Raw genomic sequence first — 142,081 nt, forward strand, 5'->3', positions numbered from 1 at the left:
AAAATACCGGTTAACGCCCTGTTATGTTGCAGGCTGGTTGAAACATTACGTTTCCTGGCGAATGGGGAATCTTGTAAGAGTCTGGCTTTTAGCCACAGAATAGCACAGACCACCATTTCAAAAGTTGTTGTGGATGTATGCACTGCAATATGCAGCACTTGAAAGGACCAATACTTAAAGGTGTACTTATGTTATTTTTCCAAGTTTTGAATATACGTTATACACTCCTGGAAATGGAAAAAAGAACACATTGACACCGGTGTGTCAGACCCACCATACTAGCTCCGGACACTGCGAGAGGGCTGTACAAGCAATGATACACGCACGGCACAGCGGACACACCAGGAACCGCGGTGTTGACCGTCGAATGGCGCTAGCTGCGTAGCATTTGTGCACCGCCGCCGTCATTGTCAGCCAGTTTGCCGTGGCATACGGAGCTCCATCGCAGTCTTTAACACTGGTAGCATGCCGCGACAGCGTGGACGTGAACCGTATGTGCAGTTGACGGACTTTGAGCGAGGGCGTATAGTGGGCATGCGGGGGGCCAGGTGGACGTACCGCCGAATTGCTCAACATGTGGGGCGTGAGGTCTCCACAGTACATCGATGTTGTCGCCAGTGGTCGGCGGAAGGTGCACGTGCCCGTCGACCTGGGACCGGACCGCAGCGACGCACGGATGCACGCCAAGACCGTAGGATCCTACGCAGTGCCGTAGGGGACCGCACCGCCACTTCGCAGCAAATTAGGGACACTGTTGCTCCTGGGGTATCGGCGAGGACCATTCGCAACCGTCTCCATGAAGCTGGGCTACGGTCCCGCACACCGTTAGGCCGTCTTCCGCTCACGCCCCAACATCGTGCAGCCCGCCTCCAGTGGTGTCGCGACAGGCGTGAATGGACGGATGAATGGAGACGTGTCGTCTTCAGCGATGAGAGTCGCTTCTGCTTTGGTGCCAATGATGGTCGTATGCGTGTTGGCGCCGTGCAGGTGAGCGCCACAATCAGGACTGCATACGACCGAGGCACACAGGGCCAACACTCGGCATCATGGTGTGGGGAGCGACCTCCTACACTGGCCGTACACCACTGGTGATCGTCGAGGGGACACTGAATAGTGCACGGTACATCCAAACCGTCATCGAACCCATCGTTCTACCATTCCTAGACCGGCAAGGGAACTTGCTGTTCCAACAGGACAATGCACGTCCGCATGTATCCCGTGCCACCCAACGTGCTCTAGAAGGTGTAAGTCAACTACCCTGGCCAGCAAGATCTCCGGATCTGTCCCCCATTGAGCATGTTTGGGACTGGATGAAGCGTCGTCTCACGCGGTCTGCACGTCCAGCACGAATGCTGGTCCAACTGAGGCGCCAGGTGGAAATGGCATGGCAAGCCGTTCCACAGGACTACATCCAGCATCTCTACGATCGTCTCCATGGGAGAATAGCAGCCTGCATTGCTGCGAAAGGTGGATATACACTGTACTAGTGCCGACATTGTGCATGCTCTGTTGCCTGTGTCTATGTGCCTGTGGTTCTGTCAGTGTGGTCATGTGATGTATCTGACCCCAGGAATGTGTCAATAAAGTTTCCCCTTCCTGGGACAATGAATTCACGGTGTTCTTATTTCAATTTCCAGGAGTGTATAAGGGCTCCCTCAGAGTTTTTCAGTCTTCGTCTATCGCACTGGGCGAAACTGCACGGACTTTGTCGCCAATCACTGCCAGCCAGTTTCTCTTTTCTGGCATGCTAAAAATAAACAAGACATGCAGTCAAAACAAACATGAACTTTAGTAAGCTAAGGCATTACGATACAAATCGAAACTCACTGTGTGGCGTTATATGCATATTACTCAGAAAGAAACGATTGCCGACGTATTTTATTATGATACAGCGAGTCACACGTACACCTTTCCTTGCTATTTGCCTGAATTAAGACGCTGAACGCCTCTTTGCTCCATTTCATTTATAGAATACGAAGTAATCAATAGAAATAATGCTTTCACAAACAGCTAGTATAAAAGAAAGTCTACTGGCAAAAATTGTTTTTTTCTGCATTTATGAAAACCTACTTACTGAAAAAAAAACGTGGAAAATCCCCGACATGAAAATCTGAAATGAGCTACTAGCCACCAAAGCAGTAAGCAAATAACAAACAGAAAACACTGCAGTAGACCCTTCTGCGCATGCGCAAGTTATCGCTGCCTATTGCTCATGCGCCGATTGGCGGCAGTTTAGAACTGCCCTCTATTCCGGCGCGCGGATATGTGTCTGCTAATTTTCGTAGTTTCACCTTGCTAGATGGCTGTCGCGCTAGACCAGTACCTGTAGAAGTTTGGTCTCTGACAAGGGGAGGTCGCCAATCGGGACACGCCGATTTCGCCCAAGTTGCGTGTGCACAAGGAGATGGCTCTCAACATCACGCGCCTTAAATATTTCGCCTGAGTGGGTCTTAGGAAAGGAGAAAATGCTCTCGAAATTTTTTTCAAAGCCATTATATTTTTTACTCAGCGCTCTGTCGGTCGTAAACGGCGTAGCGTAACGGTCAAGCGGAGCCGGCACGATAATTCAGCGTGTTCGGTCATAGGGCTCAGCTTGCCCTCTGTAATAAAAAAAACTGAGTTAATGGATCAACGGCGAACCGAAGCGGGTGTCTTGCGACGTCCGCACCGAGCAGATGAAACCAACGAAAACGAACAAAATGAGAAAAAGCGGATTGCTAACGAAGCAGGCGACCTGGGATCAAAACCAAGTGCTTCCTAGTTTTTTCTGTTCTTTTTTTCTTTTTTCATTGTTATTTTACTTCGTTTCTTCAGATTGTTCAACTATTTACCGAAGAATTTAAATACATTCAAGCTCTTGAATCAAATATAAAACAATCATATCGTAAATGACGTACAGAAAGGTTAGAAAATAAAATATTCTTATTTTATGATGCTAACAGACGTTATCCTAGCTGACCGCTAGAATCGCAAGCGTCGCATCAACTATCTACATCTACATCTACATTTATACTCCGCAAGCCACCCAACGGTGTGTGGCGGAGGGCACTTTACGTGCCACTGTCATTATCTCCCTTTCCTGTTCCAGTCGCGTATGGTTCGCGGGAAGAACGACTGTCTGAAAGCCTCTGTGCGCGCTCTAATCTCTCTAATTTTACATTTGTGATCTCCTCGGGAGGTATAAGTAGGGGGAAGCAATATATTCGATACCTCATCCAGAAACGCACCCTCTCGAAACCTGGCGAGCAAGCTACACCGCGATGCAGAGCGCCTCTCTTGCAGAGTCTGCCACTAGAGTATGTTAAACATCTCCGTAACGCTATCATGGTTACCAAATAACCCTGTGACGAAACGCGTCGCTCTTCTTTGGATCTTCTCTATCTCCTCCGTCAACCCGATCTGGTACGGATCCCACACTGATGACCAATACTCAAGTATAGGTCGAACGAGTGTTTTGTAAGCCACCTCCTTTGTTGATGGACTACATTTTCTAAGGATTCTCCCAATGAATCTCAACCTGGTACCCGCCTTACCAACAATTAATTTTATATGATAATTCCACTTCAAATCGTTCCGCACGCATACTCCCAGATATTTTACAGAAGTAACTGCTACCAGTGTTTGTTCCGCTATCATATAATTATACAATAAAGGATCCTTCTATCAGATGGTAATGGATTTCTCACCAGTGAGTGTCACGACTGTGTGTTGTAGTGGCTAATAAAAAAGAAAAAGAGAAGAAAAGAAAAGAAAAAGTTGAAAATGTGGGAAGAAATGGTGAATAAAAAGGGGTTTTAAAATCGTTAATGACCGTGAAAAAGGGAAAGATTGAAATGCAAATCGGACTTCGTATTACATAAAAGCTATCGGACTTCGTGATTCGGAAAAGCTATTGTTGGGATGGTCCTTGTGGCGTTTCTGAGCAAAAGTCAAACCAATTTCCACTAAAAAAATTATTTGAAAGAGAACAGAGAATAACAAAATGTGATTAACATGCGAAATGGCGTAGATAAGAGTACATTCGTTACCAAGTTAATATGTCTTCTCTCGTGCGGCGTTCAAGTCTTGTTCTCCAACGATCTCCTGCTTCATTTCTGCATGAAAAAGTCGTAGCTGCTCCAAAATCTTGCAGTAAGTTTCATCGTCCAGGAATTACTAACGTCCACAAATTAAAACCATCTTGATCTTGAATGCAATGTATTTTACGGCTGCTTCAATCCTACAAATTTTATAAAAGCTTCCACAATACTATATGTCTGCACATCAGTACGTTTTTACGTCTTAATCAGACCAAGACTAACGAATAAGTTTTTACGTCTGAATCATACCAAGACTAGCGAATAAGTTAAATTAAGCTTTCGCTCACAAGAGACAATAGCGGGTAGAAAACAAAAAAAGAGTTGCAATTTTAGTACCTTCATTTTATTATATATTTTCTCTGCCGTCGAGCGCTCATACCGTTGCGACCTTCGACCATAAATATAATAGTCTGGCCCTGATGTCATTTTCGTGGCTCCAACATCTCTGGGCTAAAGTCACGTGAATGTTGGCAAAACATTGTTGTTTCGTGTTGCGCTTATGGCTGTACTCAGCGTTTTGTCGGGGAAAATTGCATTACATTTCACGTGTGTTTCTATGACAGTGCAGATGCGTTTATTGAAATCTGCTGAAGTGACTTTTATATGTTTTTTACACTTGAAATAGAGTATCCCGTAAATTAAAGTGTTGAAATTGATGCCTGTAAAGTCAGACTCATATTAAATTTTGGAAACTATCTGTGATAATTCGGTTACAGAAGTAAATATAACTGTTTCTCGTTCCTACTCATAGGTTCCTTAAGGATGAAAACCGAAGGCAGCTTTGGATACAGGCCCTGAAACGGAAAAACTTTAAGCCATCGGCAAATACGCGCCTTTTTGTATATAGAGGTGAGATTATAATAAGGTAAGAGCACCTACAGTCGACACTTGAAGAGAATTTTTTTCTACCCTCTAATACTATTAAATAAATGTAGGCTCCAAAATTATTTTCTGAAACTTCAAAGTCTCACCTTTCAGCTAAAATATCATTTTTTTTTAACTGATAGTTTAAACTTTCGTTAAAATAGTAGGAACTGAACCTTTGAAGTGTACATAAAATTGATACTCTAAAATGGACCTGCTCCTAAAGTCGACAATTTTGGCACCTATAGTTGACATAATTCTCATATCCCATTTTCTTTTATATAGTGACTAGAGCTCAAAACGCGGCGAATCCAATATTTAAAGTTTTGACACGAGGCCCACTCTTGGTGTTTAAAAGAATTTTTACGACAAAAAAAAAAAATGGTTCAAATGGCTCTGAGCACTATGGGACTTATCTACTGAGGTCATCAGTCCCCTAGAACTTAAAACTACTTAAACCTAACTAACCTAAGGACATCACACACATCCATGCCCGAGGCAGGATTCGAACCTGCGACCGTAGCGGTCACGCGGTTCCAAACTAGCGCGCTTAGAACCGCACGGCCACACCGGCCGGCGTTTTTACGACATTTTACTTTAATTGATAGTTTATAGTAATTTCGTCCCGCTGCCCACCAGAGGGGCGTTCGATGTATTTGTTAGATTTTATAAATGATACTGTGGGCAAATCCACGTCAAATGTAGTTCTGCCATAATTTTTCGCAAATAAAAAAAGGAAGCGTTTGACAGTCAGTTGAGAAATGTGGGTAAAATACGATACAAACATAGGATGGCAGACCGCTGATTTGAAATCCCGCCGCGTTTCGCCAACAGTCACGTGGTTTATGTTGGAGCCACACCAGCCCTATAGCTTCTGCACAGCAAGGCCAGTCTACTAGTATCTGTGGTCGAAGTTTGCGACGCTATAATTTATCTCTGAGGGAACGAGTGTAGCGCGGCGAAATTCAAAGTCCCGCTACAGTTTATTACACTGTGCTTCTATTGTCTGTTCGCAACGATTCGTGGAGCTGTGAGTATCGTCGCGCCAAAATTAAACATGGCAACCCAACAAAAAGTGACCGATAATCTCGAAACGTTTGATGAAGATTTCAAAGCAAACTTCACCAGTTAGTGCTCTTTCCTACGCTTTTTCAATTTATAAAGAAAAAGGGATGATCACTGACAATCCTCCTATGTCCATCAGTCCTACAGTAATATCCATAGGCGAAGCAATTGCAGAGGCAGTTATCGACGTTATGAATACGCATTTCATAGAGTACGACGAAGATCTGGTAGTATGCACAGAGCCTAATGAAGAAAATATTTATGAAGAGGTACGTGGAACATTTCATTTTCTCTCTCTCTCTCTCTCTCTCTCTATTTCTCTCTCTCTCTTTCTCTCTCTCTCTCTCTCTCTCTCTCTCTCTCTCTCTCTCTCTCACACACACACACACACACACACACACACACACACACACACACACGCCGGCCGCGGTGGTCTACATCTACATTTCTACATCTACATTTATACTCCGCAAGCCACCCAACGGTGTGTGGCGGAGGGCACTTTACGTGCTACTGTCATTACCTCCCTTTCCTGTTCCACTCGCGTATGGTTCACGGGAAGAACGACTGAAAGCCTCTGTGCGCGCTCTAATCTCTCTAATTTTACATTCGTGATCTCCTCGGGAGGTATAAGTAGGGGGAAGCAATACATTCGATACCTCATCCAGACACGCATCCTCTCGAAACCTGGCGAGCAAGCTACACCGCGATGCAGAGCGCCTCTCTTGCAGAGTCTGCCACTTGAGTTTGTTAAACATCTCCGTAACGCTATCACGGTTACCAAATAACCCTGTGACGAAACGCGCCGCTCTTCTTTGGATCTTCTCTATCTCCTCCGTCAACCCGACCTGGTACGGATCCCACACTGATGAGCAATACTCAAGTATAGGTCGAACGAGTGTTTTGTAAGCCACCTCCTTTGTTGATGGACTACATTTTCTAAGGACTCTCCCAATGAATCTCAACCTGGTACCCGCCTTACCAGCAATTAATTTTATATGATCATTCCACTTCAAATCGTTCCGCACGCATACTCCCAGATATTTTACAGAAGTAACTGCTACCAGTGTTTGTTCCGCTATCATATAATCATACAATAAAGGATCCTTCTTTCTATGTATTCGCAATACATTACATTTGTCTATGTTAAGGGTCAGTTGCCACTCCCTGCACCAAGTGCCTATTCGCTGCAGATCTTCCTGCATTTCGCTACAATTTTCTAATGCTGCAACTTCTCTGTATACTACAGCATCATCCGCGAAAAGCCGCATGGAACTTCCGACACTATCTACTAGGTCATTTCATGGCGGTTCTAGGCGCTCAGTCCGGAACCGCGCGACTGCTACGGTCGCAGGTTCGAATCCTGCCTCGGGCATGGATGTGTGTGACGTTAGGTTTAAGTAGTTGTAAGTTCTAGGGGACTGATGACCACAGATGTTTAGTCCCATAGTGCTCAGAGCCATTTGGACCATTTGAACCACACACACACACACGTTTATCACATGCAGTCTCTTTTTATCTGTCACAGGAGACTTATTCAAGTACAGATGAGGGTTACACTACTGAAGATTTCTCCACGAGTTCCTCACGTACATCAGCCACATTGGCTGACGAGAAGAAGGTCTCGGAATTTGCTGACGCTCACCGAAATGGAAATTTACAACATTGCAGTCTAGATTCCCAATCCTGAAGAAAAGGGATTCTCTTCAAATTTGGAGGAAAGAAGTACACCAACGTGGCACCAGACTTGAAAAAAGCCGGCCGCGGTGGTCTAGCGGTTCTAGGCGCTCAGTCCGGAACCGCGCGACTGCTACGGTCGCAGGTTCGAATCCTGCCTCGGGCATGGATGTGTGTGAGGTACTTAGGTTAGTTAGGTTTAAGTAGTTCTAAGTTCTAGGGGACTGATGACCACAGATGTTAAGTCCCATAGTGCTCAGAGCCATTTGAACCATTTTTGAACTTGAAAAAAAAAATGGTTCAAATGGCTCTGAGCACTATGGGACTTACCTTCTGAGGTCATCAGTCCCCTAGAACTTAGAACTACTTAAACCTAACTAACCTAAGGACATGACACACATCCATGCCCGAGGCAGGATTCGAACCTGCGACCGTAGCGGTCGCGCGGTTCCAGACTGTAGCGCCTAGAACCACTCGGCCACCCAGGCCGGCCCAGACTTGAAAACTTGCCCTTAACTGACTCGGAAACTTGGGAAAAATTTCGAGATGGACGACGCTGCTATGAACAGGTGACGACTAGAACCCTACAGCAGTGGGCAATGACCGCTGCATTCCCGTATTTGTCGGAGAGTTTTCACTTCCGTGCTACTAGTACTTGGGTAAAACCCTTCAAGAAAAAAATATTCGACAAGGCAGCGAAGAATCACGAAATGCGTCAGCAATAATGATGTCTCAACTTCGGACGAAACAGTGAGAGTAGCAGAGAAGTTTCGTATGCAGATGAGACATTTAATGTCACATTTCAACATCGACTACATAATTAACACCGACCAGACTGGATGCCAGTATGAGTTGTAGTGGTTAATAAAAAGAAAAAGAGAAGAAAAGAAAAGGTTGAAAATGTGGGAAGAAATGGTGAATAAAAAGTGGGTTTTAAAAATCGTTAATGACCGTGAAAAACGGAAAGAATGAAACGCAAGTCGGACTTCGTATTACAGGAAAGTTATCGGACTTTGTGATTCGGAAAAGCTATTGTTGGGGTGGTCCTTGTGGCGTTTATGAGCAAAAGTCAAACCAATTCCACTACAAAAATTATTTGAAAAAGAACAGAGAATAACAAAATGTGGGAAATGGCGTAGATAAGAGTTCATCCTTTAGCATGTTAACATGTCTTCTTTCGTGCGGCGTCCAGGTCTTCAAAAATCTCCTACTTCCTTTCTGCATGAAAAGTAGTATCTGCTCCGAAATCTTGCAATCGTCCAGGAATCACTAATTTATACAAATCAAAATCATCTTGACACTGAATGCAATTTATTTTACGTTGCTACTTCCGTCCTCCGAATTTCATAACAACTTCCACAATATGTCTACACATTAATAAGTTTTTTCGTCTTAACCAGATCAAGACTAGCTAATAAGTTTTTTACGTCTGCATTAAGCTTCCGCTCTCGAGAGACAATAGCCGGATAGAAAGCCGGCCGCGGTGGCCTTAACCTAAATTATCCTAAGGACAAACACACACACATCCATGCCCGAGGGAGGACTCGAACCTCCGCCGGGCCCATCCTCTGTCGTTACTTGTTCCATATCAGGGAAACTAAGAAAAGAGCGTTATGGAACATTCTTGGAAACAACATTGAAGACATGCGTCGCAGACAATAAATTTCTTCTGTTGGTGGGTTCTTGGAACGGCCAAACAGATTCAACATTGTATAGTGAGACATTTACGAATGAGCTAGGCGAGGCAGTGTGTACCATGAAGGTCATCCCACCAAAATGTACACCGCTGGTTCAACCGTGTGATGTATACTTCTATTGCCAAGGCAAAATTCTAATTAAAAGACTACAAAGTACCCCTGAACTGTTCCGACAACAGCGAGAAATATCATCAAGAGAAGATGCAGTTAAAATACATTCGATCGTGCTGCATCAATTCAGTGCTCTTGTGTTCACCCCTATGATCCAGTACGCTTGGTTTGCATCCAAACTGGTCGCGGACAAACCGTCGTTTCAAAACTTGAGTGAAGTGTCCTTTCCAATGACGCTTGTTTCAGCAAAATTTAACTGTTCAAACAATGCCTTCATAAAATGCGCCTGGTGTGAAACATATATATGTTTCACATGTTTCTATGATATCTACATCTACATCCATACTCCGCAAGCCACCTTACAGTGTGTGGCGGAGGGTACATTGAGTACCTCTATCGGTTCTCCCTTCTATTCCACTCTCGTACTGTTCGTGGAAAGAAAAATTGTCGGTATGCCTCCGTGTGGGCTCTAATCTCTCTGATTTAATCATCATGGTCTTTTCGCGAGATATACAGTGTGTCCGAAAAGAGTTTCCCTGATTACATAAATTGATAACTCAGGCTAGAAGTATGATACAAATATGAAACTTTTGTCGAATTGTTTACAACAAATGACTAGGCTATATTTAATTATCGTTTGAGTCGGGCAAGAAGAGTATCCGAAAATGCATTCGGTATGTTACAAGAGAAAGTTCGAATGTTTGGAAGAATCCTTCAGGGAGTTCCTAATGAATTGTACCGCTGCGTGTGTACTGCACAACTTTATTCGAAAAATGGAAGGTTATAGGGTGCCCGAACAGAGGATGGATCAAAAGGAAAGTGCCGAGGGTTTCGGAAGATCATCAGATCTTCGAAACCTACCTCGAATTCGTGGGAGATCAACAGATGCTGCATTTGGTGTACGAGAACAACTCAAAAAATTCCCGAATTCTCCACAAGGGAGTATGGAATGGCAAGAACATGTCGCCTTAGCGATGTAACGATGACATAAACCAAACATCTGTTTGTACAACAAAAAGTAAGTAAATGTCTTTCGGGTATTAAAACTTGTATAGTCTTTATCTCACCTTTGGCTTGTAGATCTGTTGCAATTGTCTTCCAAACTCTGTCTTTGTACTCGATATTCCTGCAGTTTTCACTTCCCTGATCGTAAAGAACAGGAAACTTACGAACTCCTTCTATTAGTCGTTCCACATCCGTGTTTTGTACACAGAACAGTCTTGCGCAGTTGCACAGCTCACAAGACAGTTCTACCGTCAGGCCGCGTCCGTCACGTGAGAAATTAAACACGGCGAATCCCGCCCGGCCCGTTGACTTTCCCCGTGCACGGCCCGGTCAAGTGGGGCCCGCTACGCCACGTTTGTTTTGATGACGTATTTCGTCGTCCGGGTGACGGCCGATACTCGGACGTGTCTCGGCACGGACACGCTCCGGACATGATGTGTGTCCCGACCTTAAACCTGATGTAAACAAACACAAACGCGACGATTGGTCAGAAGCCGTAGCACACGTACACTGGTGTTGTTACCCTCTTGTAAGTAGGTCCCACTTATATTGGAAATCCTATTACTAACAAGGGAACCTCCCCATCGCACCCCCCCTCAGATTTAGTTATAAGTTGGCACAGTGGATAGGCCTTGAAAAACTGAACACAGATCAATTGAGAAAACAGGAAGAAGTTTTGTGGAACTGCGAGAAAATAAGCAAAATATACAAACTGAGTAGTTCATGGGGAGATAGGCAACATCTCGGATACTATGAGCTTAGGAGCGCCATGGCCCCGTGGTAGCGTGAGCAGCTGCAAAACGAGAGGTCCTTGGCCTTCCCTCGAGTGAAAAGTACACTTTTTTTTATTTTTGCGTAGTTATGATCTGTCCGTTCATTCATTGACGTCTCTGTTCACTGTAATAAGCTCAGTGTCTGTCTTTTGCGACCGCACCGCAAAACCGTGCGATTAGTAGACGAAAGGACGTGCCTCTCCAATGGGAACCGAAAACATTTGATCGCAAGGTCATAGGTCAACCGATTCCTCCACAGGAAAACGCATCTGATATATTCTATACGACACTGGTGACAGCATGTGCGTCACATGACAGGAATATGTTGTCGACCCACCTAACTTGTACACCTGGCGAATGGGTAAAAAGATTCCTCTACCTTGCCCGATTTAGGTTTTCTTGTGGTTGTGATAATCACTGCCAAAAAGTGATGAAAACATAGGAGTTTGTCACATAAACTGAAAATAAAAAACTAAACTTTTCACTCGATGGAAGATTTGAACCAAGGACCTCTCGTTCTGCAGCTGCTCACGCTACCACGGGACCACAGCGCTCCTGAGCTCAGAGTGTCCGATGACGTTGCCTATCTTGCTGTTGGACTGCCCAGTTTGTATATTTTGCTTATTTTTTCACAGTTCCACACAACTTCTTCCTGTTTTCTCGATCGATCTGTGTTCAGTTTTTCAAGGCCTATCCACCGTGCCAACTTATAACTAAATCTGAGGGGGGTGCGATGGGGAGGTTCCCTTGTAAGTTACGTTAAATGAAACTTTAAGATATTCATATGTATTAACAGCCATCAACGTTTTTCCTAACCGCGCTTTAGCTACGTAGTTTTTATTTCAAAAATCGTGTAGTTCCAGCCTCTGCAGCGTTGTGCTCTCATTGTCGCGCTGTATGAAAAAAGGCTGGGGCTGCTTTCTCTTCCGTAGCGAAACACGCGCAGGGAACACGGTAAAAAAGTGACGAGAAATGTTTGCCATAAATTTACGGAGATAATCGGGTTTTGAAGTCTTCCCAGCGTCAGATATATATACACTCCTGGAAATTGAAATAAGAACACCGTGAATTCATTGTCCTAGGAAGGGGAAACTTTATTGACACATTCCTGGGGTCAGATACATCACATGATCACACTGACAGAACCACAGGCACATAGACACAGGCAACAGAGCATGCACAATGTCGGCACTAGTACAGCGTATATCCACCTTTCGCAGCAATGCAGGCTGCTATTCTCCCATGGAGACGATCGTAGAGATGCTGGATGTAGTCCTGTGGAACGGCTTGCCATGCCATTTCCACCTGGCGCCTCAGTTGGACCAGCGTTCGTGCTGGACGTGCAGACCGCGTGAGACGACGCTTCATCCAGTCCCAAACATGCTCAATGGGGGACAGATCCGGAGATCTTGCTGGCCAGGGTAGCTGACTTACACCTTCTAGAGCACGTTGGGTGGCACGGGATACATGCGGACGTGCATTGTCCTGTTGGAACAGCAAGTTCCCTTGCCGGTCTAGGAATGGTAGAACGATGGGTTCGATGACGGTTTGGATGTACCGTGCACTATTCAGTGTCCCCTCGACGATCAGCAGTGGTGTACGGCCAGTGTAGGAGATCGCTCCCCACACCATGATGCCGGGTGTTGGCCCTGTGTGCCTCGGTCGTATGCAGTCCTGATTGTGGCGCTCACCTGCACGGCGCCAAACACGCATACGACCATCATTGGCACCGAGGCAGAAGCGACTCTCATCGCTGAAGACGACACGTCTCCATTCGTCCCTCCATTCACGCCTGTCGCGACACCACTGGAGGCGGGCTGCACGATGTTGGGGCGTGAGCGGAAGACGGCCTAACGGTGTGCGGGACCGTAGCCCAGCTTCATGGAGACGGTTGCGAATGGTCCTCGCCGATACCCCAGGAGCAACAGTGTCCCTAATTTGCTGGGAAGTGGCGGTGCGGTCCCCTACGGCACTGCGTAGGATCCTACGGTCTTGGCGTGCATCCGTGCGTCGCTGCGGTCCGGTCCCAGGTTGACGGGCACGTGCACCTTCCGCCGACCACTGGCGACAACATCGATGTACTGTGGAGACCTCACGCCCCACGTGTTGAGCAATTCGGCGGTACGTCCACCCGGCCTCCCGCATGCCCACTATACGCCCTCGCTCAAAGTCCGTCAACTGCACATACGGTTCACGTCCACGCTGTCGCGGCATGCTACCAGTGTTAAAGACTGCGATGGAGCTCCGTATGCCACGGCAAACTGGCTGACACTGACGGCGGCGGTGCACAAATGCTGCGCAGCTAGCGCCATTCGACGGCCAACACCGCGGTTCCTGGTGTGTCCGCTGTGCCGTGCGTGTGATCGTTGCTTGTACAGCCGTCTCGCAGTGTCCGGAGCAAGTATGGTGGGTCTGACACACCGGTGTCAATGTGTTCTTTTTTCCATTTCCAGGAGTGTATTTTACCGATAGCTGCTTCTACTCCACGTAATTTTTTAAATGTGTATAATGCGTATACGTGGGTGTGTTTGACGTGGTTAAACGTAAATCACTATGCGTAAAAAGGACTAGTGCAAAAGACTATCGTAAAAACTGTTAGTATGTTAACATATTTTTCGCTATCAACGGGCATTGTGAGCGTAAACTAACTCATTCGAGAATACAGTGAGAGACTACATTTATGATGCATTGAACAAGCAAAAAATCACCCTCCCAGTTATTTGAAAGCATTTTTCAATCGGTGCCACGAAAATGACAGGGGTATACTTGTCGAAATATCGGAGTTTTTGACGAATTCACCCAACTGCATTCCCACGAATAATTAGAGCATACAACACGCTGGGAAACGCTTGACTTCTCCTTGGGCAATGAAGTTGAACATTGTAGTCTAGAAGCACTATAGGGTACAAATACCTAATCAGTAAAGGACAGGAAGTTCTCATGTACTAGTACGCAGTTGATATGCCGACAAACACCTTTTTTAAATCAGGGGACTTTAAAACCAAGAAGTGTTGTTACTTTACTTTGTTCTAAAACCTACATCGCCACACCATCGTCACTGCTATTTGAGTCTGTGTCCGAACCATCTGACCGTAAATTTGGAATGATAAGTTCAACATGTGAATCCATCTTCACCTCCCTATCAAAGACTTCTTTCTGAAGCTATTCCGTGTGCCCCATATAGCGTGCCCACGCTGAAGGGATATGTCTATTTCTTCATGCACGAGCAATTCAGTGTCTGTTATTTAGAATCTTTTGTTTTTTTCCCCACGTATCTTTAAGCTCTGCGCAACTTAATCCTAATAGATTATAGACACAGTGACATGTGAGTAAATGCAAAACGTGAGACCACGTTCACGTGCAAGAAGGTCAAATTTGTATGAACCTTTTCCTATAGGAACTTTAAAACCACCATTGCCTTCAATCATTTTCGAGCAGGTACTTGTGGAATGATTCCGATTCATCCATGTTTCATGAAGGTAGCGTGGTTGAGCTACCTGTTCTTGTATTGCGCATCGTTATAAGGGATGTGGTTCGTGCTGTACATATGTCACTTTTTTAAAATTAAAATCTCTTATCTTAATATACTTGGAACCAATGCCTTTTTAAATTCTTTGTATTGACGAAGAGCTACCTTTGAAACTGATTTTTTCATGCATAATCGCAACATGTTCATATGGTGTAGGGTATTCACTACTTATACACATTTCAAACATGGAGAGCTTTAAAATATCGTTGTCAAAACTATCCATTTGTGGTACAGTTCTCTTATGCCTAGTTTACACGAAGACATTGGATTGTGCCACTTGTTGCATGGAATGAGTTGCGTGCAAGTGGTTTCATCTTTGACTGTAGACACGGCGAAACCAGTATACATATCAGTTTCGTCGTTTTGTCGGTCCCTGAGTCGTGTCTGAAATGAAAGTTTTGGCAGCTTCACGTCGCACGAGTTGTGACGGAGTAAAAGCTTGTTGCGTGGAATCGCTGCATAAGAAAAAAATAAGAAACGTGTTTCGATTCGTGACTGAATGAAGAAAAGACGTCAGCTCGGTTGCTCAGCATCCTTGCTGAAATAATTTGTGATGGAAGACCCAAGAAGTTCTTTTAATTATCTTAGAGTGTCACCAGAACTGTTCAAGTTTCTTCTAAATATAGTTCATTATGCGATAAGGAATAAAGGTACTGAAATGCATGAAGCACTGTCGCCAGAACTGAAATTACGTATCACATTACGTGCATTACAATCGAGAACACTCGACATGTTATAAGATGCAGATTTAGTTGATGACGCTTTTCCATTAACACCAACAATTATTAACATTAACAGTAATAATTATTAACGTTAACAGCAGCAATTATTCGAAGTAGGCCGCATTAAGCAGAGAATGGTTTGCAAACTACTCTCTTGAAGATAGGTCTGTACAGTGGCAATATTTCACAATTCTAAAGTATGTGAATAGGGAGCACTGCAGCGACATTTTAAATAGACGAATACTGAAAAAAGAATGCAGCTTCTAGAATTTGTATAGCCTTCTCTCCTGTCAACAATATTGCATAACAAAGAGTTGGCCAGCTCAAACGATGGGATTTTACTCTTGTAGCAGACAGCATTTCCACTGGCCATTAAAATTGTACACCAAGAAGAAATGCAGATGATAAACGAGTATTCATTGGAAAAATATATTATACTAGGACTGGCATGTGATTACATTTTCACACAAGTTTGGGTGCATAGATCATGAGAAATCAGTACCCAGAACAACCACCTCTGCCCGTAATAACGGCCTTGATACGTCTGGGCATTGACTCAAACAGAGCTCGGATGGCGTGTACAGGTACAGCTCTCCATGCAGCTTCAACACGATACCACAGTTCATCAAGAGTAGTGACTGGCGTATTGTGAGCCAGTTGCTCGGCCACCATTGACCAGACGTTTTCAGTTGGTGAGAGATCTGGAGAATGTGCTGGCCTGGGCAGCAGTCGAACATTTTCAGTATCCAGAAAGGCTCGTACAGAACCTGCAACATGCGGTCGTGCATTATCCTGCTGAAATGTAGGGTTTCACAGGGATCGAATGGAGGGTAGAGCCACGGGGCGTAACACATCTAAAATGTAACGTCCACTATTCAAAGTGCCGTCAATGCGAACAAGAGGTGACCGAGATATGTAACCCCATACCATCACGCCGGGTGATACGCCAGTACGGCGATGACGAATACACGCTTCAAATGTGCGTTCACCTCGATGCCGCCAAATACGGATGCGACCATCATGATACTGTACACAGAACCTGGATTCATCCGAAAAAATGAGGTTTTGCCATTCGTGCAGCCAGGTTCGTCGTCGAGTACACCATCGCAGGCGCTCCTGTCTGTGATGCAGCGTCAAGGATAACCGCAGCCACAGTCTCCGAGCTGATAGTCTATGCTGCTGCAAACGTCGTCGAACTGTTCGTGCAGATGGTTGTTGTCTTGCAAACGTCCCCATCTGTTGATTCGGGGATCGAGACGTGGCTGCACGATCCGTTACAGCCATGCGGATAAGATGCCTGTCATCTCGACTGCTAGTGATACGAGGCCATCGGGATCCAGCACGGCGTTCTGTATTACCCTCCTGAACTCACCGATTCCATATTCTGCTAACAGTCATCGGATCTCGACCAACGCGAGTAGCAAGTCGCGATACGATATACCGCAATCGCGATAGGCTACAACTCGACCTTTATCAAAGTCGGAAACGTGATGGTACGCATTTCTCCTCCTTACACGAGACATCGCAACAACGTTTCACCAGGCAACGCCGGTCAACTGCAGTTTGTGTGTGAGAAATCGGTTGGAAACTTTCCTCGTGTCAGTCCGTTGTAAGTGTCGCCACCGGCGCCAACCTTGTGTGAATGCTCTGAAAAGCTAATCATTTGCATATCACAGCATCTTCTTCCTGTCGACAAAATTTCGCGTCTGTAGCACGTCATCTTCGTGGTGTAGCAAATTTAATGGCCATTAGTATATAATCACATTTGCGGACTATCAGCTCGGAGACCACGGCCGCGGTTACCCTTCACACTGCATCACAGACAGGAGCGCCTGCGATGGTGTACTCGACGACGAAACTGAGTGCACGAATGGCAAAACGTCATTTTTTTGGATGAATCCTGGTTCTGTTTACAGCATCATGATGGTCGCATCCGTGTTTCGCGACAACCTAGTGAACACACATTGAGAGCTTGTATTCGTCATCGCCGTACTGGCGTATCACCCGGCGTGATGGTATGGGGTGCCATCGGTTACACGTCTCGGTCACCCCTTGTTCGCATTGACGGCACTTTGAACAGTGGACGTTACATTTCAGATGTGTTACGACCCGTGGCTCTACCCTTCATTCGATCCCTGCGAAACCCTACATTTCAGCAGGATAATTCAAGACCGCATGTTGCGTGTCCTGCACGGGCCTTTCTGGATACAGAAAATGTTCGACTGCTGCCCTGGCCAGCACGTTCTCCAGATCTCTCACCAATTGAAAATGTCTGGTCAATGGTGGCGGAGCAACTGGCTCACAATACGCCAGTCACTACTCTTGATGAACTGTGGTATCGCGTTGAAGCTGCATGGGCAGCTGTACCTGTACACGCCATCCGAGCTCTTTTTGACTCAATGCCCAGGCGTATCAAGGCCGTTATTACGGCGAGAGGTGGTTGTTCTGGGTACTGATTTCTCACGATCTATTAGCCCAAATTGCGTGAAAATGGAATCACATGTCAGTTCTAGTATAATACACTCCTGGAAATTGAAATAAGAACACCGTGAATTCATTGTCCCAGGAAGGGGAAACTTTATTGACACATTCCTGGGGTCAGATACATCACATGATCACACTGACAGAACCACAGGCACATAGACACAGGCAACAGAGCATGCACAATGTCGGCACTAGTACAGTGTATATCCACCTTTCGCAGCAATGCAGGCTGCTATTCTCCCATGGAGACGATCGTAGAGATGCTGGATGTAGTCCTGTGGAACGGCTTGCCGTGCCATTTCCACCTGGCGCCTCAGTTGGACCAGCGTTCGTGCTGGACGTGCAGACCGCATGAGACGACGCTTCATCCAGTCCCAAATATGCTCAATGGGAGACAGATCCGGAGATCTTGCTGGCCAGGGTAGTTGACTTACACCTTCTAGAGCACGTTGGGTGGCACGGGATACATGCGGACGTGCATTGTCCTGTTGGAACAGCAAGTTCCCTTGCCGGTCTAGGAATGGTAGAACGATGGGTTCGATGACGGTTTGGATGTACCGTGCACTATTCAGTGTCCCCTCGACGATCAGCAGTGGTGTACGGCCAGTGTAGGAGATCACTCCCCACACCATGATGCCGGGTGTTGGCCCTGTGTGCCTCGGTCGTATGCAGTCCTGATTGTGGCGCTCACCTGCACGGCGCCAAACACGCATACGACCATCATTGGCACCAAGGCAGAAGCGACTCTCATCGCTGAAGACGACACGTCTCCATTCGTCCCTCCATTCACGCCTGTCGCGACACCACTGGAGGCGGGCTGCACGATGTTGGGGCGTGAGCGGAAGACGGCCTAACGGTGTGCGGGACCGTAGCCCAGCTTCATGGAGACGGTTGCGAATGGTCCTCGCCGATACCCCAGGAGCAACAGTGTCCCTAATTTGCTGGGAAGTGGCGGTGCGGTCCCCTACGGCACTGCGTAGGATCCTACGGTCTTGGCGTGCATCCGTGCGTCGCTGCAGTCCGGTCCCAGGTCGACGGGCACGTGCACCTTCCGCCGACCACTGGCGACAACATCGATGTACTGTGGAGACCTCACGCCCCACGTGTTGAGCAATTCGGCGGTACGTCCACCCGGCCTCCCGCATGCCCACTATACGCCCTCGCTCAAAGTCCGTCAACTGCACATACGGTTCACGTCCACGCTGTCGCGGCATGCTACCAGTGTTAAAGACTGCGATGGAGCTCCGTATGCCACGGCAAACTGGCTGACACTGACGGCGGCGGTGCACAAATGCTGCGCAGCTAGCGCCATTCGACGGCCAACACCGCGGTTCCTGGTGTGTCCGCTGTGCCGTGCGTGTGATCATTGCTTGTACAGCCGTCTCGCAGTGTCCGGAGCAAGTATGGTGGGTCTGACACACCGGTGTCAATGTGTTCTTTTTTCCATTTCCAGGAGTGTATATTGGTCCAATGAATACCCGTTTATCATCTGCATTTCTTCTTGGTGTAACAATTTTAATGGCCAGTAGCGTACTTTTATTTGCATCTCGGTGCAATGGTCTCAGTTTGTATATTGTGACAATACGGGGAACATAAAGCCCCTTTAACACTAACCTATTTTCTGTGGCCATTAGCTGCTTGTTGCAAGAGTGAGTCGACTACACAGTCAATGGTGTATTATTCCCTTGTTATGGGTGGTCGTCTTTCCCTATAGCTCGGCTCAAAACTTTTTGTGTTGAGTGATGTTGTGAATGTGGGGTTATAAGAGGCTGTTCGTCATACAGCGACTGTTCTTAACCAAGGTATATGGTAAATCTCTCACACTGCTGAAAGCAGAAAGAATAGCGCATATGTAATTCAGACATTACAAGATATCATTTATTTGCTTCAAAAATGGTTCAAATGGCTCTGAGCATTATGGGACTCAACATCTTAGGTCATAAGTCCCCTAGAACTTGGAACTACTTAAACCTAACTAACCTAAGGACATCACACACACCCATGCCCGAGGCAGGATTCGAACCTGCGACCGTAGCAGTCCCGCGGTTCCGGACAGCAGCGCCAGAACCGCACGGCCACCGCGGCCGGTATTTATTTGCTTAACAAGGTAAATGCACACGTGGTATGGTCAAAAAGTAACGGGAATTTTTATTATTCTTACAGGGTCTTTATTTATTCAACACGAACTTTGCCCCTTTCAAAGTAATCACTCTCAGATGTAGCGCACTTGTGCCAACTCTTTCTCCAGTCTTGGAAGCTCTTCTGGAACTCGCATTTCGTTACGGTGTTCAGGTCCTTCAGCGATTCTTCAGTGGTTGCAAAAGGACGTCCTTTCATGCTCCTCATTAGCCTCGGGAATAGAAAGAAGTCTCAGGGGCCTATGTCCGGCGAATATGGCGGCTGAGACAAAATACACTCCTGGAAATGGAAAAAAGAACACATTGACACCGGTGTGTCAGACCCACCATACTTGCTCCGGACACTGCGAGACGGCTGTACAAGCAATGATCACACGCACGGCACAGCGGACACACCAGGAACCGCGGTGTTGGCCGTCGAATGGCGCTAGCTGCGCAGCATTTGTGCACCGCCGCCGTCAGTGTCAGCCAGTTTGCCGTGGCATACGGAGCTCCATCGCAGTCTTTAACACTGGTAGCATGCCGCGACAGCGTGGACGTGAACCGTATGTGCAGTTGACGGACTTTGAGCGAGGGCGTATAGTGGGCATGCGGGAGGCAGGGTGGACGCACCGCCGAATTGCTCAACACGTGGGGCGTGAGGTCTCCACAGTACATCGATGTTGTCGCCAGTGGTCGGCGGAAGGTGCACGTGCCCGTCGATCTGGGACCGGACCGCAGCGACGCACGGATGCACGCCAAGACCGTAGGATCCTACGCAGTGCCGTAGGGGACCGCACCGCCACTTCCCAGCAAATTAGGGACACTGTTGCTCCTGGGGTATCGGCGAGGACCATTCGCAACCGTCTCCATGAAGCTGGGCTACGGTCCCGCACACCGTTAGGCCGTCTTCCGCTCGCGCCCCAACATCATGCAGCCCGCCTCCAGTGGTGTCGCGACAGGCGTGAATGGACGGATGAATGGAGACGTGTCGTCTTCAGCGATGAGAGTCGCTTCTGCCTCGGTGCCAATGGTGGTCGCATGCGTGTTTGGCGCCGTGCAGGTGAGCGCCACAATCAGGACTGCATACGACCGAGGCACACAGGGCCAACACCCGGCATCATGGTGTGGGGAGCGATCTCCTACACTGGCCGTACACCACTGCTGATCGTCGAGGGGACACTGAATAGTGCACGGTACATCCAAACCGTCATCGAACCCATCGTTCTACCATTCCTAGACCGGCAAGGGAACTTGCTGTTCCAACAGGACAATGCACGTCCGCATGTATCCCGTGCCACCCAACGTGCTCTAGAAGGTGTAAGTCAACTACCCTGGCCAGCAAGATCTCCGGATCTGTCCCCCATTGAGCATGTTTGGGACTGGATGAAGCGTCGTCTCACGCGGTCTGCACGTCCAGCACGAACGCTGGTCCAACTGAGGCGCCAGGTGGAAATGGCATGGCAAGCCGTTCCACAGGACTACATCCAGCATCTCTACGATCGTCTCCATGGGAGAATAGCAGCCTGCATTGCTGCGAAAGGCGGATATACACTGTACTAGTGCCGACATTGTGCATGCTCTGTCGCCTGTGTCTATGTGCCTGTGGTTCTGTCAGTGTGATCATGTGATGTATCTGACCCCAGGAATGTGTCAATAAAGTTTCCCCTTCCTGGGACAATGAATTCACGGTGTTCTTATTTCAATTTCCAGGAGTGTATTTTTTTTTCCAAGATATCAGGAACAAGCAGTCAAGTGTGAGCTGGAGCGTTATCGTGATGTTATTTCCACGAGTGATTTTGCCACAATTTTGGTCATTTTCTTTAGATTGCGTCATGCGAACGGTGCACAACGTCCAGGTAGTATTCCTTATTGATGTATGACCTTAAGGCGGAAACTTGCGGTGCAAAGCCCCACTGTAATTGAAGAAAACAGTGATACGTAACTTCTTGTGTCAACGAACTCGTGGAATTTTTTTCGGCCTTGGCTCTTCAGGCAGTTTCCATTGGGACAATTGGGCCTCAGTTTTGACGTCATATGTACACTATGTTCTGTCACCCGTTATAACCTACTTTAGAAATTCTGGAGCGTTGTTGACCTCACTCAGCGATTCCTGGCCGATGTCTACACGATGTCGATTTTGATCGAAATTCAACAGTTGTGAAAGAAGCTTTGCTGCTACACGTTTCATACCCAGAAGTTCGAAAACATTACTTGGCATATGCCAAAGGATATGCCGACATGGTACTTCTTTATATCACTTAGTCATACATTTCCTAGTCTCAGATACTGCTACTGCACACCTCTCCGATGGCGATTTTTCCAGAACCATTTTCTTTACTTCTTTCACATTGTCGTCATTGCTAGGGCGTCTAGAGCGGTCGTCATCTTCAATGTCTTCTCGAACCTCTCTCAAACATTTATACCCTTGGTAAACTCTTGTCTTACACATATTAAATTCGCTAAAAGTCACAATCCACGTTTTTCCAAAGTAAAAATTCTCTGAGGACTCGAAAACACACATAATCTTTTCGACTGTCAACAGTAAACTAAATATTCAAAAGAGGTGAAAACGCAAGAATACGTTAGGAACGTGTGTACCTATAAGATAAAAAAGATTTGAAAATAAGATGTATAAAGCCCGCAAATTAAAAGATTCCTGTTACTTTTTGATTGCACCTCGTACAAACACATGTTTAGGGGGTGGCACACAGCTTCTCTGTAGTGTATCCTTTTTCGTCTAGTTTTCCTTTCAAATGTCACAAAACATCCAAAACTATTTTGCTGCTAGTACAGAGTTGACGATTTCACTGCTGAAACAATTTTCATTAAAAATTTTCATCTGATTTCATTCTTATCTACCCACAGTGGAGACATTTTCTTTGTTCTGGTATTGTAAAGCCTAAATAAATTTTTTGTCATCAGATATATGTTCTCTCTTGTCGGACAGTAATTTCCAAGAAAGAATCTTACCCTCATTGTAACGTCGCTTCCTTTGGACGAAAAATGAAGAATATAAAAACAGTACCCCAAAACCCAAAAGTCCCAAAAATCAAGTTCCAAATTTCATAAATGAAAAAAAAAGAAAAAATGCCAAGTCCCTTTGGGAATAATGTTGCTTGAATAATAGCACGTAGATAGAAAAGAAATTCAGTACCAAGCAGCTTAGTGTTTTGAAAAAGAAAGAAATAAAAAAGATAGAATCCCATAAGTTTCAAAATAAAATCATAGTAGATCGCGAAGTACAGTCATTGGAGATCACGGAGTAGGACGAACCATCTCAAAGAATACTCCTTATGATTACTCTGAGAATCGCGCGTAATACCTAAGAAAGGACCGTGCACTGTTACCTTCGACCATAAATATAATAGACTGGCCCTGACGTCATTTTCGTGGCTCCAACATCTCTGGGCTAAAGTCACGTGAATGTTGGCAAAACATGGTTGTTTCGTGTTGCGCTTACGGCTGTACTCAGCGTTTTGTCGGGGGAAATGGCATTACATTTTCCTATGATGGTGCAGATGCGTTTATGGAAATCTGCTGAAGTGACTTTTATGTTTTTTACGCTTGAAATAGAGTATCACGTAAATTAAAGTGTTGAAAGTGATGCCTGTAAAGTCAGACTCATATTCCATTTTCGAAAGTATCTGTGATAATTCGGTTACAGAAGTAAGTATAACTGTTTCTCGTTCCTACTCATAGGTTCCCTAAGGATGAAAACCGAAGGCAGCTTTGGATACAGGCCCTGTAACGGAAAAACTTAAAGCCATTTGCACATACGCGCCTTTTTGTATATAAAAGTGAGATTATAATAAGGTAAGAGCATCTATAGTCGACACATGAAGAGAATTTTTTTTCTACCTTCTGATACTATTAAATAAATGTAGGCTCCAAAATTATTTTCTGAAACTTCAAAGTCTCACCTTTCATCTAAAATATCATTTTTTTTTTAAACTGATGGTTTAAACTTTTGTAAAAATAGCAGGAACTGAACCTTTGGAGTGCACCTAAAATTGATTGTCTAAAATGGACCTGCTCCTAAAGTCGACAATTTTGGCACCTATAGTTGACGTAATTCCCATATCTCATTTTCTTTTATAAGTGACTAGAGCTCAAAACGCGGCGAATCCAATGTTAGAAGGTTTGACACGAGCCCACTCTTACCGTTTAAAAGAATTTTAACGACATTTTACTTTAATTGATAGTTTATAGTAATTTCGTCCCGCTGGCCACCAGAGGGGCGTTCGATGTATTTGTTAGATTTTATAAATGGTACTGTGAGCAAATCCAGTTCAAATGTAGTTCTGACATAATTTTTCGCAAATAAAAAAGTAATTTTTGTTGGAAGCGTTTGGCAGTCAACTGAGAAATGTGGGTAAAATACGATACAAACATAGGATGGTAGACCGCTGATTTGAAATCCCGCCGCGTTTTGCCAACAGTCACGTGGTTTATGTTGGAGCCACACCAGCCCTATAGCTTCTGCACAGCAAGGCCAGTCTACTAGTATCTATGGTCGAAGACTGTTACTGCGTTACGTGAGTTTGCCGGAGCAAGGCGACGGCACACGTGCCGTGCTGTCGAACGTTAACGTCGAGCGTGCCAAGTCCAACGTGCTGCTGAACGCTCAGGAACGATGCGACTCGTGCACACGATACGTGGGCCCCAACGTGGTATACGCGATAGCAACGCACTCCAGCGGCAGTTGAGGGATTTTTCTAGTTCGTAAATCACACTGTTTACTCAAAGGGCGCGAGTAAATTTCACACATTAGCTCTATTAAAACGCACATATCCTCCATCGTCCACGAAAAGGAAACTACCATGTCCAATCAATAAGGACACAGATTTATAAAAGTTCTATTAAAAACAGTGCGGTACAAATTTGGAATACTTCTCCGCATAAGAATAACATTATTTCATTATTCCCACATTTTAGTAAAACCCCAAGGTCAGTCTTACTTGATCAGTGTTCCTACTCAGTAGCAGAATCTTTGCAATATGTGAATTACGAAGCGTAAAAGAAAAAGGAGCAAAATACCTTTATACAAGTAGCGCAAGCTGTCCTGTAGATTAAGCCAATCGAACAAAGTCACCCCTCAAAAATTGGTGAATTTATATGTTAAAATATTATAGTATACACTTATATTAAACTAATAATAAAGTACCAGAACACAATAAAAACGCGAATGTTACGAAAAAAATTTGGAAATAGCACGGCGCGAGCCAACGCCCAATTAAACGCTTCTGTAGCGTGCACAGACGCTAGTCATTACGCTACAGCAATTACTTAACGTGTCTAATCATAATATGTTTGCTCTTGCTCGTAGATAAGTTACTAATTGAAGTTTAATTATAACCAGTTGTACCAAGAACAATTTTTTTATTTAATAAAATTGCAGCCAAATAGCCATATACAGTTTAACATTTTACATTTACATTTTACATTTTTGCATATTCATTTATCGATTTCACTCTTTTACTGCACAGTTCTATGTGATATCGTTCACAGGCTTCGTTACACAGTTCACATACACATGTTGCGGTTGGGTCGTGATAAGTTTTGTTTTTGCAGATTAGATGATGAAAGCCGTGAATAGAAAGTCTAGTTACGACATGTCGCTGTTCGAAGTTTGGTGCTGTCCATGAGCGGTTCGTCATTGCTTCGGTGCCATAAAACTCCGTCCATATTTTTTCTCGTTTGTCCTTCATGATCTTCAGTTGCTTTCTGGAAGCCCTGGTGTGTGGCATCATATATTGAAGTCTGATGTCTTCAATTAGGAATGTCTCTCTCGCTAGCAGGTACACTAGTCTAGATCTTGTTGTCTTTGAGAGACCTAGTGCTCTTTTTAGATAGGTCGATTTTACCTTTTCTAGTGTTTCTAGATTTTTTTCTGTCAGGTGGTCCCATATAACCTCCATCCCATAGGCCAAGATTGGTAAGATTTTTGTGTTGAATAATTTCATGGCTGTTTCTAGACTGAGTAGGCGGATGTTTTTGATGTCCTGTATTGCTATTATTGCTTGGGCTGCGCGTTCTGTTGTATGTTTTGTGAAGCATTTGGCTGTTGGTTGCAATGTCACTCCTAGGTATTTAAAGTCTGATGAGATTTTTATTTTTTGTCCTCTGATACTGATTTCCGCATTCTTGGGTGTTTTGCCTCCTTTTCTGAAAATTACCATTTCTGTCTTTGTTATGTTTATGTGTAGTTTGTGTTCACTGCACCATCTGTCTATTTCCTCAACGATTCTCTGCAGCTTCTGTATATCTGTTGATCCTACGGCTATGTCGTCAGCGTATGCATATACATACACATCTTCTTCATTTTCTCCAATTCGGAGTACTTCTTCAGTGGCAAGAATGTACAGCAAAGGGCTCATTGGGTCACCCTGTAAGACTCCATTCGATTGCAGAATGGGGTTCGAAAAAGAGAGGTTGTCTGATATTGTAATTAAGTTGTATTCGAGGATTGACTTGACTATTCTTGCCCATACGCTATCTTCTCCCATTGTGTTTTCCAGTTTTCGGACTATGAGCTCTCTTTCCAATAGGTCAAAGGCTTTGGTAAAGTCTATGAACACCGTGTAGAACATTTGTTTCCTTTGTAGCGCATCATGGATGTTGTTTAGAAGAAGCCTGACTGCCGTAAGTGTTGATCTTCCAGATCTGAAACCCATAACAATGCGCTTTGGGTAGATCTTCAGTGTGTCGCTAGCTTCAAATAGGCTACTCTCAAAATACGCAAGTTACAATAATTCTTTTGCCACGAATATGATGTTTTTCATTTTTTTTGTTGGAACGAATCACACAGTTAATAACAAGTTTTCCAGTGATTCTCAATTTGCTGGTGCTCAGAAAAGGCATATATACATATAGGCTTGAAATGAATGCCAATATGGCGCCACACAACTCTGTACTGAAGGGAGACGGCTTGCGTGTGACGTAGGTGTCGTTGTGACATCTCATTGGTTAACGCTCAGATGCACTCTCAGAATATCTGACATGCCAGATATTGCTCTGCACGTTCGGAAAGTCTCCCGAACGTGCTATTCCACGCTATGACGTCAGAAACTCGGCACGCTCAACGTTCGGATGCACGGTCCGTGTGCCGACGGCTTCAGCATGTGCTCGTATACGTGGGCGCGACGAGATTTTTTTTTTTTTTATTGAACGCTGAAGATTTGCGATGTACCGCGACACACTGAACTTGTAAGAAGTAAATCGTTAACTTCAAATAGCTTATCACATACAATCCAGATAGTGAAAGATTCGAAATTGTCTTAAATTGAATATTTGAAATAAAGGACTGGACATTACCCAAAGTTAGAAACTACTAATGATGGACAGATATAGGGACTGAACTTTGAAACCGAATTATGAGAAAAGAATTAACTTTCGTAAAATCAGTTAATAGACTCTGGAACTTGCTTAATATCTAGGACTGAAGTATATGTAATTAATTCCACCCAAAATAGGGAAAAGTATTTCCTTACAGCAGTGTTAGGATGTCGAAATAGTGCAATAAACCAGCATTCAGTGTTATTACTGCGTTAATAACTTCTTTCAATCCATTCAATATTGTGTTCTCAGTAAATAATTATTTGTGCTACGACATCGATTGTCCAAGGAACGCGGCGTGCGTAAGTACTCTTTGCCATATTAACAAATTATCGCTCTGTTACGAACTATTAGACTCCAGTAAACTGGAAAACTTAAGTGGAGATATTGGTGTTGTGCATGTAATGAGGCTATGATTAATACCGGAATAGGAACTGATATATCCCTATGTGTGGCTGTGTTTAATTACGCCGAGGAGCACATACACTACTGCCCATTAAATGTGCTACACCAAGAAGAAATGCAGGTGATAAATGGGTATTCATTGGACAAATATATTATACTAGAACTGACACGTGATTACATTTTCACGCAATTTGGGTGCATAGATCCTGAGAAATCAGTACCCAGAACATCCACCTCTGGCCGTAATAACGGCCTTGATACGCCTGGGCATTGAGTCAAACAGAGCTCGGATGGCGTGTACAGGTACAGCTGCCCATGCAGCTTCAACACGACACCACAGTTCATCAAGAGTAGTGACTGGCGTATTGTGAGCCAGTTGCTCGGCCACCATTGACCAGACGTTTTCAATTGGTGAGAGATCTGGAGAATGTGCTGGCCAGGGCAGCAGTCGAACACTTCCTGTATCCAGAAAGGCCCGTACAGGACCTGCAACATGCGGTCGTGCATTATCCTGCTGAAATGTAGGGTGTCGCAGGGATCGAATGGAGGTTAGAGCCACGGGTCGTAACACATCTGAAATGCAACGTCCACTGTTCAAAGTGCCGTCAGTGTGAACAAGAGGTCACCGAGACGTGTAACCAATGGCACCCTATACCATCACGCCGGGTGATAAGCCAGTATTCGAAAGTAAAATTCTATGTACCGACTTGACAGAAAATCCTAGGAAGTTCTGGTCTTACGTTAAATCAGTAAGTGGCTCGAAACAGCATATCCAGACACTCCAGGATGATGAAGGCATTGAAACAGAGGATGACATGCGTAAAGCTGAAATATTAAACGCCTTTTTCCAAAGCTGTTTCACAGAGGAAGACCGCACTGCAGTTCCTTCTCTAAATCCTCGCACAAACGAAAACATGGTTGACATCGAAATAAGTGTTCAAGGAATAGAAAAGCAACTGGAATCACTCAACAGGGGAAAGTCCACTGGACCTGACGGGATACCAATTCGATTCTACACAGAGTACGCGAAAGAACTTGCCCCCCTTCTAACAGCCGTGCACCGAAAGTCTCTAGAGGAATGGAAGGTTCCAAATGATTGGAAAAGAGCACAGGTAGTCCCAGTCTTCAAGAAGGGTCGTCGATCAGATGCGCAAAACTATAGACCTATATCTCTGACGTCGATCTGTTGTAGAATTTTAGAACATGTTTATTGCTCGAGTATCATGTCGTTTTTGGAAACCCAGAATCTACTATGTAGGAATCAACATGAATTCCGGAAACAGCGATCGTGTGAGACCCAACTTGCTTTATTTGTTCATGAGACCCAGAAAATATTAGATACAGGCTCCCAGGTATATGCTATTTTTCTTGACTTCCGGAAGGTGTTCGATACAGTTCCACACTGTCGCCTGATAAACAAAGTAAGAGCCTACGGAATATCAGACCAGCTGTGTGGCTGGATTGAAGAGTTCTTAGCAAACAGAACACAGCATGTTGTGATCAATGGAGAGACGTCTACAGACGTTAAAGTAACCTCTGGCGTGCCACAGGGGAGTTTTATGGGACCATTGCTTTTCACAATATATATAATTGACCTAGTAGATAGTATCGGAAGTTCCATGCGGCTTTTCGCGGATGATGCTGTAGTATACAGAGAAGTTGCAGCATTAGAAAATTGTAGCGAAATGCAGGAAGATCTGCAGCGGATAGGCACTTGGTGCAGGGAGTGGCAACGGACCCTTAACATAGACAAATGTAATGTATTGCGAATACATAGAAAGGAGGATCCTTTATTGTATGATTATATGATAGCGGAACAAACACTGGTAGCAGTTACTTCTGTAAAATATCTGGGAGTATGCTTGCGGACGATTTGAAGTGGAATGATCATATAAAATTAACTGTTTGTAAGGCGGGTACCAGGTTGAGCTTCATTGGGAGAGTCCTTAGAAAATGTAGTCCTTCAACAAAGGAGGTGGCTTACAAAACACTCATTCGACCTATACTTGAGTATTGCTCATAAGTGTGGGATCCGTACCAGATCGGGTTGACGGAGGAGATAGAGAAGATCCAAAGAAGAGCGGCGCGTTTCGTCACAGGGTTATTTGGTAACCGTGATAGCGTTACGGAGATGTTTAACAAACTCAAGTGGCAGACTCTGCAAGAGAGGCGCTCTGCATCGCGGTGTAGCTTGCTCATCGGGTTTCTAGAGGGTGCGTTTCTGGATGAGGTATCGAATATATTGCTTCCCCCTACTTATACCTCCCGAGGAGATCACGAATGTAAATTAGAGAGATTAGAGCGCGCACGGAGGCTTTCAGACAGTCGTTCTTCCCGCGAACCATACGCGACTGGAACAGAAAAGGGAGGTAATGACAGTGGCACGTAAAGTGCCCTCCGCCACACACCGTTGGGTGGCTTGCGGAGTATAAATATAGATGTAGATGTAGATATGGCGATGACGAATACACGCTTCCAATGTGCGTTCACCGCGATGTCGCCAAACACGGATCTGTAAACAGAACCTGGATTCATCCGAAAAAATGACGTTTTGCCATTCGTCGTCGAGTACACCATCGCAGGCGCTCCTGTCTGTGATGCAGCGTCAAGGGTAACCACAGCCACGGTCTCCGAGCTGATAGTCCGTGCTGCTGCAAAAGTCGTTGAACTGTTCGTGCAGATGGTTGTTGTCTTGCAAACGTACCCATCTGTTGACTCAGGGATCGAGACGTGGCTGAACGGTCCGTTACAGCCTTGCGAATAAGATGCCTGTCATCTCGACTGCTAGTGATACGAGGCCGTTGCGATCCAGCACGGCGTTCCGTATTACCCTCCTGAACCCACCGATTCCATATTCTGCTAACATTCATTGGATCTCGACCAACGCGAGCAGCAACGTCGCGATACGATAAACCGCAATCGCAATAGGCTACAATGCGACCGTTTCGGAAACGTGATGGTACGCATTTCTCCTCCTTACACGAGGCATCACAACAACGTTTCACGAGGCAACGCCGGTCAACTGCTGTTTGTGTATGAGAAACCAGTTGGAAACTTTCCTCATGTCAACACGTAGTAGGTGTCGCCACCGGCGCCAACCTTGTATGAATGGTCTGAAAAGCTAAGCATTTGCATGTCACAGCATCTTCTTCGTGTCTGTTAAATTTCGCGTCTGTAGCACGTCATCTTCGTGGTGTAGCAATTTCAATGGCCAAAAGTGAGTGTATCATTGCTGTGTCTGAGCCACAGATGGCAAGAATCTTCAATACATTTGTTTTTGAAGCGAAACTAATTACTTCTGCAACAATATTTATGTATTAGAAAGTCGAGTGAAGCGTAAAACTGCGAAACATTAGGCTCCCTATAAAGTTTTTTTGTATCAAGGAAAGTGCCTGTCATAATAAGAACAACAAAAGGACTAGATTTATCTTATGCACAAAATATGTGTTTACGTCCGCTAGTTTTCAGCGGAGTACGCTGCAGTTATACACATATTCAAAAGTACTTGTTCATCTTTAAGTTATAGCTAATGTCACTGAATCAGGGAGATTCGGCTGTTTTTACATGAATCTCATGATTATCCGTGTCTTTTGATAACTTATTAACCTTTGGAGCGCAAAAACGTGATAACTATTTCGCGAATTAACTAAAAAAATATTGAACAACAACCTTTAATTTTACGGCTGCTTCTTGCCACTTGGGGCGCCACTGTCGCACCAACGGTCAGACAGTAACAGTTTACAGAGTAGTAGTAGAGATGGGCAAACTGACACACGTGATTGTTTCGAAACAAATGAAACAGTACAATGTAATGTTCCGATACGTTGTTTCGAAACAGTGAAACAGTTTGTGTTTTGTATTCTAATAAACCTACACATTTTATCATCTTGAATGTCTACTGTATAAGTATGTCCATATAAACACAAATGAGGTGCGAGAGCGTTAATCATGTCGCAGAAAGTATGAAACTCTCACTTAGGCGTCTTGGCAGTTTCGTATTTCCTGCAGCAAATGCGCTGCTTTCGTGTTGCGTGACTTTCATACTTTTCAATTGGCTGAGGACAGCCATATCTGAAGACAGAAGAACCACCATGAACGGAACTGGAGGTGGGAGTAAACTGCAGAAACACACATTCCGTTAGTATGGGTAATATACCCATCCTGCTAATTTCCATCTACACAAAGGGAATCATTGTGGATAATAGGCACAGTGACTATAGACTCACAAATAAAGCCAAATAATTCGTATAAATAACAAAATATAACAGAATTTTTTTTGTCTTTCAAGGTGTTTCGAACCGTTACTATAAATTCACCATGCTTCCCAGCCCTTCCCGTACACCATTACACTATCAGTGATATGTCAAACAAATTGCTTGCAATTATACCTACATCAAATTTATGTATATGTCTAATAACTGTCACTCTACGCCTTTTTTTATTCGAAATGTTGTAGGCTTACTTCCGTTTTTTAATATGATTACTGTACATGAACAGAGAAGCGTATGTTATAAAAAAAAGTGTAATTTAACTGAATGATTTTCACATATTTATTATTTTGAATGTGAATAGTATGCGTTGTTTTATTGTTTGGTTAGTGTTTATAAAGCAGATGTTACGCCATTTCGAAACAGGACAGTCAGCTAGAAACGAAGCTTTATTTTCGGATATCTTAAGCTTCATGCTATTGCTTGTCAAAAAGATTTCGACACCGAGTTTTATGAAGTGGTATGTTGTGTTTCAGTACCTGTGCCGAGCCCGAATCTCGTCCGACACAGAGTGGAATGAAACATCACTGTTTCGATACAATTAGTACGTTCCAGGCACAGGTGGACTGAAACAGCCTTATTTTGAAACAACGATACAGTTTCTGTGTCTGGCTCGAGATCAAATCTGGTCCGAGACAGGGGCGGAATGAAATACCACTGTTTCGAAACAGTGAACCACAACCGTTCCGAAACACTGAAACAGTGCCACGTATCGATACACTGTATCGAAACATAGAAACAGTGGCCAAGTCTACAGAGTAGTGAGTGTCGCAGCTGTATATGTTAGACTTTGCCACCAATATTACGTCTCCCGCCGTTTTCTTACAACAAAACATACCAATAACGATGTATTTTCGAGAGACACTTGATGTACTGATGCTTTGAAATAGCATGTATTTATAGGACATAGGTTACAACATAAAACCCACCAACTATGGGCTTCAAATATTTAGGACAAAATCGAATATGGCGTCACACAAGTTCCGCTTTTGATCTAGAGCTGATGGAGCGTGCATGAGGCCCTTAGGAGGTGTAATGTGCAGAGGCCACACCCCCAAACCTCTGCTAGATAGATCTAAACAGCGTTTCAAGGTGTAGCCTGTTTGATATAGTAACAGTTCCCAGAACTTTGATTATGATTATGTACATTTGTTCCAGAAATAATTTAAAAGCGCCCTTATAATTTAACTTCTGTCGTCCATTAAAGAGAAATGTGTTTTAAGGTATATTTTGGGGCAGCACAGCTTCAGAGCCTTTAACTCGGAGCCACACCTGACCTGCATGCAAACTTCAGACAACACCATGCAAAACCTTATGTTATTACAACGTTTTTCAAACAGTTACTTAACGGGAAGCTGTATTCACATTGTGCATTTTTCCTGAATTCTATATTTTTTGTGATTTTGTTTCGAGTAATTGCTTCTGGAAGTGTGCTGTTTGTCAAAACAGATATTTCACTATGTCTTACTATTTGCACTGAGGAAACTGATAGTGAAATTCCTTTGAATTAGGGGACTGTGCAACAACATTTGTAATAGTACAGAATTTCGAAATTTAGCTGAAATAAATTAGGAACTTTTCTGAAACGCTTTAGGATTGAGTTATTTTCTGTATCCTTGTTGTTTATAAATAAGCAAGTGTGCATACAACTAATTTTATTAGAATTTTAATAATACTTTAATAGAACAAGAGCACTTTAAAAAGCTGTTGTTTGTATGTCGTTTTCCAAAGCTGTTTCACAGAGGAAGACTGCACTGTAGTTACTTCTCTAGATTGTCGCACAGGTGAGAAAATGGTAGATATCGAAATAGATGAGAGTGGGATAGAAAAACAATTAAAATCGCTCAAAAGAGGAAAGGTCTCTGGACCTGATGGGATACCAGTTCGACTGTGCACAGAGTACGTGAAGGAACTTGCCCCCCTTCTTGCAGTGGTGTAACGTAGGTCTATAGAAGAGTGTAGCGTTCCAAAGGATTGGAAAAGGGCACAGGTCATCCCCGTTTTCAAGAAGGGGCGTCGAACAGATGTGCAGAACTATAGACCTATATCTCTAACGTCGATCGGTTGTAGAATTTTGGAACACGTATTATGTTCGAGTACAATGGCTTTTCTGGAGACTAGAAATCTACTGTGTAGGAGTCAGCACGGGTTTCGAAAAACACGATAGTGTGAAAGCCAGCTCGCGCTATTCATCCACGAGACTCAGAGGGCCATAGACACTGGTTCCCAGGTAGATGCCGTGTTTCTTGACTTCTGCAAGGTGTCAGATACAGTTCCCCACAGTCGTTTAATGAAGAAAGTAAGAGAATATGGAGTATCAGACCAATTGTGTGATTGGATTGAAGAGTTCCTAGATAACAGAACGCAGCATGTCATTCTCAATGGAAATAAGTCTTCCGAAATAAGAATGATTTCAGGTGTGCCGCAGGGGAGTGTCGTAGGGCCGTTGCTATTCACAATATACATAAATGACCTTGTGGATAACATCGGAAGTTCACTGAGGCTTTTTGCGAATGATGCTGTAGTGTATCGAGAGGTTGTAACAATGGAAAATAGTACTGAAATGCAGGAGGATCTGCAACAAACTGATGCATGGTACAGGGAATGGCAATTGAATCTCAATGTAGACAAGTGCAATGTGCTGCGAATGCATAGAAAGAAAGATCCTTTATCATTTAGCTACAATATAGCAGGTCAGCAACTGGAAGCAGCTAATTCCATAAATTATCTGGGAGTAGGCATTAGGAGTGATTTCAAATTGAAGGACCATATAAAATTAATCGTCGATAAAGCAGATGCCAGTCTGTGATTCATTGGAAGAATCCTAAGGAAATGCAGTCCGAAAACGAAGGAAGTAGGTTACAGTACACTTGTTCACCCACTACTTGAATACTGCTCAGCAGTGTGGGATCCGTACCAGATAGGGTTGATGGAAGAGATAGAGAAGATCAATGGAGATCAGCGTGTTTAGTTACGGGATCATTTAGTAATCGCGAAAGCGTTCCGGAGATGATAGATAAACTCCAGTGGAAGACTCTTCAGGAGAGACTCTCAGTAGCTCGATATGGGTCTTTGTTGAAGTTTCGAGAACATACCTTCACCGAGGAGTCAAGCAGTATATTGCTCCTTCCTACATACACTCCTGGAAATGGAAAAAAGAACACATTGACACCGGTGTGTCAGACCCACCATACTTGCTCCGGACACTGCGAGAGGGCTCTACAAGCAATGATCACACGCACGGCACAGCGGACACACCAGGAACCGCGGTGTTGGCCGTCGAATGGCGCTAGCTGCGCAGCATTTGTGCACCGCCGCCGTCAGTGTCAGCCAGTTTGCCGTGGCATACGGAGCTCCATCGCAGTCTTTAACACTGGTAGCATGTCGCGACAGCGTGGACGTGAACCGTATGTGCAATTGACGGACTTTGAGCGAGGGCGTATAGTGGGCATGCGGGAGGCCGGGTGGACGTACCGCCGAATTGCTCAACACGTGGGGCGTGAGGAGGAGGAGGAGATTAGTGTTTAACGTCCCGTCGACAACGAGGTCATTAGAGACGGAGCGCAAGCTCGGGTTAGGGAAGGATGGGGAAGGAAATTGGCCGTGCCCTTTCAAAGGAACCATCCCGGCATTTGCCTGAAGCGATTTAGGGAAATCACGGAAAACCTAAATCAGGATGGCCGGAGACGGGATTGAACCGTCGTCCTCCCGAATGCGAGTCCAGTGTGCTAACCACTGCGCCACCTCGCTCGGTATGGGGCGTGAGGTCTCCACAGTACATCGATGTTGTCGCCAGTGGTCGGCGGAAGGTGCACGTGCCCGTCGACCTGGGACCGGACCGCAGCGACGCACGGATGCACGCCAAGACCGTAGGATCCTACGCAGTGCCGTAGGGGACCGCGCCGCCACTTCCCAGCAAATTAGGGACACTGTTGCTCCTGGGGTATCGGCGAGGACCATTCGCAACCGTCTCCATGAAGCTGGGCTACGGTCCCGCACACCGTTAGGCCGTCTTCCGCTCACGCCCCAACATCGTGCAGCCCGCCTCCAGTGGTGTCGGGACAGGCGTGAATGGAGGGACGAATGGAGACGTGTCGTCTTCAGCGATGAGAGTCGCTTCTGCCTTGGTGCCAATGATGGTCGTATGCGTGTTTGGCGCCGTGCAGGTGAGCGCCACAATCAGGACTGCATACGACCGAGGCACACAGGGCCAACACCCGGCATCATGGTGTGGGGAGCGATCTCCTACACTGGCCGTACACCACTGGTGATCGTCGAGGGGACACTGAATAGTGCACGGTACATCCAAACCGTCATCGAACCCATCGTTCTACCATTCCTAGACCGGCAAGTGAACTTGCTGTTCCAACAGGACAATGCACGTCCGCATGTATCCCGTGCCACCCAACTACCCTGGCCAGCAAGATCTCCGGATCTGTCCCCCATTGAGCATGTTTGGGACTGGATGAAGCGTCGTCTCACGCGGTCTGCACGTCCGGCACGAACGCTGGTCCAACTGAGGCGCCAGGTGGAAATGGCATGGCAAGCCGTTCCACAGGACTACATCCAGCATCTCTACGATCGTCTCCATGGGAGAATAGCAGCCTGCATTGCTGCGAAAGGTGGATATACACTGTACTAGTGCCGACATTGTGCATGCTCTGTTGCCTGTGTCTATGTGCCTGTGGTTCTGTCAGTGTGATCATGTGATGTATCTGACCCCAGGAATGTGTCAATAAAGTTTCCCCTTCCTGGGACAATGACTTCACGGTGTTCTTATTTCAATTTCCAGGAGTGTATATCTCGTGAAGAGACCATGAGGATAACGTTAGAGAGATTAGAGCCCACTGAGAGGCATACCGACAATCCTTCTTTCCACGAACAATACGAGGCTGGAATAGAAGGGAGAACCGATAGAGGTACTAAGGGTACCCTCCACCACACCCCGTCAGGTGGCTTGCGGAGTATGGATGTAGATGTAGATGTATTTAGATGATAACCTTTTTTTTATTCACCAGTCTCTTGAGTGGTTTGATATGACCCACAATGAATTCCTCTCCTGCACCAACCTCTTCATCTTAAAATTGCACTTGCAACCTCCATCCTCAATTGTTTGCTGGATGTATTCTAATATCTGTCTTCCTCTTCAGTATTAACCCTCTACAGCATCCTCTAGTAGCATAAAACGTATTTCCTAATGTCTTAACAGCTGTCCTGTCACCCTGTCCCTTCTTGTCAATGTTTTCCCTATATTCTTTTCCTCGCCAATTCTGAAGAGAACCACCTCATTCCTCACCTTATTAATCCACATAATTTTCAGCATTCTTCTATAGCACCTCATCTCAAATGCTTCTATTCTCTTCCGTTCCAGCTTTCCCACAGTCTCTGATTCATTACCATATAGCGTGGTGCTCTAAATGTACATTCCTAGAAATTTCTTCCTCAAATTAAGGAGCATGTTTGACACTAATAGATTTCTATTGGGTATGAATGCCCTTCTTGTGAGTACTAGTCTGCTTCTGATGTCCTCCTTGCTTCATCCATCGTGGGTTATTTTGCCGCCTAGGTAGCAGCATTCCTTAACCTCATGTACTTTGCGATCACCAATCCTTACGTTAAGTTTCTTGCTGTTTTCATTTATACAATTTCTCATTATTTTCGTCTTCCTTTGATTTACTCTCAATCCATATTTTGTATTCATTAGACTATTCATTCTGTTCAGCACAACCCGTAATTCTTCTTCAGTTTCACTGAGAATATCAATGTCATCAGTGAATCTTGTCATTGATATGCTTTCACCTTGAATTTTTATTCTACTCTTGAACTTTTCTATTGTTTCTGTTATTGGTTCTTTGATGTATAAATTGAACAATAGGGATGAAAGATTACATCCTTGCCTTAAACACGTAGGGAAGCAGCCTACTCACGCCGTATAAAATTCTCATCAGTCTTTCCATTGTGTGCCAGCCTAGTCCGCTGTAACTAGCTCTGACGTCACAAATGTTGCGCAATACTTTAAAAATCAAGTAAATAACCTGAAACGTTTCTAGCATGTCAGAAGTAATACTAAATCAATATGTGTTGAATATCAGTTCAATAACTTTAACCATTTTCGAAATTTGGACGTTTTTCTGTAAAAATCATTGGCGCAACAGAAAAGAGCTAGAGACTTAAAAATTTATATTTGGATTCCTTTTTCATAATAATTTAGTAGAAACAGTATTCTGGATCTCATAAATCAAAATTTTAGTTGAAATTCATAATTTTCTGATTTTTGTCTTAGAAATTAAGGAAGCAAGATAGATTAAGTAGGCGAATAAATAAGGCTACAATGTTTAAATTTAAGTAGAATGGAGATCCGCTATAATCATATAGATGTGAGAAGTTTCAAGTACCCTAAGAGTAAAAAGATATTAGGTCTCAGGAACGTGATCCACCTAAAGAAGTTCATAGGTAGTGAATGAATTCTGTAGGGAGGAGGTTGTTCTGTAACCTCTACACAGTGTGGCAGCTGTGCAGTCCCAGCTGTGTCAGATCTTCTTTTCATTTCAGGTCTCACTCATTCTTCATCTTTCCTATCTACTAAAATTTCAACCTCTTCTTTCCAATACGAAAATTTTCTGAAACCAATGAATTCTGTAGGGAGGAGGTTGTTCTGTAACCTCTACACAGTGTGGCAGCTGTGCAGTCCCAGCTGTGTCAGATCTTCTTTTCATTTCAGGTCTCACTCATTCTTCATCTTTCCTATCTACTAAAATTTCAACCTCTTCTATCCAATACGAAAATTTTCTGAAACCAATGAATTCTGTAGGGAGGAGGTTGTTCTGTAACCTCTACACAGTGTGGCAGCTGTGCAGTCCCAGCTGTGTGAGATCTTCTTTCCTTTTCAGGTCTCACTCATTCTTCATCTTTTCTATCCACCAAAGTTTCGACTCCTTCTTCGCAATACAAAAATTTTCCGTCATGGTTATCAAGCCATGAGTTCTGTAATCATTCTATCCACCGATTAGTGAAAAAAATACCTAATGTGACAAACCTAACAGTGACATAAACAACAGAGAAGTATGACGTAATTAAGATACAAATGTATTTGAGTAACAATTATGTATAGAACCCTGGTAATATTGTAAGTACAAAGCGCTGTTTTATTTGAAATGGTCCACCAACAGTAATTTAAAAAGATATACGAATTCGTGTACAAGCACGATCTGAAGTGGCAGTGGAACCTATTGTATGCTGTAGAGTTAACTAGTTAATAGTAAAAGAGATTGCTTAGTGTTATGAAAAATATGCAGATAAATTGCAAGAATGAACTCACCTTGTGTAGCAAGGAATGGCAGTGTAATAGAATTGAACAGTGTTTGTGGTTGAGACGTGAAGGACACGTCTTAGAAATATTTATAAGGTTGGAGCTGGCCGTTATTTGGTGTAATGTGTGACAGGACACATCTACACGTATTGAGGTTATGAGTTGGAGGCGTGAATGCGACCATAGGTACCCTTATGTTAGATGAGACAGAGCAGCTCATGGTGCCCTATAGGTTTAAGGAATTTAGCATTACGCTCGTCCATAATTACTTAATGTACTTTAGTGGTAGGTGGAGAGAGACTACCTGTGGTTTCAGCGTCCGATCGAGTGGAAATGGATTGCCACGTGAGCAAACTGATCAGCTGCAATACACTATAGATATGAAATAAATGTGCTAACCTATGCTTCAAATGTTAATAGCATGAGTGTTAAATAAGTACATACACTAGCAACATAACTGAGTAACATAATGGCAGACGTGAAACATTATTTATAGCTCAGCATAAATACACTTCGATGAAGTAAGTACATAATTGCAGATGTGGAACTGACACAGCTGCAGAGGACCAATAAGTGGATTTAGTAGTCAACTAAACGTGGTGTGTTTTGAACACTCAGAACTGTACTACTACCACAAGTTACTCACATGTACAAAGAAGCTGAGAAGACAACTACTAATCAAATATACTCATACTATCTCTAAGAATAAGGTAATCGAAGATGAGTCAGCTAAGTAAATAAAATACAGTTGTATCAGGAATGTACCGAGCATTGGTTCAGTGTTCCGGCCCAGAAATAATAAATTGAAATTAAATAGGATTTATGATTGTATGCCTTGAGCATAAATTTTCTCTAGCACGTGACTAACGGCGTTTTGAGCCATTAGTTTACCGATTTTATGACAGTTAAGTAACCATGAGAGTAAAATTGAAAAAGTTCTGTTAACTTTGTTCCAGTAACATATTGAGAGATAAAATGTACAGTATATATCCCCATTTCATTGTGACCCACCCTTAGATATTAAGTGAACAGAGTCTGAGGCACTCTTTTTGTTTGTTCTACAGGACAAATCAGATAATGGCAGCCTGGTAGCTGCGTGAAAGCGTGGAGTAACTTGGACACAACTCACAGTGACCCTTCCCCTTTCCCCATGTAATTTAGAGTGAACGTGAAGAACGCACACCATAGCAACTTCCCCTCCTCTACCCTTGTGAATGGAAGTGTAGAACGCCAGCCAAAGCGGCTACAACCACGTGTGCAAAAATGAAATTGTCATGGTTTGTGAAATTTTCTTTCAGGTTTAGAAAAGACTGCTAAGATATAATTATACGTTTATGTATCATGATTAAGTGTGTTATTTTCTTTGAATTTGTGTTTGTAAATATGTATTTAATGCATTTAAGATTTTCATAATTTTACATAATTTTATGTGTTTGTTTGTCTAAGGCAATATGCTTGCCAAACTGTTTCATTGATTTTGCTTAGATTTTGAGTAATAATGTTGCTTAAGAGGCAGTGAACATGCCAGCAATTTAAATAATTGAAGTAGGTAATCAGTTTTCTTTTAATATTTCTATATGTTTAAATTTCAATTTCAATTTTTCATAGGGAGTTAAGCTGTACTCTTGCTTCCCTTTTTGTAATTAAATTTTTTTTCGTTCATTAACATTCAAAAAAAAATTAAGTAGAGGGTGATGTAGGGAAGCAGCCTACTCACGCCGTATAAAATTCTCATCAGTCTTTCCATTGTGTGCCAGCCTAGTCCGCTGTAACTAGCTCTGACGTCATAAATGTTGCGCAATACTTTAAAAATCAAGTAAATAACCTGAAACATTTCTGGCATGTCAGGAGTACTGCTAAATCAATATGTGTTGAATATCAGTTCAATAACTTTAACCATTTTCGAAATTTGGACGTTTTTCTGTAAAAATCATTGGCGCAACAGAAAAGAGCTAGAGACTTAAAAATTTATATTTGGATTCCTTTTTCATAATAATTTAGTAGAAACAGTATTCTGGATCTCATAAATCAAAATTTTAGTTGAAATTCATTTTTTTCTGGTTTTTGTCTTAGAAATTAAGGAAGCAAGATAGATTAAGTAGGCGAATAAATAAGGCTAGGATGTTTAAATTTAAGTAGAATGGAGATCCGCTATAATCATAAAGATGTGAGAAGTTTCAATCGAATAACTATAAAACTATAGCGATAGCGTATCACCAAAGGGCAAGTTCAGAGCTCGTCTACTGCATGTAGTGTAATTAAATTAATTCTCTCGCCCAAAATAATTGACTTAGCCACGTCATACTTTTATTATGATTACTTACCTGTGTGCTGATTGCACATTTAAATTGAGAGCTTCATCGGCCATCAGCAAAGGAAGCGATGATTTATTCAATAACTTAAAGTGGTGCATTTCTAGCCCAGCGGCTAGTCGGGATAGCCGATTTGATCAGGCGTTCCCTTAGCCGTCCGCACCGCGGCTTTATATATAAGAACGCTACGCGAGAGGAAGTAAGGCCCCAGTTCTCTCCAGACGCTGATTAGCACACCATCTGTGCCGGGAGTCGCGTCGCGTCGTATTATTGCTATAAACAGCCTCGGATGCCGTAATAAGTTACTAGGGATACGCGTAACCATGAAATCATTTTCGAGTGAAGTGTTAATTCTGGGATGACTTTAATGAATCATCTTCAGTTTGCGTATGTCGTATTTTCACGTGCCGTCGCGGGACAGATCTTCTACCATTATTTAGCGTGGCGTTTGATGAACATTATCATCAAATTATGGCGAGCATTCACTTAAACATTTAGTTAGAACAGTTATAGTTGCATCAGCGCATTAGACTCTGAACTGCTCTGGTAGTTGGATTGTGTGGATTCTTTTGGTCTGTGACTTTCAGAATATAGTGAACTTTTAGTGAGAGAGGTTTTTGATTATGAATCCCAGACAATCTCCTAATTCCTCAGAGCTATAAGCTGTAGCTATAAGTGTATTTCTCAGATGAAGTGGGCACTAGGAATTCTAATTACAGGCTTCACGTTTTGCTAATCACTTTCCGGTTGCCAATATTGTAGTTAGAGAGCCAGTGTTGAGAATTGCAAAAGACAGCATAAATAATAGAAACATTTATATAACAATTAATTCCACCCGCCGCCCCACATATGGTTAATCGGCCGGGAAATGCATCTTTTCTACATTACATTCTACAACATTATATAACAACAATAATTCCACCAGCCGCCCCACAAACAGGTTTTAATCCGTAAACTTCGGTCTTGGTCTTCCACTCTTGTTCCCTCTTGGTTTTTGCACACATTGTACGTCACTCATCTTTTGTTATAGCTTACCCCTACTTTTCTCAGAATTTAGAACATCTTGCACCAATTTACTTTGATAACGCTTATTACATGTTGAGAGATCTTATGGACATGTCTTGATTTTGCTTTAGTCTTGCTTCCATTATTATCTATGATATCAGAACTGCCTCTGTGGAGCGTTTACCTTTCCTACAGCCAAATTGACCATCATCTAACACATGCTCAGTTTTCCTTTTTATTCTTATGCATATTGTTCTGGTCAGCAACATGGATGTAAGAGCTGTTAGGTTGATTGTGCTGTAATTTTCGTACTTGTAAGCTACTGCAGTCTTTGGAATTGTGTGGATCATGGTTTCCTGGAAGTCAGGTGGTACATCGACACTCATACCTTCTACATACTAACACGAATTGTCATATTCTTGCCACTTTCTCTAATGATTTAAAAATTCTAATGGAATGTTATCTGTTCCTTCACCTCATTTCATCTATGTCTTCCAACATTCTTTTAAATTCTGATTCTAATACTGGATCTCCTATCTCTTCTATATTGAAACCTGATTGTTCTTCTATCCCATCGTCAGACAGGTCTTCCCCCTTGAAGAGGTCCAATATACTCTTTCCGCCCATCAGATCTCTCCTCTGCATATAACAATGGAATTCCCATTGCACTCTTCATGTTAGGGTCCTTGCTTTTACATTCACTGAAGGTCGTTTTGACTTTTCTATATGCTAAGTCAGTCCTTCTGACAATCATTTGTTTTATGATTTCTTCACAATTTTCATGTAACCATTTCACCTTAACTACCTTGCATTTCCTATTTATCACATTCTTAAGTGATTTTTATTCCTGTATTCATGAATTTCACTGAAAATTTTTGTACTTCCTTCTTTCATCGATCAACTGAAGTATTTCTTCTGTTACCCATGGTTTCCTCACACTTATCTTCTTTGTACGTATGTTTTTCTTTCCAGCTTCTGTGATTGCCCTTTTTAAAGATGGTTCTTCCTCTTCAGCTGAACTGCCTGCTTAGCTATTCCTTATTACATTATCTATAGCCTAAGAGAACTTCAAGTGTAGCTCTTCATTACTTAGTTCTTCCATATCCCATTTCTTAGTGCAATGCCTGTCCTGAACTAGTCTCCTAAACCTCGGCTACTCTTCATCACTACTAAATTGTGATCTGAAAATGTATATGCTCATGGGTATGCCTTAAAATCCAGTATCTGATTTCAGACTCTTTATCTGACCATGATGTAATCCAACTGAAATCTTCCTGTATCTCCCGGCCTTTTCCAAATACACCTCCTCCTCTTGTGATTCTTGAACACTGTATTATTGGCTGAAATTTATAACAGAATTCATTAGTCTTTCTCCTCTCTCACTCCTAATACCAAGTTCATGTTGTCCAGTAACCCTTTCTTCTACTCTTTCCCCTACAATTGCATTCCAATCTCTCGTGACCATTAGATTTTCATTTCCTTTTACATACTGGCTTACTCTTTCAATATCCTCATATACTCTCTGTATCTCTTCATCGTCTGCTTGCAGCATCAGCATGTATACCTGGACTATCATTGTTGGTGTTGGTCTGTTGTTGATTCTGATAAGAGTAACCCTATCACTGCACTATTCACAGTAACCCACTCTCTGCTCTGTCTTGCTGTTCACAACGAATCCTACTTCACTTATACCATTTTCTGCTGCTGTTGATATTATGCTGTACTCATCTGTCCATAAATCGTTGTCTTCTTTCCATTTCACTGTCCGCAGCTCGTGGTCGTGCAGTAGCGTTCTCGCTTCCCACGCCCGGGTTCCCGGGTTCGATTCCTGGCGGGGTCAGGGATTTTCTCTGCCTGGTGATGACTGGGTGTTGTGTGTTGTCCTTAGGATAGTTAGGTTTAAGTAGTTCTAAGTTCTAGGGGACTTATTACCATAGATGTTAAGTCCCATAGTGCTCAGAGCCATTTGAACTTAACTGGCCCCAACAATAACTAGATTGGGCATCTGCATTTCTCTTTTCAGATTTTCTATCTTCCCTACCATGTTCAAGCTTCTGACATTCCATGTCCCAATTAGTAGAATGTTATCATTTTGTTGGTTATTCAATCATTTTTTCATGGTCACCTCCCCCTTGGCAATCCCCTCCCAGAGATCTGAATGGGGGGGACTATTCTGGAATCTTTTGCCAATAGAGACACGTTTTCAATTACAGGCCACATCCCTGTGGAAACGTAATATGTGTCTTTAATGCAGTGTTTTCCATTGCCTTCTGCATCCTCATGCCACTGATCATTGCTGATTCTCTGCCATTAGCGAAGTTTCCACCTCAGGGCAAAAGAGTGCACTTTTCTGTGCTCTTCCACCCTCTTTGACAAGTCTGTTTGCTGGAAGTCTTTGGCCGCCATTGCTGATGATTTTCATTCCAAATTAAAGTAGTAGCAGAGTTCAAACCTGGCACCAAGGACCTTTTCATTACTAATCAATTATGCTGCCTGGGGATCAGGGGTGCAATGATCTCCTATGTATACTCAAATAGGTGCTTCATATTTTTATTTGTTTGATGTACTCCTAAGATATGAGATGGAGTGTGACAGCAAAAATCCTTAAATTCCAGCTAGAGCTACCACTGCTGTACTGAGTTCCAAGGAGGACCTCATAGTACATCGAACATATAATTCCATGAGTGTGAAAAGCCACAATACTATCGAAAAATGTGATTTATGTAAAATTTTTCGTTTAGTACGAGTTTGGCTACTGCTCCACACAGATATCTGTACCACTTAAATTTAAATACAGTTCATCAACATTTAGAAATGGGGGGATTATTTCAGTCAATGAATAACAGAAAAATAAGAAATTACTGCATCACTATTTATGTGATCTGAATATTGAAAATGTTAAAAAGCGAAGCGGTATTAATTTGAGAAATAAATTAAACAAGATGTCCGATTTTGATGTGCTACACAGTTGTTGTTTTTGAAGATGCGGAAAAGAGAAGAGATTTATTGAAAATCAGATGTTAAACCATTAACTCTGATGCTCACCTTTCACATTACAAACCAATTGGTACATATTACATTTAATACAGAGTGGTGAGACACAGTCTGAAGAGCTTGAAAGTGTGTTGCAGAGGATGTGCTGAGAAATAGTTGTTCTTCGTTTCTGAGTTAACTAGCATTGAAGTTCACCAATCAGGCCGTTGTTCACACAGATTCAAGTGGCCCAGCATATACAATTTATGTCAGCAGTTCTCATAGCGTTGATTATAACACATGAGACTGTTTACAAGTTGACACAGATTCGATCTTTCCTATCGCCCCCTGTCCAATTTTTATATCACTCTCTTGTTTGGTTTTAGGAACCCAAATGAAGAACACAGTCTCTGGCCTTACTGCTTAAATTAATGTGCACAGTGTTCTGACTGGCTATCTTAATTTTAACTGAATGGAATTTTTTCTTAAGAGTTATTTCTCAGTACAATCTACCCTGCAACATCCTCACAAGCTTTTCAGACTGTTTCTGACCATCATGTCTATGTTAGCCAGTTGCCATTGTCTTTTCTGTTTGTTTGAGATGAAAGATTGCTTTTAACATTCAATGGATGTCTCTACAATATGGGCTACCCTGTACTTGAAAGCTTCTTTTTCGTATGTAATAAGCTTCGTTATTTGTTAGAGTTCCATACTTGGCCCTTTAAAGGAGAATAGTTTGGCCGTTTTGTCCCTCTAACTATGTGCTAATTGTAAAATTGTGCTTATCTATGTACATATGAGACCTCCAGCCACATAGGTAACGTACTGATTTTCTGCACAAAGTTTCATTATTTCGTTCCATAATTTTAGATACTTATTAAAATTTAATTTGTGGCTATTTAAATGATAAGAAATAAGTTTTATGTTCTTGTGGACATATAATATATGTGCAATTACGTTTAAAAGAGAGTAAAGTATTTTAATTTTTGGCGTATAACGAAACTACCATTCTGGGAGTTCATCCGCCTATTTTACAACTGTTTCATGTTATCTTATTGAAATTCAAATTCGAATGTGGTAGTTCAACCGACTCTCTCACAGGTGTGACATGTTTTTATATTGAAGACTCAGAGCTCAAACTTGTGTAGAGTGACAGTGCAGACTTCGATTTTTGTTGACAGCAGTGAGCTTGTTGTATTGAGTTTTTTTAGTAGCTTCATTTTCAGTTTTTGTGGTGTGAGTGCGCCAGATATTTATGTTCTTTCTGTGTGTGGCCATGTTCTATGACATTATAAAATTATATCTTTGTTTCTTGTTTTGTTTTTACAGTTATGGTGTAACTTTTTGTTGCAATAAAGAAAGGAGCAATAAGTTATTTTTACTGAAATTTACCGCATTTTGCTCTGTGATATTCTGCCAAACGTAATAAAAGACATCAGGATATGGGCCCAGGCAAACGCATACATATGGCATCTGTATCTGTTCTGTGAAGTCATTGCTTTTGATCGGAGTTTCATTCGCATGAACCATGACGCTCAAGCTCTGGAACCGTCGTGTTTCATTGGTCAGTTGTGGAAAACCTTTGTTTTCGTTTTGAAATGGGTATTTTAAGTTTGACTTACATTCAGCCTACACGAAGGTGGGTAAACTGAAACCATACTGTATCCAGAAATTTGATGGTAAAAATTTCCAACTGTGGAAATATCAGTTGCTGAAGAAGTGCTCGATATCGTGGAGGGGTAAGCGAGGCCAAATGAAGTAGATGAGAGTCAAACCGCTTGGGACGACTTAAAGGCGAAGGCGATGCTCATTCTACCTATTGCGATGGAATTTGACCAATTGCAATTTGTTATGACGTGCACAAATGCAGTGGAAATGTGGGCCAGACTAAAGACGATTCATGAACAGCGATCCGCAATTAATAAAATGGTCTTGAAGCAGAAGTTTTTTGATTACAGAATGTCGCCAACAGACACAACTGCACAACACATCAGTTCAGTTGAGTCCGTGGTACAAGAATTAGCTGATATTGGGAAACCTGTTGCAGAATTTGACAAAATGGCTAAAATTTTGGGAAGTCTGCCAGTAAAGTTTGAAATTTTTTCAACTGCCTGGGACTCGTGTGCTAAAGATCAACAAACGTTCGATAATTTGACTTTAAGGTTATTGAAAGAAGGACAAAAAACTTTAACAATGTGATGAAAACTCAACAGCCTTCGCAGCCGTTAATGTGGACAAAACGCGCAAGTTCAGTTCAAATATCGTTAACAACTGTGCGTCTGAGATGGTCAGTAGAAAAGACGTTGAATGTTATTACTGTCACAAAAAGGGACGTTTTAAATCTGACTGCAGAAAATTTTTAGCCAAACTTAATACGAAAACTGATACCTCTGAGCACCAGGGTTTGAATGCAGAACATGTATATGTTTTTGCTCCAGGTTGCAAAAACATTTGGTTAGCTGGCAGGGCTGCATCAAAACATATGACGTCACACAAAGAGTGTTTCAACACACTTAAGCCATTTCAGTCGGATGACTCATTTGTACAAATTGGAGACAACTCTATCGTCAAAGCAGAAGGCATTGGATGAGTTGAAGTATTGTCATTAGTTGAGGGCAAATGGCAATCTCACACTTTGGAAAACACTTTATATATTCCTAAGCTGAAAAAAAATTTATTTTCAGTGGGAGCAGTCACAAAAAGAAAAATGAAAGTTATTTTTTTGCGACAAGAGAGTGGAAGTTCGCGGTTCAGGAATTGAGATGGACAATCAGTGTTATCAAATGTTGTTTAAATGTCCAAATGTGCAACAGGCAAATCCCTGAATTCCACCATGATCTGGCATGGGAGACTTCGGATCATTAACTTCGGTAGTCTCAAGAATACCACTAATCTGAACTTAATACCTGGTTTCAGTATGAAGAAAGTTGAAAATCTTCACTGTGAACTGTGTCAGTATGGCAAGAAGAGAAGAAAATCTTTTAATTCAAATTTGCAATCAAAATCCAAACTTCCTGGCGAATTTATTCATGTAGGTTTCAGTGGATCGATGAGAAAACCGTCTCTTGGAGGTGCACATTTGTACATAGTTTTCAAGGGTGATTGCACTACATACAGGTTCGTGTATTTTCTTAAAAGGAAGCATGATACTTTCGCTGTGTTTTTGGAATTTCAGAGACTGATTGAAAAACAAATTGGAAAAAAATCAAAGTTCTGAGAAGTGACAATTGAGCCGAATTCATAAATAAGCAATTTGAAGATTACTTCAAGCAAAATGGTATAATACATGGGAAAACAAGTCCCTATATACCACAGCAGAATGGCCTAATTGAACGAGAAAATAGGTCCATCACTGAGTGTGCACACACTATGTTATTAAGTATGATGTGTCTCACGTATTGGAGGCACAGGCAGTAAATTGTGCTGCATATATCTTAAATTGCTGACCATGTAAATCAAATGACAGTGTTACGCCATGTGAAAAATGGTTTGGAAAACCTCCTTCCTTATAAGTTTAGGTCAAAATGGTAGAGTAAATCAAAGAAATCGATCATGATTGAATATGATGGGTATAGTACCAATTATCGCCTCTACAATCCTGAGTCGAAGAAAATTACAATCTCCTGCAATGTATCTTTCAATGAAGAACAAACCCATAGCTGAAACATAGAACAAAGATATACTGAATTTTACCTGGGAGACCATTCTGCAGAAGATGTTCAAGAGGAATCTGAAGAGAATGATACTGGTGAACAAATGAAAAAAATCAAGATGTTCGAGAGGAATCTGAAGAGGGTGATACTGATGAACAAATGAAAGAAAATCAAATGATGAATCTTAGAGGTCGGTCTAATCTGCAGGCATCTGCTCGTTTTTGGGACCAAGATATAGCTTGTTCTACCATTGTCTTTGAACCTCAAACTTTTGAAAAAGTAACAGTGTTGAAACAGCCAGAAAAGTGGAAACAAGCAATGGAAGAGGAAATGACATCCCTGAAAAAGAACATAACTTGGGATCTAGTACCATTTCCACACAGCTGCAAGGCAGTTGGATGTAAGTGGGTCTATCGTGTGAAGCAGAATTCTGACGGAAAAATTGACAGCTTTAAAGTTAGATTATGTGCAAAAGATTATTCACAACGAGAAGGAATTGATTGTGAAGAGACATCTTTCCTGTGGTCCGATATGATTCAATCAGAGTTTTATTAGCCATAGCAGCTTCATGAGATATGGAAATTAGGCAGTTCGATGTTAAGACTGTATTCCTGAAAGGGGATTTAAAAGAAGAAGTTTACATGGAACAACCGAAAGGTTTTGTTGTAGAAGGCTCAAATAATGTTTGCAAACTGAAGAAGTATCTATCTGGACTCAAATGATAACCATGTTGTCAGAGTAAAAAATTTGTACATTTTCTGACAATGTTTGGCTTTGTGCAACTGAATGCAGACAAATGTGGCTTCGATGCTTTAACAGATGACACTGATGTTTATCTGATGCTTTATATGGATGATTGCATGCTTATTTGTAAATCTCGAAAAATACTGCAAAATGTTTTGACAGCGCTGGGATTAATGTTTGAAATTACTCTGGGCAATAGAAAATAATTCTGCGGATTGGAAACTGAACAAAGCCCTTCTACAAAAGAAATCTACATAGTCCAGCAAAGATAGATCAAATGTTTATTTCACAGGTTCAACATGGATGAGTCAAAAAATGGTTCAAATGGCTCTGAGCACTATGAGACTTAACATCTGAGGTCATCAGTCGCCTACAACTTAGAACTACTTAAACCTAACTAACCTAAAGACACCATACACATCCATGCCCGAGGCAGGATTCGAACCTGCGACTGTAGCTGTCGCGCGGTTCCAAACTGAAGCGCCTAGAACCGCTCGGTCACAAGGGGCGGCACATGGATGATTCAAAACCGAACTTCACTACTTATGATGTTGGAATCATGTTGCTCAGCGGGCAATCTCCCGCAAACCAACATGAGATAAAGGGGATGGAAAGCAGATCCTATCGGCAGGCAGTCGGTAGGTTAATGTTTGCAAAAACTGTCTCACAGCCAGCCACCGTGTTCGCTGTGAGTATGGTAAGCAAGTTTTTACATAATCTGGGTCTCAATCATTGTCATGCTGTTAAAAGGATTATGAAATACCTACAGCGGACCAGGGACGTGACCATAAGGTACAAAGCTGACTCTACTGGACTGGTGGTCTACTCAGTTGCCGACTTTGCTGGTCTACTCAGATGCCGACTTCACTGGTGACTGTGACACTCGTCGGTCAACGACAGGCAATGTGAATTTGTTAGCAGGTGGGCCTGTGACATGGTGTTCACGTCGACAGAAATGTGTAAGTAGATCAACAAAGGAGGCCGAGTACATAGTAGCTTCAGATGCTGGTGCTGAAGATATTTGGTTGCGTGGTTTTCTCAATGAACTTGGTTTCAGTTAGACAAACCAACAACACTCCATGCTGACAATCAAAGTGCTATTCACCCGATTAAAAACACAGAACACCACAAAGATACCGAGGACATTGACATTAACATTAAATAGCATTATATATGTGATCATGTTGAAAATAATGAGACTGAAGTTTATTATGTTTATTCTAATAAACAGTCGGCAGACTTATTACAAAACCTTTAACTACAGACAAATTCATATTAAACAAAAGCTCTGTTAATGATCTCAAAACAAACTCAATAAAACAAGATTGGGAGTGTTGACAGCAGTGAGGATGTTGTACCTAATGTTTTTTTTGTTTTTTTTTTTTTTTTTAAGGGTTTCATTTTCACTTTTCGTGGTGTGAGTGCGCCAGATATTTATTTTCATCCTATTCGTCCACGAGACTCAGAGGGCCATAGGCACGGGTTCACAGGTAGATGCTGTGTTTCTTGATTTCCGCAAGGCGTTCGATACAGTTCCTCACAGTCGTTTAATGAACAGAACGCAGCATGTCATTCTCAATGGAGAGAAGTCTTCCGAAGTAAGAGTGATTTCAGGTGTGCCACAGGGGAGTGTCATAGGACCGTTGCTATTCACAATATACTTAAATGTCCTTGTGGATGACATCGGAAGTTCACTGAGGCTTTTTGCAGATGATGCTGTGGTGTATCGAGAGGTTGTAACAATGGAAAATTGTACTGAAATGCAGGAGGATCTGCAGCGAATTGACGCATGGTGCAGGGAATGTCAATTGAATCTCAATTTAGACAAGTGTAATGTGCTGCGAATACATAGAAAGAAAGATCCTTTATCATTTAGCTACAATATAGCAGTTCAGCAACTGGAAGCAGTTAATTCCATAAATTATCTGGGAGTACGCATTAGGAGTGATTTAAAATGGAATGATCATATAAAGTTGATCGTCGGTAAAGCAGATGCCAGACTGAGATTCGTTGGAAGAATCCAAAGGAAATGCAATCCGAAAACAAAGGAAGTAGGTTACAGTACGCTTGTTCGCCCACTGCTTGAATACTGCTCAGCAGTGTGGGATCCGTACCAGATAGGGTTGATAGAGGAGATAGAGGGGATCCAACGGAGAGCAGCGCGCTTCGTTACAGGATCATTTAGTAATCGCGAAAACGTTACGGAGATGATAGATGAACACCATTGGAAGACTCTGCAGGAGAGACACTCAGTAGCTCGGTACGGGCTTTTGTTAAATTTTCGAGAACATACCTTCACCGAAGAGTCAATCAGTATATTGCTCCCTCCTACGTATATCTCGCGAAGAGACCATGAGGATAAAATCAGAGAGATTAGCGTCCACACAGAAGCATACCGACAATCCTTCTTTCCACGAACAATACGAGACTGGAATAGGAGGGCTGAACCGATAGAGGTACTCAGGGTACCCTCCGCCACACACCGGCAGATGGCTTGCGGAGTATGGATGTAGATGTAGATGTAGATCCAGTATGCGGCTGTCTTTCGTGACATTATAAAATTATGTCTTTGTTTTAACTTTTGGTTACAATAAAGAAAGGACCAATAAGTTATTTGTACTCCAATCTACAGTATTTCGCTCTATGATTTCTGTCCAACATAATTAAAGACATCAATTTTCGAATCGAGTAAGACTTCGAGAAGATCGTCGAGATTTACCATAGAATATAGATCTAGTTTCTGATCGACTTTGTAATGACAAGATGTCAGAGGCGAAATGGATTGGAATCTTTGGCCAAATTTAGGAGGGAAGTCAAATGGGGATTGTTGTGAAGTGCTGCAAGTGTAATTGTAGAAAGTGAGCGAGAGAGTTACAGTTGTGGGAGGTTAACAAATCGATGTTTTTTATGGTATTGCGATCTGTGATATGTTATAAAATACCACGCGTTCTAGTACGCAGAAAACAAGATAAATCCACACGGGCGAGTATAATTGTAATTTGTGATTAGCGTCTATCAGTGTTCGGTAGTGAAAGTTTCATAATTTTGATTATAGATCCACATTTTGTCTGCGTTTCAGTGTGGTGGATATGAATCTAATATATGCCCATAACTAAAATCGCTTGTGAACCTCTGTAGTGTTTTACCCTTTTGCATAGTAATACGAATAGAACTGTTCCGTTCATAACTACGATGTGCTTGTGTTGTCCACTTTTTATTTATGTTTTTTGAACCCACCCTCAAACGCGTTGCGAAATGTACGTTTAGGATTAGATTAGGTTGGAAGGTGTTCATTTGTGACATGGGGACGCCAACGATTGTGAATATCAAGTAATGATTGTGAATGTCAAGTAACTGTTGTGGCACAAACATTCACTGGAGCATTCCATTTATTAGTCCATCTGCGACGAAGCTGTTTGAGTTACAGGTAATGACGTTAATGTAAACGTGCAAGTATAGGTTATAGTATATCTGCAGTTTGCAACCCGTACTCGTTCCTTTCTAAATCATGAAGGAAATTTTTTGCGTCCTTGTATTTCCAAATTTCAGTTTTCTGCTGTGGATAGTGATGTCGTACTGAACAAATTTATAGTATTTTTGGGTAAGATTGTCAGCGGTAATTCTGTTTGGTGGATTGTTAATGTTGAGTGCATAGGAATGGACTGAAGAGTAGGGTCTAAAGTATTGCCTCCCTTTCGTACTAGTTGCCAAGTCCTTGGTGACATTGTTGGTATTTATTGTGGATGTAGAGTGGAGTCCTGTTAAGTGTTAAACTTTCGTAGAGCGGTACGTATAGGCCATAATGTGACTGAATGTTTTATCTATTCATAGTTGTAGAACGCCTGAATTGGTGCTTCAGTAGTGGATCATTTTGTGCTTATGGCTGCACATGTGGACGCGTTTGGAGAGATACATTTAGAATAAGTCACATAAATTTTAATGTCGGGAATGGATGACACCCTGAACTTATAATTGAAGAAGCCACAATCACAAACGTGTCATGTTCATAGTGGTAATTGGATTACCAGTATGCCTCTTTGTTACAGGTGTGAGAAATGCACATTACTTTGCCAATTCGGTGTTAAACTGTGAAAATGTAGGTAGTATATGAAGTTTGTAATACAGTAGAAACTTCACACATCTTGTATAAATAATACAGGAACTGCATTTTTCAGAATAAATGACATTACATCATTATAATCCTGTTGGTGTGACAGCACACTAAAATTGAATAGTTAGTGAACTATTTGTTTTATACTAACGTAAGAAATATAATATTCATGCAGTTAAAATGTTGTGATATCTTGCTGACCACAATTCTGGCACATCATATTATTTCCCCACCTTAGTCATGACTGTGACATAGGCTCTCCAGTATAAAACTTATCAGCACACGTGTGACTTGATAAACATAACTTTTATTTTATTTTAAGCTGGAGATGCCTTGATAAACGAATGTTGAAGATTGTCACTTTTTGGCATTTTTTTGTTCCGGTGGATGAAATTGACATGAATACTTTAATGTTTTGTATGGAGACCTTGAATTGCTTGTATAGTCTCCCATAGTTCAGAGGCGGCATAAATAAGTGCTGTTACAGTTGTGACTCCTTGAATGTTTGTTTGCACACAGAAGTTAATGTGTACATATGTTAAACTATCTCATTCTGTACAGATGAAACATATTATTCAAAATGTGGAGGCTTCTAAGTCACTTCGCATGTCTTGCACTGTTCAGCTGCATGAAGGTGTTGGAAGAGATTATTTTATATTGTTCCCAATACAATTATAAAATTTGTTTGAATTTATCTTCGAAACGAGTTACAATGTAGGTGTAATCAGTATACTTTAGTTAACACATCTTACATAAGTCATAATATACTGCTGTTTTAATGTTAGTGTGGCACAAAGCTAGTGATAAACATTTACATCACTACATTTACATCACTTGCTTTACAGAAGTATTGTCACAATTGGTAGGGGAAGCTGCAGTTGTTGATCCACCTGCCTTATACTTACGAACCCTTTGTTTTCTTGGGACCTGATAAAATTTGGTTGCATTCTATTAGCAGGGGCCTCTCTAGAATGCTTCTGATAGTATTAAGCATACCATTGAATTTCTGTATGGTGAAGTGTTATGTGTTCAACCTCAGCTAATTCATAGTTAGATTTGGAATTAAAGTTGACAGGGTACAGGAGCCATAATTGACATCATTACTTGTAGAAATCACATTGATTTAACTAGCACAACACTCATGTTTTATGATAAAATCCATAAGGAATGTTGTAAGCATTAGTACAGTGTTAAGTATTATGATCTTTTCCCCTCAATACCTTTTTTTTTTTTTTTTTTTTTTTTTTTGAAAAGGGCCTTAGTTTAAGTTAGTGAAATTTCAAAAGAAAGTAGTCAGAATAATTTTAACAATTTTATTCGAACACCAAAGAGAACCATGTGCACCACTATTTAAGAAGCCAAATTTATTATCCCTTTCATGCCAATACATACTAGAAATACATTTCACTAAGGAAAGCATTAACAAACTTCAGAGGTATGGATCACCACCTCATGACAAAAGTTGAAAAACCTCTTTAAGACTAATTCGCCCATCCAACAAACTTATACAGTAATGGTGTTAAATGTATGGGAATAGAATTATGCTATCACCTTGCAACATCAATAAAAGGAATTTGGGAAGTGAAAAAATTTAAAATGCATGTAAAATCACTGAATAAAATACTGTTTTTACGCCATCGAGGAATTTTTGGAATCTGACTTATCCTAGTAAACAAAAGGAAATCAAAACAGTCATCACTTAAGATATTTTCATGCGTGTCTTATGCCTTCTTTAGAAATTAAAGTAAACAAGTTAGAAACTGTTACTGTTTGAGCATGTGTCATTTTGTCCACTCCTGCAGCACATAAGATGATAAACTACATTAGGTTGTAGAATTACAACCTTTGCTATCCAGGTAAAAATAACACAATCAGCATTATAGCATTAATGCCTGCTGTTTTAAAGAGCTCTTAGCTAATTTTTTTTGAAAATGCTGTTTGATATTCCTCGTGTAGGCTATTTGTTGTAATGTGCATTTTTGTATTGACTTAACGCGTCAGTTGTACAAGTTACTGTACTGATTTTATCCACAGGACTAATAATAAAAATAGTAAATAATAATAATAATAATAATAATAATAATAATAATAATAATAATAATAAATAGAAAGATTGTCATAGATCACATGAGATCCTTTTTGTCTTATACTCATGTGCCATGATAATTCTTGATGTTGACTTTGTCTCCATAGACTGAAATCTTGAGGCTGAAAACTTAAGTTCAAACTCTCTCTCGAATACACCGAATAAAGATAGGGGGCCTATATCTTTCTTATGAAATGTTATATGTTAGCTCAAACAGTGAAAAATCTGTGATGGAATAATGACACTGTTATGAAAAGGATAGAGAGCTGTTGCTGGCAGCCAGATGCAGTGGTCATGTATGTGGTAGAGCTGCTTTTGTGTGAATGTGTGTGTATGTTGTCTATTTCAGAAGGCGGCCTTCTGTCTGAAAGCTAACGTGTCTGTTAGTCTTTTCGTTGTGCCTGTCTGCGACTCAACATCTCTGTATATGGCGAGTAGCAGTGTATCCTTTTCATAATATTGTATGTATTAATTCGAAATAACTCGGAGAAACACTCACTGTAATACATTTCTGTCATTAAATAGAACATCGAAGACACTGAGCTGTTCTCGTGCTTTCATCCTTTTATCAACACCAGTCTCACCAGTGTCTGGAGTGCTTTGTATCTCCGGGAAAGGGCCTACCTCCATGGAGCTACTGCTGACCCAGCAAGTGATGACCTGTGATAAACTGTTATCGGATGCCCTGTCTTGTAGAAATGCAGTGTCCAGCCTCCCCGTTTCACGTACACACAAATGAATTTTCGAACAATATGCGTGTTCACGTTTATTAGCCACTTGACGAAATTTGTATGTGCAGGTGATGATCGTAGTTTGTCATCAACAGATACAGGTTGTAACTTATTGCTTGAAACTTGCCCACGAAAGGCAAAGGTCCCCAGTTCGAGTCTCAGTCCGGCACACAGTTTTAATGTGCCAGGAAGTTTCATATCGGCGCACACTCCGCTGCAGAGTGAAAATTTCATTCTGGAACTTATTGCTTGTATGAAGTGGTTACTTACACTTCAATGGGACTATGTTTGGCATTTTATTAATTCTCACTTTGTTCGTTCCAGAGGCACTCCTCTTTCTTTTAAGGGTGTAAAAAGTTCAAAAATTGCTGGAGTCTGCTACTCAGTTAGTCAGAACATATACTGGTGCCATATAGTGGCATTTAATGATTACCAGCCATAAACAATGTTTTCTTAGATCTGTGCTGAACTTGTTGCCAAATGACAAACTGCCTATTGGCTTCTGTCTCGGGTTCTTTGGCCGACGTTAATCTAATGATTTTTCTGACGTTTTGCCAGCACGAGTGGCTGGCATTGTCAAAGCTTCACCCTCCATTGCCGGTGGTGAACTGGAGGCGAGCTCGCGGCCGCAGACTATATGTACCTGGTGCGCCAACGTCCGAGGGCTTCTCTGCGGTCATTTCCGGTGCGGTTCTCCTCTTGCTACCTGCGACGGTCGTTCGCTGCAATACGGGAAGCCAGGATCCATTTACCTTAAGGCTTTCCTCTTGTTCAAACTGTTCGCGTGTTTTTGTATTTCTACAGCTTCTCTGAACAAGCGCGTGTGATAGTGCTTCTCTACAGCCAGAACTTCCGTGTCGGCGAATTTTATTACGTGGCCAGTCTCATTCAGTGCGTGCACTGGAAATGACTGTGGAGAAGCCCTCGGACGTTGGCAGGCCAGGTACATATAGTCTGGGCCGCGAGCTCGGCTCCAGTTCACCACCGGCAATGGAGGGTGAAGCTTTGACAATGCCAGCCACTCATGCTGGCAAAGCGTCAGAAGAATCACTAGATGAACGTCGGCCGAAGAACCCGAGACAGAAGCCAATAGGCAGTTTGTCAACAAGTGGCCACGAAAGCCTTAACAATTTTGTTGCCAAATGTTTCACACTAGATGTGATTGTGGCGTAACAGTTCCAAAAGTGCTTTTTGTGTTCATGAAACAGAATTATTTCTTCTATTTGTGCTTAACAGAAATGAGCTACTGCTATAGTAATTTAATTCTTTTTGAACACTTTTGAAAGATGTTTTTTTTTTAGAAAATCATCTGTGTTGACTGGAGCTTTCAGGTTCTTTTTTCTTTTAAACACGAAACGTGATGTGCCATTAGACGGGTTCAGGAAGCTTTCTCAACATCTGAGTGACAGTGTGTCACTACAAACCCTTTGATGGTCTGTATGTCATCGGTTTGAAATTATAAATGAACATGCGAGGCCACCTCTGTAACCATCATAGGGTAATACAATAAAATTTTCAAATCTCACATTTGGAAATTCAGTTAAGGCTCTTTTGTAAAGAAAATGTAATAAAAAGGTCAAAAATAGTATACATTCCAAAATATGTGTCCTTCGACTTTCGCAGTATATTCCCATTAAAATACTGATCTTCATCTTGGCCCGGTACATGCAATATTTCAGACATGCGTGTTAAAAAATTGGTTGTAATGATTTTTTTGAGAAACAGTTTTAGTAACATTACTCCCGAATGAAACATTTTTCTGTTTTAGATACCAGTATGTATTCAGATGTCGATGACATCGAAGTGGAGGACACCTCGACAATCCTCGCGAGGAGACAGAGGGAAGACGAGCTTTCTGCCAGGATGCAGGAGCTGATCGCTAATTTCGACAAATATTTGGAGGAAAAAGAAAAGAGTGTCACCGAAGACGATAGAAAGGAAGTGGATTCGCTGGTGGAGAGTATCTGCAAGAGTGGGCCGAGTGACATTCAGGAGAGCTGCACAATCGATGCCGCCTCGTGGAAGCCACCGGAAGAGGTCGTGTGCGCGCGAGACTGCTTCCGCGTCTTCTCTGCGGACACCCTGTCGCTGTCGTGCTTCCCGGAGGTGGGGGCAGCGCGCTGCAAGTACTGCGAGCATCTGACCGGCCCGGGCACGTGGCAGCAGGTCTTACCACATGTCGAGGTCTTCGCCCAGCAGACCCACGTGCACCGATGTGCTGTCGCAGACGCCTTCCCCAAGTTCCTCTTCTACCAGATGTCGGTCTGTGACGACGCGGTGGCTGTCAGGCGCTTCTACCACGCCCTGTGTGCGTGCCGATTTGAGCCACCCTTGATGCTGGACGATATTTTGACAGTGTTCTACAACTGGGGGTTCAATAAGAATCTAGTGGATTACAGTTTTGAAACCAACACAGATGTGCAGGTTAGTTATTTTCATATTCTGTACGTGATAGTTGCAACCTCTCTAAAATGACTCGAGATTGCAATTCCAATTGTAAAGATCGTGCTCTCTAGTAAGATGTAATCAGTTTTTTAAAATTTATTGCTACTTCAATGTCAAAGTTAGCGTAAGGAGGGCTATGCGTGAAGCGTTCAGTGAATTCGAAAGTAAAATACTAGGTACCGACTTGACAGAAAATCCTAGGAAGTTCTGGTCTTACGTTAAATCAGTAAGTGGCTCGAAACATCATGTCCAGACACTCCGGGATGATGATGGCATTGAAACAGAGGATGACAAGCGTAAAACTGAAATACTAAACACCTTTTTCCAAAGCTGTTTCACAGAGGAAGACCGCACTGCAGTTCCTTCTCTAAATCCTCGCACCAACGAAAAAATGGCTGACATTGAAATAAGTGTCCAAGGAATAGAAAAGCAACTGGAATCACTCAACAGAGGAAAGTCCACTGGACCTGACGGGATACCAATTCGATTCTACACAGAGTACGCGAAAGAACTTGCCCCCCTTCTAACAGCCGTGTACCGCAAGTCTCTAGAGGAACAGAAGGTTCCAAATGATTGGAAAAGAGCACAGGTAGTCCCAGTCTTCAAGAAGGGTCGTCGAGCAGATGCGCAAAACTATAGACCTATCTCTCTGACGTCGATCTGTTGTAGAATTTTAGAACATGTCTTTTGCTCGAGTATCATGTCGTTTTTGGAAACTCAGAATCTACTATGTAGGAATCAACATGGATTCCGGAAACAGCGATCGTGTGAAACCCAACTCGCTTTATTTGTTCATGAGACCCAGAAAATATTAGATACAGGCTCCCAGGTAGATGCCATTTTCCTTGACTTCCGGAAGGCGTTCGATACAGTTCCGCACTGTCGCCTGATAAACAAAGTAAGAGCCTACGGAATATCAGACCAGCTGTGTGGCTGGATTGAAGAGTTTTTAGCAAACAGAACACAGCATGTTGTTCTCAATGGAGAGACATCTACAGACGTTAAAGTAACCTCTGGCGTGCCACAGGGGAGTGTTATGGGACCATTGCTTTTCACAATATATATAAATGACCTAGTAGATAGTGTCGGAAGTTCCATGCGGCTTTTCGCGGATGATGCTGTAGTATACAGAGAAGTTGCACCATTAGAAAATTGTAGCGAAATGCAGGAAGATCTGCAGCGGATAGGCACTTGGTGCAGGGAGTGGCAACTGACCCTTAACATAGACAAATGTAATGTATTGCGAATACATAGAAAGAAGGATCCTTTATTGTATGATTATATGATAGCGGAACAAACACTGGTAGCAGTTACTTCTGTAAAATATCTGGGAGTATGCGTGCGGAACGATTTGAAGTGGAATGATCATATAAAATTAATTGTTGGTAAGGCGGGTACCAGGTTGAGATTCATTGGGAGAGTCCTTAGAAAATGTAGTCCATCAACAAAGGAGGTGGCTTACAAAACACTCGTTCGACCTATACTTGAGTATTGCTCATCAGTGTGGGATCCGTACCAGATCGGGTTGACGGAGGAGATAGAGAAGATCCAAAGAAGAGCGGCGCGTTTCGTCACAGGGTTATTTGGTAACCGTGATAGCGTTACGGAGATGTTTAACAAACTCAAGTGGCAGACCCTGCAAGAGAGGCGCTCTGCATCGTGGTGTAGCTTGCTTGCCAGGTTTCGAGAGGGTGCGTTTCTGGATGAGGTATCGAATATATTGCTTCCCCCTACTTATACCTCCCGAGGAGATCACGAATATAAAATTAGAGAGATTAGAGCGCGCACAGAGGCTTTCAGACAGTTGTTCTTCCCGCGAACCATACGCGACTGGAACAGGAAAGGGAGATGATGACAGTGGCACGTAAAGTGCCCTCCGCCACACACCGTTGGGTGGCTTGCGGAGTATAAATGTAGATGTAGATGTACTTCGCATTGTAGGCCTACCCGTAAATTGTCCGTGCCGTGCCTTTTCTCTGTTCCAATATGCGTGTACGCCGAAGTTTCCAATAGCACAACTACGCTTGTGTGTTTCTGTGTGCATACTTACCTAGAAATGGGGGCTGTGCATGCACATTCCTTCCCACCTTTGTTTCAGTAGGAATCTTTGTGCTTTTTCAGCAGATGACTGGCAGGTAGGGCCTGTGCGTGTTTCATTGTGTAATGCGTTAAGGTTATGCCGAGAGGCTATTTATGTGTGTTGGTACCTGCTGACTCAAAAGGAAACCCGTTATCTTGGTAGATGCTTACAGACAAAAAACAGCCACACGGAATGCAGTTACCAAAGATGATTTGAATAAAAATTTGGGATATGATGCTCTGGGTATCAGTTGTCAGGTAGAAGGCTCCAATCATAAAAAGTTACTGTAAGTTTCAAAATGCAAAAAAGGGAATGAGAAGCCAGAAATTTATGAAAAGTGTGTATGACAACTGTGGATGAATATTTGAGCTTTGGTGGCTTAACAACACACGTCTGAAGAAAAGAAATGATAGGGTCTGTGTTGCTCCGCAACAAACTGTTAGAAATTTAAATGAAAGATACGAAATTGGAGAACAGAACCTTGGTTCTAATGGGTTTTGGCACCTAAGCAATTCCTAAATATAATCTTTCATGATTAAAGTGGAGTAAACATTTTTTTATAAAATAAAATACAAATGAGACACTGAAAGTTAATTAAGCTTCACATAATGAGTAAGACTCTTTGTTAAATATTTCTCAGTTTCAGAAATAATCACTAAAATGCCTTGTTTTGAAATTTGAAATAAATGGTACTAGCTAATGGAAAAATTGCCAGACTTAGTGCTACAGCTTCCGCAGCTGAAAGACTAAAATCTTGCTGTGACTACCTCATGAAATTTGCAAACAAAATATAGTCACTTTTTATTTCTTGTACCTCTGTTATTTAGCTACTTGACCCACACTAGCTTTTGCAAATTTTTTTTTTTTTTTTTTGGTCACCTTTTCATCTTAGCAGCCCAGCAGAAGCTCCCAAGAAAAGAAGGGGATCCACAGTAGATGGCTTGGGTAATGAGGCAGTGTATGTACGTGGGAATGTCCATGCGTACATGTGTTCTTTCCACAACTTTTTGTGCCTGTCCTTCCATTCCCAGATATCTGTGATTGCACATGAGGAAAGTGACCTTGTGTGGACATACCATTAAGTTATGTAAGTTTGCAGGCTTTCGTGGCTGTAGTCACTGAAGTTAAAATGTTCTGGTTATTAGGCCGCATCATGTTTCATCTAAAATGATCGACATTTCGACTTCTCTGCTGGGATCTTCCTCAGGATCTTCTGGTGTCCACTCTTGTGTTCTAGCAGTAGTGGACACCAGAAGATCCTGAGGAAGATCCCAGCAGAGGGGTCAAAACAGTGATCATTTTAGAAGGAACACGATGCAGCTTAATAACCCAGATTATTTTGACTTCAATAGTGTTAAGTTGTTAACAAGTTCCTTTAACTGACAGGAAAAATAGTTTTATAGCTGGAAATGAATCATTAAAATATTGATACTTTTCTTTACTTATTGATGGTGTCCATTGTTGTTAACAGAGATACGACATTGTTCTCGTTTGCTGCTAACGTTCTAGGCTTGTAGCTTTTTGGATTGCAGTGCATTTATTCATACACAAATCTCTTACATTCTGAAATCATACGTAACACACACGATTCTGTAATTTTCCACACTTATTCATTAAACAAATTAAGCCAAGAGTGCACAAAAACTGGGCAGATACTGTTACCATGCAGCCACAGTTGCGGACATTGATGTAATCTTTTAATTAGAAAAGTAAGGCTTCCTTCTTTGTTGAAACTTGATTGTATGAATAGTAGTTTTACCTTCCCTTTAAATATGATCAGAAGTTTGCAGAGTGAACTGTTAACAATACTTATAACCTTGTCACAGGTGGGACAGCGAATGGATATAGCATTGAACATTGAACCAACATTTTACAAGAACTCTGTGAACTTTGCACTTACTTGCTTTTGAAAACACTAAATTCACACTATTGAAGCAATTATCTATGATGAATCATCAATAAAAGCAAAGGTACCTATAAAAGTAGCAGTCAAAACCGTCACGGATGGGATGAGGACTTGGCATGGGTGGGACTAACGCAAAGTAGAACCTCTTTTTGTAAGTTAAAATTAATTTTATTATATTGACTTATAGATGAATTTCTTCATGGCAAAGTGGTATTTCCAGCAGAGAGTACGAGTGTAGGACAGTAAATCTTTGACGAGGGACTGTGTCAGCTTTCAGACAACACCACATACAAAGTCTGCCAAGATAATCCCATTCCTGATGTCCAGGCGGAGCTTCAAGGAATCCTCAGAACCTTAGGCTCCCTACAAAACTATTCACCTGACTCCATCAACCTCCTGACCCCACAGACACCCCGCACCCCTACCTTATACCTTCTTCCTAAAATTCACAAACCCAATCATCCCGGCCGCCCCATTGTAGCTGGTTACCAAGCCCCCACAGAACGTATCTCTGCCTATGTAGATCAACACCTCCAACCTATTACATGCAGTGTCCCATCCTTCATCAAAGACACCAACCACTTTCTCGAACGCCTGGAATCCTTACCCAGTCTGTTACCCCCGGAAACCATCCTTGTAACCATTGATGCCACTTCTTTATACACAAATATCCTGCACGTATAGGGCCTCGCTGTAATGGAGCACTTCCTTTCACGCCGATCACCTGCCACCCTACCTAAAACCTCTTTCCTCATTACCTTAGCCAGCTTCATCCTGACCCACAACTTCTTCACTTTTGAAGGCCAGATATACCAACAATTAAAGGGAACAGCCATGGGTACCAGAGTGGCCCCCTCGTACGCCAACCTATTTATGGGTCACTTAGAGGAAGCCGCCTTGGTCACCCAGGCCTGCAAACCCAGAGTTTGGTACAGATTTATTGATGACATCTTCATGATCTGGATTCACAATGAAGAAGAACTCCAGAATTTCCTCTCCAACCTCAACTCCTTTGGTTCCATCAGATTCACCTGGTCCTACTCTAAATCCCATGCCACTTTCCTTGACGTTGACCTCCATCTGTCCAATGGCCAGCTTCTCACGTCCGTCCACATCAAACCCACCAACAAGCAACAGCTCCAACAGCTCCATTATGACAGCTGCCACCCATTCCACATCAAACGGTCCCTTCCCTACAGCCTAGGTCTTCGTGGCAAACGAATCTGCTCCAGTCCGGAATCCCTGAACCATTACACCAACAATCTGAAAACAGCTTTCGCATCCTGCAACTACCCTCCCGACCTGGTACAGAAGCAAATAACCAGAGCCACTTCCTCATCCCTTCAAACCCAGAACCTCCCACAGAAGAACCCCAAAAGTGCCCCACTTGTGACAGGGTACTTTCCGGGACTGGATCAGACTCTGAATGTGGCTCTCCAGCAGGGATATGACTTCCTCAAATCCTGCCCTGAAATGAGATCCATCCTTAATGAAATCCTCCCCACTCCACCAAGAGTGTCTTTCCGCCGTCCACCTAACCTTCGTAACCTGTTAGTTCATCCCTATGAAATCCCCAAACCACCTTCCCTACCCTCTGGCTCCTCCCCTTGTAACCGCCTCCAGTGTAAAACCTGTCCCGTGCACCCTCCCACCACCACCTACTCCAGTCCTGTAACCCGGAAGGTGTACACGATCAAAGGCAGAGCCACGTGTGAAAGCACCCATGTGATTTACCAACTGACCTGCCTACACTGTGAAGCATTCTATGTAGGAATGACCAGCAACAAACTGTCCATTCGCATGAATGGACACAGGCAGACAGTGTTTGTTGGTAATGAGGTTCACCCTGTGGCTAAACATGCCTTGGTGCACGGCCAGCACATCTTGGCACAGTGTTACACCATCCGGGTTATCTGGATACTTCCCACTAACACCAAGCTGTCAGAACTCCGGAGATGGGAACTTGCCCTTCAGTATATCCTCTCTTCTCGTTATCCGCCAGGCCTCAACCTCCACTAATTTCAAGTTGCCGCCACTCATACCTCACCTGTCTTTCAACAACATCTTTGCTTCTTTACTTCCACCTCGACTGACATCTCTGCCCAAGCTCTTTGCCTTTACAAATGTCTGCTTGTGTCTGTATATGTGTGGATGGATATGTGTGTGTGTGTGCGCGAGTGTGTACCCGTCCTTTTCCCCCCCTAAGGTAAGTCTTTCCGCTCTCGGGACTGGAATGACTCCTTACCCTCTCCCTTAAAACCCACATCCTTTCGTCTTTCCCTCTCCTTCCCTCTTTCCTGATGAGGCAACAGTTTGTTGCGAAAGCTTGAATTTTGTGTGTATGTTTGTGTGTCTGTCGACCTGCCAGCACTTTCATTTGGTAAGTCACATCATCTTTGTTTTTAGATATATTTTTCCTTCGTGGAATGTTTCCTTCTATTATAACTAATATATATATATAACCTTGTAGGGAAGTTTTATTACCCATGGATAAGATAAATTTCAGTACAGTAGTTATGAGTACCTACTTATTTTAATTTTAAAAAAGGAGTTCACCATTTAAAAAAAGATGCAGATTACTACTCATCCAATTTCAGAATGTCTAAATTCCTATTTTCTTATGAGGGAGCCTCCATGATTGACACAATGTACACCAAGCAGCAGAATGGTCCAGTATTCGTGCCGGGAACTACCAGAGACTGTGTTTGTGTACGGCCAGGTAGATGGAGACAGTATATACAAAAACAGGCACCCTCATTGATACCAACTACGTCAAACAACATTTAAAGCTCTTTTTAGGCGTTTGTGTGATCGGGGGCCATTGGAGAAAGACGAATGTGCAGGGAGTCAGTGAACTGTGCCTACACCAGACTAGGTTCTACAGGATGTAGAGAAGAAACCTAGTACAAGCTCCATGAGTGGCCTGCCAGTGTGGTGTAAGCAAATTACAATTATTTGTATCCTGCACGACTACTACTACTACTACTACTGCTGCTGCTGCTGCTGCTGCTGCTGCTGCTGCTATCCCCATCACATGCAATGAGTGCAACTGGTTATCAGCAGTGGATTTACCTTTGAGGAGGATTTTGTCAGTGGTTTTTGCACCAGAGCATCACGATCACGGGATTTCAGTCATTGGTGCTCTTTACTGACAGAGCAGCTTTTACCGGATCTGGCATCATGTCTGCATAATTGTCATTTGCGGGCTGTAGACAATCTTCGGGGAATGGTTGAGATGACTCATCGACATTGGTTTAGCATCAGTGTGTGGGCGCGGATTCTTGTGACCACCTAATTGAGCCAGTTCCGCACTGCACATCAACAGAGGAACGTACGTGGAATAGTCTACCTTTGCCTTTGGCAATATGACAGGTTATGATGTTTATGCATGATGGAGCACCACCCTACTTCTGCATTAGTCGTAGACACGCCAGCATCAACTTTCCTGGGTGTTAAATGGGATGTAGAGGTGGTGTAGCATGGCCTGCTAGATCACTGGACTTATTTTAAACCCCCTGGATTTTTACCCCAGAGAGCATCTGAAAAGCATAATGTATGCTGAACCAGTTATTGATGTACAGATCCTTCAACAGTGTGTTCACAACACCTGTGACACTGTTTGGAGAGAGGCTGGAATGTGCAAAAGAGTGTGGCACTCCATGATGTAACGTGTGAATGTGTGCATTGCATCCTGTGAAGGCACTTCGAACATCTGTTAAGATTTAGATGGGTCACAGCTCTGTATCTTGTTCCAGGATGGTTTGTTGTTGTTGCACGCACACCGTTCGTTTCCACTCTCTTGTTCTTAGGACCTTCTTTCTTCTATTTCCTCTCAAGAATCTGCCTGAGCAGTTTGATAGTTTTATTAATGTTCATCCTGTGTACATAGACGGTGAACCTCAACAACAGACAGTTTGAGTTTGTTCATGGATATTTTCTATTTGCATATGAGATACCTGGGGTCTCAAGTGGCTCACAGCTGGCTAACGACATAATTGTGATTTATTCAGTTTATTGCACAAGTTTCCTGTGTGTCAGTGTAATTACCTGCACAACAGTGATCCTGCCCTGAAATTTAGCATTCCATGACATAATATTCTGTAGCATAATCCAAGGTCTAGGTCAAATTGGTAGGTGGTATTTCAGATGAGTTGGTAACACCAACAAATGTAAATGTGAAATAAAGGTTGTGGCAACAGATTGATCTGTAGTGTAGCCTGATATCTACATTCATTCCATACTCAACACACTGTCCCATACTTGGCACATTTTCACTATAAAAGCTAAAACAGATTAATTCAGATAACTTGTCTAATATTAACAGATGTTGCCAGCCGGGATGCCCGAGCGGTTGTAGGCGCTACAGGCTGGGGTCGCAAGACCGCTACAGTGGCAGGTTCGAATCCTGCCTCGGGCATGGATGCGTGTGATGTCCTTAGGTTAGTTAGGTTTAAGTAGTTCTAAGTTCTAGGGGACTGATGACCTCAGAAGTTAAGTTCCATAGCGCTCAGAGCCATTTGAACCATTTATAACAGATGTTGACAAGTATTTTGATGCTTATGTACATACATCATACATAAACTAAGATTAATTCTGGGGAAAATGAACACACAACAGTGATAAAACAACCCTATACTATGATATAGTTATCACCACTGTGGGAATAACTCCATATTGTGTTGTCTTGCTGCTCTTGTATTGCATTCGGTGAACTTGTGTACGAGGTACATTTTGGCGAACACTTCATTTGTAAATGTATCGGTCTTGCAGGACTCGCTGTTGACATATAGCTGACCTTGTAGTGGAAAACAATCCCCATACACATCCAAGCAATACTGAATACAAGTTTAAGAGCAAAGTGGGCATTACTGTTGTCAACAGTAAGTACAATGAGTGAATGGAAAATGTTTGTCTCCAAACAAAACATACAATGCATACTCTCAGCATTTGAATTGTTGTTGCAGGTGTTTTAAGTTCATTACAGAAACAAAGATAAATGGGGTAAGAAATCAAATGATATGAAATTACATAATGAGCCATTGAAGAGCACGGGTTGCGTATACTATTTTGTTGTAGTGCTCTTCAGTCCGAAGACTGATTTGGTGCAGCTCTCTGCGCTGCTCTATCCTGTGCAAACCTCATCTCCCAATAACTGCTGCAACCTACATCCATCTGAATCTGCTTCCTGGATTGATCTTTTGCACTTCCTCAATGATTTTTAATCTCCCCCCCCCCTCCCCCTCCCCCCCATGCTTTCCTCCAGTACTATGGTGAGCCTGTGATGTCTCAGAATGTATCTTATCAACCGATTCCTTCTTCTAGTTGGGTTGTCACAAATTTCATTTCTTCCCAGTTCTCCTCAGTATCTCCTCATTAGTTAAGTGTTCTACCGATCTGATATTCAGTATGCTCCAGTAGCACCACATTTAAAAGCTTCTTCTCTCAGCTGTTTATCATCCATTTTCACTTCCATACAAATACTTTCAGAGAAGACTTCAGAAAAGCTGTACAAAAAATAAAATGTTGTTCTTTGATCGCATGCAAGCTGTGGGCCCAGTATATTATATTAAAATTACTTGATAGTTGACTCTTTGTGTTGGAAGTGTCTTCCTTCAATCAGAGCACTTGACGTCACGCTCAAACTGTTTGTCGTTGCCAAACTGTCCCAACAACTGGTCAGGTCACTTCCAATTCCTTGTCTGGCTTTTTTTTTCTAGTTGTGTTTGGATCCCAAATCCTGGGTCCGGCCTTCTTATTTCACATTTCATCACACGTGATTAACATGCCCAAAACAACACATACAAAATTATGTTAATGGAATAACGCACATTTCGTACACACCACTAGCCAAAGGCTACTGGATTCTATTGCACAAGGTGAGATTTGGCTTCATGTATTCAATTATCATCAGAGATCGGCTTGCAGCAGCTAAACTTCATATGACATGGCATGAAACCGAACTTTTTGAAGGCAGCAAATGATCATTGCAACTGGTACTTCAGACAAGAAGACTATAGTTTGACAGTTTACTGTAGCATGGTGGTAAAGTCATAGTTTAAGCTGCAGGAGGTCATGGGTTTCAATCTTGTCAGGTGATAAATTTTTTCTTACGATCGTATTGACCAACTAGAATTATGTTAACAAATTTTGGAAATATGCACTATCAGGAAAAACTTTTGAAAGAGGTTTTTGAGAAATGAAATATTTCTTGGAAATAGGAACCACAGGACTTAAAGTTCCTCTTCTTCCTTTGTTGTTGTTTCCTGTTTTTCCAGTATTCCCTCATTTTTTTCCCCATGAAGTCTCTTCCTTTTCTTCTGTCCACATTGTTCCTGTTTTTTTTTATTATTATTCTGCTTTGAAAGCCTTCCAAATGTAGTATTTTATTTTTAAAAAGGTTTCTTTCTGCTATTTCTGATTCTTTGATGTTGTTTCTTTCTCAATCTTCCCTTACTTCTGTAATCCATGCTATTGTTGATTTCTTCTTCCAGAAATATAGGAGTATTTGTTTTCTTAGTCTGTTTCCATCCATTTGATAGAGGTGTCCAAAAAAGGTTAATCTTCGTTTGGCCATTACTTCAGATATTTTCTCTCTATTTTTGTAGATCTCTTCATTACTTTTTATTTTCCAACCATCTGCAGTTTTTACTGCACCCGTTATTTTTCTAATAATCCTTCTTTCCAGTACCTCTAGTTTGTCCATCTTATTGTTGTTTCTTAGACATTCAGATCCATATAAACATTCTGGTTGTACCACTGTGGTGTAGTGTTGTAGTTTTGTTTTTCTAGATATACGTTTCTTGTATACATTTTTGGTCAAACCATATGCTCTTTCCATTTTGTTAATTTTTACATCTATTGCAGATTTTTCTAGTCCATTCCATTGCAAGTTTCTCCAAGATATTTAAATTTATTTACTCGCTCCATTTTACCTGTTTGTGTTTCTGTGAAATTTTGCCAATTTTTTATATTTGTCATGGATTTTGTTTTTTCATCTGAAATTTGGAGACCAGTTCTGTCTGCTGTTTTTCCAGAAGGTTATTTTTTATTTTTGAAGTTTTATCAAAATGACTTTCATTATCATTACTTTCAATTAATTGGCTTCAATGTAATTGTTTTATTTCTAATCTTTCATGGCATCATTTTCATCATAGTTTTCAGGTTTTTATTTGCTCTTATTTTTCTTACTATCATTCTTTTTTCATTTGGAATCTGCCTGGGTCACCCATAAATTGTAAATGAGTTCAAACAAGGACTGTTAATCAGTTGGTACCACATCACTGTGCATAGAAAAAGCGATAGGTTGCAGTTCATTTGTAGCACAGAAACTGAATTTTCTCTGTCTTGAGTTTGCGTGTATAGGTCAGCCTTAATTGCCAGTAAATAGTGTGTAGGAGACACAAGTGACTTGTAATGGAGAAAATTGAAACCATTCGTTTATTTGTATGCCATTACTGACAGTAATTATATATATTTTTTCTTTAAGTGCTCACGATTTATCAAGAACACATTTTAGAGAACCACCCAAATTGTTCATTTCATGTGCAGGTCTAATTTCATCAGAATTAATTGTTAAAGACATAGTTTCCCAATGACTAATAATAATGTGTTTAAATTACATGGGAATAGTTTATGTAAAGAAACTTCCATAATTTAAGAAGTATCACAAACACACACAGAGAGAATGTTGAGTGAACTAATAAGTAAATCCAAATGTAACAATAATTCGGAACTTTAAGTCCTGTGGTTCCTATTTCCAAGAAATATTTCGTTTCTCGAAAACCTCTTTCAAAAGTTTTTCCTAATAATTATTTTCGTCTTAAGAATATTCCATTTTTAACTAGTGCATATTTCCAAAATTCAGTGATATAGTTTTGTAGCCATAATTATTCTGATTACAAAAGTGCCCACTTTCACTTTGATGACATGCTGCGTTGCTAGTTATTCAATCTGGAAAACTACACATATTAGCCAATATAGGCAGGAACTGAGAATCCCCATGGGGGTAGACATTGTATTCACAAAGTAGAACCTGCACTTTTGTCAATTTTCCCATTATCCATTCCATGGTTAACCAGATTTCTTCTTTCCTTGTAAATCTTGTGACCACTAATTTTGCTTGCTTATTCATATGATTTTTGTATGTGGGAGTTCTGGATAATGATCCAGGCAGTACCTGTTTAGTTATCAACATGGGAACACCTCTGTGTCAGAGTAACATTTATGTGGTAACTTCATTGTGCGGAGAATACCTAAATGTACTTTATTTTCCATTTTGTGTTTTATCTGAACTGCATGGAAAAACTGAATTTAAAAATTGCAGCTACTGTAAAGTATTTCATAGCAGAATGTGTGTGTTCACACGTGATGAATATACTATACAAATTAATTGGACAAGTTTATTGTAATGTTAATACTTGACAGTGTGTCACGTTAAGTAATGCAGTGTTGTATCCATCATTTCAAAATTGTCACTAATCCAAAATTGCCAAAATGCCACTGATCAGGTGAGGGACATTGCAGACAGATAAAAATGAGTGGTAGCAGCAGTGATACTGTTCAGTATTCTGTAGACAATTCTAGTTGCAGCTAGTGATTGGACAACAGACTGTTTCTAGCAATAGATTAATTGGTTGATTGTTTTTAAGTTGAATGAAACAACCGATTGAAATTAGTCTCTGTGGCCATCTACATTTACACGATTACTCTGCAATTCACATTTAAGTGTTTGGCAGAGGGTTCATCGAACCACAATCATACTATCTCTCTACCATTCCACTCCCGAACAGCGCGCGGGAAAAAACGAACACCTGAACCTTTCTGTTCGAGCTCTGATTTCTCTTATTTTATTTTGATGATCATTCCTACTTATGTAAGTTGGGTTCAACAAAATATTTTCGCATTTGGAAGAGAAAGTTGGTGATTGAAATTTCGTAAATAGATCTCGCTCCCACCCCACCTGGTAAGGATCCCGCATCGCGCAGGACGAACGAGTGTAGTGTAAGCTGTCTCTTTAGTGGACTTGTTGCATCTTCTAAGTGTCCTGCCCATGAAACGCAACCTTTGGCTCGCCTTCCCCACAATATTATCTACGTGGTCTTTCCAACTGAAGTTGTTCGTAATTTTAACACCCAGGTACTTAGTTGAATTGACAGCCTTGAGAATTGTACTATTTATCGAGTAATTGAATTCAAACGGATTTCTTTTGGAGCTCGTGTGGATCACCTCACACTTTTCGTTATTTAGCATCGAGTGCCACCTGCCACACCATAAAGCAATCTTTTCTAAATCGCTTTGCAACTGATACTGGTCTTCGGATGACCTTACTAAACGGTAAATTACAGCATCATCTGCGAACAACATAAGAGAACTGCTCAGTTTGTCACCCAGGTCATTTATATAGATCAGGAACAGCAGAGGTTCCAGGACGCTTCCCTGGGGAACACCTGATATCACTTCAGTTTTACTCGACGATTTGCTGTCTATTACTACGAACTGCGACCTTCCTGACAGGAAATCACGAATCCAGTCGCACTACTGAGACTGTACCCCACAGCTTGATTAGAAGTCGCTTGTGAGGAACAGTGTCAAAAGCTTTCCAGAAATCTAGAAATACGGAATCAACTTGAGATCCCCTGTCGATAGCGGCCATTACTTCGTGCGAATAAAGAGCTAGCTGTGTTGCACAAGAACGATGTTTTCTGAAACCATGCTGCTTATGTACCAATTGATCGTTCCCTTTGAGAGGATTCATAACGTTTGAATACAGTATATGCTCCAAAACGCTACTGCAAACAGACGTCAATGATACAGGTCTGTAGTTCGATGGATTACTCCTACTACCCTTCTTAAACACTGGTGCAACCTGTCACTCGTTCAGGGGGTTTGAGGGGTTTCATTCGATGCAAGAGAACCGACTGACTTTTCACTCAGTCTCCGGGTTTGAGTGATTCTTTACTCGCACACTTTTTCCACCTTTTTCCGTGGGGTCATTGTGGCGGGCACACGGTGTGAGTGCCAGGGCCAGGGTAACAGCCGGTGTGACGAGGTGGCACCGTAGCTTGCGCGACTGCCCGCAGCTGGCCACTGCGCCACCTCCTTGTGCCAGCTGTGATCCTGGCTCCGGCGGCTGCAGCACACTGACACGGAGCTTGTGCGATGCAGGCACTCTCAAATTTTCATTTTATTTATGGATATCATCTCTTTTGAGTAAAACATAAGACGCAGTCACACAAAAGTCAGTGTTCCTTTCTCCTTCGTATACCCCTAAGAGAACTCCTTTGCTTGCTCAGTTTTGCACTCCCAACAAAACTTTTATTAGTTAGGTGTTAATCGCACATATAACAGTTTAATGCACAACTGTCTATTTATCAGTTTTGAATGGTGGAAAGAATAATTAAGCTTTCAATACATAATGAAATGCATGTGTCTATTGCTTGTCTTCGCAGGCACCTGTGGATGTGTGTATCCCGGTTTGTATTACATATCAGTGCTTTGCTTCACCTGATAAAAGTACCAATAGACTGGTTTCACTCAGAAGAATAGATAGATAACTCGCTCAGCTGAAGTGCCAAACAAGCTTTCAATTGAATGAAACAAAAAATGCAAGCTCTGACCAATAAAGACTGCTTTCACCTCAAAACGAAAAAATGAGTAACTCATTTTGGTTGCTTCCTCAGACTGGTTTCACATGAAAGAAATGAAGAAAAATCGCATCGATGCGTAAAACCTACAACCGACTGATTTGATCGTTTCCGTTCGGTTGCTTTCATTGACTGGTTTCTCTCAAAAGAATGAATGAATAATTCAACCGATATGTCAAGTCAATTGACTTCAACAACAGAATTAAAAGAAATTTGCAACACAGCGGATGATGAAGAAGAAGAAACAGAGGAGGAGGAGGAGGAAGAAGAAGAAGAAGAAGAAGAAGAAGAAGAGCAAAATGATGTTCCTAGAAAAATTAATAAGCTTGAAGTAGCCATTGCATGCATAAACGATATATGCAATTTACAGCATACACAAATTCTCCCAACTTGTTGGAAACAGGAAATTAAAACAAGTTTCCCTCCTTGATATGTGGCGAAAAAAGTGAAATGTAAAGCAAATAAACATGGGAATAATATGTATGTACATACAATAATAAACAAATTTAAAGTTTGAGCAAAAATATAGAAATGCCGTGTTATTTACCAATTAGTGTAACAGTCCAGTGTTCTATTGTCCAATACACGGTAAATGAACATCTACTGTGCTGGAGTGAAGGTACTTAAATACAATATATGCATAATTAAAAATTTTAATTGCACTTTTGTACATCATACCTGACAAATTTTATGTAGCCCAGTCAGATTTGTGTAATCCGAGAACTTGTCCTATTTGGAAAATTACTTTAGTCCCAGGTGATTCTGTTTTGAGCAAGTTTTACTGTACGATGATTACACTGATGTGACAAACAATAAGAAATTTAAAAAAATATATTTAAACAAATTAATTGAATAAAAATAATGAGCCATTTTGATAACTATTTAAAAATACAAAGATTTCACACCTCGAGAGATTTGGATCCACAATCTTCTGCACATCAGCCTTGTATGCTAACCACTACACCATAATGTATCTGAAGTGGAGCTGACTATTTTAAGGTTCTAGAACATTACACAAAATAAGACATTCTTTTTTCGTCAATTGCTCGCAAATGAGTGCCCACCAGAGTGAATGGCTGCAGAATGAAATACCTGGGACCCTGCCTAACCTACATGAGCTTATAGACAGTTTCTAAAAGTCGGTCCCTCCCATGGAGGTCTCTCCTTTTAAGTTTCCATGTTTACTTACATTAACTTAAGTTTTTTCAGTTCTCATTTAAGTACCGCGTACTGCATTTTTTTGTTATTTCAATCTAGCACATATTTTCATGGTGAACATGTTAATTGCTTTCAAAGTGAGTAATTATTAAAATGTTCGACATATCCCTAGGCTCCAATGAAATGTCATGTCCAATGTGATTTCAACAACTTTTCATGAATTTGAAACTACATCCAGTTCCATTAAACACTCTTTGTGAACCACAAAATATAGTGAGGTATCATTTTCCTTTCACTAAATCACATTTAAGAAAAGTGAAAACAAAATTGTGTGGCATCATGATCACTACTTAGTTTACACAGTTTTCTTGTTAGATCATGAATTCATATTGAGAGAGATTCTCAACTTCCCATGGTACTCTGCATTTTCCAACGGTAAAGAACTGAGGTTGAGGCTGCAGCGAGCAATGAGAACAATCGAATGAAAACAATTGATTGAGTCGGTTGTTGGAAAACAATTGACTTTGAAAGAAAGTCTTCACTTCAAATGCAATCATCTGCACTACATGAAATGTTTCACATTTTCATTAATTCAGCAATTGCTGCTGCATTTTCTTGAACTTTGATGGCCACAGAAGTGTCTTGTTCTTGACTCCCCCAAACCCCACTTTGTTGATGCATTTGGTGACAGTTTCGGGTTTTATTTCCTTTATTGCCAAGCCAATCCAATTTACTGAGTCCAGGACAGAAACTGACTGTGCAAGAGCAAACACTCTTTTAGCTTCTTCAACACTAAGGTTTGGGCAGATTTCCAAATTATACACGTGCCAATTTGAGCAAGTTTTACTGTATTCTCTTTATTTGCTCTTATTTTTTCTCCAAAGCATTGTTTTCATTTAGAACTTCATGGATGTGATTTTAATTACTTTTTTATCTACCACAATATTCAAGCATTTGAAAATGCTGATCTATTGGTTAAAAAACAAGACAAAATAATCCGTTTATATTGACTGTGCAATGATATCAAAAAGTATTTTTTGTTATGTACAAAGTGCACATTTTTTATACATTAATCATACAAGCATTTGAAGCATAAATTCCTGTTGGCATTGTGGACAAAATAATGCAGTTGCAGATTTAAATAAAACTTGGGATTATAAATAAATGTGCAAAATAGTAAATGTAGTAATATGGCCGAAAATGTATTTAACACAATGGTTAAAATAACATGACAAAGGGTTAGAAATTTAAAGACATTTAAGACAATTAATTGAAAAAAACAGCGATAAGTCTTATCTTTGTTAACTACAACGGGTACATTTATTCTGTAGTGAAATTTGTTCTCAAGAACATAGACCAGTTTAAAAACAACAGTGGCATTCATGATTATAGTACCAGAAGACAGACAGACTTACACTATGCTTAACCTATTGTTGGCACAGGTGTAAAATATACTGCTGTAAAACTTTTCGATAAATTAACAGATGAAATAAAATGTCTGACAGCAGTAATAGTTTCAAAAATAAATTGAAATCATATTTTCTTGACAACTCCTTCTGTACTACAATAGATCAGTTAGTGAATAGGAATAAATAAATCTTTAGGTATAATATATGCATTTTATGCCATTTAAGGGAATGGAGAGGGTGATAAAGCTTTTAAGCACAAAAAAGACCATGATTAATGTGTTCATTTCTTACACACTTGACACTCTCAACATCATAATTGTTACTGTGTGATTGATCAATGGAACACATAACTAAGTCCATCTTGTTTGACAGTTCCTCAGTGAATCATAATCTTATTAGGCTGTTGCCTGTTCTGAACTCTCGAACAAAATCATGCCCATCTTTTGTGAGAGGTCTTCCAGTGTCTCTTTTTTTCCCATTGAATGACCTGACATTCTCGTGAAATGGTGTCTACAATTCTCAGTATACTGTTGAACTTTTTCATTCATGTTGAAAATATTAATTCTGTTCTAATATCATCATTTCCAATTGTTTCTCTTCTTGTGCAGACTGATCTTTGGAAGTCACCTTCATTCTTTTGAAAAATATCATCCTCAAACAAAAGCATGTTCAGTTACTCTTCATTCACTACCTTAAATTCCTTGGTTTACTTTACATTTCGATTTGCGAAGAACGAAATTGATGTAAATATTAGACTAAGTGATAATCCACACCGTTGTTTTACGGATCGGTTAATAACCATTTCTTCTAACTGATTCCTACTTGTGTTTATTACAGTGCATATGCTTTTTTTATGTAAAGACTTCCCTCTTTCTCTATTTGATGATACAGGTATCCACATTTGGACGTAACCTCCTACTGGCTGTAGAGGCTCATTTGGTCGAAAATCTTCTCAGGGTCAGTACAGAACACTTGGTTCTAGATTAAATTCTCAGAGAATGAATGCATCATGTAACTTGAATGTCAAACCTTCATAGGATGCAAGTACTATCTGGCTTATGAGTTGTATTCATAAAGTTTTAATTAATGATATGAATATAATAGAGGGAAACATTCCATGTGAGAAAAATATATCAAAAAACAAAGATAATGTGACTTAAACCAAACGAAAGTGCTTACAGGTTGATAGACACACAAACATACACACAAAATTCAAGCTTTCACAATAAACGGTTACTTCATCAGGAAAGAGGGAAGGAGAGGGAAAGACGAAAAGATGTGGGTTTTAAGGGAGAGGGTAAGGAGTCATTCCAATCCCGGGAGCGGAAAGACTTACCTTAGGGGGGAAAAAAGGACAGGTATACACTCTCTAGATCGCGCGCACGCGCGCGCGCACATATATCCATCCACACATACACAGACACAAGCAGACATTTGTAAAGGCAAAGAGTTTGGGCAGAGATGTCAGTCGAGGCGGAAGTACAGAGGCAAAGATGTTGTTGAAAGACAGGTGAGGTATGAGCGGCGGCAAATTGAAATTAGAAATTAGCGGAGATTGAGGCCTGGCGGATAACGAGAAGAGAGGAAATACTGAAGGGCAAGTTCACATCTCCGGAGTTCTGACAGGTTGGTGTTAGTGGGAAGTATCCAGATAACCCGGACGGTGTAACACTGTGGTAATGAGGATCACCCTGTGGCTAAACATGCCTTGGTGCTCGGCCAGCACATCTTGGCATAGTGTTACACCGTCCAGGTTATCTGGATACTTCCCACTAACACCAACCTGTCAGAACTCCGGAGATGGGAACTTGCTCTTCAGTATATCCTCTCTTCTTGTTATCCGCCAGGCCTCAATCTCCGCTAATTTCTAATTTCAATTTGCCACCGCTCATACCTCACCTGTCTTTCAACAACATCTTTGCCTCTGTACTTCCGCCTCGACTGACATCTCTGCCCAAACTCTTTGCCTTTACAAATGTCTGCTTGTGTATGTGCGGATGGATATATGTGCGCGCGCGCGCGAGTGAGTGTATACCTGTCCTTTTTTCCCCCTAAGGTATGTCTTTCTGCTCCCGGGATTGGAATGACTCCTTACCCTCTCCCTTAAAACCCACATCCTTTAGTCTTTCCCTCTCCTTCCCTCTTTCCTGATGAAGCAACCGTTTGTTGCGAAAGCTTGAATTTTGTGTGTATGTTTGTGTTCGTTTGTGTGTCTATCGACCTGCCAGCACTTTCGTTTGGTAAGTCACATCATCTTTGTTTTTAGATATAAAGTTTTAATTATCAACTCAAAAAAATAATTAATTTTAACTAGGTGATAATTAGAACTTGACTTTCCCTCATAGTTCTGAGAGTTCTAGAAGGAAATGTGTGTGCGTAAGATGGGGGTAGTGTGTGAAACTAATTTAAAAAATCTGAATTATAAGAAGTGTCACTGAAGAAACCATCCACGCAATTCTACATGTACATATTGTCAAGGTGGCGATGCGGATAGACTCTGTTGTTGCAAAAGTATTGTAATTTTAATAATTAACAGTATTCTGAGTGTCTCTTCGGTGGTGTTGAACTACACTTTTCGCACTATGGTCATTGTTAACTCTAAGCAAGGTAGTTCGCATAATCGTACCTTGTATTGATATCAGTAAGAAAGAACTGAAGCTTGAAAAATTTTGATGTGTAACCCTGTGTTGGCCTCTGACTAATGATACTCGCAAACAATATGAGGGTATAATGAATTACTATATAGAAGAGTACAATTACTGCACAAACTTGTCATTTACTTGTTGTGTGACAAGTCATGTCGAGGGATGAAGTGTGCCTTCAAGGTAGTGTTGAGTGCAGTAGCTTCGTGAGCTCTGCAGGCACTGTGTGTATGCTCTGTGTACAGCTCTCCTATGATGGGGTAGTGCATCAGCCTAGGAATAAACGCCAAAAGTATTGAGTTTCGAAGACTTACAAAGATTGTCCTGTACATTTATTCTTAATCCCAATTTTGAATCCTGATGTTCTTGCAATGTTCTCAATTTTGTTGTGAGGCTGATAGCATTTTTAATGTGTGGATGAAAACCTTACATCAAAATTGCAAATTTTCTTTGTTGATTACCAGTTCCAGCTCAATGACGAACAGTCTTCAGATCAGTCTAAAACGATGTTCAGTGTGTTCAATTATTACCCATCATAATATTCTCAGAGCGAAGTACACCTGCAAAGGTGAAGGGAGATTGTAGAAAACTGCTTGAGGGTGACTTAGCTCTAAGCATACAATGTACATGACAAGTAAATGATAAGTTTGCACAGTAATTGTACTCTTCTACATAATAATTCATTATACCATAGTATTGTTTGCGAGTATCATTTGTCAGGGAGGCCAACCCGGGGTTACACTCACAATATTCGGGCTTCAGTTCTCTTTTACTGATTTCAGTGCAAGGTACTACTATGCCAACGACCATACTTAGTGTTGACAATGACCATGGTGCGAACAGTGTCTGCTTTGAAACTGATACATTGCTGCTATCAAAACCTGTTGGTACTACAGTCCATTGACAACAGTTGAAAGAATGTTCCTGTGAGTATTTCTCGTATGTGCTCTAGGTTGTCCCACAGTGACGTAATGTGGTGACTGACTACTGAACAAAGGAATGTCTTATACGTTATAGTGCAGGTTCTCAAACTTTTCCTTTGACGCTATGAGAATCCCAATACTTTGATGGAACAACTTGTTTATTTTGAACCTTACTCATGATACTTCTATTTTTGATTGTAACTGATGACACAGAAATCATAAAAATTTTAAAAACTTAGAAAAACTTGGAAAAAAACACCATGTTAGTAATAGTTTTTTGTGAAGCACTTATTCACTTCCCTTAGGAAACCCTGCCTTACAGAGGTGCTGATAAAACTGTAAATCCTAACTGAACTCTAAGTAATCACTAATAAGTGATGCAGCAACTAAAAAAGAGAGAGAAGGAAAGAAAGAAAAAGAGGTAGTGGTATAATCATTGATCTTACATGCAATAAACATTGGGTTAGGGAAATCTAGAATTTCAACCTGTAAGTCTCGGGAACATTCTTTCACTAAACAGTCACCAACTTGTAGGTTCTATGTCTCACCTGTGCTTTTGCCAAATTATAATCATTTAATTTTTTTTGACACAGAGAAATTAAATGAATAGAAATTGTACAAATCTTAGTATTAACTAATTAATGGCGCAGGTACTGAAATCAAAATGCGGACACGAAGCTGACAGCGTAGCAGCTGCGAGTGCCTCGGAAATGGATCCTGGTGGCAGTGTGTCGGGCTTCCCAGTCAGCTCCCACACTGTGAATGACACATTGAAGTTCGTCCTGCTCAAACTGCCTCATCTTGGCGTATCATCGCAAGACGAGGGCAAGGTGCTTGCTGTCCTGCGGGTGTTCGCTGCCGCTCTGGCAGACAGTTCGCTCGTCTTTGCCGGCATCTACCTTCGCCCGTTGATGTACAAGATGTTGGACTGCTTGCACAGTAAGTGTCAGTACAGTGTTGTGTTAGCAGCACTAGTCTGCAGTGTAGTAAGCCGTGGATGGGAAATACTAACACAAATTATTTACTGAAGAACGGAAAAATGTATGGTAACAGACATCGGGGAAGGGTACTTTGCGTTCTTGAAACTGACTACTGGATAGAAGACAGGTCTATAACGTGTCTATAATTTAACTCAGTCTGTACACTGAGCAATCAATCAGTCTAGGAAATGGAGGAGAAATATCAGAAGGGATTAAGGTTCACTAAGGAAAGGGAAAAAAAGCTTTGATGTTTGATGACAGTATTGTCCTTGTCAGACTGCAAAGGACATGATAGGGCATTTAAATGGTGGTGTCTTGAAAAACGATATGAAATGACTATCAACAAATGTACAGGATATTGGAATGTAGTCAGATGAAAGTAAATGATGCTGAGGGAGTTAGATTAGGAAATGAGATGCTAAAAATAAGGCGAGTTTCACTTTTGGGGCAGAAAAAACTGATGATGGTTTTAATGAAGATTGGCTATAACAAGAAAAGCATTTTTTAAAAATAAAAATTTGTTAGCATGTAATGTAAATTTAAATGTTGGGAAGCCTGTTCTAAAGGTATTTTTCATGTGTGTAGCCACGTACAGAAGTGAAACATGGATAAAAAGCAGTTCAAACAAGAAGAGAAGGTTTTGAAATATAGTCCTACAAAAGAATTTTGAGACTGGATTCGTAGATCAAATAATTGAGGAAGAGGTACTGAATCAAATTTGTGAGAACATAAATTTATGTCAAAAATCTGAGTAAAAGGAGGGATTGGTTGATGAGAGACACCCTGAGGCATCTTGAGGAATTGTCAGTTTGGTAACAGTAGGAAATGTGGCTAGGTAGAAATTGTAGGAAGAGACCTAGACATAAATGCAGTATGCAGGTTTAATTGGGTGTACATTGCAGTAGTAATGCAGAGGATAGACTAACGTGGTGAGCTGCAGTGGCCAGGTCTTTGTACTGAAGACTACCACAAGTGGACAGTGACAGTCCAGGGAATAGTACATCGTTGAGCTGTTGTACTTAGCTGTAAAATCCTATTGTGAATTCTGAAAGTGAGTTTATTTATGCTGTTAGGTTGGTGCATAAGTTTGTAGCGGTTTTGTTCTGCATGTTGGTATCCTGATTGCTGTGGGTTTATTTATTATCATTTTTTTTTATTTGTAGTTCACTGTTCAAGTTTATGTAGTCATTTTGTCATGTAGAGATAGTGAGTGGAGCTGTGGATGCGAGAAAATGGAATGTCAAGTGGAGAAATATGAATGTGTCAGACATGTTGTTCTGTTTGATTTCAGTAGAGGGACGACAGCAGTGGAGGCAACCAGAAACATTTGCCCCCCCCCCCCTTTTTTTTTTTTTTTTTTTTTTTTTTTTTTTTTTTTTTTTTTTTTTTTTTTTTTTTTGGGGGGGGGGGGGGGCCTTGGTTGTGCCGTCATACACCGTAGGGCAAGAAAATAGTTTTCTCAGTTTAAGGAAGATAGTTTTGATAGTAGTGCACTCCACTCCACGTTCAGGAAGACCTTCAGGGTTTGATGGAGATCATTTAAATGCATTAATCCACAGTTATCCACTTCATTGTACTCGAGAACTGGTGCACGTGATGAACTGTGATCGTTCCACCATCGTGACGCTTGCTTGCGATGGGGAAGGTTCAAGAATCAAACATATTGGTACTACATGCTCTCAGACAAACTCACAATAATTAGATGTGGCCTTTGTGCATCTCTGCTTGATCATCAGCTGGCTCGTGAACAACACCAACCATTCCTATGCCGCATCATTACTGGTGATGATAAATGGTGTCATTATGCTAACATAAAGAAAAGGCAGGAATAGTTGAGCCCAAACTGTTCTTGCTTGATGAGACACTTGTAACTAATTCACTTTACCTGTATTGTTGCTCTCGGTAGCTGGCACCTCTTCTCTCGATCTTTATAACCGACTGAAAAGTGATGGTGACAGGTGGATAGTTCGAATAATGTGGCCCACACAGTATGTAAGACTAATGCCACTTTTGAAGTGTTAATGGTTAATAGTCAGTTCAGATTTTATAGTTCTTTTGTGAATGCAGATAAAGGAAATTTACACACTACGATTGGTTACAATTCTTTCTATACAGGTTTAGTGCAGAAGACCTACTCTTGATTAAATAATTAGCAAATGTTTATAGTGTGGTGAAAGGGTAATCAACATAAGTCACAAGATTAACCACAGTGTTGAGGTGAAGAATAATTTCATCAGGATAACAGTGTTTCACATTGAGCAAAAAAAAAAAAAAAAAAAAAAAAAAACCCTATTAAATGAGGCTGCCCAGGTATATACGTTTGCACTAGTTAGCATTGCCTATTGCTTCATGAAATTGTTATTGCAGCAGTATCCATTGGCAAAATTAATCACAGTCATCTAAGTTGAATGCAGATTTACAGTGCAAAGTAATTATAAGATATTTTAATTGAGTTTATAAATGACACATAACAGGGCACAGAATGCTACTCAAAAACAGAACATTTTGTGAGCTGTTAAAAGTGTGGTGAACTTTCCTGTACCGACCAACATAATTGTAGCTTCTGTGATTTTTGGCTCCAGACTACAGATTCCAGGGCCCATATGGCCTTATGAAGACTAGCATAAGAACAAATTATTTTGTTAACTGCATGATAATTTGAAAATGGGTAGGTTAAATTTGGCTGTTTTAGGTGAACTGCAATGCTTTTCTAAAATCTAGATTACAAAAAATGTTACTGGTTAGAAGTTTAGAAGAAAAATGTCGATACTGTTGTACTTCTGTGCATAGTAAATTACATGAAACTAATAATGAGTGCTGTACATCACATCCTTATATATAAAATCCTCATGTGACAGTGTTAGTTGCCATACTCCTCTGATACGGCTTGATCGATTCTGATGAAATTTTGCATGTACATTCGGTAGGTCTGAGAATCGGTCGTAATCTATTTTTCATACCCCTAAGTGATAAGAGTGGTCCACCCTAAAAAAAATTCTTATTTTTTGGATAGAACTTTTTATTTTTATTTTTTTAGGAAGTGGTATTAAAAATACACACAACCCTAAATTTTCACCCTTCTACCACCAACGCCTATTTTTTAGTAGCGGTTTTAGTAATTTAATAATTTTCAACCCCAATTGATAACTGAACAATTATCACTTGATCAGTTATTCCCGCCAAGTGTCTACCAGTGATAGTCTTTCACTATTCAGTAGATAGGTAATTGAAGAAAACGTACCAAAAGCAATGACTTGAATATCCCTCTTTCAATTGATGTAACTAGACCGAGAAGTTTAACTAGGTAGCATGCGCCATTCGCCAAACCGACATTTAGGCCTAGTGCACACTCATCGATTTTTATCGTACAGAAATATATTGTACGATCAAATTATTTTAGTGGAACAAAGAAGTTCCTATGCTCTCCTTTGTTCCTCTAAAAGAATTTAATTGTACAATATTTTTAGGTATGATTAAAAATCGATGCATGTGCTCTTGGCCTTATTCATAATGCTGGCAAACACATTTAGACACAAACATGTTTGTATGTTCATGGACGAGCCGTGTATCGGCTGCAGTTGTTAAATCTGCACGATCTACTGTAGAAATGCTAGAAGTAATAATGGCAGATACTGCCGGACTTCCCCCTAAGCCTTTTCTCGCTCCTTACACAGTTTTCGGCCATTATTATTGTTTGTGTCACGAGCTTCCGCCAAGAGCAGCTATTGTGTTACATGTATACATTATTCTTATAGACTAGAGATAATTTATATGGCAAAACAACGTTTGACGGGTCAGCTATAACATATAAAGATTTTCAGAGGCAGAACGAAGTTTGCCGGGTGTAGCTAGTTGTACAGAAAAATTAAGGTAGTAAAAGGTCAAAAATTTAACAGTGGTTAGGGCAAAATCTGCAATAAAAATTGGTAATAGGTCAGAATTTAATTCTTTCAGAACATATTTAGTTTCAGGTAATTTGAAATGTTACTGGAAAGTTGGAATGCTTAGTTTTGAATGGTGTTGGTCATTATTGGATTCTGTCAATTAGCTTATCGTTTTTTCCACTTAATGGACTGTGGTATAATCTTCAATTAACTACACACATCAAAAAAGTTTTGCATCAACCTGGTTCCCAGAACTCCTGAAAATAAATGTTGACTTCAGATATTGTATCACAGACGCAGTCCCTTTGACTGTTTAGAGATGTCACTAAACCCGTCCAAAGATGTAAAAAACAATGCTTGAGCAATGCCTATTAGATAGAGGAGCTTCGACAGCCGATCAGTTCCAGTCATTCCACCAGGAAGGAGGTACATGGCTCATGTTGTCTGTAGTTAAACCATGGCTAGATGGTCAATACCATGGTTCAATCACGTCCGCATTGTTACTTTGTGCCAGGCAGGTCTCTCAACAAGGGAAATGTCCAGACGTCTTGGCGTGAACCAAAGCGATGTTGATCGGACGTGGAGGAGATACAGACAGACAGGAACTGTCGATGATGCACCTCACTCAGGCAGCCCAAGGGCTACTGCTGCAGTGCATGACCGCTACTTACAGATTATGACTCAGATGAACCCTGACAGCAATGCCACGATGTTGAATAATGCTTTTTGTTCAAGCACAGAACATTATGTTAAGACTCAAATTGAAGACAGTAGGCTGCAGTGATACGCAACTTCACTCCCAATGTCCATGGTGAGGTTCATCTTCATAACCACAACACCATGCAGCGCGGTTCACATGGGCCCAACAACATGCTGAATGGACCGCTCAGGATTGACATCACGTTCTCTTCACCAACGAGTGTCGCATATGCCTTCAACCAGACGTGTTTGGAGGCAACCCGGTCAGGCTGAACGCCTTACACACTGTGCAGCAAGGTGGAGGTTCCCTGCTGTTTTGGGTTGGTATTATGTGGGGCCGACGTACTCTGCTGGTGGTCATGGAAGGCGCAGTAACGGCTGCATGATATGGGAATGCCATCCTCTGACCGATAGTGCAACCATATCGGCAGCATTTTGGTGAGGCATTTGTCTTCATGGATGACAATTCGCACCCCCATTGTGCACATCTTGTGAATGACTTCCTTCAGGATAACATCATCGCTCGACTAGAGTGGCCGCATGTTCTCCAGACATGAACCCTATCGAACATGCCTGAGATAGATTGAAAAGTGCTGTTAGTGGACGACGTGACCCACCAACCACTCTGAGGAATCTACACTGAATCGCTGTTGAGGGTGGAACAATCTTTACCAACAGTGCCTTGATGAACTGTGGATAATATGCCACGACGAATACAGGGCTGCATCAATGCAGGAGGATGTGCTACTGGGTATTAGAGGTACCAGTGTGTACAGCAATCTGGACCACCACCTCTGAAGGTTTCGCTGTATGGTGGTACAACATGCAATGTGTGGTTTTCATGAGCAATAAAAAGGGCGGAAATGATGTTTATGTTGATCTCTGTTCCAATTTTCTGAACAGGTTCCAGAACTCTTGTAACCGAGGTGATGCAAAACTATTTTAGATGTATGTATAACTTTTGATTAACATAATCTACAGCCAAATCAATGTCATCAATGGAATCAGTGCAGTAAGAATAAACTGTGTAATAAATTTAAACTGATTGCAAGTTTTCATGTACCTGTCACATGTTACACAAACAACTATTTTGGAGGTATTATAAATTTGGAAAAAAAAAAAAATTAAATTTTAGGAGGCCGATGACGTGAGAGAGTACTCACTTGTTACATCTGACTGAAGATCCTGTATTGTATGGATTTATTGTGATTAAACCAGGACTATGAAATTGCACTCATTAAGAGTTGTATGTAAAGGTTTAAAGTATTATGATGCCTGGATGGTCAGTGTGTTGTTGTTGCTGTAGAATCCCAGTAATGACATCAGCATATTGGGGTGGGCGGCTGATGTGAGAAACCAGTTTCCTCGCTGCCGTGGAATCGTAAATGCAGTGGTAAAGACAACACATTTTATTCGGCAGAGTCCATACAGCCAATGTGGGTGCATTCCCTATCATGGTCAACTCCAGGCAGCAGTGTCGGTCCCAGTGGCTGTCTGGCTCACAGTGCGATGTTTCCCTTTCGTGTGTATATATGATGAGTTGACTGCCACACCATGAGTAGGGAACATTCATATCTCAGAAAATGCCACAAGGCTATGAGGAGTAAATATTCTCTTTACATCACTTTGTTATTAGACGTAGACAGAAAACCACTGTGGAACTAAGCTAAGTAGCGAATATAGACGGAACTCCTCATGTGCCAAGTGACAGAACTGTTGCTATGAAAGGTGCTAAAACTATAAAAATAAATGGACAAGAAAAAATTCATTACACCGTTGTCCTTTCATGTTGTGCTGATGGTATTAAACCTAATCCAGTGATCATTTTTGAGTGCAAAATGATGCCAAAACCTTCTGAAATGCCACTAGTTTTTGTTCACATACATGACAAAGGTTGGATGGACGAGGCTGGTATGACGAAATTATGGTTCAACAGAGTGCGGGATACAAGGAAAGGAGCTTTATTGAAGAAGAGTTCTCTTCTTGTGCTAGATCAGTTTGGTAGTCATTTGAAAAATTCTGTGAAAGAGAAATTGAGACAGGGAAATACAGAGCTTGCTGTTATTCTGGGAGGACTCCCTTCACAATTGCAACCCCTAGATGTCTTGATAAATAAATCATGCAAAGTTTCAAAGATGTGATTCAGAAGTTTCAAGGCTGATTCATTTCCGAGTAGAGGAGCGCGCGCGGACCGGTTCCGCCGGGTGGGAGAAGTATTGGGGGGTCTCAGGGAACGAACTGATGCTGCGGCAGTTGCCTCCAGAACTGTGGAGAGTGCGCATCGCTTGTAGTGTGTGTGTGTGTCATTGACCTCGGCCCAAAAGTGGGAGAAGGGAAAATGGAGCAGCACTCGGAGCAGCGTTATGCGATTAAGTTTTGCGTGCAACTGAACAAAACTGCTACGGAGACTCCCGATATGATTCGAGAGGCCTTTAAAGGAGATAGAGTTCGCCACGTCCGCCCGGCAATCGAGGGCGATCGGATTCTCCACCACGACAACGTGCCCGCTCACAAGTCGCGTGCCGCCACCGAAATTTTGGTCAAGTTCAACACGATAACACTGCCGCAGCCACCCTACAACCCCGACTTGGCTCCAAGTGACTTTTTCCTCTTCCGCTGAATAGAGACAGGCCTAAAAGGGAAGCGATTAGACATCATCCAGCAGGTTTCGACGAGAGCCCTTGACAGCATGACGCCTTCCAGAAGGGCTGCGAACAGTGGAAGACATGCAGGCAGTGCTGTGTTGATGCTGAAGGATCATATTTTGAAGAATTTTAGGGTGCTGTACTTAAGTGTCCAATAAATTTCTAGTTCTGAGTTAAGTCTTGAAACTTTTGAATCACACCCCGTGTAAGTGAGAAGAGTGGAACAAATGGATGATGGATGAAACCAACATCAATTCACACTGAAGGGAGCTTTAAAACATCCTTCAAACAGTGTGTCAGTGTATGAAACAGTCGTGGTCTAAAGTGAGAGAAGACATCATTGTTACTTCTTTCAAGAAGTACAGCGTAAGTAATGTTCTCGATGGCAATGAAAATCACCTTATTTATGAAAAGGACAATAAGGAAGGGGGGGGGGGGAGGAGGAGTTTTGCAGGGTCAGTTCAGTTGTATAAACTAAGACTTCTTTAGTCTAGCTTTGCAGTTTAATAATAAAAATGGAAAAAGTTATTTTTTCGGAAAAACTCCTTCAAAATTATGGTACGTCTTAGTCTGTAGCATCTTACAGTCCGTAAAATACAATATATTTTTCACATTACATAAAATGTTTATAAAAGACACGACTGTCTTTTGCTGGCATGAACATCTTCAGTGGAACATTGATAATACTCTTGAATAACCCATGTTACATTAAAATGGAAGGCACAGACAGCAGATCACTGTCACAGCAGAGCTGCGTCAGTCGTCACAGCCTCGGTGATGTCAGGAAGGCGGTGACAACAGGCTCGTCTGTAGGCTGGCCGTGCCGTGCCCGTGTGTGAATGCAGCAATTGGCCAGTGCCTTGCCGTAGGGTCTGGTGCTAGAAGCGTGCAGGTGTGAACTGCGAGCCCGGACCTCTCGGTGGTGCCCGACAGTCGGTCGAAGGCAGTTTGCAGCAGGCCACAGCCGGAGCCTGCCAGTCCGGGCCCCGGTTAGTAGCAGGTCCGGGCGTTGTCTGTAGACTGGTAGCTAGTTGAGGTGGCGGCTAGTTGGAGACGAAACTGGACAACCCACGTCGGGTCGACGGCTGTCGAGGAGTAACGGTCCTTGTAGACAGAGTTGACAACAGGTACAGTGAGGTTGAAGCAGGTACTATTTATATTCATTTGTCCACTCCTGTTTTGATGATTCTCTTATTTGTCATGTAGAGGGGCCCTGGCAGTGCGGCACACGGTAACCTGACACCTACTGCAGTCGGCCGACGGCACACTTCGTGTCGCTTCGGCACTTTCCGGGCGCACACGTCAGAACTGTGTGTGCAGCAGGCTGGCCTGCGCAGCTAGAGGTTGTGAGGTCTACTAGGGAAGGTGTTGGCATAAAGGAAGATTCTGTAGTCCCACATGGGTGCCTATTTTCATATAAGGGCTGATTGGATTTGGTAGTCTGAATGAACCATTCATTGAAGTCTTTTGCAAAGGTTTACAGATATTTAAATTAAATTGTTCTCTGTTCATGTAATTTAGATTTATAAATAATGATGCCAATCATTTTTGAGTCTTGTTTATTTGTAAGTTCAGTTTGAATTAATTTTACTATATGATGTTAAGTTCTTTAATATTATGGACTCGCAGCCTCAATGAATGTCTTAAAATAGGTCACTATATGTCAGGGATAGCACACAGTTGCAGTTTGGAAAATATGCTATTTTCCAGTGCTGCTGGCTGGTAGACAACATATATACTGTCAGTAGCAGATAAATTTCAGTAAAGTGTGTGTGCAGCGTGCTCGCACACACACACACACACACACACACACACACACACACACAGTGTGAAACAGTGAAAGATGGATAGGTTGTATTAGATAAATTATTGGTAAGGCGAATTGCCGACTAAGGTTTTAATCTAAGAGTTCTGGGTAGCTATAGTGGACCTGTGATGTAGACCAATGCTTTCCAGTCCATTTCTTGTGTCAGTGTGATTTCTTTATCTACTTTGCCATTCTTATTCCGAAATTTTATAGCATACATTTTGCCCACCATATCAGCACTGCAACTGTTACTTGATGAATACAAATTATACTGGAACAGAACCATTATAACAGATAAAACAACACCACATAACGAACTGACATCATACTTATCAATAAAAAGAAGAAATTAACACAACTAATCGAAATATCCATACCCAATACAACAAATATACAGAAGAAAACAGGAGAACAAATTGAAAATACATCCAACTGGCTGAGGAAGTCAAGGACATGTGGCATCCGGATAAAGTTGACATTATACCAATTATACTATCAACAACAGGAGTCATAAAACACACTATCCACCAGTACATCAATGCAATACAGCTTCATCCAAACTTATATATACAACTACAGAAATCCGTAATTATTGATACATGTTCAATCACCCGAAAGTTCCTAAATGCAATATAACATATACCGTACAGTTAAAAGGAAGTCATGCTTGATCAAGGTCCGCGTCACTTTCCATTTTTAACCAGACCCTAAGGTCTCAGAAAGGAAAGAAGATAATAATAATAATGTGTGGTCCAATCAACATTCAGCTGTCCTGAATAAGATTTTGCATGGTTTCCGTGAATCACTTCAGGTAAATATTGAGTTCCTACTGTATGGCCACAGCCTACTACGTGTTACACCCTTGTTGGGCTTTACCTCGAAAGATGCTGCTGTTCTGGTCTTCAGTCCAGACTGGTTTGAATCAGCTCTCTATGTTGCTCTATCCTGTGTAAGCCTCATCATCTCCAAGTAACTGCTGCAACTTACGTCCTGAATCTGCCTACTGTAATCATCCCTTGGTCTCCCTTTACAATTTTTAACTGCCACGCTTCCCTCCAGTACTAAATTGGTGATCCCTTGGTGCCTCAGAATGTGTCCTACCATTCATTCCCATCTTCTAGTCAGGTTGTGCCATAAATTTATTTTCTCCCCACTTCTATACAGTACTTCCTCATTAGTTATGTGATCTACCCAACTAATCATAATTTTTCTGTAACACCTCATTCCAAAAGCTTCTATTTTCTATTTATTTAAACTGTTTATAGTCTGTGTTTCACTTCCATACGTGGTTACATTCCATACAAATACTTTCAGAAAATACTTCCCAACACTTAAATCTGTCTTGATCTTAAATTTCCCTCATTAAGAAATGGTTTCCCTTGCCATTGCCAGTCTACTTCAGCTATCATTAGTTATTTTGCTGTCCAAATAGCAATCTCATTTACTGTGTTTCGTTTCCTAATCTAATTCCGTCAGTGCCATCTGATTTATTTCAACTGCTTTCCATTATTTCCATTATCGTTGTTTTGATTTTGTTGATGTTTACCTTATATCTTTTTTTTTTTTTTTTTTTTTTTTTTCAAGATAACTGTCCATTCCATTCAACTGCTCTTCCAAGTCTTTCACTTTCTCTGACAGAATTGCAATGCCATCCGCAAAGCTCAGTTTTTATTTATTCTCCCTAATATTTTGTTACTACTTCACATTTTTCTTTTGTTTCTCTTGCTGCTTGCTCAATCTACAGACTGAATAACATCTGGGATGGACTACAACCCTGTCTCACTCCCTTACCGACCTTTGTTTCCCTTTCATGCCCCTCGACTCTTTTAACTGCTGTCTGGTTTCAATAAAAGTTATAAATAGCCTTTCGCTCCCTGTATTTTACCCCTGCTACCTTCAGAACTTCAAAGAATGTTCCAGTCAATATTGTCAAAACCTTTCTCTAACTCTACAAATGCTACAAACATAAGTTTGCCTTTGTTAACCTATCTTCTAAGATGAGCTATAGGGTCAGAATTGCTTCCTACATTTCTCAAGTGTTTTCATTCTTCTATAAATAATTCATGTTAGTATTTTGCAACCATGACATATTCAACTTATAGTTCGGTAATATTAACATGTCGGCATTTGCTTTCTTTGGAATTAGAACTGGAATTATTTCATTCTTCTTGAGTTCTGAGGGTATTTCACCTCTCTCATACATCTTGTACACCAGATGCTAGAGTTTTGTTGTGGCTGGCTCTCCCAAGGCTATCAGTAGCTCTGACGGAATGTTGTCTACTCTCGGGACCTCGTTTCAACTTAGGTCTTTCACTGCTCTGTCAGATTCTTCTTGCAGTATCGTATTTCTCGCCACCTCTTCATTTACATCCTCTTTAATTTCTACAATATTGCCATCCAGTACATCTCCTTTGTATAGATCCTCTACTCCTTTCACCTTTTAGCTTTCCCTTCTTGGAATTCATAGAGTTGCTCATCTTTTCTTGAAACGCCTCTTTAATTTTTCTATAGGTGATACGTATCTTTCCGTAGTGAAATATGCCACTAAATCCATGTTTTCCCCCCTATAGTCACTCCTGCTTAGGCATTTTGCATTACCTGTCACTAATTTGTTAGATGTTTGGATTCTTTCGCCTGCTTTATTTGCTGCATTTTTGTATTTTCTCCTATCGTCAGTGAACTCCAGTGCCTCCCTGCACACATTGTGCTAGCAGGTCTTTCATTAATGCCTTTACTTGACAGTCCCCGTCCGTCAATACACGACATCTGCGGGGGCTCGGCAGTTCAGCTATGGTCATCCCTTGGCTTTTCCACTTCAGTCACATCACTGACAGTTGAGCTGAGTAACTTTAGAAGGTACGAAATGTCTGTGATGGATTTGTTATTCAGCTAACATTCAATTACCAGTCCATGCTCAAAATTACTGAGCTCTCAAGTGACTCATTCTGGTGTTACTGTTTCTCTACTGGCAATGTAATACTCGGCATCCTTTCTACTGGTGGGTCTATCTTTCGCAAAGTCTTAGTGGTCAGTTCCGCATTATGTAGGGGTGTGCAGGTTATTTTGGTCAGATAGGGCACATGTGTTAACAAATTTCATAGTTTGATGTTTTTGTTGTTCTCTCTGCAGCATATTTCCTGATGTGTTGTACAGCAGTAAAGACTGTGGTATAACACCAAAACTGCATTAGCATAGTAAAAAAACATCTATACCTGTTGACAGAAAATGGTGTACCTTAAACAGTTCGTACAGGCTGCACGCACCTATTGAAAGTAGTTAAGATATTGAGATGTGTCCAATGAAAATACATAGGTGCATTACGGTATCTCTAAGGGAAAGAGCATTCAGGGACAAAGAGAAATCCAATGTGAAGTCCGTATGTTTGCTGGGAGGCCTCATCTTAGATGTGGAGGGAACCTGCCTGCAGCCATTGAGCATCCAGGGTGCAGTCGTCTACAGGTTGTGGCTCATGTTGGCACTAGTGACGTCTGTCAATTGGGTTCTGAGGCCATCCTCGGTTTGTACTGGTGCTTGGCAGAAGTTGTGTAAAGGTCTTGCGCACAGGCAGCAAGCGGAGCCCACAATTTGCAGCATTGTTCCCAGAGTTGATCGGGGTCCTTTGGTTTGGAGACGAGTAGTCTGTCTCGACTAAAGGCTTTGTCGACTCTTGACTGTCTCGGCTGCAGATATCTGGACCTGCATTGTCACGTGTGGGGTTGTAGGACTTCCCTAGATACATCATTGGTACACTATTCAAAGGAAGCAGCTGCTCATGTAACACAATACTTGAGGAGTGTACATGAGGGTTTTCTAGGCTAGATGATAGTTTGGGGTTCTCTGATAAACACACTCCAGTCAAAATGCAGATTTGCAAAATTAGATTGCTTTCACAGTAAAGACACTTTGACTGTTAAAATTTTATCAGCAAATTGTCGAAGTTCCACGATTTACTGTCCTGCAGGAAATTTGTCATAGTCAGATTGATTTCAGGATGGAGAGCTGTCTGAAACCAAAGTAGAAAGCTCTGAAATATTTAGCGAGAGACAGAACGAATAGCCAGAGACAGATTAGATGCCATAGGTGGGGGTTGTGTTCATTGCAATCGATAAAAATATTATCTCTGATGAGGTCAATTTTTAGTCTCAATGTGAAGTTACCTGGGCACGTATAACAAGCCTAGGTGAAATAAAGTTAATCGTTTGATATTTTTACCGACCATCCAATTCCGCCGTGACAGTTTCATTCATTCAAAGAAAGTCTACACTCAGTAGTGCAAAAATACCCAGATCATGCAATATTAGGTGGAGGCTACTTTAACCTACCTATTACAGTCTGTGATGTCTATGGATTCATTGCAGGGGGTACAGACAGGCAGTTTTGAAAAGTTCTTTTTGACACAATTTTCCTAAAAAATTCTTAAGCAGCTAGTTAAACAACCCACATGCAATGGAAATATTATAGACTATATAGGAACAAATAGGCCTGGTATTATCAATTATCGATATAGGAAAAGGGATTAGTGATAATGATGTCATCATAGTGCCAATGTTGGATGGATATCATTTAGTTCCAGTATGGTGGATGTAGAGGAAATGTGGGCAAAGTTTAAATAGACTCTAAATCGCGCTCTGGAGAAGTATGTGCCGAGTAATGGATTAGGGATGGAAAAGACCCATTGTGGTTTAATAACAAAGTTCAGAAAATTCTGAGGAAGCAAAGGCTGTTGCACTGTTGGTTTAAAAGAGAAGGCACAAATGGTGACAGGCAAGTTAGTAGAGATTGTGCATCTGTAAAAACTACCACAATCATACCTTACAGGGGAGAACATTAAAAAATTCTGGTCCTACATAAAATCGTTAAGTGGGTCTAAGACTCCCATTTAGTCACTTGTTGCCCAGTCTGGTGTGGCAGTAGAAGACAGAAAAACGAAGCAATTGAGTGGTGATCTGAAACTGGAGTGTGCATTCTGTCAGATGTTCAAAATGACCTTAAACCTCTGTTGCCATTGGTATTGGCTCTGCTGCATGCACTGCACCACACACAACCACAGTGTATGGAATACTGCTCCTGAGACAGGAGGGAGAGGATTTACATCCTCCACATGTCACAGTCGGCGTCTCCCTTCTGGTCACCCTGACTTTTCATTGTTTGCTCGAGATTATTTACAGCAACATCCCAGTTATCTGGGTTAATGTGTCACCGAGCGGCACGGATAACTGATAAAAGCAGACTCAAATACTTTTTTTTTTTTTTACTGGAAACTGATTTATACTGTATTTACAAAACATCATGCTACTGCCACATTTGATAGCCCACAGCATCACTTCAGTATTACATGCTGGTAACTCAAAACTTATTTGCGACATTACACTTGATACACACTGTTTTTCGTACAATTTGCTTTCAGTTCAATTTCGAGAAGTATATTTTTTTTTCCAACTTTTCCTTATGAGTGTTCTTATTTTCCAGAGTAAAATACAATTTAGTGAAACAAATTATGTCGTGCATACTTTAATAACGGACCAAAGCATTTCAGTGTGTCAGTGTGTGCGATAAGGGATTCCTCGATCACATAGCCTTTTCTCTCTCCCTCTGCCGAGGACTCCAGTAGGTGACTTACGTGCTTATCTACGGCATGCTCATTATCAGGGTGCAGATTGAAGCCTGCACCATTTCTGATCGTTCTAAATGAAAATACACAGTATACTTCAGGCTCCATTTCTTATTTTTTCAAAATGTGGCCAAATTATGCACTGATAATCCACAAAACAATAGACTGACTGGGTGAGATTAAGATATGTGAACACAAAATAAGCAGTCTCGCATATGTGAATGACTTAGTTGTAATGGCAGATTCGATTGAAAGTTTGCAAAGTAATATTTCAGAGCTAGATCAGAAATGTAAGGACTACGGTATGAAGATTAGCATCTCCAAAACGAAAGTAATGTCAGTGAGAAAGAGATATAAATGGATTGAGTGCCAAATAGGAGGAACGAAGTTAGAACAGGTGGACAGTTTCAAGTACTTAGGATGCATATTCTCACAGGATGGCAACATAGTGAAAGAACTGGAAGCGAGGTGTAGCAAAGCTAATGCAGTGAGCGCTCAGCTACGATCTACTCTCTTCTGCAAGAAGGAAGTCAGTACCGAGACTAAGTTATCTGTGCACCGTTCAATCTTTCAACCAACTTTGTTGTATCTGTGCACCGTTCAACCTTTCAACCAACTTTGTTGTATGGGAGCGAAAGCTGGGTGGATTCAGGTTACCTTATCGATAGGGTTGAGGTTACGGATATGAAAGTAGCTAGGGTGATTGCAGGTACTAGTAGATGGGAACAATGGCAGGAGGGTGTCCACAATGAAAAAATCGAAGAAAAACTGGGAATGAACTCTATAGATGTAGCAGTCAGGGCGAACAGGCTTAGATGGTGGGGTCATGTTACACGCATGGGAGAAGCAAGGTTACCCAAGAGACTCATGGGTTCAGCGGTAGAGGGTAGGAGGAGCCGGGGTAGACCAAGGAGAAGGTACCTGGATTCAGTTAAGAATGATTTTGAGGTAATAGGCTTAACATCAGAAGAGGCACCAATGTTAGCACTGAATAGGGAGGGGATCATGGAGGAATTTTATAAGGGGGACTCTGCTCCAGACTGAATGCTGAAAGACATAATCAGTCTTCGATGATGATGATGATGATGATGATGATTAATCCACAAACCACATAATTGGCGCACTAATAATATGGAGCTTGCTGTACTTAAATAGATTTTTATGCAGCATTTGTGCTTCAAATCATAAGGGTGTAGCCAGTTTACAGAATATTTTACATAGCTGCATTTAAATACGGCTGCACGCTGACCACTCATAGGTTAGTTTATATAACAGTAAAAACATTTAGTTTAGGAAAAAGCAATGCGTATTTTTTTGTGCTGAATTAGCTAAAAAACTTGAAACAATAATTGTATGCAATAGGAAGAGCTGATTTTAAGAAACTTTCATCAGGTTTAGCTTAATTCTGTCAGGCATTTTGTATAACTGCTTAAACAATCAAAGTTTTTACTCCCTTCTGAGCAAGTCATGGATAATCGTATGAACTTTTTCATACAGAACCGTAATTTAAACAGTTTACTATGTTCTGAATAACAGTAAATTATTGCATAATAGAATTACTAGGGGCATTAAATAAGTAATGCAACTCTTTCATTTTGCAAAAGCAAGTTGGTCGTATTCAGGATTCCAATACACTATATTATTCCCCATTCTTATAGCTAAAGAACCCTATTCTTCTACACAATCTCCATTCGGCGTGACAGCATTACACCACCTTACCATGAGGGCCCGTACGTCCGCACGGTACCACCTCAGAGCTGACGTCTCGCCGCATCGGTAACCTCCCTGTCGTCGACAAACTGCTTCGTGTTGAGTGCATCCTTCATTGGGCCAAAGAGATGGAAGTTGGAAGGTGCGAGATCCGGGCTGTAAGATGGATGAAGAGCAGTCCAGTGAAGTTTTGTGTGCTGCTCTCAGGTGCGCAGACTCGAGGGAGGTCTCGCGTTGTCATGGAGGAGGAGGAACTGGTTTACACTTTGGGGTGACAAAAACGCTGAAGTCATTTTTTCAATTTCCTTAGGGTAGCACAGTACACTTCAGAGTCTATCATTTGCACTACGAGGGAGAACATCGAACAGAATAATCTTTTCAGATCCCAAAAGACTGTTGCCGTGACTTAACTAGCTGAAGGTGTGGCTAATTTCCAATTTGAAGTGACATACCCACGTTTCTTCACATGTGATAATGATCGACAAAACATTACCACAATCTGACTCAATAAATGTGCGAGCAATTCTGCGCAAATAGTCCTTCGTTATTCTTTGTTTTTTTTTTAGGCGGCGAGGAAGCCAGTTGGCTCACACCTTTGTGTACCTCGACTGGCGGATCAGTGTGAGCGCTACTGATAGATGTCCAGTTGTGCAGCAAGGTTTTTGACTGTCACTTGTCAATCGTCTGAAATGAAAGTGTCCACAAGTTCCGACATTACAGCAGTCACAGCTGTGTGTCGACGGACGGCACACGGGTGATCGGACAGGTTTGTGCGTCCTTGTTGCAGTGATGGCCGATAGCTTGTTCGACGACCTGCTGTGCTTTCATTCACTGACGTGTCTCACTAGACACACTGAGAGAGTCTACAAATATCCATGACGCTCTGGTTTTCTGTGAAAAGAAACTCGATGACACCTCTCGGCTCGGAATGCACCTCCGTAACGGACACCATTTTTAATGCTACGTATAACACCGCCGTGTAGCGGAACTTCATGAAACTGTAGGGGCCGAAGTGGGAAGTTTCCACAATGTCCCACAACAAATTCTGCAGTTTATCAACTGAAATTGGCCAAGGAAAAAAATGTTGCATTACTTGTTGAGTGCCCTTGGTATTTACTCTGGAGCTATGGTTAAGATGTGTAACTTGTTAAGTAGGAGTAAAGTTGACTGTAGGAGACTGCATTTAATTCTTACTGTGTTGCTGTATACTGCGCACATATTATTTTTTAATAGTGGCCTAGCTCAGAATAGAATTCTGTGTATTACCAATTGAAAATGAGCAAAATATGGTAACTTTCCAATTTGCGACACGCGTTGATGTGCAGTTTATAAGTGGTTTTGATCTGACAATGTAAGGCTAGTATGAATCTGCTTGCTGTGTTGTTTTGCCTCCATTTTGGGTACAGACAAGAACTGGCATATTTTATCTTACAATAGTATTACTGACAACGTAATTCCATTGATTGTAATTGGCGTTTTTGGAAACCTGCATCGGTGTTCATTTTTTAAATAAAGAAATAGTGCATCAGTTTCATTGTTTAAATCACAAAGGACTACGGATTTCCAATGTGATTATATGGCTGTGTAATTTCAACATCAATCTTGTGAATTAAGTACAATCAATAAAACAGCTGAATTGATTCTACAGTAGCAGTACACTAAAAAATTACTGCTTGAAGACCTCTCAGGTTTCGTTCACATGATTGAACAGCAGGAAAACTAAGTCAGCTATATTCAGATTGGTTTATTATAAAATTCCTGCATGTTTGCTTGAATGATTGGCAGTCGGTATACAGAATACTTTGTGTCATCAGTTTATCTTTGTTAGTGGGAGAGCTCTGTGGTTGTTTAGAATATCTCAACAGCCGATGTGTTGTACAGATGACATTAAGTATAATTTTAGAAAATTTATTCTTTCTACGTATGAAGAGCAGTGCATATGAGTACTGAGACATGGAAATAATTACAGTTAAATAACTATGAGGGTTGTTTTTTAAGTAAGGGCCGGTCGCGCGTATAGTCCCGTAGTTCGCGCGGACACCGCAACAAGCCACCGCGCCACTTGCCGGCATCCTTCCCGTTCACACTGATGCAAGTTGCAGCTCAGTAGCTGACTTGTACGCATCACTGTGCTACTTTATAATGTTTACGATTATTGAATCGCCCGCCGCGTGTGAGATACGGTCAGTGATACGTTTTTTGACCGCGAGGAGCCTATCAGCTGCAGAAATTCATCGTCAGTTAACGGAAGTTTATGGCTCGAATGCAGTGAGTGAAGGTAAAGTGTGGGTTAGAGAGTTAAAAAATGGCCGTCAAAACGTCCATGACGAAGAACGCTCAGGCCGGCCCTCTGTGATCACTGGTGATTTGGTGGCTGCAGTCGAAACAAAGATTCGTGAGGACAGAAGATTCACAATTTCCACTCTTTCTTAGGAATTTCCACAAGTTTCAAGGTCGGTTTTGTACAAAATTGTGTCTGAAAACCTAAACTTTAAGAAACTGTGTTCTCGGTGGGTACCCAGACTCCTCACAGAGGACCACAAAGGGAAGAGATTTGCCACTTCATTGGACTTTTTGATTCGTTACGAGGAAGAAGGGGACGACATGTTGAGTCAAATTGTCACTGGAGATGAAACCTGGGTATCCCATATCACTCCCGAAAGCCAGCGACAATCAATGGAATGGCGACACACAACCTCACCCGTCAAGGTCAAAGCCAAACAGACGCTGTCAAAGCGCAAGATTATGGCAACTGTGTTCTGGGACCGGTGCAGTGTTTTGCTAGTGGACTTTATGCCACGAGGAACGACAATCAACAGATGCCTACTGTGCAACTCTAAAGAAGCTCCGCAGAGCAATTCGAAACAAAAGGCGCGGCATGCTGACAAAAGGAGTTTTGCTCCTGCACGATAACGCTAGGCCTCACACCTCTCAAAAGACTCGGGATTTGATTGATTCTTTTGGCTGGGAAGTTCTGGACCGTGCACCATACAGCCCCGACCTTGCTCCTAGCGATTTTCACCTTTTCCGGTACCTGAAACACCATCTTGGCGGGCAGCGCTTCAATGACGATGATGAAGTGAAAGCGGCCGTGAACTCTTGGCTGTCGGAGCAGGCGGCCGAATTCTTTGAAGAGGGAATTAAAAACTTAGTTGTACGGTATGACAAGTGCTTAAATAAACAAGGCAACTATGTAGAAAAATAGGTAAAAGTGTGTAGAATCAGAAAAAAAGGTTTTTTTTTTACAAAAGTACTTGTATCTTTTTTTTTGGTGTGCATTATTGTCATAATCATAACTGTAAATCTAAATGCAGGCAAGAGCAGCCTGTGATGGAACATTTCCTGTAGCCATAGATTGTTGATATGTTTTCTGGAATACAATTTAACTTTAGGCAGACTGCATCTCTTCCTATAGATTGGATGTTCTGTGGTGCTGTCTGAACCATTTGCTCGTATCTTTTTACAGTCGAGACGTGGCCTGAGGAGAAGTACCTGAAGCTCGTAAAGACACTGCACATTCGTGAGTTCAGCGTGTTCGGGCAGTACGCATCTGTGAGGGCACTGGTGGATCGGCCTGTGCGAGATGACAGGAGCGCCCTCAAAGGGTGTGTGGCCTGGGCAATCCTGCAAGTGCTCCACGGTGTCAGTCCCGACAAGGTTTGTAATTCTTTGGCTTCTTCCACTGTATGTTGATCCTTAGGGTAATTTCGGGTACTCTGTGTCGGACGGGCACAGTATTTCGACGAGCAATCCTGTCGCCATCACAGAGTGTGCAGACTCGTTGATCGGCTTGTTGTGGGCAGGTGATTTATCCCCCCTTCCCACATCTCCAGAATTGTTCCGTACACTGGTGTGACTACAGTTATGTTCTCGGTGAAGTTTGGGCCTTGTGCTCAGTATAATAGAGGAGGAGAATGAGGTACTCGGCTGACACAACCAGATGTTGGCAGTGGCAGGTGGAGTGCCACGAGCCGTGCCATTGATGTTGCCTCTCCCACGAACACTGCACTGAATGTGACCACAGCATACGGAACCACCCCTGAGACTGGAGGCAGGGGATTTGTAACCCATACGCCCCCGTAGGTGATCAAGCACTGCACCTCGTAACTGAACGTTTGTAGTACCTGACAACATTACATACTATCCCTGTCATTTCTTAATTCTCTGCCTGTTTATAGCACCGATTTAGTTGTTCTTCACTGGCCAATGCCTGGTACAATTTCAGCATTGTGTGTGTTATTTCAAGTACGTATGGACACTTTCCACTGAAGCAGCTTTGTTGCACAGCTTCTGGTCATCTATTATCCAATATTTGTCTTGTGGTTCTGTGAGCCATTGTGATTTACACAGTTTGCATGAGAATGACTGTGGTCAGGTAATCAGTATTCTACCATCCTTCATTCAGAGCCCTGTTTTGTATCACATTTTTATTCAGCCTTGCATCTTGTCCTGAAGGCAGTTCAGTACCGACGAATGATCGCGAGATACATAGAATTGGCATCATTACAACACCAAAAGAGCATAGAAAATTCACCTGACGATATTTGCACATATCTTAAAGACCGAACTATTAACAGTTAGATTATTACTTTTGCTACTTTCGGGCCCCAATTCTTCACACTGTCCCCTACATCTTGCATCTTTGTATACACTAGTGGTTGATCAGTTTTACAACAGGGTGCCCATTTTCTATTATTAAATTGTATACATCATGAATTCTTATATCACTGTGGTATCTGTTTAATGATTACTGTGGTGAACGTTTTTAAATACGATAATATTCGTGTCATTAGCTGTTGGGAGGCTGAGGCTACTGCATATGTTACAATCGGCATTCTCTTCTCTCAGTGTGTTCTCAGGCAGACTTCCTCTTACCTCAGCCACTGCTGGTGGCATCAGTAGTCTTGTAACCGGAATCTGACACAATAGAGAGACACAGGCCGACTGGCAGTGGGCATTGACGGTGAGTCACAAAAACCCACAGAAAGACTGCCCCTGCGCTGCCAGTTTTATAGGGCTCTAGTGAGTGCCGAGAGGCTGTCACGGCAGGTGAGGCATGCGCACGGTGCAGTGGCAGCAACGGCAGCACTCTCGGCAGCTGTTGTCTGCGTCCGTGTTTTCTGGTGGGCTGTCCAAATTGTCGGACCGGTATACCTGATAGCCTGATAACAGAGCCTGAAGTGCGCTGGCCGATGTTTAGGGAGGTGAACGGGTGGTGTCCCGTCGGTGGAAGTGCCAACTGGGAGAAGGAACACAGGATGTGAGGCACTGCACTGGGGAACTGAAGTGTGGTGGATGACCGCGGACTGGCCAGAGGCAGTGGTGATGTCTCGACATGCGTACCTGTACCGACGGGAGCTGCCGCCAGTGTCCTGGAGTGCAAATGGTACTCGTGACGTGGAGGGACATGTTAGGGCGGGGACTCCAACTCGGAGTGATCCACTGCTGGAGGTGTGGACGGAGTTGGTTCATGTGCCGACATTCTGAACCTCTCGGGCTATCGACTATCGTAAGGCACCACCCACGAGTGGCAACCACTGTAGCTGGCATCTGTGAGGCTTTTGCCCCATAGGAACAGGCTCAAACAGCCGGACTAGTAGGACATCCTCCTGCATGTCAGGTCTGGGGTTACTTGGGTTGGGGTGCTAGGAGATGGAGGAGGGTACATGGCTGATGACCATGAAGGAGTTCTGCCGGGTTGTGGTCATGGACGGGAGTGGACCTATAAGTGCTCAGGAACACCGTGAGTGCTGCTGTTGCCGCGTTTAACATTTGTTGCTTGTATGTGCACACGATCAGCTTGCTTCAGCATTGGAGGAGGGGTGAAATGGAGGGTTACACAGGTTTTTGATGCCATTAGCGGTGCAGAGCTGTTCGAAGGCCGTAGGAGTCAATTGAAGCCCGTTGTCCTTGACGATGGTGCGGGGAATCCCTTCATTGGCAAGAATCTAGAAGACCATTGAGCTTAGCCGCTCTGGTGGTGGATACCGTGCTGGCCACTGAGGGGTAGTTTGAATAAGTGTCCTCAACAATAAGCCACGTTGAGCTGAGGAAGGGGCCAGCAAAACTAGATGAATGCAGTCCCAAGGGTGACGGTGAGTAGGCCAGGGGGCGAAAGACGGGTGGAGCGAGGACTTTCATCTGAGACATGCCCCAGTGCCCGTGATGGAAGAGTTTCAAGGCTTGAGTGCATGAAGTATTTGGGTGACAATATTGTGGGTACCTGCTTCTGCATCAAGCAGGAGCACATTGGAGATGGACATACGAACAATGAGAGAGGCAAATGCAGGCCTAGACCTTGGGACCAGATGACTTTTAAAAAAAAGTGGGCCACCCACGTAGGACACAGTGCGACATGCCGCAAGATAGTCGCGGTGTGTGTGTGACACCACATGAGTAGCAGTGATGGGAAACCCATCCAGGGTGTATTGTCATACCACATCGATGTTAAAAGCAGGAGAGCTCCAGTTTTTTAAACACTGTGTCTGGTCCTGAAAGTAAGCGTGAGAGGGCATCTGCAATTGCATGTTGTTCAGCAGGCTTGCACGTGATGGTGTAATTGTAGAAGCTAAGGAAAAGGGCCCAACAGTGTAGCCTCTGGGCCGTCCGCTCTGGAAGCTGAGATTGAGACCCAAAGAGTGCTATGAGCAGTTTGTGGTCTGTAATGAGTGTATACCGCGACCCAATTACATACACTTGGAATTTCTTCAAGGCAAAGATGATTGCCAGTGCCTCTTTCTCGATCTGGGAATAATTGTTGGGCAGGCATCAGTGTTCTGGGTCATAGGTGATTGATTGCTCTGTACCATCATCATTATGATGTGCCAGCTCTGCACCAATGCCATAGGGAGAAGCATCCGCAACCAAAACAAGGGGGCGTGATTAGGGAGAGAGGGGTTAAGGCAGTGTGCAGAACATAACATGCGCTTCAGCTGTATAAAGGCCTGCTCATAGGCCACTGACCACTGAAACGGAATGTCTTTCTTTTACATGTTTGAGGGGCTGCATAATGTGTGCTGCCTGCAGGAGGAACTTAGAATAATAATTTACTCCTCCAAAAAAGCCTGCAACTCCTAGAGGTTTTGGGTATGTGGGAGAGAGTCAGTAACAGAAACGTTATGGCCAGTGGGCTGACTCCCGTCTATGGGGAGGTAGACCACTTGTTCCTGGAAAAACTGGCATTGGAAAAACTGGCATTTGTGCAGACTGTACTTGAGCCCTGCATCCCAGAGTGTAGTAAAGAGGGTATGTAGGTTACGCAGGTGGTCTTGGCACCTCGTATTTGTAACAATTAAGTCATCCAGGTAATTGGTACAAGCTGGGATGGACATGGTTAACTGTTCCAGGTATCTTGGGAAGATCATTGGAGCAGAAGGGATCCCAAAAGGCAAATGCTTGTATTTGTATTAGCCAAAACGCATATTGATGACGACAATGTGTTGTGATTTCTCATCTAGTGGTATCTGTAAGCAAGCTTCAGCAAGGTCTATTTTAGAAAAACATTAATCTCAAGAGGAGATCCTCTTCATGTGGTATGGGATAGGTTTCTCCTAGAGCCTGGACATTGATCGTTGACATAAAATCTCCACAAAGCCAGAGGGAACCATTTGGCTTTGGACTACGGCGAGGGGTGTGGCCCGAGCACTAGTTTTGACCAGTTCTATGATCCGAGCATCGTGAAGGCAATAGAATTAGAGCTTAAATGGCTGTCCGTAAGGAGACTGGAAGAGTACGTGCGTGAGAGAAACGGGCACCGCATCTAAACGTAAAGAAATAGGTGGCGCACCTCATGCCAGGCTCAGAGATTCGGAAGAGGCACAACAGTCACCAAGTTCCTGGAAGGGGACTGTGTCTGAGATGACCTGAACTTTGTCTGTGATGGAGAACCCGAACAGTGAGACAGCATCCAGGCCGAAAATGGTGCCACAGGAATGACTGTTGACAACACGCAGCATTAGCAGCTGTGTAACCATATTTCAGGTGGCCGTAGTGCTGAATTGACCTCTGAGGAGAATAGTGCAGTCACCATATGCGACCAGCTTGCGAGAGGGCAGGACCGACGCTGAGTAATGTCGGGAGATTGACCGGGGAAACCGGCGCTCCCGTGTCTACTTGGAAACGAACGTCCTGACGAGTAGTTGTGGGTGCAAGGATTGTCCTGGCCAACGGTGGCCTGAAGCTCGTGCACCAAACGCTGACACAAGTTAGGAGTAGGGTTAGACTTACCTGATGGCAGACAGTTCGGAGACATAAATCCTTGCTACACAAATGGAGTGTACCCACAATTGGGGTAGTCTGCCGTTGGTGCCTCACAAAACAGTCAGGACAAGAAGACAGACCCGGTGGATGTGCCATCACGACTGCTCTAGCTGCCCGGAGGTCATTGGCACATCCAAAAGTAATTAATCACGCTGCCACTGTCGGGATGATGGCTGGCGAGAATTCTGTCCCCGTGGCAGCAGTTGAACTGCAGCGATCTGGGTGCTGGTCTTGAGAAGTTCATTTGCTGCCTGCACCATCTCGAAAGAGTGCCATTTTCAGTATCTCGTCAAAGAAAACTTGAGGGCATCAGGATTGGGAGCCAATTGAACCACTTTGTCACGGATCAGGGAATCGCCATATGAAGTTTTGCAGGACGGGTTGGCAAAGGTAAAATCACAATGACGACTCGGACCTTGCATATCCGTCACCCACGATCGATAAGACTGGTCCACTTGTTTCTAGTACTGATGTAACTCTAGGTGCAATGAAACCACATACAACAGTTGTGAATTATAGGTCAACAATAATGAACACATTTTCTCGAAAGTGAGTGCAACAGGGTTTGACAGGGAAGCTAATTTCTTAAGTAAGAAAAAGGTCTCCGGGGAAGCCGAAGAAAGGAAGAGCAATTGTTGGAGATGGTCATCAGAAACCTGAAAAGCGGCACAGTGTTCCAGCCCCTGTCAATAAGTTTCGCAATCCTCCTCAGTATTGTTAAATTGTGGAAATAAGGGTGGGCAAGACTGTCTGGGACGTGACCACAGTTGCAACCAGCCGAGGGCATCGATGGTGAGTTACAAAAACCCACAGGATGACAGCTATGGACAACAACAACAACAACAACAACAACAACTAAGACAAAAACCACGAACATATATGGCGGTGTAAAAGTCCGAAGAATAAACCAGATCGAGAGTCTAGACATAGCGAGATCAGGAACTGACAACAGTGCATACGATGAACAACACAAGAGTGCAGTCAAAACAGGACTGGCTTCTGAGCCGCTGCGCTGCCGGCTTTATAGGGCCCCCGTGATTGCCAGTAGGTTGGCGTGGAAGTCGTGGCCCATACGTAGAGCAGTGACAGCGACAGCAGCACTCGCAGGTTATAGGGGGCACCACCTAGCGGCTGTTGTCTATGTCCATGTCTTCGGGCGGGCTGTCCAAATTATCAAGCCGGTATACTGGTTGTAGTTCATCTTTTGCTCAACCTTTGACTCTCTCACTTGCGCTGAAGATGACTTGACCAGTCGCAGTAACTTTTTAATTAAAATGATCGGAAAGGAACATACTGTTTCTGAAGGAGACATCAGAACCTGATGATAACAGGGTCACTTAAGGAAATATTGTGCGTATCGGAAACAGCACCGACAGTACACCTGTGGACTTCTGTTGTGTAAGGTTTGTTTCTCGACTGTCTGCAGTCAGCGGTTGTTATGCTTACGGCAGGTCCAGATGTGGTAATTAAGTCTCTCCCTGTTTCATATCCAGATGGTGACTTACCTGGGAAATCTGGTAAACTGGGAATTCTTGGGGAAATTTAATTTGACAAACTGCGTATTGGCTTCTGTCTCGAGTTCTTCAGCCGACATTCGTCTGATGATTTTACTGACGTTTCGCCAGCAGGAATGGCTGGCATTGTCAAAGCTTCACCCTCCATCGCCGGTGGTGAACTGGAGCCAAGCTCGCGGCCGCAGACTGTATGTACCTGGCGCACCGACAACCGAGGTCTTCTCCGTGGTAATTTCCGGTGCAGTTCTCCTCTTGCTACCTGCGACAGTCGTCGCTGCAGTATGGGAAGCCAGGATCCGTTTACTTTAAGGCTTTCCGCTTCCTCGTTGAAGCTATTAGTATGTTTTGTATTTCTACAGCTTCTCTGAACAAGCGGGTACGATAGTGCTTCTCTACAGCCAGAACTTCCGTGTCGGCGAATTTTATTACGTGGTCGGTCTCGCTCAGCGCATGCTCTGCCATAACAGATTTCTCCACCTGCCCCAACCTGCAGTGTCGCTTATGTTCTTTGATCCTGGTGTTGCTTGATCGTCCAGTCATTCCGACATAAACTGTTCCGCATGTGCGTGGTATGTGGTTTATTCCAGACTATGCAAGTGGGTCCCTTTTCTTCTTTGCCGGTCTAAGACACCCTTCGATCTTCCTTGTCGGTTTGAAATTCGTCTTTCGCCATGTTTGCACAATATACGGCCGATTCTGTCTGTCACTCTGGGAATGTGTGGCAGAAAGGCCGTTTCAGACATTTATTTTTCTGATTTCTTACTTCGCCGAGTGTTTCGCTCTGTTACACTTCTAATATAATTTGTGGAATACCCATTGCTCCTCAGAACACTTTCCAAGTGTTGCATTTCACGTCTGAGGTACAGCGGCTCACATATTCGTCCTGCTCATATTACGAGCGTATTAAATCATACCTCTTTCCTGGCTCTGATGGTGGTTTGATAGTTTCTGCAGGTACCAGTCCGTGGATGTCAGTTTTTGATACATGTTGTGTCCCAGGTTTTTGCCATCCCTTGTGACCAGAACACCTAGAGATGGCAGTTTTTTGTCCTTTTCTACTTCCATGGTAAATTTTAGCTAGCCACATTACCTCCTTAGGTAGGGAAAAGCAGTAAACTATTTAAGTCTTCAGAAAAATGAGTAGTTCTTGTATATTATTTTCCTTTCCACTAAAAAATATGTTGTGTGATACGTAATATGCAGATTCAAAATTTGTACATGGTGAGCTATCAGTTATCATGGTGTGGTGAACTTCAATTTTCCTTTGAGTGGCTACTTTACCCCAGTTTAAAGGTATAATTCTTCTCTGTTCACTGGCATATTATAATTTTCAGGTTAGCCATTATATTGCAACAATTACAGTAGTAGTTTGTTAGTAAGTTGCCTTGTGGTGAAAGATATGAGCTAGACCAAGTTGGAAAGTGGAAATGACAGCTCTCCTAGTTTTCATTTTAAAGTTATTGTTTTGTGGACATAATTCTGATACCTCAGGCTGTTGTTATTTTGTTAATTTGGTTAAAACTGTGCTGTATTCAAACACAATGTAATCCTGTTTTCCTGAACACATTTAGACACGTCATATTCAGTAGGTCTCATTTTATGTCTTAAAACTACTTTAATTGTAAAGATTGAATTGTTCACTTTGGCTTTATCTGTTCATAGCTTGGGAGCTTGCAATTTTTTTTGCCTTTGTAGTATTTTTTGCTTTGCCCTCACCCGGTATCACACAAATGAGAAATATAGCATTTAGTGAGTGCAGCAACATAGGTTTTTCCTAAACCTCGGGTTTTTTAGTATGAAAACTTGAGAATTGTGGGCAATACTCCAGCAAATTTGTGGAATATGACATACTTTCAAGTTGGAAACAAACGCAGAAAACAATCTGTTCAGGGCACCTTTACAGTTAATGTACTTTCTTTCTTTTTTTTCTGGGGGAGGGGGGGGGGGGGTGAGAAGAGGGAGGTTGTGTGTGTGTGTGTGTGTGTGTGTGTGTGTGTGTGTGTGTGTTAAATACATCTTGATTTGTGATTTGTGGAAAGTGTAAGTTTAAAAACCCACATTTAATTTGCAAATACAGAAAAAAATGAGCAGGAGCTTCCAACCCCACCAAGGTTGTTATTGCATGTTCACAAGTTCCAAGTGGTCTTGGCAAATGCTGTGTGGGAAAACTGATATCCATTTTAGTATCTGCAGTATGTGAAACTTTTGTCATCTGTAATTTGCTTGGTTGAAAGGCAAGACATAGCTAGAAGAAAAGGTACATCAAGCAAAAGATTGGGAGTGACACTGCAGTTTCTCACGATCTGAAGAAGCTACGAAGACCTAAAAGATCAGCTGCTTAATTTTGTGTGTCGGGTTGTGTAATCCCTGAAACATGTCATGCCAGCTACAGTCTCTTACATGAACAGTGAGTGTGCCATTGTAGTGGTCGTATGACGAGTGGTTCGATGCAGCTCTCCGTGCTAGCGTATCCTGTGGAAGCTGCCTCATCTCTGTGTAACTATTGCACCCTACATCCACGTGAACCTGCTTTCTGTAGTCAAGCCCCGGTCTCCCTCTGCAATTTTTATCCCTCCCCCTTTCTCACATTACCAAACTGGTGATTCCTTGATGCCTCAGGATGTACCCTACCAACTGACCCCCTTCTTTTAAGTCAGATTGTGCCACATTGCTCTTCAAGGGGACATTCGTCATGAGCTGTTAAAGTGTTTTCAACTTGGCCCCTTTTCGATTGGTGAAAGTTAGTAGAGTTCATGCCACTGCAGAATGTTTATGCTCGTGCCCAAGCTTGAGTGCTTAATAGTATAGTGCACCATAGCAGTAAGCCGGTCGGTGTGACCGAGCGGTTCTAGGCGCTTCAGTCTGGAACCGTGCGACCGCTACGGTCACAGGTTCGAATCTTGCCTCGGGCACGGATGTGTGTGATGTCCTTAGGTTAGTTAGGTTTAAGTAGTTCCAAGTTATAGGGGACTGATGACCTCAGATGTTAAGTCCCGTAGTGCTCCGAACCATTTCAACCATTTGAACCAAAGCAGTATGTAGCCATCGTAAATCTAGTGTCGATTATGGTGGGGTGTTGTGTTGTGCATACTCACAAAAATAAGCAGAAAGGTTGTACCATATCCCAATGATTTGCCAACAACTTTTGTGTCACTTCTGTGAGGCATTAATTCATTAAAAGTTTGTTTCTTTTATAAACCATAAGTGGGCTGCTCTGGGAGGAGGTGGTGGGGTTGTCTCAGCAACCAGTCTGAATTAGGAGCCAAAATAAAAGTTCATGAGATTTTGAAAATTAGACATGAAAATGAAATTATAGTTTCAATGAATTCTTCCTAAATGTAGTAAGATCGGATGTGGATATGACATTCTATCAGGGCGTCACAAATTTGGAAAACAGCCAGAACACATCTCTTAAACAATTTGAAAAAATCACTCAAAGGGATGTGGAAAAGAAAATATTGTCTCTAAAAAATAAAACCTCACATGGGTGGGATGAAATAACATCATCTGTAATCAAGTATGTGCACGATATTATTTTCCAACCACTGTCAACTATTATAAATCAATCTTTTGAACAGGGATGCTTTCCAGAGGTATTGAAGTATGGTGAGATCAAACCTCTATTCAAGAAAGGATCGACAGAAGATATGGGGAATTACCACCCTCTCTCTCTCTTGCCGGTCTTCTCTAAAGTGTTTGAAAAGATTGCAGCAAAACAAATTAATAACTTTCTTACTGTAAATGATATAATTTTTAAAAACCAGTTCGGATTCCAACAGGGTAAAAGCACTGTGAATGCTATAAATGAGTTTATCCAACGTTAGATAAAAGTAGAAAGGTCACAGGTATATTCTGTGATCTGACTAAAGCTTTTGATTCAGTGAACCACGCATTACTCCTCCACAAATTACAGATGTATGGAATTAGAGACACCGCTTTAAAATGGTTTAGCTCTTACCTGTCAGGTAGGAAACAGAGTAATTTTAACTTTAAATGGAACCAATTATTCATCAGACTGGAAAACAGTTCCCCAAGGAGTCCCACAAGGTTCGATATTGGGTCCCTATCTGTTTCTGTTTTACGTAAATGACCTACCAATTGCTATTGATGTTCATTCAGTCTTATTTGCTGATGATACATCAGTTCTAATTGAAAATGAGGTATCTGAAAATATTGCAGAAAAAGCCGAAAATACTTTAGAAAAACTTGAATCTTGGTTCTATCAAAATGGACTAAAACTAAATGTAACTAAAACCAAAATGATGCAATTTGAAGCTAAATCAGTAGAAAGGAGTGAAATAAAGATAACTTGTAATGATCAGGATATTACAGAAGCAAACCACGTGAAGTTCTTAGGCCTAAATCTTGACAAAAATTTAAATTGGAAGGTACACATAGAATACTTAGCAAATAAACTGAACAACTTAGCATTTGCAATTTGTATTTTGTCAGGTGCCACAAACATGGATACCAGAAAGATAGTTTATCACTGCTACTTTGAGTCAGTTATTCGTTGTGGCATTATCTTCTGGGGAAATTCTGCAAATGTCACTAGGCTCCTAGTATTACAAAAGAAAGTAATTAGAAACGTGTGTTGCAAAAAAACGGGAATCCTGTCGACCACTGTTAAAAAAATTTAAAAATACTATCTATCCCCTCACTTTACATATATATGAGATGGTGGTGTTCCTATATAGAAATCAACATACACTAGACACTTTCCGTTTTGACCACAACTACAGCACTCGCAACAGAGATAACTTCAAACTTCCAACACATCGTTTAAAACTTTATGCCCAAACGCCAGAGTATATGGGGTTAAAAAATTTTCAATAAAATAAAAGGCAGTAATATATTTAAAATGGAGATTGGTTCACTGAAAATATGCTCTTTACTCTTCTGGTGGAAAAGTGTTGTTATTCTGTCGATGAATTCATTGAGGACAGCTTCACAATCTGAACACAGGGATTGTATTACATTTATTATTTTATGTACATGTGTAGCTGTAACTTAGAACTGTAAAATATAATGTAAACTTTCGTATTTCTCTTAAAAAAGTGAAAAAAGTGTCTTTTGTAAACCTTGACATGTCTCCTGTACATCAAATCAAATGATTTGAAAATTGTATGTAATGAGATGAATAAACCACATATCACATATGAGCTGCTTCCTCTCCCAGCAGCCTCTGCTCAGTGGCCAAGTTAGATATGCCATTGTTAGCCTCATTAACAAGTACTTAAATCCATGTGCTGTGTGTGTGTGTGTGTGTGTGTGTGTGTGTGTGTGTGTGCGAGCGCGCGCACATGTTTGGGGGGGGGGGGGGGGGGCACCTGGGAGGGTGAATAAGGAGAGGGAAGGGGAAGAGTAAGGAAGGTGCAAGAAGTGATGAAAAATAAAAACAGAGCTGTGGTCTGTGGCAGTCCTCTTCCCAGATAGAAAGATTGGATGAAGTGGCATTCATCCAACTTTACACTGGTCATTCTACTCTGACGTGCAGCTGTTTACTTTGACAAGGGGATCCTGCAGTGTGTGTAGAATGTTATTTCAGTTCACTAAATTGCAGCTGAGAACTGATGAAGGAACAGTTTTCTGATTTGACCAGACTCCAGCTTAAGCTCTTCGGTTGGTTTTAGTGCATTGCAGAGTGGCTGGCTCATCAATTTTTAGCTTAGTGAACAGCCAACTACGTGGCTCTGTTGTAGTGTTGTAATACATGCTTCTTTGAGGTCGGTCTACTTCTTTAAGAATAGACACGTGACAATCATTTCTTGCAGGTTGTGTGTGTGTGTGTGTGTGTGTGTGTGTGTGTGTGTGTGTGTGTGTCATGTAAGAAGTTTTAGCACAATATTTTATGTTTTATTTTAGTACAATTTTTCAGTTTCTTAATGTTTTGAAAAACACACACACCAGCCTTCAGAATGGGGCCCTATACACGACAGATTTGTACGTCTGAATAGTTGTCACCACTGCTGTCAGAGAGAGAGAGAGAGAGAGAGAGAGAGAGAGAGCGAGCACACTACATGTTGCTGACCATACACAGTGCAGCCATCTGGATGTGAGAGGTGACGTTCAGATCGCAAATGTGAGAGGTGACATACAGATGGCAAGACTTGATTCATACATATTGTAATGTGACATTGCAGGTGAAGTACGTGACGCGTCTACGGCCAGAGTGCTTCAACAAGTTACCGCCGGGCCCCGTGTCATACTCGGAGCTGCCTCCCAGGCAGCTGTACCTGTCACTTCAAATGCTGGGAGACTGCGCGTCTTCCGCAGCTCGGGCCGATGCCGAAGACCCGGCCTTCTACGGCAGGCTGCTGCGTCACATCTACTGTCTGCAGCAGGAGCTTCCCCGGTACGTAGGCTGCCACCTGTCTCCACGCTGTCTTCGGGAGGCTCCGCACCTGCCACAGACAGAGATCGGTCAGCTGTAAAATGCAAAACTTGATGGAAGCGGTCACTGTATACAGTGATCAGAGTGAATGACAGTCACACTCATTCAAATGTGAGAGCAAACATGGTTACTTGCACATTCAGTGTAGTCGTCATCTTAAATGCCGTGTTATATTGAGCTCACTTTAGGGCATTGTAATCTGCTAGCTTCAGATATTTATAATGTTTCACATGTAGAAACAATGATAATTGCGACGGGTAACCATCTGCAACTGTCAAGTAACTTGACACCTGAGGAGGCATAGCTGTATGCTGTGGTGTAGCCAGGAAATGGAAGCTGGAATGTGTGTTTTGGGCACTGTTTCAGTGGGTGTGTAATTTTTGTGTCATGGAGAAAATGAGGTGGGAAAAGAAAAAAAGGGGAAGAAGTTGGAGAAAAAGAGGGGCCCAGTAAAGGGGAGAGGAGGAGGAGGAGGAGGAGGAGGAGGAATTGGAAAGGATTAAAATGGAAAGGCTGCAGGGATGTAGGAAACAAAATGACGGGGATATTCCAATTGGAGTGAGTTGAGCAGCAGTTCTGTAAGACCTTCCTCTCCTTAACTCGGTATGTAGATGCTGTTTTTTAAAGCTACTCAGTGAAGCCTCTTGCCATTATGCTCAGTGAAGTGATGCAACCAAAGTCCTGATAGTATATTTTGTGCCAGTTGCAGCTTTCTATTCTATGAGCAATGTAAAAGGAATTGTGTAGAAGCAGTGATCAGTTGCGGCTTTGATGGCAACCCCGTTAACAACTAGAAGTCTGTCACTTTGTGATCCAGATGGCTATTATTACTAAGTTACGTGTCTGTTTTATGTACTTTCCTTAAGCTGGCCACTCCCATGTCATTCCCTTTGGCTTCATGTGCTAAGCAAGTGTTTCATTTCTAGTGACTTTAGCATTAGTAAGCTGTTCCACTGAAGTGAGCTGTGGTAACACTCAGTACATGACACAGGTGATGTAAAAAAAACTTGGGGTAACTGAACAAAAAGTCAGAGCAGGAAGTGTGTTTGTGGATGAAGAGACTAATGGAGGGGACAAATTAGACCTCCTTGAAATAGGGTCCGTACTTGCAGCAAATCTTAGTGATTGTAGAGGGACTTACACAAGAGGGGGTCAAAAAGAAACAACCATTATTCTATAGATTGACACATTTTTGTTTTCTTGTGGTACTGCCTATTACCCTTTAAATTCACAAATCAACCTACCTAGTTAGGGGGGCCTAATATTTCAAGCTCCAACCTGTGGAATACCATATCTGTTTTTCTTGATAACATCCTCTTGAAAGATCTAAATGGCAAAATATTTTACCTCTGGAATACCCGAGACGATGATGCCATCAGTTAAAATTGTGCAGTGGAGTTTCATGTACTCGGGAAATATAACAGCTGTCGTTTTCCCTCGATTTCAGCCATTCACAGTACCAACATAGAAAAGTTATATCTGCTAATGTTAGGAGAAAGTATCAGCCAGTCGTGCAGGCATCGTCATCTCCCACAGCTTCCTCGTCTCCTCGAAGTACTGGTGGAAGTAAAGCTGTCAGGATGGGTCATGAGTTGTGCTTGGATAGCTCAGACGGTAGAGCACTTGCCCATGAAGGCAAAGGTCCTGAGTTAGTCATGGCCTGGCACACAGTTTTAATCTGCCAGAAAGTTTCAAATAAAGTTTTACAAAACAGTTGGGCTTATTTAGAAAATAAAAGTATCAAACAGATAGTGTAGGTGGTGCAGTGGCTAGAGTCTTACTGAGGCCTGTTCAGAAGTGGTGAGTAATAATTTTAAAGTTTAAAATTCGTGGACTTATTGTACAACCATTGCCAGTTTCAACATGGGCCCTTAGGAACCGTACGTGAATCTCTCTACTGTGATAAGTATCTGCTATAGGGAAGATGGCTTTAGGCCATATGCCTTTCTCTGCAGAGTTTTAGCTTTGATAAAGGGCAAGTGGTTCAGGTCATCTGCCTCGGCCTCTTGTACTATTTTATTCCCTCTTCGTTTTCTACATATGAGCTGCTATGGCCTAAATTTATTTTAATTGTTTCTTCTTTGTTTTCTTGCACATTTCTCTCATTATTTCTTGATATTTCTCTCATACCTTTTCTGTCCAAGTGGCTCCAATCTTCTCTTGGGTTTTTCATGGTGACCTTTAGAATCTTGCAGTTTCTTTCTGAGTGGCAGTCATGGAGTAAAACGGGGTTTGCTTGTGTGTCTTCTAATGTCTTCGCACCATGTGTTATCTGTCTTTAATTGACCAAAATAAGTAAAGTCTTACTGTCAGTCTGTTTGGATTCATTCTTTCGATGTGGCCAGAGAAAACCATTTTTCTTTTCCTAATCATGTCTGTAATTTTTTTCACTATGTTTATAAAGGTCACTTATGACCTCTTTTGTGTGGTTAAAAACTCCCAAAATTTTATATATTATTTTCTTTCAGTGGTTTCTAGTGCTTCCATTGTCACCTTTTTGTTCAGAGTTAAATATTCTGCTGCATAAAGTGTGTCTGCGCGAATCATTATAGTGTTAACACATTCCGGTTGCTGCCCTCAGGAACTACGAGTGCGCATTTATTGCTGTTACAGTCGGTGCTCGGAGAATTTCCGAGTGCTGCCCCCAGAGTTTTATTGCAGGTTGCTGCACATTATATCTGTGCGGTGACATCTGGAATGGATTTTTCGTACTTGTAGTACATTGGACGACTGCTAGATGGTGTTCCTGCCTCCTCTAATCACTATGTGACTCAAAAAAGGCACCAAAACAATTCCCGCGCATTCGTTCTTGCTGTGTGCTTCTGTTGTTCTCTTTATCACAAACGTTTGACTGAAGATGGAATTCTGAGGCTGATTGAAGAATCTGGATTTGAAATTGATGGTGATGGGTTTGAAACTGAAAATTGTTCTTCTGGAATAGATGGTAATTATAATGGTCAGTCCTTGTGTTTAGGAATCACAATTACATTATTGGCAGTTTCACTGACTCATATCATTTATTTGGAAGGTAATGAGTGCTATGAAAATGAAAATGGACCATCAAATGTATTAGAAGAGTGTGAAGCTCCCATTCAATGAGGCAGAGGCAGAATACAACAACAGCAGGAGTCCCAAAGCAACATTGTTGTGTGGGTAAATGATGATGATCAATATCAGTTAACACTCTTCGAAGACGTAAGTGATGTCTTGGCACCTTTGAACGCCAAAAACACTGAATTTGACTGTTGAAGTGTCTTAATTGACGCAAATGTCATAAACACAGAGACAGAAACAAACCACTACGCAGCAGCAACTATTTCCAAATTGTGGAGGCAAAATAAGATAACTTCCAGAGAGACCAGATGGTGGTGTGAAGAATGTAGTGTAGGATTGTGTCTACCTGACTGTTTCAAACAGTACCACACAGACAAATTTTGCTCAATGAAAAGAATTGTGTAAATTCAGTGAAATAGTTTTGTACATTTATTTTATAATAAATTCTGATTTATTGCAATTACAAACTTTTTTCCTACTTCTGAACTTTCCAGTTTTCAAAATATGATTATTCTGTAAGTATGTGATATCTTTCAAAAAACTTTAAACAAATGTTGAGATATAGAGTGACAATACAAACCTTATCTTTTGGTCAGGAGCCATGCAAAAAGGTGCAAAAGTGTAAGACGTATAAGGGGTTGCAGCAGTCCCTGTAGCCCGACTACAATGTGTTACGTTAAGCATCGAGGTACATTGATTTCTTGTTACACACAAGTGTACTGAGGTAGTACACTGTTTCCCCTCTTATTAACTTTTGCTTCAATGGATCCTTTCTTCGTTCTTGTTCAGTTACTCCTCCCAGTTTTTCCATATTTAGTGGTGGCAGCCTTAATGTTTGTCATAAATCAGGTTTTCTCAAAGGAGCTCCGTAAGCCTACTTTTTCAGCAGTTCCATCTGTCTAATGGTTGTTACCATTAAGTTTGGAAAATATCTAGGTCATCTGCGAATGCTAGATAGTTTATTTGTAGGTTGTTCCTTTCGTAACCTAATCTAACTCCCTCATTAATTTGGCTTTCTCTTAATGACATTCTCCATTCTCTTACACTTTTTCCAGAAAATAGTTTCAGAACAGTGAGGAGATACCATCTGCCCGTCAGTCCAATTTCAGTCTCAAACCTTCTAGAAGTTTCACCTGTAAATTTTACTTTAGAATGGATGTCTGTTAGCATTTGCTTAATTAGAGCAGGGGTTACACTGTCTAAACCCAGTTCATCAGAATTTCAAACATCAGCTTCATACTGACTGCGTCACAGGCTTTTTTGAGTTGAGTAAAAGTGATTTAATAATTTTTAGGGTTTCTTTTCAGATACATTATGTTGACTTAAGTTGAGAATCTGCTCTGAATGTAATCTGTCTCTTCTAAAATCATATCGATACTCATTAATTGGAGAGTTGTCATTCTGCCGAAATAAATAGTGTTTTTGATGAGATTTTATAGGTAACCGGTATAGTTGTCATGGTTGTTTTGTTGTACGAGGCCATTTCAGAAAGTAACTGTCATTCTAGCGTGGCACTAGTATTTGTGCGAGAGTGCTAACATCATCACATCTGCATGTTCTTTGATTCAGGAAGTGTCCAGCTGTGGAACTATGAACCTCTGTCTTAAGTGGATTAGCTTTTTACAACCTCAAAATACAAGCACTGTAATAATAAATCCTGCGCAGTATGAACAGTAATCAGATTTGTTTCAGTGCAAGATGTTACAGCAGCAGACATTCATCAGCCGTGAACTGTATATGGTCCAGATGAACGAGTGAAGGCGCTGAGTGGCAGTGGGACAGACCTTTTTTTATTTTTTTTATTTTGTGGTAGAACAAACTAACCGGATGAACGGATGAAGAGAGGAGAGGTAGATCTTCTGTTGTGAGAAATGATTTTTTCAAGAAAATTTATGAACAATTCGTGAAAATCAAAGATTCACCATCTCTGAATTTTTTGAACAATCCCTGCAAATTTATCATATTGTTTGTACGAGGTTGTCCCCAATAACTTTGCTTTTGAATGTTCTGTACTCGGTGGCTACTGAAATTTCTCACAGAAGTTCGCAAAACCAAATGAATGGGCTTTGTCTTGCACTTCCTTTCGTGGTTCAACACAGGAGATTTTTTTGAAGAGAATTGAAAACGATGACTGCGTGGCATACGTAAGTGCCGGAACGGAACAGTAGTTGATGACATGCAGGGATACAAATTCTTCGTGCAAGCCAAAGTAAGTTTGCCAAACTTTGTCATTGAGGTATACTATGGCGGCTATGCTTTTTGGGATGCCGAGGGTGTGTGGAATGATGATTGCTTCAGCTGTATACTGTGAAACTTTGAAGACACTTAGGCAAGCCATTCAGAATAAAAGTCACTGTACGCTGACATTCGGTGTTGCGTTTTTGCACGACAATGCTTGTCCCCGCAATGCTTGCTCAAAGAACTCCATAGGGATTTTGAAACAGTCCAAATGGGACATTTTTGATCATTGCCACACAGCTCAGACTTTGTGCCAAACGATTTCATCTCTTCGGTCACATGATGTGGCACGCATCACAGAACTTAGATGATGACAGCAAACTTGGAAAGGCACCCAGGTGGCAGAATTTTGTGAATGATGATTTGTAAATTAGTGAAATGCAGTGACTAATGGTGAAATTTAAATGGTGACTTTGTTGAATAATAGTAGAAAGCTGTAGTTTCAAGGTGTATATATAATAAATTCCTTTTCATGCAAGTTTTTGTTTACAGCCAAATGGAACTTACTTTTAAATCACTGTAGTAGTAGTAGTAGTAGTAAGTAGTAGTAGTAGTAGTAGTAAAACTGCCAATCTGAAGTTGACACTATTGTACTTTTATAAGCGTTGTCATACTGCCTTCTTTTGCCCTCTGAACTGACTTCCCAGCTAGTTGAGGGGGGCCGTATAGTTTAATGTGGACTCCAAATTATGGCAGACCTCATATTAACCCTCAACCAGGTGTGCCTATAGAAAGTGCGCCATCCACAAACATCGTTGTCTTGTATCATTCCATTGTTGTTTTACAGTTGCAAGCCAATGCCTGTTCTTTCATTATTGCTTCAGTTAAGAAAGTGCTAAGTTCTGCTGTCATATGTCCAAGTGCGCAGCAGTAATATACAATGAACAGTGAGCTAGATGAGAAACTTATGCTCCTGCAAGAAAATGACCCAGACTCCCACCTAGCACCACAATCTTACAGTGAGGCAGTGGTCTACAAAATAATTAATCAAATAAGCGGATGGCTGGAATCTGATGCAACTGCACTGTTAAATCCTTCAAGTGGGGGTCACTGCTGAGAGGTAACTCTTGTACATAGCAACAGAGTGAGATAAAGTTTATTTTATTGTTGTTTAATTAAACAGTGACTTAGCTCATGCGAGTTATTCACTGTTTAACGAAACTAAGATTAAACTGTGATTTTGTTCGTACATGTTTATCTTGGTAACATAAAGATAGCTAAAGTTTGTGTATGTGTACAAAGTATGCCCCATGCGTGCTCAAGGGTTAACAAACACTGGTACAGGTGAAAGAAATAAGTGACAGAAAAAATCCTAGGAATGGTTTAGGACTGACACACAGAACTTTGTATTTGTAGCCTCCACTCAGCAATCACGCTATTATTATTGTATGAACTGAAAAAGGTAATCAATATCTAAATATACTAAAAGTGTCATATTGTGTAAACAGTAAAATATGTTATTACCTGTTACAGGCAAATAGGGAAAAGATCATGTAAATTGATAGCTTCAGTAGATGTTTAGAAAAAGTCTCGGGTAACACGTGCAAATATTTCATTTTCAGAATGTCTGTAATGGACAGCAACATCATCAAGTGTCAGCTCGTCCACCTGGATTTCTTCTGGAAGTCAATAACAAATGACTTGCTGGAGAGGCAGGGGCGCCCCAACGCATTGCTCTCCTACATGCGGGACCTCTTGCAGCAGTGATGGCCTGCACTCACTTTTGGAATCAAATGCAATAAATAAATATTAAAAATGGCAAAGTCTTCAGCTGAATACAGCTAAAACAATGAACACCTCTTAACACCCATGCAGCAAATAATAATGCACTGCAAATCCATTCCAATTTTTTTTCGCAAACAGTTGTTTCTTTTATTATTTTTGAATCAGTTAATACACTTGAGAATTTATAGCTTTTAATTTATTAGTGTTCATATGTGAGTATTTAAATCCAAGTTCATCTTTTGTGTGTGCTGTAACCTGAACTTATTTTTACCAGTGGAAAAAAGCCCCATTAGAAATTAGTAATTTTTTTATTAACAGCAAGATAAATATTCTTGTGTATGCCAATGAAAATACTTTACCAAGAAACAGTGAAAATAAACACAATAAATACTAAAAATGGCCCAAGTCTTCAGCTGAGTACAGCTAAAACAATGAACAACCTCTTAATTCCCATGCAGCAAATAATAATGCACTGCAAATCAATGCCATTTTTTTTTCAAAGAGCAATTAACTTAATTATCTGAGTGCCCTTCCGATCTCTGGAAGCTCCATAAGAATTAGAGTAGTACATCTCATCCTCCCTCCCTCCCTCCCTCCCTCCCTCCCTCCCTCCCTCCCTCCCCATCTCTTCACTGTTGTGTGTTGTACAGCGATATAATTTGGTAGGAACATTGAGTAGCAAAAATTTAAATGTCATGAATTTTTACAGTTTTACTGCATAAAAAGCAAAAATGTAGTGAGCGATAAACCTTCCCCCCCCCCCCCCCCCCCCCCTCTGCCCCCTCTCCCTTTCATCACCTTGTGGGGGGTGTAAAGGAGAAATTTATATAAAGGTTTGATATTATGTGGGAAGTTTGTTGCAAGGCACTAAATGCTCTTGTTCTCAAATACTGGAGAGAGTGCATAGTAGCTGTACATGGTGTAACAAATAGTGTGGCAGTATGGGTTAAACACATTAAAGATTTTATAAGGTTTGTATTCATTACTTTGCACTGTATCATGTAGCATTGTATCATATAGCATCAACTAATAAAAGCATTTTCACAAGTATGATAAAGTTCAGACATAACATTCCTTGAACATACTTCTTCAGGTTTCAAGCTGTGTCACTACCAGATTTTATAGAAATTAGTCCAGCTGCTTAGTTATAATGAACTGAAATGCCATACATGCTGCTGCAGTTATTCACACATCTCATTGTTTTACGTGCTATCTCCTGAACTACGACAGGTAGGGTTTCTTACCCTCATAGCGATTGTTGCCCGACAGTAAGGGACATGTGTGGTAAGTTTCGTTGAAATCGATCAAATGATTTAGGAGGCGATGCTGAAAAAAACATACACAATTTTTACAGTATGTATTGATCCCATTGTTATATGGAGAGGGTGAAACAGAAGATCGGAAACTCATTATCTCAGTTAAGTGTCGAAACTGAATCAAAGTTATTAGTGGTGCCATTATCTGCTTCAGCTTATCCCGTGTTAAAGACATAGAATGATTATGAAATTCTCTCTGTCTCAACACAACTGTGTATTATATGTCCCGAAAAAAATTGCCTACTCTACTGTAAGATTTGTTAATGGTAAAGAAATAAAATAAGTTGTTTGTACCCCATGTATATCTACATTATCACACACTGCTTATTTTCTGTGTTTTGGATTCAGTTTCAGTACACAGAATACGTGCTCTTATCCAAAACCGGGTGAAGTGGTGCAGGGATTAGCACAGTGGACTTGCTTTCAGGAGGATGAAGGCTCAAACCCGCATCCAGCCATCCAGATTTCTTACCGCATCCTTGACACAACCCGAGCTCGTGTGCCGCCTCTAATGGCCTCAGTGTTGATGGGGCATTAAACCCAATATTGCTTCCTTCATCACCATGGGCTGAGAGCAAACACACATACGACACCTTCAGATGTTTTTCGAACGTATGGTGATGGCCTTGAGTGTGTAACTCTGCAGACACGTAGGAGGTTGTACAAACTATCTTCTCGCATTCATTACTGTAGTATTTGTCAGGAGGTGTAAACTTACACCACCCTTGGAGTTCAGCTGTGTCATTCTTGAGTGTATTTTTCGCAGTCTGGTGCCGTTCACGGTACAGTTTTCGGAGAAATCGTCGTTGACTGCTTGGGGTCAGTAGTAGGGGAGGAGCAGCATTTCAAATGTGGACTGCCTTCAGATGTGACACACGCTGCACACATTCTGATCAAAAGTATTGGGACACCTATAAGTGCGAATTTCCACCCTTTGCCTTTGACAGTTTGAATTCTGCTTGGGCACTTTTAATGAGGGGTGTGAATGTTGTCGAGGAGTGGCTGCCCATTGTCTCCTAAGAGCTTAAACTGGGGAAGAAGCGATGTCAGATCAGTGATCTCTATACTCCCCGAATGTAGAACTCTGAGATCAGACCGCAAACTTTGGCGTGTGAAAAAAGTTCCCATCGAGCTGTACGTGATAAAGAATTCATTTATTTCTTGCTTAGAATTTTATATTAATATGCGATATAATATTTAGATATGGGATCGTAATCAAAGAGCATTTTCATTTTCCATTCTCGTGATATTTCGTGTCACTTGTTTCTCAGTTTGGCAAGAAACAAAATACAACCAATCATCTTTGACTGATACACTCGAGACAACTGAAGCTCGACATCCGAATATTATAGAGATGCTGGGTCTAACCCATTGCAGCAGTATTCCATTGGGTTCATGTTGTGACACGGGGTAAGTCAATCCATTTCAGGAGTGTTATTGTCCAGAAATTATTGCCTCGCAAACACTGCTTCATGACAGATTGCACTCTCATGCTTATACCATGTACCACCATCTCAAGCTGTTCCTCTACTGTATACAGTGCACAGTGCCGTAAAATGTGTTTGTATCCTGCAGTTAGTGTTTTCTTAAGCACGATAAGGGGACCACATCCTCATCATGAGAAACTCACTTCTACTGCAGGACCACTTTCTCCATACTTCACTGCTGGCATAACACACAATGTCTGCTAACATTCTCCAGGCATTCAACAAACCTACACCCTTCCATTGGACTGCCACCAGGTGGAATGTGATTCATTTCTCCAAATCGCTCATTTTCACTCGTCTGTTGTACAGTGGAATCACTCTCTACAACACCTCAAGCATCACTTAGCACTGATGACAGAAATTTGTGGCTTACAAGGAGCCGCTCGACTGTTGTAGCCATTCTTTTTATGTACAGGTGTTGTGCTACCTGGAAGCACCCTCGACGATGCTTGATGTTCCCTTTGTCAGTACATGAGGTCTGCCTACTTTCTTTTTATCTGGGGTAGTTGAAAAGCTGTGTACTGGTACTTTGATATCTGGACTGTTGATAAAAATCAAACAATGCCTTAATTGTGGTGTTTGAAAATAAATGAAGCCTTGGACATTAATAGTGTTGTAACATTGGCATGACAACACTTTTACGTACCTTGTATTACTAAGGTTTGCTTCTTTCGTTGTCCTGTACTTGCCCCCTTTGTTTCTACCTGTATCAGTAAAACACCATGTGTAAACATAATATATGCTGTGATTACAGACACACAAGTATTCTCAGAGAAAATGCCCAGAAATGTACCATTTGCTTGTAACAAAAGACTGAAGATCAGATCACATTCAAATCTCCCACTTCACTTTATGCACACAACAGAGATTGTGAGCTCTGATGTATGCACTCTACAGGAGCCGTGGCACAAGTACTGTTTTGAGTACACAGACAAGGATTCCTTATCAAAACTGAATCTGCTAAGTCCTCACTATAACTGCTAGACGCCCATAATAGGAATTGTGAAACATACTGTATGTACACAAATAATCTGCACGTACTTTTTTCCCAAGTTCAAGGACAAGAAACTGGGGTGCATGGATTAATTGTAATAAGGTCGATATTGCTCTGCCTCCAAAGTAGGTCCCGTTATACTATTGCGTTGTTGCAATCTGAGTCTGCGACAAACCAGTAGCGCGTTGGAAGTGAAGTGTTACCACTTGTTAATTTGTTAGTTATGGTTTCAAGTTCCCATTATCGATCGTAATATTGCAGAAGCAGAGAACACATTGAAAACTGTGAAGTGGGAAACTATGTAAGCGAGGGTTGTATTCACAACTGGTGAAAAAACAAAATGTTGCATCAAGAATTGAACAGTAATTGCTGGGCATTTAATGGCCAAAAAGCAAAGCAGCTAGTCCCTGAAAAAGGCTCTTCAATTATATATAAGGGGCATTCAGTAACACAACCTTTTCTTTTTTTCTTTTTTTTCTTTTTTTTTCTGGAAGCAGGTTTGCTAATGTAGTATTTCAATACACCATATTATTGTCCATTTGTTTAGCTACAAAATCCTATTTTTGAACATAATCTCCATTCAACATGACAACCTTACTGAGAGAGCCTGTATTCCTGCATGGTACCAGTCGGACCCAGATCCAACATCTTGCCGCATCAATAACCTCTCCATCATCAACGTAATGCTTCCCATGGAGAGTATCCTTCATTCGGCCAAACAGATTAAAGCTCTTATGGTCCTGCATTGGGAGGGGGGCAGGGGGGGGGGGGCAAGAAACCAAAGGGGGCCACACCTGTCATACCTGTCAGTACCTGTTCAGGTGAATGATTGTGTCAGCACTACCAACTAAAATGTCCAGTTGATTGTGACCTGTCAATCACCTCTAAAGAGAGTATCCGCACATTCCAACATTGCACAAGTCACAGCTGTGAGTGGCTGGCCAGCAAGCAGGAGGTCGGACAGGTTTGCGCTACCTTGCTGAGCTGCCGACGAATGCCTTGCTCGATGACTCACCGTGCTTTCTTTCACTGCCAGGTCTTCGTAGACATTCTGCAAGCCCCTATGAATATCTGTGATGCTCTGGTTTTCTGCCAAAAGAAAGTGAATAACAGATCTCTGCTTGGAATACCCTTCCATTACAGACACCCTTTCAAACGCTACCTATAATGCCGTCACTTATTGGAATTTCATGAAACTATAGGTGCTAATGCAGGAATATTCCATGATGTCCCACAACAAATTCCACATTTTTTTTCAACCGAAATTGGCCAAGAAAAAAAGTGTTGCAATACTTATTAAACACCTCTTGTAGATGAGCAGTGATAATACGGATGCACAGTGAGCAGTGAATGTGCCAACTCAAAGCATTGGCTTTAGCCAAAGAATTAGGCATTACTGGTTTCAGAGCTATCAAAATTTTTCATCTGAAGTGCATAAGGCTTCCAGAGAGGTGATTAAAGAGTGAAAAAGTGAATTTTTATCGCTATGTGATCAATCTGTGCTGCAAACATTTCCATAGATTACTGCAAAAATGGTAACGATGGTCAAAAGTGGCATCCAGCGTCATTGTACAAACTGGTAGCAGTGAGGAACAAAGGTGTAAATTGATATGTGTAATTGGCAACGGATGAAAGCTACCACCTTGTGTGATGTTCAAGAGGAAAACTATTTTGAACATATCAGGGAAAAGCATATTGGTGAGAGTGAACATGAAAGGGTGGATGGGCAATGACCTTGTGGTTGACAGGGTGACACGTGTTTGGCAATGTTGCCCTGGTGCGTAACTGAATTTATGTAATGTGTCTGTCTGTGGACGCTGTCCGGGACATACAACTGAGGAAGTGCGAGAAAAATTACAAAAAGGGATAACTGACTTGGTCATTATCTCTGGTGGCCTAACATCAGTTCTGCAACCACTAATCGTTTGTATATAGTGGCGTCAGAGCTGCATTTAAACAGCAATATATACAATGGATGGCTAATGAAAACCACAAGTTAAGACTGAGTACAAAAGCCAAGTGACCAGATTTGTCCCAGATGCCAGATCTGTCAGTGGGTGAAATGAGTATGAGACTCCAATCTGCTACTATTGGTGGAAAAATCCTTTAAAAATGTCGTATCACTAATTCACTGGACAGAACCGAGGGAATATTCTATGGGAATATGGCGACGACAATTCTTGCGCTAAGGATGACAGTGAATACAATCATTATGTTAGAATAATTTTTTGTGTAAATAAAACGCAAATGCCAATATTTCTCCCCTCCCTTTGCCTCCTTCCTCCCCTTATAATTAGGGTACACAGATTGTTCGATGGTGCAGATGGCTGCATGGAGTAGTAGATTGCTCCCAAGTTTCAAGAAGGTGCATCGGCCCCACATCAAATCCACTTGGCGACTTGACAATCTCATTACAAGAGAATTATACTGGAAGTGCAATTTTGAGGGAGCAGTGCAGTGTCTGGTGGGTCAGTGATGTGAGGTGAGAGCTTTGGGAAGACACTCATTGTAAATCACTCTATATTCTGTAACTTCAGTAGATATTTGAGTCTTAACTCATATACAAGTAGCCTGGACAGTGGGTGTTCATCTGAGACCAGGGTATTGTCAGAAGTGTGATAGAACCACTCTTGTCCCATGTATAAATAAATGATAGAGTGGGCAGCAATCTGTGGTTGTTTGCTGAGGTGCATGGGAAGATGGTGTGACAGAGTGACTGAAGGAGGATATAGGATGACTTGGACAGAATTTATATTTGGTTTGGTTAGTGGCAGCTTGTTCTAAATGCAGAAGAATGTAAATTAATGCAGACGAGTAGGAAAAACAATCCTGTAAGGCTTGAAAATGGTTTTGTTGGTGTGTTGTTTGACAAAGTCACATCGATTAAATCTCTGGGATTAATACTGCAAAGTGATATAAAATGGAACAAGAACATAGTCTGTTGTAGGTATGGCAAATGGTCAACTTCAGTTTATTGGGAGTATCCTCGGAATGTGTAGCTCATTTGTAAAGGAGACCGATTCTCGAGTATTGCTAGTGTTCGGGATCCTCACCAAGTCAGATTGAAGGAAGACGTCGAAGAAATTACGAGGGATGCTGCTAGTTTGTGTTTGATCAACATGTTTTATGGAAAAGCTGCTTGAGCTGAAATGAGAATCACTGGAAGAAAGATGACGGTCTTTCTGTGAAACACTATTGAGAAATTTTGGAGAACCAGTATGTGTGACTGACTGCAGAACAATTGTACTGTTACAAATGTATATCTCTTGTACGGATCTTGAAGGCAAAATAAGAGGAGAAATCAGGTGTGTGTGTGTGTGTGTGTGTGTGTGTGTGTGTGTGTGTGTGTGTGTGTGTGTGTGTGTGTGATATTTCCAGTGGTAATAAAGAACTGTTTACCCCAGAAATTAATTAATACTTGCTGCCACCCCCTCCCCCCGGTATAACTGTGGCTTAGACAGAAGTTCTTTTGATAAATATGACAATTGCATATTTTTAAAGGAACTTGTGGACCAATGATGCAGCTGCTTAATGGGTTTGAATGTAAGAGGTTTCAGTTTTGTCTGCTAATTAAAAAGAAAGTAACTGAGATACCAGTGGAGGTAAGTGAAGTTTCTGGGTGTATGGAGCTGAGTGCAGCACTAAATAAGGAAAGTGTGGCCAAGATACTAGTAGCCATTTTGGACCTAGAATGATTCTGCTGCTGTGTTGATTGCTACAGTATATTACATAGCTATTTTTATTAAATAAGTGAGCTGAACTACTTCACGTGTTGTTACGTAGAACTCTCAACTTCAAACTGGCAAGCAGAGAAATGTAAGCATTGTTAGGTCAGAAAAGATTGTTTTTACAAGGAAAAATCAAAGCAGAGGAAAAAGATAAGAATTGTGCAGCAGCTTTCATTTTAAAAAATTAGTTTGGAATAAAATAACAGCACCAGTTGCAGTTTACCTTAATGTGAAATACAATGACCAGTTTTGGCTCCCAGTGCCGTTATCCAGTGGTTGTGTGTCAGGCATCCTGAGAGAACGTAGAAAACTGGTAAGATATGCAAAGTGGTGGCTCTTGGAGGAGGGGCAAGTTACATTGTGTGGCTGCAGAGGGCAGAAAATGTAAGCAGAGTAGTGTCAGCTGCTTAGGCAGTATCCGTATGAGTTGAGCCTCTATGGACTGTGGTAACAACCAATTTCATTTTAGTGTACAGGTCTTGTTCTTGTTCCAGCTTTGGCTTCCTGCCAGTATCTTCGGAGCCCACCAAGAAGTGCCTGTTTATGCTCTTCAAAGGTTCTCTCCGTCTTTTGGATGTTGATGCCATTTTAAAACATCAGTAGTTGTCCACCAATCTTCTAAATTTGTTCCTGTCATCAATTTCTCTCTCTGAGATACCAATCTGCCTAAGATCTTTTTCACATTCTTCGAACCATCTCAGCCTTGTTTTCTTAGATTGGATGAAATTCCATATTCTTTTGGTTGGTCGTAAAATAACCATCGTCGCTTCTTAATGGATGCTGTGATAGGTTCTGTCCTGCTGTACAAGTCCTCATTCGCCATTGTCCATCAACCCATCTAGTACCTAGGATTTCCCTTAATATCCTATACTCTCTCTATTCCAGCCGCTCAGCTTGACCTCATCTGTTCATGGTCAAAGTTTCGGGCGCATATAAGCCCTCAGGTTTTACAACTGTATTATAATGTCGGAACTTGGCCCCTATACTCACAGACTTTTTGCTATAGGCTTTCTTTGTCAGCTGGTATGCCTGGTCTAACTTCCTCATCCTGACATTAATTGCTTCTTCTTCTACTCCATTTTCCTGAATGACTTCACTGAGATACCTGAAATTCTTAACTCGTCCGATTTTTCCCAGCTTGGTTACCATCTATTCAGGTCCATCACAGATGTTCGTCATATATTTTGTCTTTTGAATAGAGATCTGGAGACCAACTTTTTCAGCAATTTCTGACAGCCTATTGACCTCGCTGACCGCTGACACTCTGTTGTTAGCAAAAATGGCCAGGTCATCCACAAAGGCCAAGCAGTTAATGTACAGCTCTTTGTTCTTAGGACCAAGTCTGAACTGCTCTTCATATGTTTCTTCTTGGGCTAACAACTTTCTCCACTCTTGAATGACCTTTTCCAAGATGCAGTGGAAAAGGATTGGGGGAGTCCATCTCCTTGTCTTACACTTATTTATTGTAAAGGGTTCTGAGATCTCACTCATAAATTTTATTTTTGACACTTTGTTAGTGAGAGTTTGATCAGCTTTTTTGATGTTATCATCTACCCCAAACTCTTCCAAAATATTCATTAATGCCTCTCGGTCGATGGAGTCGTATGCCTTCTGAAAATCAACAAATACGACCACATGGTTATTTCCTCCAGTTTTTTTGTACCTGATGATGTTCTTCCAGTTAAAGATCTGTTCTGGGCAAGAACAGCCCTTTCAGAAACCAGCTAGATATTCCCCAATCAGTTGGTCAAGATTCTGTTCTGTATTGCTTCGGAGAGAATCTTATATGGAACAAATACTAATGAGATGCCCCTATAGTTACTGACATTCTTTTTATCACCTTTTTTGTGTAGAGGATGGATTAAAGCTGATTGCCATTCAGTTTGTATCATCCCAGTTCTCCAGATCTCCTCAAAATGCTGGATTAGTACATCTAGAGTTTCATTATCTGCCAGCTTCTATAGTTCCACCACTATTGAATCCTCTCCAGCTGCCTTATTATTCTTACGGTTTTTGATGATCTCTTTGATCTCCTCTTTACCAGGTGGAGATGAGTTGGGTTGATTGGGGCACATACAGGGAATCTTTCTTTCAGTTCATCACAATTAAGTAGGTTTTCAAAATGACGAGACATGATCGTGCATTTTTCTTTGTTGATCAGCCTGAGCTTTCCATTTTAATCTCTAAAATAAAGACTAGGGCCTTGGTATCCTTTCAAATTTGACTTTTGAATGTCTGATCGATGTCTAAGGCATTGTTTTTCCAGAAATCCTGATCAATCAGTTCTAACTGCTGTTTCTCATACAATTGCTTAGCCCTTCATAAATTTCTGGCTGCATATTTTCGAACTTCACAGAATACATCAAAATCTTCAGGTCTCTTGGTCGATTTCCACTGTTCCCAGGCATTTGTTCTTTGGGCCACCACCTCATCACAAACCTCATCCCACCATCTACTTTAGCTGTCAGGATTGCAGTGTTAGCTGCTTGTTGGATCTTGGAGGCGATGTCTGTCCATTTATGAGATTCAAATGTCAGTTGCTGGTGGTATTCTCCAATACATTTTGATTGATTTTCGGCTTTCATGGCCTTATCGAGAGGGGTGAAATTCATTTTGAACTTGGAGAGGTAATGATCCAGGTCAAACTGGGCACCTCTCTGTACTTTTAACATTCATTATTTCTCTTACTTGCTGTCCTAGAGATTGACAATACTACTGTTTGCTAATAAAATAAGTTCTAGCTAGTGTAAATCGGCTTTCAGTGTGCACACAAGATGGCAAAACACTCAATGACAGCACAAAAAAGGCTAAAGCTGTAAAAGAATGTCCAGTACATAGCTAATAAAATAGAATATGCTGACGAATTTCTAAGAGAGGGAGAGAGCAGAAACTGCACTTATATATTGTTAATGGACTTGGATGCAAGACTTGAGAGAGACATGATTACAAAATTGTGTGTATGTGTTGTAGAAAGATACACAAGGATGGTGGCATAGGCATGTATATCAGAAATAACATTCAGTGTGAAAACATTGACTGGGTTGATGAACTCGCTGTGGAGGTGCCTTTGAATCAGCAGCAGTAAAAATGAACTGTACAGCTCACCAAATAGTGATGTAAATGAATCAAGTAGGAGATGTGAACATTTAAACTGTAATGTAAATTATCTTACATCTTCTGATGTGTTAACATTGCTACAACCAAATCTATAAAAATTCATTACCAACCAATAACACCTGATTCATAACCTTGCATTCACCATGTTTAAATTTAAATAGTGAAAAATTAATGGTAAGAGCTATTGAAAGCTATCTCATAGAGCTCTGTCTGTAGAGATTAATACAGACCACAAGATAAGTTCTGCATAGTGACTTATTCCCATACAAAAGAAAAATTGGCCGTAATAAGCTCAAGAGAACCTTGCTCCCAGAGACTGGCAAAAGTTGTACAAATTGATGAAATGTGGGGCCATTTCTATGAGAATCTCAAAATTTCTCCAGAAATCCACAAATTAAAGGAAAAATGTGAAAGACCTGTTCAGAGACTGAAATCGCAACACTTTGTAACAAAGTAAAAAAAAAAAAAAGAGCAGAAAAACATACAGGGAATTCCTGAAACTCTAAAAGCATGCTATTATGCTGAACAGGTAAGTGAATCCAATAACGTTAGAAAAGTGGCCTGAAAGAAAGTGAAAGTAGAGATTATCCAGACTGCAGTAATATAGTCAGCCAGAGACATTTTAGTGAGGCATGCAGAAAAGAAATTGATGAAACAATACTACAAATAAACTCAGTTGGAATATTTCTGCATTCATTTTTCCTAAGGAGTGTAAGAATAAGAAATTATGAAAATAATCGCAAAACAAAAACATCTAGTGGATAGGGTGACATATCATCTACTTTACTTACAGAATGCAAAAACAAAACCAATAGCACCTTTAATAAATTGGTCAGGGGGCCTTTCCTGAACTTTTAAAAATTACTGAGATATGACCAAAGTATGAAAAGCGATGAACCACAGATAAAATATTTACAGCCAATTTCATTGACTTCAGTGCTTGGAAGAGTAATTCTAGATCAAATCCAATCTTTCTCGTGCAACAACTTGTAGTACGGGCTCCAAAAACAGTGGTCCACACTAACAGCAGCAGCAACTGTTTTTCATGAACTGCAAACAGACTGGATAAAGGGAACACAGGGACTTTAGGCCTTTGATTCTGTGCATCATGCAGTGCTGCTATACTTACAGTATAAGAGTAGCAGCACAAAACTTTATACCTCCAAAATAGAAGTAGTATACTAAACTATGCTGTAAGAATGAAAAATCCTAACCGCAAAATGAGCATACAAAACTGTTGACTGTGCTCCCCCCCCCCCCCCCCCCCCTCCCCCATGGAAGTATTCTTGGACCATTCTTGTTCTTGTATACATTAGTGACCTAACACAGCTGCAAGAGCAAGACTCAAAGCTAGTTGACTATGCTGACTATTTATCATTTATTAGCTGGGGTGTGCTGTGCTGGGCAGTTAGCATTCCAAAGCAATAAAGAGAACTATGAACTGGTCACAGAATGTCTAACACTAAATAAACTTCCACAAAATAAGGACTAAATTGTTGTAACGAAGTTCTTGATAAAGTATAACATATCACAGTCTTACATTTGGTGTTCCATAAAAACATGGGAGAACTGCCGGATATCAGTAATGTCCTGCCACGATATTTCGGTGCAGAGTCTTCTGGCCATCTTCAGGTGAGTGCCACTGTAGTACTGTAGAGTACTACTACAGTGGCACTCACCTGAAGATGAAGATGGCCAGAAGACTGCGCCGAGATATCGTGGCAGGACGTTACTGATATCCGGCAGTTCTCCCGTGTTTTTATGGAACAATCAGTATGCTGGGAAAGCTTTAAACATTACATTTTGTGTATCCAGTAATCATAAGGTTTTAGGACTGTGGTTAATGAACATCTTACATGGAAAGAGCATATCAACTAAAGCTGTTAAAAAATTAGTTGCAATATCTACTTACTAAAATGTGTCACAAATATAATAATCCTTCCTGTCCTTAAACAAGTGTTGTTGTTGTGGTCTTCAGTCCTGAGACTGGTTTTATGCAGCTCTCCATGCTACTCTATCCTGTGCAAGCTTCTTCATCTCCCAGTACCTACTGCAACCTACATCCTTCTGAATCTGCTTGGGGTATTCATCTCTTGGTCTCCCTCTACGATTTTTACCCTCCACGCTGCCCTCCAATACTAAATTGGTGATCCCTTGATGCCTCAGAACATGTCCTACCAACCGATCCCTTCTTCTAGTCAAGTTGTGCCACAAACTACTACTCTCCCCAATTCTATTCAGTACCTCCTCATTAGTTATGTGATCTACCCATCTAATCTTCAGCATTCTTCTGTAGCACCACATTTCGAAAGCTTCTATTCTCTTCTTGTCTAAACTATTTATCGTCCATGTTTCACTTCCGTACATGGCTACACTCCATACAAATACTTTCAGAAACGACTTCCTAACACTTAAATCAATACTCGATGTTAACAAATTTCTCTTCTTCAGAAACGCTTTCCTTCCCATTGCCAGTCTACATTTTATATCCTCTCTACTTTGACCATCATCAGTTATTTTGCTCCCCAAATAGCAAATTTCCTTTACTACTTTAAGTGTCTCATTTCCTAATCTAATTCCCACAGCATCACCCGACTTAATTCGACTACATTCCATTATCGTTTTACTTTTGTTGATGTTCATCTTATATCCTCCCTTCAAGACACCACCCATTCTGTTCAACTGCTCTTCCAAGTCCTTTGCTGTCTCTGACAGAATTAACAATGTCATCGGCGAACCTCAAAGTTTTTATTTCTTCTCCGTGGATTTTAATACCTACTCCGAATTTTTCCTTTGTTTCCTTTACTGCTTGCTCAATATACAGATTGAATAACATCAGGGAGAGGCTACAACCCTGTCTTACTCCCTTCCCAACCACTGCTTCCCTTTCATGCCCCATTTAGTTTCTATATAAATTGTAAATAGCCTTTCGCTCCCTATATTTTACCCCTGCCACATTCAGAATTTGAAAGAGAGTATTCCACTCACCATTGTCAAAAGCTTTCTCTAAGTCTACAAATGCTAGAAACATAGGTTTGCATTTCCTTAATCTAGCCTCTAAGATAAGCCGTATGGTCAGTATTGCCTCACGTGTTCCAATATTTCTACGGAATCCAAACTGATCTTCCTCAAGGTCAGCTTCTACTAGTTTTTCCATTCGTCTATAAAGAATTCGCGTTAGTATTTTGCAGCTGTGACTTATTAAACTGATAGTTCGGTAATTTTCACATCTGTCAACACCTGCTTTCTTTGGGATTGGGGTTATTATATTCTTCTTGAAGTTTGAGGGTATTTCACCTGTCTCATACATCTTGCTCACCAGATGGTAGAGTTTTGTCAGGATGGCTCTCCCAAGGCCGTCAGTTGTTCTAATGGAATGTTGTCTACTCCCGGGGCCTTGTTTCGACTCAGGACTTTCAGTGCTCTGTCGAACTCTTCACGCAGTATCATATCTCCCATTTCATCTTCATCTACATCCTCTTCCATTTCCATAATATTGTCCTCAAGTACATCGCCCTTGTATAGACCCTCTATATACTCCTTCCACCTTTCTGTTTTCCCTTCTTTGCTTAGAACAGGGTTTCCATCTGAGCTCTTGATATTCATACAAGTGGTCCTCTTTTCTCCAAAGGTTTCTTTAATTTTCCTGTAGGCAGTATCTATCTTACCCCTAGTGAGATAAGCCTCTACATCCTTACATTTGTCCTCTAGCCATCCCTGCTTAGCCATTTTGCACTTACTGTCGATCTCATTTTTGAGACGTTTGTATTCCTTTTTGCCTGCTTCACTTACTGCATTTTTATATTTTCTCCTTTCATCAATTAAATTCAGTATCTCTCTTGTTACCCAAGGATTTCTACTAGCCCTCGTCTTTTTACCTACTTGATCCTCTGCTGCCTTCACTACTTCATCCCTCAAAGCTACCCATTCTTCTTCTACTGTATTTCCTTCCCCCATTCCTGTCAATTGTTCCCGTAAGCTCTCCCTGAAACTCTGTACACCCTCTGGTTTAGTCAGTTTATCCAGGTCCCATCTCCTTAAGTTCCCACCTTTTTGCAGTTTCTTCAGTTTTAATCTACAGTTCATAACCAATAGATTGTGGTCAGAGTCCACATCTGCCCCTGGAAATGTCTTACAATTTAAAACCTGGTTCCTAAATCTCTGTCTTACCATTATATAATCTATCTGATACCTTTTAGTATCTCCAGGGTTCTTCCGTGTATACAGCCTTCTTTCATGATTCTTGAACCAAGTGTTAGCTATGGTTAAGTTATGCTCTGCCCAAAATTCTACCTCTTTCATTTCTTGGCCCCAATCCATATTCACCTACTACGTTTCCTTCTCTCCCTTTTCCTACTACCGAATTCCAGTCACCGATGACTAAACAATGTATTTATCAATTAATCCACTTGCATTTGCAATATGGAATATAAAATTGGGATGATAGACCCAGTGTCTACATGTGTAGGATATTTGGGCTTCAAAAGAGAGCAGCTAGGAAAATTACTAATATGAGCAAATGACAGTCCTGTAGAAACTACTTCAAAAATTATAATTTATGACAGTATTCACTGAATGTCTTTCAGACTATTATGTTTGTAGAAGAGAATGATGAAATGAGTGTAATGAATAGAGACATTCATAATTACAAAACATGAACTAGATATAATTATCCTAGGATCCTGGGCTATTGATCACAGTCCACTTGAAGCCAGAAGACAATTCTAAATTAGTTTGACAAATAATGTCAAGCAACTATACGGAATTCTTTTTGATGGGAAATTGAAACATTTATTAATTGAAAGATGTTTATACTCACACATTGAAACCTGAGCTGCATTATCAACGGTTCTGCTTCTGTATACTGCATTATATTGGTGGTGGTAATGTATATACACACTGTGCTAGTTGCATATATTCTTTACAGTACGGCACGATATCATTGTAAATGTACAAAAAACGACGACATCCGAGACAGTTAAGTTTTACGGACAAATAAAGATGATGACGATGATTTCCAAGTATTAATGAGCCTGATACCCTCCGAAAGAGTACAAAAGTCGTACCATTACATAACCTAATTGAAATGTTTAAAAATCCATTTCTCTCTCATTTACACTGTCCAGTCAAATTGATGGGGTCACCTGTCAAAAGCCTGAATAGCCATGTTTTGCAGTGCAGGACTCACAGGAGTAGTCTGTGAGGTTCTGGAAGGCGCCATGCAGACTCCAGTGCTGTCGCCAGCTGCAGCGGTGTACCGTAGGTCTCGAGAAGAGCATAGCGTTCCAAAAGATTGGATAAGGGCACAGGTCATCCCCATTTCCAAGAAGGGACGTCGAACAGATGTGCAGAACTATAGACCTATATCTCTAACGTCGATCAGTTGTAGAATTTTGGAACACGTATGATGTTCGAGAATGACTTTTCTGGAGATTAGAAATCTACTCTGTAGGAATCAGCACGGGTTTCGAAAAAGACGATCTTATGAAACCCAGCTCGCGCTATTCGTCCACGAGACTCGGAGGGTCGTAGACACGGGTTTCCAGGTAGATGCCGTGTTTCTTTACTTCCGCAAGGCGTTCGATACAGTTCCCCACAGTCGGTTAATGAACAAAGTAAGAGCATATGGACTATCAGACCAATTGTGTGATTGGATTGAAGAGTGCCTAGGTAACAAAACACAGCATGTCATTCTCAATGGAGAGAAGTCTTCCGAAGTAAGAGTGATTTCAGGTGTGCCGCAGGGGAGTGTCGTAGGACTGTTGCTATTCACAATATACATAAATGGCCTTGTGGATAACATCGGAAGTTCACTGAGGCTTTTTGCGGATGATGCTGTAGTATATTGAGAGGTTGTAACAATGGAAAACTGAATTGAAATGCAGGAGGATCTGCAACGAATTGACGCATGGTGCAGGGAATGGCAATTGATTCTCAGTGTAGACAAGTGTAATGTGCTGTGAATACATAGAAAGAAAGATCCTTTATCATTTAGCTACAATATAGCAGGTCAGCAACTGGAAGCAGTTAATTCCATAAATGATCTGGGATTTGGTATTAGGAGTGATTTAAAATGGAATGACCATATAAAATTAATCGTCAGTAAAGCAGATGCCAGACTGAGATTAACTGGAAGAATCCTATGGAAATGCAGTCCAAAAACAAAGGAAGTAGGTTACAGTAAACTTGTTCGCCCACTACTTGAGTACTGCTCACCGGTGTGGGATCAGTACCAGATAAGATTGATAGAAGAGATAGAGAAGATTCAACAGAGAGAAGTGCGGTTCGTTACAGGATAATTTAGTAATTGTGAGAGCATTATGGAGATGACACATAAACTCCAGTGGAAGACTCTGCAAGAGAGACGCTCAGTAGCTCGGTACGGGCTTTCGTTGAAGTTTCGAGAATATACCTTCACTGAGGAGTCAAGCAGTCCCTCCTACATATATCTTGTGAAGAGACCAGGAGGATGAAATCAGAGAGATTAGAGCCCATACAGAGGCATACTGACAATCTCTCTTTCCACAAACAAAAGAGACTGGAATAGAAGGGAGAACCGATAGAGGTACTCAAGGTACTCTCCGCCACACACCGTCAGGTGGCTTGCAGAGTATGGATATATATGCTGATGTAGATGTAGGTTCCTCGGTTAAGAATCCTCGGAGCAAACATTCCAATCGAGGCAGTCCCATAGATTCTCGATTGAGTTTAAATCCAGGGAGGCTGGTGCGCAGGGGAGTACGGTAAACTCGACCAGTATTCTTTAAACCACGCACGTGCACTGCAGGCCGTGTGAAACGTTGCACCATCCCATCAGTAGATGCCATTATGCCGAGGATAGACAAACTGGACTTAGGGTGGACACGGTTCCCGAGGATAGGTGCATACTTTTGATGATCCATTGTGTCTTCTGGAATGATGAGATCACCCGAGGAAATGCCACTAAAATGTTACCCAGACCTTAAAGCTCCTTCCTCCGGTCTAGACTGTTCCGACAGTTGTTGCAAGGTGTTTGCTTTCTGTCCAGTGGAGCACAAAACAGTTCAGCTGAGAAGGTCACCTGTCGTCACTCGGAGGACGTCCAGTTTCGATATTTTTGTGCAAATTCCAGCGTCCGTCACTGACGAATGGCAGTCGGCGTGGGTGCTCGAACCGGCCACCTGCCGAGGAGGCCCAGACACGGCAGAGTTCGCCGAACAGTCATCGAGGAGACACTACCGGTAGCTCCTCACTTCGTCTGGGTGGTCAGTTGCTCAATAGTTGCACCCTATTTGTCTGTACACATCCCTCAGCCATCATTCACCCCATCATCTGTGGCCCGTGGTGCATCACAGTTTCCTCGCTGCCCGTTTCGAACGGCACCATTTTGCCGTGCGTGATATACTTTAACCACGGTGGCACACAAATAACTTACACACTTATCTGAATCAGAAATGCTTCCACTCTTGGCCTGAAAAGCAGTGATTGTGCCCTTTTGGACGTCAGATAAATCACTTCGTTTCGGCATTGCGACAAGAATTCCAGTGTTTTCCGCGTCCCCTGACACAATTTATATACTCTCCACTGCTCGTGCAGCCGCCTGCTGTCCGCGAGTGGTTAACGCAAGTTGATGTCGAGCGTAGACAGTGGTCACATTAATGTGACTGGACCGTGTATCTTGAATAAACTAAATAATGTTTTTAGAGTGTGGGATACGAGACAGGGAGAAGCAGTTAATGATAAGAATAAAGTTAAAATGCTTTAAAAGTAAAATAAAAAACAGAACCATCTGCTTTATTCTCGTTTGTATCTATATTAATTTTTTAAATACCGTATAGTACCATATTTTATTGTACTTTTAAGGCATTGTACCTATACTCTTTATCATTACCTGCCTCTCCTTGCTTACCTTTCGTGTTTCGTGTCCTCTACAGGCCCTCCCTGTTCCTCTATTTAAGTGCCACCTCCACAATCATTCTTTGTCCTCTCAGCATACATACCTGGGGGGCCAAAACTGGTCATAGTATTTGTAATGAAAGTGCAATTGGTGCCGTCATTTTATACCTGATCGACACTACAGTTGAGAAACGTACTTCATGTGCTGGACAAGAAACAAACCATTTACTAGTACAGAAAGTATGCTACTCCAGCAGCAAGGAAGCATTCACGTTATCCTTTTTTATAACTAACAGCTTGCACAGGTGCACCGAGGTGACGAAAGTCGAGAGCTACCTCCAAAATATCGTGTCGGACCTCATTTTGCCCGATTTAGTGCAACAACATGGCACAAACTCTTCGAGCTGTGGGAAGTCCCTTGCAGAAATATTGAGCCACGCTGCCTCTACAGCCGTCCACAATTGCAAAAGTGTTGCCAGTGCAGGATGTTGTGTAAAAACTGACCTCTTAGTTACGACCCATAAATGTTCGATGGGAATTACGTCGGGTAATCTCGGTGGTCAAATTATTCGCTTAAATTCTCCAGAATGTTCTTCAAACCAATCACGGAAATTTGTGGCCCGGTGACATGACATCATTGTTTGTGAACATGAAACCCGTGAATGACTGCAGATGGTCTCCGAGTAGTCGAACATAAACATTTCCAGTCAATGATCGGTTCAGTTGGACCAGAGGACCCAGTCCGTTCCATGTAAATACAGCCCACACAGCTACCACCAGCTTGTACAGTGCCTTGTACTTGGGCCCATGGCTTCGTGGTGTCTGGACCACACTTGAGCCCTACCATCAGCTCTTATTAACTAAAATTGGAACTCATCTGACTGGACCACAGTTTTCCCATTCGTCTTGCTCCAGCCGATATGATCACGAGCCAAGGAGAGGTGCTACAGGCAGCGACATGCCGTTCACAAAGGCACTCGCATCAGTCGTCTGCTGCCATAGAGCATTAATGCAAAATTTCGCCACACTGTGTGTACGTGTATGTTTGTTGTACATCCCACACTGATTTCCGCTGGTAATTTTATGCAGTGTTGCTTGTCTGTTAGCACTGACAACTCTAACAAGGGAACCTCCCCATCGCACACCCCTCAGATTTAGTTATAAGTTGGCACGGTGGATAGGCCTTGAAAAACTGAACACAGATCAATCGAGAAAACAGGAAGAAGTAGTGTGGAACTATGAAAAAAATAAGCAAAATCTACAAACCGAGTAGTCTATGTGCAAGACAGGCAACATCAAGGATAATATGAGCTCAAGAGTGCCGTGGTCCCGTGGTTAGCGTGAGGAGCTGCGGAACGAGAGGTCCTTGGTTCAAGTCTTCCCTCGAGTGAAAAGTTTACTTTCTTTATTTTCGCAAAGTTATGATCTGTCCGTTCGTTCATTAACATCTCTGTTCACTGTAATAAGTCTAGTGTCTGTGTTTTGCGATCGCACTGCAAAACCGTGCAATTAGTAGACGAAAGGATGTGCCTCTCCAATGGGAACCGAAAACATTTGATCGCAAGGACATAGGTCAACCGATTCCTCCACAGGAAAACACGTCTGATATATTTTATACGACACTGGTGACGGCATGTGCGTCACATGACAGGAATATGTTGTCGACCCACCTAACTTGTACACTTGGCGAATGGCCGGGATGGTTCCTTTGAAAGGGCACGGCCGATTTCCTTCCCAGTCCTTCCCTAACCCGAGCTTGCGCTCCGTCACTAATGACCTCGTTGTCAACGGGATGTTAAACACTAACCACCACCACTTGGCGAATGGGTAAAAAGATTCTTCTACCTTGCCCGATTTAGGTTTTCTTGTGGATGTGATAATCACTCCCAAAAAAGGGATGAAAACATAAGAGTTTGTCACATAAACTGCAACAAATGAATGCAACAGTTTCACAGTCGCACAGTTTTCCCTGTGCTCTGTCAAAACATATGTTTGTTTAGGTGTAGCGTCCCCATACGAAGGCGCAGTTACCTCGCATCGGACGGACGGACAGATAATAATTGTCTGAAAATCAAAAATTAAACTTTTCACTCGAGGGAAGACTTGAACCAAGGACCTCTCGTTCTGCATATGCTCACACTAACCATGGGACCGTGGTGCTCCTGACCTCACACTATCCTTGATGTTGCCTGTCTTGTGCATGGACTACTCAGTTTGTATATTTTGCTTATTTTTTTCATAGTTCCACACAACTTCTTCCTGTTTTCTCAATTGATCTGTGTTCCGTTTTTCAAGGCCTATCCACTGTGCCATCTTATAACTAAATCTGAGGGGGGTGCGATGGGGAGGTTCCCTGGTAAGCAAACACTGCTGCTCTCCGTTGTTAAGTGAAGGCTGTCGCCACTGTGTTGTCCTTAGTGAGAGATAGTGCCTGAAATGTGGTATTCTTGGCACACTCTTGACATTGTGAATTTTGAAATACTGAATTCCCTAACAATTTCTGAAATGAAATGTCCCATGTGTCTAGCTCCAATCACCATTCCGTGTTTAAAGTCTGTCAATTCCTATTGTACAGCCACCATCGTGTCAGAAACCTTTTTACATTTTTTACATGACTCACATGAGTAGTACAAGCACTCTTATCTGGTGGTGGTGGTGGGGGGGGGGGGAATCAGCATATCTTTAATATTAAATTAAATGTAGAGCTCAAAATCCTACACTTAGGGACTTGCACAATGTGAGACCAGCTTCAGACGACCACAGAACAAGGAGCCCATCAG

General features: G+C 41.7%; 1 protein-coding gene across 3 annotated transcripts; it reads left to right on the forward strand.

The window, feature by feature from the left end:
- Positions 1 to 52,879: 52,879 nt before the first annotated feature.
- On the forward strand, positions 52,880 to 121,357 carry LOC126108708 (uncharacterized). 3 transcript variants are annotated; one of them, XM_049914027.1, is made up of 6 exons: positions 52,880 to 52,988; positions 58,827 to 59,482; positions 80,915 to 81,203; positions 101,067 to 101,257; positions 113,517 to 113,728; positions 120,622 to 121,357. In XM_049914027.1, the coding sequence occupies exons 2-6, from the start codon at positions 58,835 to 58,837 to the stop codon at positions 120,764 to 120,766; spliced, it is 1,485 nt and encodes a 494-aa protein (XP_049769984.1). In that variant the 5' UTR covers positions 52,880 to 52,988; positions 58,827 to 58,834; the 3' UTR covers positions 120,767 to 121,357. The 3 variants fall into 3 exon arrangements, with proteins under 3 accessions (XP_049769984.1, XP_049769983.1, XP_049769982.1); XM_049914026.1 differs by having other exon boundaries at positions 52,886 to 53,112; XM_049914025.1 differs by having other exon boundaries at positions 52,886 to 53,557; positions 120,622 to 121,356.
- The last annotated feature ends 20,724 nt before the right edge of the window (positions 121,358 to 142,081 follow it).

This window comes from Schistocerca cancellata, chromosome 11 (genome assembly GCF_023864275.1).
Source record: "Schistocerca cancellata isolate TAMUIC-IGC-003103 chromosome 11, iqSchCanc2.1, whole genome shotgun sequence".
NCBI lineage: Eukaryota > Metazoa > Arthropoda > Insecta > Orthoptera > Acrididae > Schistocerca > Schistocerca cancellata.

Excerpts from the sequence above, each read along its gene's own strand:
- LOC126108708 (XM_049914027.1), top strand. The coding sequence starts at position 58,835 with ATGTATTCAGATGTCGATGACATCGAAGTGGAGGACACCTCGACAATC. Across the intron at positions 59,483-80,914 it reads AAACCAACACAGATGTGCAG|GTACTGAAATCAAAATGCGG; the intron begins GTTAGTTATTTT and ends TTAATGGCGCAG. Across the intron at positions 101,258-113,516 it reads ACGGTGTCAGTCCCGACAAG|GTGAAGTACGTGACGCGTCT; the intron begins GTTTGTAATTCT and ends GTGACATTGCAG.